This window comes from Arabidopsis lyrata (assembly GCF_000004255.2).
Source record: "Arabidopsis lyrata subsp. lyrata unplaced genomic scaffold ARALYscaffold_2, whole genome shotgun sequence".
Classification (NCBI taxonomy): domain Eukaryota; kingdom Viridiplantae; phylum Streptophyta; class Magnoliopsida; order Brassicales; family Brassicaceae; genus Arabidopsis; species Arabidopsis lyrata.
The window spans coordinates 12447958-12574566 of record NW_003302554.1 but is presented as its reverse complement, the minus strand read 5'-3'; the positions used below and the strand labels follow the sequence as shown (position 1 = coordinate 12574566).

Below are 126609 nucleotides of genomic sequence, written 5' to 3'. Positions count from 1 at the left end.
TCTGGACAAGTTAATTTTTTGTCCCGAAGCCCCGCCATAGGAGCGGATAATGTCAATAATTTCCTTGCTTTGTTGAGCATTAGCCTGACAGAAGAAGAGGCTATCATCAACGAACAGAAGATGCGAGACTCGTGGGCTCGCATGTGAGATTCTAAGGCCCTGGACTTTGCCTTCCTCCTCCGCTTTCCTGATCTGAGCTATAAGTGCTTCCGTACATAATATAAACAAGTACATAGAAATAGCTAGGATCCCCTTGTCGGATACCACGCTTTGGTCTAATGCGGCCTTTTGGATCGCCATTTATCAAAATGCGGTATGAAACTGAGGTGATACATTGCATAATCCAGTTAACCCATCTTTGATCGAACCCATTTTTTCCATTAAAGCTCGAAGAAAGCCCCATTCTACTCTATCGTAGGCTTTACTCATATCTGTTTTTAACGCCATAAATTTTTTCCGGTTTGCCGGATTAGAGCAGAGTGCATGGAAGTTTTCTTGTGCGATCAAGATATTATCAGTAATTAGTCGTCCTGCCACAAATGCAGATTGGGTCTCGGATATTAAATCCGGAAGAATCTTCTAAGGCGCAAACTTAGAATTTTTGAGATAACCTTATAGCTTACGTTACATAAGCTAATAGGCCGGAAGCCATACATTTCGCGCGGCCTTTTTCCTTTTGGTATAAGACAAATATTAGTCTCGTTTAGCTTCCCATCGGAGATCTCTGAACTGAAAAAATTCTTCACCATTTTGATAAGATCGCCTTTTATTATTTTCCAAAACTTCTGGAAAAATAGAGCAGTCATCCCATCCGGTCTCGGAGCCTTAGTCGGGTTTAGGGAGAATAAAGCACGCTTAACTTCCAAAGAGATTAGTGCGTTATGGTTGCAAATAGTGCCTTTTTCCATCAGAAAAGTAAGTGGAAACATGAACAATTTGTCAATTTAATTATGTTATCCCACTTGAATATTTTTCATTTTAAAAAAAAATTTCTAACGTTCCACCAAATCATCAAATGGAGTTTTTTTTTTTAAAAAAATTATAGTTGAATTAAAAAAAAAAACCCACTCAAAGATTTGCTTGTTCCCATCCACCAGGCAGATTGGCGTTTTTAGCGCCTTTTTAATGATCCTTTTTTTTTTTTAACTTGCTTCGTGTTTAATTGATCTCCATGATTTTGAATTCAAAAATTTAAGTCAAAAAATTCTTTGACGATTTTAGAAATCTTTATGTTATGGGACCGATTAGTAAGGGCTGTTAGTTTTGGCTGTAAAGACTTTGGGTTTAAAACACACAACATAATTCAAACATGTTCACAACATAATATTCAAGCTACATAATATCAAGTTTTTAAGTTTAGATAAGAAAAGCAACTAAAGGAAGGGGAGATGAGATGTTCACTCCTCGGCTTGATCTTGTGAAGCAGTAGCAGTCTGGAACTCCTCTGTTTGATCTTCTGAAGCAGTAGCACCAGCAGACTCGAGGAAGACGAGAAACTTGGGGTCAGTTTCGGTCAAGTACTTCTTCACCATCCTCAAGTGTTTGATCTCTGCTTGTTGCTCATTAGCAACACGCTTGATCTCTGCTTGCTCAGCTTTCACCGGCAATATCTCTGCTGATTACTCGAGTAATTACCCGATACACTTAACCGCAAGGTAGTATATACGGGGTCGATCCACAAGAACCAATGGTACACTAAAGACTTCCGAGACTCGTTCTTAGCTAAACCGAAGAGTTGTTTTGTTTGGGTTTTCAGAATTATAAATAAAAATGCAAGTAATTTAAATGATTAAACTTATGAATTAAAGACATTGGGCATTAGGGTATTTCAGAGATCAACGAATAATGGAAACATGAGACAAGGAATTCAATGATTAAGCACCGTTCTTGAACATGAACACATTTAGACTAATTCTCTTTCAAGACATTAATCACTAAATTTGACTACTCGATTACTAAACTTTCGCATGTAATTTCCTAGTCAAATTCGCATTATCAAACAAGTTCATTAAGTTCACAATGCGTCCTAACGTCAACTTTCATTGGCTAGGAATACATTGCTCAATTCACATTCTTTCAGGCATTCTATCGAACACTTTTGATGCATAGAAAAACCTATAATCTACAACAGGGTGATCAATCATATTCTAGCATTAAGAACATGTGAATCAAAGAACCTAGAGAATGAGAATTCCTAACAACAATCAATCCATTAATCCATTGAATCTCCTAATTAGAACCCTAAAACCCAATAGGATAACTACTCACACATAGAAAAAGAGATAACAAAAATCAATGAAGAAAACATGATAAAATTGTAGAAATAACAAGAAAGGATTTAGAAATCTTCTCCAAGTGTCAAGAGGATGGATTCATTTGCCCAAAGTTGTTTACAAACCAAAGAACTAAGTTTAGAACTGAAAAATATCCAAGATAATGTCTCAAAAGTCGAGCTTAGGGTTTTAAAACAATAGGAGACGAGCCGGGTCGGATCTGGAGTGACTCGGGTCAAATCTGGGCCAAAAATACGTCTGGGGAAGGGATCGATCGATCCGGTGGGTGGATCGATCGATCCCGAGTCACTGGAAACTGCTTCTCGTCCGTCAGAGGATGGGATCGATCGATCCACAAGTGGATCGATCGATCTAGATCTTCTGGTCTCCAACTCCGCAACTGCTTCAAAAGCTCGGCAGAATGACATGTCTTCACTAATTCGGGTATAACTCTTGAATGCACCGTTAGATTTCCTTCAAACCACTTGTAAACTCAATCTAACATCTTCATCTAACTTGTATCAAAAATTCAGAAAGATCTAACGGTGGGAAGTATTCCATCTGAGGCCAAACGTCTGACACTTCTAAACGAAACTGCATCTCCAAAAGTGTGTTTATATCCCAAAACAGCTCGTTTTCCTCCGAAGCAACCTAAAACCTGTAGAGACTCGATAAACGACTAAAAGACTCTAAAAAACACTTTGACTCGATAAAACATATGATATAAGAAAGAAAACAAAGACTCAAAACCGATAAAAACACAACATATCAACTCCCCCCGACTTAGATCTTTACTTGTCCTCAAGGAAAGCAGAAATCCTTATCAAGAGAAGAGGTTTGAAAACACGAGAACTCACATTTTCTTCGGGATCATGATCTTATCAATTGCCTGCAAACCACTATCACAAAATTCATCAAACCGTACTAGACTGTACTTCGCCATAACCGTAGCAACAAAATTAAGTCCCGAGATCTAAAAGAACTTTCAGAATCAGATAACTTAACCTTTTAACATTTATTAGCAGTGGCGTGTACTCTCACTAAGGGGATATCAAACACGTTATGGGCTAGGTGAAAAGGGCTATTATTTGGTGACTCAAGTGTTTCGGGTTCTCAAACAGTATAAACGGATGCATGTCATTATGCGAAATCACAGTGAGACACAGACCAACTAGGAGGTACATAGCTTCCCTTAAGCTCGGATCAAATCAACCAACACACTATCCCAATCAAATCAATAAGTACCCCTGATGCTTAACAATATAACCAATAGTAACTCGACATTTCCAGTTCCAATCACTCTCCTTTCCCGCTCTTTCTTTTTATTTTCGTGTTTTTTTTTTTTTTTTTTTAGTATATATATATATATATATATATATATATAGAAGCGGGGGAGTGGAATCGGTGTCTCACAAAAATCTGCATCAAGAACAATCGCAAACAGCAGCATATACCCATGAATATAACCTCTAAACCACAATGGCTCAATCTCATCACATATCGACAACCAGTAAACTACAACTCACTATCCTAATAAAAGGAAAGCTATGTCGGTCCGTATACTCCGTAGTTTTCGCACATGGATGCATATCATGATGATCATATCAGAATGCATGAGGTTTCAAACAATGGGTGGGGAAACACATGCGGTACTAGACTAAAAGTGAGTCTAGCCATTCAGAGTTAGCAAAGAGTGGTAAAAATGATGCGAACAAAACTCTGAATGTATGATCCATTACATGATTCTCAAGCCCCTAAGTGAGATAAATTAAGTCCAGATTAAGTTCAAGTATATAAGATTAAGCTCAATTCATCTAAATTTCAAAGAGATAGGGACTACTATAAAGTGATCAAGTGATGGATTTTCCTGAACTTCCAAGTTATCGAATAGTGCTAAAATGGTCCCAAGGCAATCAAATCAAACATGGTGCAATTCCCTAAGAAAAGATCATAGTTCTCAAACAACATTTTGACTCAATAAAAGATACGATTTTGACTCGATAAAACAGACTCAACGAAAGCAACAAAAGTAACAACCAAAGCAAACTCGATTAGTAAACAAATGACATCCTCCCCCCCCCCCCCGACTTGCTTCACACCGACTCGGAGTGAAAACAATTCAAAGAAAAGATGCCATACACACTCAAAAGAAAGCAAGAGAAAAATAAAGAAATGGTAGGAAAATCAGAAATACCTGGTGGGTTGTCTCCCACAAAGCGCTTGTTTTAGGTCGTAAGCTTGACCGCTTAACACAAAATATTAATCATAAGAATCAAAAAGTTGTGCCAATGGACCTTTTGTCCTTCTCCTGTTAGTGAAAGAAATGAGATGTGCCAAGTAACACACAATTATCCATGGTAAAGAGATAAAATTCACATCAAGAAAAATTACTACAAGTGTAGCATATACTTTGAAATATTCCTTGATGGTTGAATGCTCATGAGGATGAAATGCATTTGGAGGAAAAATAAAGTCAATTTCCTGGTTACAAGAGGGTTGAACAAAATAATCAACTTCATCGCCATTAATCTCATATAGCACAATATCTCCATCCATATAATCAACCTCAGGATCTTCATTCTCATGCAAAATCTTATCTTATCTTGAGATCATGAACATTCAAAGCACAATGATATTCAATATCAAAACATATTTCATGGTAATCCCTAGCAAATTTTGCTGCTCTTAAAGTATCTAGTCGTTTAGACTCACATATCAAATCAAAACATTCATCAATGATCATGGAAGTATGCAAACTAGAAGTCACATATTCAATGCATGACATTTGAATATCTTCAACATCATGAATTTCAAGGGTTGAAACGCATGTACCTTCTAGTTCGCTTGGTGGAACCCAATATATTACCTTTTCAAGCGCATGAGCATCTTGTTCTTCATAGAATGTGACTTCTCTTCCTTCACATGCTGCCCGGTGTGATAAGAGATTCAACCGGATCAAAATCGCTAAATCACTCCTTACCAATGTTGGATGTTCGTTGTGAAGTTCATCCAACTTCACTTTTTGTTCCGGTGTAAGAACTCTCTCATCAAACGGTGGCTCCACATATGGTTCATCATTTTCTTCTTGCGGCCAATCATTGTATTGCATGGCATAAAAAAAACAAATGAAAGTTAGTAATAAATAAAAATGCTCTAGACTAAAAACTAATCCTAAATCCTTAGGTAACGCAATTGGTCCCCGGCAACGGCGCCAACTTGATTACTCGAGTAATTACCCGATACACTTAACCGCAAGGTAGTATATACGGGGTCGATCCACAAGAACCAATGGTACACTAAAGACTTCCGAGACTCGTTCTTAGCTAAAGCGAAGAGTTGTTTTGTTTGGGTTTTCAAAATTATAAATAAAAATGCAAGTAATTTAAACGATTAAACTTATGAATTAAAGACACTGGGCATTAGGGTATTTCAGAGATCAACGAATAATGGAAACATGAGACAAGGAATTCAATGATTAAGCACCGTTCTTGAACATGAACACATTTAGACTAATTCTCTTTCAAGACATTAATCACTAAATTTGACTACTCGATTACTAAACTTTCGCATGTAATTTCCTAGTCAAATTCGCATTATCAAACAAGTTCATTAAGTTCACAATGCGTCCTAACGTCAACTTTCATTGGCTAGGAATACATTGCTCAATTCACATTCTTTCAGGCATTCTATCGAACACTTTTGATGCATAGAAAAACCTATAATCTACAACAGGGTGATCAATCATATTCTAGCATTAAGAACATGTGAATCAAAGAACCTAGAGAATGAGAATTCCTAACAACAATCAATCCATTAATCCATTGAATCTCCTAATTAGAACCCTAAAACCCAATAGGATAACTACTCACACATAGAAAAAGAGATAACAAAAATCAATGAAGAAAACATGATAAAATTGTAGAAATAACAAGAAAGGATTTAGAAATCTTCTCCAAGTGTCAAGAGGATGGATTCATTTGCCCAAAGTTGTTTACAAACCAAAGAACTAAGTTTAGAACTGAAAAATATCCAAGATAATGTCTCAAAAGTCGAGCTTAGGGTTTTAAAACAATAGGAGACGAGCCGGGTCGGATCTGGAGTGACTCGGGTCAAATCTGGGCCAAAAATACGTCTGGGGAAGGGATCGATCGATCCGGTGGGTGGATCGATCGATCCCGAGTCACTGGAAACTGCTTCTCGTCCGTCAGAGGATGGGATCGATCGATCCACAAGTGGATCGATCGATCTAGATCTTCTGGTCTCCAACTCCGCAACTGCTTCAAAAGCTCGGCAGAATGACATGTCTTCACTAATTCGGGTATAACTCTTGAATGCACCGTTAGATTTCCTTCAAACCACTTGTAAACTCAATCTAACATCTTCATCTAACTTGTATCAAAAATTCAGAAAGATCTAACGGTGGAAAGTATTCCATCTGAGGCCAAACGTCTGACACTTCTAAACGAAACTGCATCTCCAAAAGTGTGTTTATATCCCAAAACAGCTCGTTTTCCTCCGAAGCAACCTAAAACCTGTAGAGACTCGATAAACGACTAAAAGACTCTAAAAAACACTTTGACTCGATAAAACATATGATATAAGAAAGAAAACAAAGACTCAAAACCGATAAAAACACAACATATCATCTGCCTCACGATGTGCTTGGAGAGTTGCTTGTTCTTCTATCTTGCGGTTGGCTTCCTCAAGCTGTGACTGCAAGGAAGTGAAAGCAGAACTGCTTCCTGGGTACTTCCGCTTCCCATTGATGTACCTCCCTAAGCTTCCCATTCCGAAGTATACCCCTCTCTCGTTTGTGACAGTTACTGCAAAAAAAGACAAGAGGATTAGTTCTTAAAAGATGAAGTAAGTGATAATCAATATTATTAATTGAGAATCACTAGATATTAAATAACCTTATGAAAGATACAATATTACATAAGATGCCATTGGTTTTTAGTGTTTTTAAATAAATTCATTAAGGGTACAATAGATAATCACAAATAATATATTTAAATAAAATATAGTAAAATTATTTTAAGTAATTATTAGTTTCCAAAAAATTAAACTCACTTTCTCTCTCTTATTAATTATGGACGAAAATATTAAATTAATTTCAAAAAAATTATTAACCAATGAAAATTGAAAAACTAAGATTTGATATCCAACTTACATTTTATCTAAACCAATCCTAATAGATTATTCTATATCAAAAATACAAATAAAAATATCATTTTAATTCAAAATTAAAACACTACCGTTTAAAAAGTTTTATCAATGGAGGATTTTAAGATTACATGACGAGATAGGAGAGGAATATAAATTAAAAATCAAACTAAATACTCAACTGGTATGAGTTCGAGTTATGAGCACTACATAAAATAAATTTGTTTACACACATAACCCTACACGTACATTTTCAATTACACATATTCTATTTATGATGGACACAGGACCATAATATTTTTATTTCAAGTATACGAGACGGGTTAATGGACGAAGAATTTATAACAGATACATGACGGGATAGGTTTCCCGTTCCAAAATAGTTACGCCTAGCTAATATACATGAAATAACTCAAACTAAAACCGAATCCATATCTTATTTAACACATGTAATCAAACTGTTTAAAATGTTTTGCTTAGTTTAGAAAATAAAAACTTAACATCACTTAACTTTCGCAACTAAATTATATCTTAAATATAATTTCGCACGTACGTTTAGGTCTGGATTTTAAAATATAACTATGCACTAACGCAACAGAATTTCTTTTATTACGAAGTTCACTAACACAACAAAATAATTTATATTTTTAAATTTTATATAATAATTTCTATAAAAAATATTTATGTACATACGTGTGGATCCAGATCTAATACACTAAAATATATATCATAAAAACAACAAAATAATCTATATTGAATTAAAATTTGTTATAATTTTTTAAAAAAATATGAAACCCGCACGTATGTGCGGGTCAGGATCTAGTATATATTTAAAAAAAGAGGATTAGCCACATTACATGAAGGAAGATCTCATCATCCTCCTCTTGAGATAGTTCTGATCGACGGGATGTACCGTCAGACCCTTCATCATTCTCAAGGGCAGCCAACTTAGCTTCCTTGTTCTTCAAATATGCCTCATGAATTTCCTGCGCCTTCCTATCAACAAAAGTCCCATCTTTTTTGGTATAAGTCCTAAGGAATATCTCACCAATAGTAGGTGGTCTTCCCAGCTCAATTTCCTGAAATGTTGTTCACAAAAAATTCAAAATCTTAAAAAAAACCATTATGTAAATAAACAAGAGTGCTTGATGTAACTTACCATCTCTTGCTCGATTTGTAAGAAAGACTTTGACCCCGATAAATGCTTTTGAGGACCAAGACCATTACGGTCAGACATTCGAGCTGCTGATGTGGTTGAAATCTTGGCAATGGCTTCTTCTGTGTCCTAATACTCACACATTTCCTTCCACAATGTCTTCTCAATCCATGGCGGTCTCTCATTGGCTCGTTTTGAGCAAGCCTTAGAAACCATGTCCTTCATACGCAGCCCACATATTTTGTAGAATTTCTCTTCAATTACACTGGTCAGTGATGGATGCCATGTGTGTGTTTTCTACAAAACAAGAGGAGAGTTTGATGTTAGTGATCAAACAACCAAACCAAACCAAATAGATACAGATAAGAGAAGTTAATTTACCGCGAATTCGAGGAAGTATTTGTGTCTTTTTTCAGAAGGTACACAGCTCCAACTGTAATATGGCCCATTAAACTTGTTTGTGAATACCTTTGTGATCTTCTAGGTCAGCTTACCATCGTCGTGACCAAACCTACAATTACATAAACCAATTAGCAAGCTTACCATATACACACCTAATCCTAATCTACTCAGCTTACCAAACACACACATATTACTCAATATTAACCCTAAACCTAATCTACTCAGCTTACCATATACACACCTAATCTACTTAGCATATACACACACACTACTCAATATTAACCCTAAACCTAATCTACTCAGCTTACCAATTAGCAAACCTAATCAACTTAGCATCTATAGTCCTACACACATATTACCCACAACTTAGCAACTCTCCCTAATATACTCAGCTTACCATAGTGTTTCAGGCTCAAATGTGGAAGAGATGACCGTTGTATACTTCTCACGGCCTGGCTAGAGAAGCAACTCATGGAGAGTAGCAAGCGAATCTTCCGGGAGAGTTGATTCCCTTTCATAATCAGACCAAACTCAGCTTCCTCATCGTCATCTTCTTCCGCATGTGAGTTTTGAGCTTGAGAGCTGTGATGTGATACAGAGGCTCGAGGTGGAGGATTTGACGCTTGTCGAGGTGGAGGATTTGACTCTTCCCGTTGAACCGGCGCTGGAGACTGATTGGAGGCTTCCCGTTGAACCGCCGCTGAAGATTGTTGCGACGTGGAGGCTAGACGATGAACAGATCCTCCAGATCTAGGTTGAGTCGATCCGTATGCTCGAAATGGAGTCGCTCCAGATCCGCGAGGAGAAGGAGATCCGCGAGGAGATCCTTCGCCTGACTGGAAAAGTTGCATCGGATGAGGATAGTCCCTTATGGTTGGACCCGTTAGAGGCTGTGCAATCGGCTCTTGTTCAGAATCTTGAAGAGGGGCTTGACGATTCACCGGCGTGAACTCGTACTGGCTGGGAAGACCCCTAGGTCTTCGATTCAAGGTCTTCGATTAAACTCGTATAGGCTGGGAAGAAGTGGGTCAATTTTGGTGGGGGGGGGGAATCTTCGATCCCCTTCCTCTTCCTCTCTTGCCTTTTCCACCATGAGTCTTCATCATTCAAGCGTTCAATTGAGAGATTGAGAGAATTGATGAAGAATTAGGATCGAATCGGTAAAAGGGATTAGGGTTAGGGTTCGTCGAGAGAGAAGGAAAGGGGATTAGGGTTAGGGTTACGCGTGAAAGAGTTTATATACTCTGGGTTAATGGGCTGTTATTACTGGATCAAGCCCGTAAAAACCCAATTAATTCCCTAAATAGTATAAATGAGTCGCTAAATAGTAGCTGTAACTGGCGACCTATTAGCGACTAAGTTAATCAGTCTCACATTCAAGACTGATTAGCGACTAATGTTTAATATAGACTACTTAGTCGCTAATACGTCCCGAATTAGTCGCCAACGTTAACGATTACTTATTCAGTCGCCGAATTAAGTCGCTAATACCATGTTTTCTTGTAGTGTATATCTATATAGGGCTACAAAATGACAGTCTACAAAAAAATTATCAAAGGCCGTTTGAGAGCAACGGCTTTCGCCCATTTTCCAAGATTCCCTACTGCTGCCCCCCGTGGGAGAATGAAGGATTTGTCTAGCTAATAAACATCATCCTTCAGTCCGCGCCGGCATTGTCTTTTTTAAAAAAGTCTGAAAGTAGGGGCTATTGAAAGCGGCGAAGAACAAATAGAATTTGCTACAAAAGCCACTCAATAGGGCTCATCAGGAATCCGAACCTTCATGAAGTTGAGCTAGTCACCCGAGAAATGAAACTATAACTTAGCTCATATATGGCAAAATTGTCGGGCAAAGAAGGAAGCAAAAATATCATATCGTACATTGGGATTTTGTTCTTTATTGTGATATAATCAGTGCTTCAGTCTTTTATGGATAAATGAAGAAGTATAAGCCGGTGAACTAGATGTACATATCTCCCATATCGTAGATTCATAAAGTTTCGTGAAAAAGGTAACTAGAGATACAAATATGGAAGCCGAGCAAATTCATAGTTGCTACCTATCATATTTTAATATTCAAAACCTTACAATTGCACAAATAATGCATTTTGTTTTGAAAATCAAATCTACACAAAATATCTAAATTTTAGAAACTAATTAGAACTAAAAAATAAAATAAAATTGTTTTAGAAAGATAATAGATTTAAGAATCAATTATGGATTTGCCATTTTTTGAGATGGCATTTGTGGATTTTGCCCTTTTTTGAATAGTTTATGGATTTTGCCCTTTTTCAGGCTACGAAAATATGATTTAACATACGTTTTATTCGTTATGTTTGGGTTTAGTCGGTTGTGGTTGTTCTTAGGGTTTAGTATTTTGTATAAACTACGTATTTTTACCAAAAAAAATCCAAAATACGTACATTTTTAAGTGTTAGAAAATGGCATATCCGTAAGATTTTAGTAAAAATGGCAATTTCAAAAGATTTCTATGAAAAATGGCAAAATCAACAATACTCCTTAGATTTAATCTTTTATTTTTGTTCGTTGTAATACAGAGAGAGACTAAGGTATGCCCAAATCTTTATGGTTGTGGAATGTGATTCTTCCACTTCTACAGCGATCGCTTGCACTTCTCATGGAGCCAGGCTTTCCACTACTGTAGATAATTAATCACTAGATGGTAGAACTTCTGAGCTTTGTGAGCTGAGTAGGCAACCATGGTAACAACCACAATGTTATAAGTGTGGCTCCACAGAAACTCCAAACCAAGTCGGCGCTCCTCGCCGTAACTGTGAGAGGGCCCCCGCTGCTCCTCTTTTCTTTGCTTGTAGTTTGTGGTGTTTGTTTCTACTAGCTTTGGTGGATCGACGGCGAGGTTTGTTTTTCTTAGTGTGGTAGATGGTCTTCATAGCGTGGCTGATTCGATGGTCCTTTGTGTGTCGTTCATCCTTTCCCAGCGGTGTCTAGAGAAGGTCTTTCTGCCTTCGACAGATCAAGAATTGCCTTTGTCTCTTTGGTAATTGTTCTCCGGTCTGTCACCTTAGGTTTTTGTTCTCTACACTTCGAGTAAGCTTTCTTTCCCGTCTTCCTCTTCCATCGTTTAGCTTAGTTTAGGTGTTTCGTGTGGTAAGTAGTATTGTTGGCCTTTGATTGGGGAGCCTCCTGGTTTGATGCGAGTTCTGATTTGGGGTTTGTGGAAGCGGTCAGAGCGGTTAATCTTTTGGGTTTTGTGATTTTAGAGAAGATGTTAGTAATTCTGGATTTGTTTGATCTACGGTATGGCTCGAAGAATAAGGTCTCTGAAATTGCTCTTTCTTGTCCTGAGTTTTGTTGTTGTTCTTGTGCTTCAGGGTTTCTATGCCGTCAGTGTTGCTTGGTTGTGGGTTGTGATTTTTCTGCCCATCCTTGCCTTTCCTCGCTCCCTTTTTTTTCTCGCACAATCACTGTCTCCCTTTGGGATCGGTTCTTTACTTAGTAGAAGGTTCGTGCTTATTGTTTGGTTTTGGTAGTCTTCAAGTTTTTAGAGATTTCCTCTTCTTGGTGTTCACGGTGTATGTTAGCTGTCTTGATCCTTCGTCGCTCTCGTTCCTGAGATTGGTGATTTTTGAAAAGTTTTACCTTGCTCCTTATCCCTGCTTTCGAGATCTGTTTAGATCTGATCGCTTTTTGTAGGATTCTAGCTAAACGTTAAGTTACGCTTCCGTCGTCGTCGTCCCATCCGGAAACTTGTTCGAGGTTCTATGATTTTCTATGAATGCTCTTTGCTTGCTGGGTTATGATGTCCTTGGTTCTCGAGAGATTGGCTCTCATCGTGATAGGAGGTGGTGACTAAAGTCTGCTTCAATTTTATTAAACGGGAGAAAAATAACTCCCCTATTCTGGTACAGAAGAATAGGGATCTCCGCTCTCTTGGTTCTATCATTCTCTTAAGGTTTTTGCCTAGTTGCCTCTGCTCTTAGTTTAAGGAGTCGTCCTCCTTCGATTATTGTTTGATAATATTTGCTTTGTATTTCTAGTTCTGTTTACTTTTTGCCTCCCTTCTATAGGGCTTAGTTTTTTGGGGAATTTCCTTTTTCCACCGACAATGTCTTCGTGGACTTTTAGTTTGTCCGCCGACTTATGTTTCTCTTGTTTGGGCATATGTATTTCTCCCTTGGTTCCACAACAAGTATCTTAATAAAATTCAAGTTGACAAAAAAAAATAAAAAATCTTCCGGTCTCACCCAACAAATAAAGTAGATAATATTAAAATGGATGAAACAGAAATTGAAATAGAAAGAAACCTTCACTACAGGAAATAGGAGTATTAATAGCGGTACAAAATAGCGTTTTTGATGGTTTTGCTATAGTTGAGTTTTGAGAAAATTTTTATAGCGTTTCCGAAAAGGCAAAGCTATGGTAAGATGACCGCGAAAATATTTTGAAGTGGCGCCTAGTTTTTGGTTTTACGATAGCATAGATGATAATGAAAACGTTATCGTAAAGTTAAGGGGGAAAATAAAAATTTCATTGCCTCCAAAATTTTTTTAAGTAACAAAATAATAATAAAAAAATAGAGAAAAAAAAGAATTAGAAGAGAAATAGATGGATTAAGTTAAATTACTCCTCACACTTTGGCAATCTCTTCTTTCTCTCTTATCTCTCTTTCTTTCTTCTTCTCCGACTTGAGGTTTTCGGCGATGGGAGACGAGAAACCGGCGATTGTGATGGCCAAACGTGAAAGAGATCGAGAGGCTTGATTCCCGTCGCTGATTCCGGCGACAAAGACGCAATCCAGCCACGAGATCTACATTTTCTTTTCACCTGATCTAGAATCTTGTTATTCGTTTTCTCATTTCAAGATTCATGTGAAAATAACAGCAGAATTGGATTGAATTAGAATTGGAATTGGATTGTGGTTTGATGCTTTAGCTATTTTCTGCAATCAAAATTTTCTGGAATTCTGAATTGATTTGAAGTTTATGACAGGCTGGTAATCAAAATTTGAGGTTTTGCATTTGATGAAGTTGTCACAGATTCAAGATTTGTGCTGATAGTTTTAATTCTCAATTGTTTTTTGATTCTTTGAAATGGTTTCTCTGAATCTGTCTAAGTAATTTTGATGTCAAGGGCTAAATTTGGATTTACTTCCTGTGTGTCATTTATCTTATAACTATTCTTGTTAATATGTATGTTCTAATGTGTCGTTGATACTTTTGGTCATCTGCTTTTGTGCGGTTTAGGTCTCGAGATAAGCAGAGGAAAGAGGCGTTGAAGATTTGGTGCAAGCTGCGACTCCATGGTCACAACTCCACCCCACGAATCCTCTTACATTGTACTCATCGTTCCTGCAAATCAATCAAACAGTTAAACTTCGTTTTCAGGTTAGAAGTTTGTTTCACTGGTATGGTAAGTTACCTAGTGGCAGCTAATTCTCTTCTTATATCTTGAAGAAGAAATTCAAAAAGAGGGTTAAAGATCATGGCATATTTTGTTCTTCCTCCTTGGATCCTTGTTCTTCAACTCTTTGTGGCAGTGATTGCAATTGTGGGTATGTTCCAAATCTGACTCTATCTCTGGCTTTTATGATCACTAAAACTCGTCTGACTAAAGATTCTTGTCTGCATTGGTTTTGAATTTTGATTGTTGATATTCTATTGTTGGTTTTTTCCTTGATGTACAGGATTCTACTCTCAAGCTGTTCGTCTAGTAGCAAATGCAGAAGTGACTGCACCAACAAGCCCGTTCCAACAACGATATATCAAGAAGATGAAGTTAGTTCATGTACGTTGGTTTATTACAATTAAATGGCTTATAAAGAATGCAACTTTTATCACCTACGATTTTTTTATCATATTGCTTATATCTTTGTATTGAATTGAAAAACTTGATTGCAGGAGCTATGAAGTCAAGCATCTACAAGAAAGAAGAATGGGTTCTCATATATTATGTACAGTGGAGAAAACACAACACGTTTGGATAGTCAATTCTATGAATCTGATAATTAAATAAATCTCAAGCTTTTTTTAATTCCCTTAGTGTGGATAATTTGGATTTAAAAAATTCTAAAAAATTCTCAAGCTTTGGATTTAATAAATTATCCAAATTATCAATCAGGGTATAGAGGGAATAAGTTTGAGGGTATCCAAATTATCAATTCAAATAGAATTGACTATCCAAATTATCAAAACTCTATACCCTGAAGTTTAATTATCAAAAGAATCATGATCTTTAATTATCAAAATTATCCAAATTATCAGATTCATAGGGTTAATTTCCTAAACCCTAACCTCTATACCCTACTTTTAGGGTATTGAAGTTTGAGGTTGAATTCATGATCTTTAATTTATATATCTTAGTGTTATTAAAAGTAGAAATATAAATGGATTAATGAATTTAACCACTTTCAAAATTCTAAACTTAAAACTCTAAATATTGAAACTTAAAAGCCAAACCCTAAATTATGAATCCTAACCAATAAACTTGATTCACACATAAAAACTATAAAATTTAAATATAATTATTTTTCAAATGAAGTTGCTTATGAGATATGTTTTCAAATAGTTTTATGATATACTCTAGTTTATCTTTTATCAATTTATCACATATTAGAAATTAATCTACTAATTAGAAAAAATAACATAAGAAAAACCTTTTTAAAATACAAATACGCTGACTTGTTTCTGATTGGCTAATTCTTAAAGGTGAGGATCACACCTGATTTGATATCCACCGTTGATAACAGTAAAATCAACGGACAGATTTAGTTCTCTCACTTCTCTACCTCTTAACATTCTCTCATCTTTCTCGAGAATACATTCTTTTTACGAGATCTCTGGCTTCCCCTTCCTCTCTCTTCTTGTTCGATTTTGTTTGATTTACTTGGTTCTCGGTTTCTTATGGGATTGTAAGTAAAAATATCAAATTTTGAAACGCCTCTATAATCTCTCTTTCTCTCCCTCGCAAGTTCTTCTCCGATTTGTGATAGTCTTGCCTGCTTTTGTTTTTGTTGTTGCCATAATCGAAGTTTTTTGTTCTCAATCTCCTGAGAAATTATGAATCATCTAGATGCAGCCACTCACTGTTGATAATCTTCCCTTGATTTGGTACTACTGGGTTTTATTTCTCGGCTACTAATATTCTTTGATATGTTTCTTAAATCGTGTAGTTAAACAGAAACCGTAGTTATTGTTATGTTTCTGGAGTCCTAATCGGGTTTCTTTGCAGACGACCGCCGTCATCGAAGCCCAACACATGATCGGAGTTCCACTTAACCAAATCATTCAAAAATAATTGCATTAACTATCCAATAATTCCCGCTCGCCCATCCTATCTCTAATTGCATCCATGTCAAATTTCCATCTCCTCTTTATTATGGTTTTTTATTTTTTTACTTTTTAAAGTTAAAAACAAAAAATTGTTTTGATTTTTTTATTTCTCGCAGATTTTAAATAAAATTCCAGAAGGAGAGATGCTCGTTCTGTGGAGATGAAGAGGCGCAATTGGAATTAATATTCAATGTTTTTAGAATTAATTCTAGACTTTAATGGAATTAAGATTTGAATTGTTTTGGATTTAATAAATGCAAATACCATATGTACTTTTACTTTTTAATTTTGTATTTTACTTTGTAATATAATATTTTATATTATGCATTCATATAATATAATAAAATATGATATTTTCAATATATCAATTTATCCAAAAACCTAATAATTATAAATTAAATATAATTAGAAATTAATAAAAACAAAATAATGTATATAATTTGTTTAAATAATGTATGTAGTATTGTATAAATACACAAATACAATCTTGTATAAAATACACAATATCTACGTATTAGAATATATATATATATATATAAAATTAAATATATTAATAGCAAAAAAGTGAGAAACGTATAACTTTTTTTCTTTTTATGCTTTAAAAAATATTTATCACATCTTATTTGGCACGAACGTCAATATCTACGAAAAGAATATTTTTTTTTTTTGATTCGACAAAATTAATACTCCCCTGTTCCTAAAACAATGATGTTTTAGTTTTACACACAAATTAAGAAAAAGTAACTTTTATATATTTTTAATTATTATTTTGTTAGTTTAATAATATTAGTTTTACTTCCTTCCTTCTACTATTGGTCCCAAACAAAAATAATAATGATGTTTTTACAAAACATCAATCTTAGTGGAACAAATAAAAAACCCAAAACATAAAATAACTAGGAACAGAGGGAGTATCAGTTTTTCTCGGGATCTGAACTCAATATTTGTTCTCTTCTCTCTCTCTTTCCCGTGATTACTGATTACTATGTTAATAATTTTTTTATTTTTGCGTACGTTTTTGAAACACGTAAGAGAGATTTTGAGGAATGGCGGCGAAGAAGATGTTTGGAGCGGCGGATGCGAGTATTTTGGTGACGGATCTTCGTCGGAGTTTTGATGATTGTGTGACTCGTGGTTATGAATGGAGAGTGACTCAGCTTAAGAAACTTTTGATTATTTGTGATAATCATGAGCTTGAGATCGTCGCGGCTCTTCGCGACGATCTTTGAAAACCTGAGCTTGAATCTTCTGTTTATGTGATTAGGATTCTTTTTCTCTCTATGCTCTCGCTTTCCTTAGATTATTTTTTTCGAGTTTTTAGAGAATTGATCGTGATTGGTCAATTTTTAGTTTGAATCTTTGAATTTTGATTGAAGATTCAATTTATTGTTATGGTTTAATCTGTGTGGTGACATTGTAGTATTATAATAATGGAGCCTTAGATCTGATATATAAATATTAATATACCCTTTATTTTGGAAAAAAATTTACACTTTAATTCTGAACTTATTAATCTGCCGTAATTCGTAATTTCTCGTAATCGAACCTTAGATCTGATATAGAAATATTAGTTAACCCCTAATTTTGAAAAGATATTTACCCTTCAATTCTGTAAAATAAATTTCTATTAATTCAAAGTAAAAGAAAAAATCACAAATCTTTTTCTATTGGTATACACATTTGGAATAAAAAAATTGTAATTCAACTATTTTATTTTCTTCTATTAATATCTTTGGGTCTCACCCAATAAATAAAGTAGATAATATTAAAATGGAAGAAACAGAAATTGAAATAGAAAGAAACCTTGACCCAGCCCAACACTACGTAATATCAATATATTATTGGCCAGTCTTGCCTAATCGCAACTTCTCTCACCAACCCAAAACCACACGCGCTCATTTATCACGTGTTAAACACGCACTCACACGTGAGTTGTGAGTTCGCTTATGCTCCGCGAGTAATACCCACACGTCTCTCTTGGGAGACCCAACAAAGGCCCACCTCCACTAAAAACAAAAGAAACTAAAGAGAACGCGTATATATATGCATATAGCGTCGTCTTCGTCACCGCAGCCCCACTTCATCACCATCACGTTCTTATCTCTTTCCAGCAGCAATTCATCTCAGTCCCAGCCGACCGGAGCTGCCGCTGCGTTGTGGTCGTGTTGTGATCAAGTCTAAGTGGTTGCGTTCGTCACCGGCTCATTGGGTAAGGATGCCTAACCTTATATTGGTCCCTTATCATGTTAGTTATGATTAATAAATTGGGTCTGGTTATTGAACGGAAGTTTTAGCATCGTCACGTGAAGTTGATCTGTGGGGTTTTGTTAAAGTGGTCGATGTCTATGTTAATTCATTGGGATGAAATTGTGGTTAATTATTAAACAAAGAACTTGGATCAATCTAAACCAGTAGTCCTTGTGTTGTCAAAGTCCAAAATCAAAACGTACGGATCTGTGTTGTGAAGAAGATGATAGCTAGCTTGGTTCAATTATTGGTTAAGTACTAAACCGGAAATCTAGCTTGGTCACGTGAATGGATTTGGAAGTTTTTCTGAGTTACGACAAGAGATATTAAATTATTAGGTGTGGGAGGTATGGTGTAGTAAACCAAATTCAATTATTCTGGATATGTGAATTGTGTTGTGTTTTGATAATCGTGGAAGAAGACGATGCTTTGTGTCATTATTGGGTTTGTAGGAATCGTTGGTTTGATTGTTAAACCGGAACATTTGGTCACGTAAATGTAATTGTGGTTTACGTGTAAGGGATTAATATTAATTTATTAAGTTGGTTTGATTTAATTATTAAACCATTTCTAAATAATTTATTATAGGAGATACCAAATTAATTAATCAAGATTTATAAATTTAATAATCTTTAATGTCAGGGGAGATGATTGAACCTAGTATTGATGTGGAGATCTTGCTTAGGCAAGAATGAGTTTTGTGTCATAGTTTGCATAATTGTGGAGACTATATGAGTGTCGTATTTTTTTTATGTGATTGTTGATTGTTGTGTAAAGGTAGTTTCGTGTATCGTATTTCCAGTGGGCGGAAAAGATCCTCTCACTAAGTAATTTTTTACTCACCCCTTTTTACCCTTTTTCTCCAGGTCAGGGTGAGAATTGTGAGTAGTCGCGCAAGTCCGTCTCTCTTGTGGTGTATTTCGAGAACCTCGGGTTATTTGCTTTTATTGTTATTTTCATATACGTTTTATTCAACGTTTTTCAACGATTTAAGTTTATTTTTAAGACAAGTTTATATTGAGTTTTTAGTAAAAGAAATGATTTTCGGAAAAAGACGACATGTTAATTTAAGAAAGTGGAATAAAGGAAAAGATAAGTAAGGTGAACGCACGCCGTCTCAATGTTGAGGGAGACGGGTGTAACATCTCTTCTCTTACATCACTCATACTAACACGCACATTCATTATCTTCTTTACCTTTTTAAAATAATATTTTATTCCTATTTTGTCCTTATTAAATTATAAAAAAATATATTATTATCGTTATTAAATTATTTTGTTTTACGTCTTTTCGTGTCATAAATATCTAATAAAATAACTACATACTTTCTAAAAAAAATTATTTTATCCTTATTTTGTCGTTATTATATTATTTTTCTTAATATTCTCTTTTTGACATCTCTTCATCTCTATAAATATTGTAACGCATGCTTTTTCTTATTATCAATTTCGAGGAAAAAAGTAAGAAACTTATCACTTTTTTTCTTTTTTATGTTTAAAAAAAAAATTATCACTTCTTATTTGGCACGAGCAACGTCAATATCTACGAAAAGAATATTTATTTTCTTGATTCAACAAAATCAATATCAGTTTTTCTCTTCTCTCTCTTTCCCGTGATTACTGATTACTGTGTTAATAATTCTTTATTTTATTTTTACGTACGTTTTTGAAACACGTAAAAGAAATTGAAGAATGGCGGCGAAGAAGATGTTTGGAGCGGCGGATGCGAGTATTTTGGTGACGGATCTTCGTCGGAGTTTTGATGATGGTGTGACTCGTGGTTATGAATGGAGAGTGACTCAGCTTAAGAAACTTTTGATTATTTGTGATAATCATGAGCCTGAGATCGTCGCGGCTCTTCGCGACGATCTTGGGAAACCTGAGCTTGAATCTTCTGTTTATGAGGTTAGGATTCTTTTTCTCTTTATGCTCTCGCTTTCCTCAGATTTTTTTTTTCGAGTTTTTAGAGAATTGATCGTGATTGGTCAATTTTTAGTTTGAATCTTTGAATTTTGATTGAAGATTCAATTTATTGTTATGGTTTAATCTGTGTGGTGGCATTGTAGTATTAGATGAAAAATAGTCTCAATTAAGTTCGATTTTAGGGTGTGAAATTTTGCGTGAGGGTTAGTTATTTGGTTAATCGTAGTAAGTTTGTGGGAAAGTCTTTAGCTATGTTAACCATGAGATAAGACTTGTTGTTTTATTCGAGGTAGATTTAGTTCGTAGTTAACTACAAGAAAACATAAGATATTTCGACGACTGGATTAGTTGGAAATTCGTTGGAACAAAAGTTTTCTAATAAATTTCCGATCAACAAAAATTGTCAAGAAATGTTAGAAGGAAACACAGATTTGTCAGAAATTCGTCGGAAATTTCTAAACGTTCAGCGGTTCAGATGTTTTGTTAATGGTGATTCGTTGAACTTTGGAAAACTTTTACTAAATTATTGCTTTCACATAGACTTCTATAGTTAGTTAGATAACCCCTGGGAAATATTTAGTTAGAATGTTTTATATGTGATGGGTTTGTGGAACATTCTTTACTAAAAACATGATCACTTCTGGGATTAATTAGGAGTTTTAGCGAAATCCGGATATTTGATGTTAAATCTATGATTAAAACCCCAATTATTGGTATGGTAATGAGTCAGAATCAGATGTCGCAAGCAATATTTGCGGCTGACGTAATTTGCTTAGTGATATTTCTTTAATTAGTGACTCTTAAACGCATTAGCCAAACCTCTATAATTGGATTAACATATTCCCCTACTTGGTCGGTCTCATTATTGTCTATGACCATAGCTGCAACGACGATGATGTTATGTGCCGACACTTGTACACCACTGACCCCAATACAACTTCAATGAGATAAGTTAATAGAGTATCTATCAACTTAGAATGCAGGTAAATTTATGTTATGTAGGAACCAATACTACAAAAATATTGGGTCCTATATTGAAAGCAAATCAACATTTAATTTTTTTCTGCTACTGTTAACAGTTAAACTACTATATAACATTAAATTTTATCACCAACCTTGTGGGGTTTTGCACGTTTTTCATCACTTCTGTTCCTTAACTATGTGACCATGTTTTTATCCAATGACAACACAGATCTTCTTAAAACTGACCTTTCCTCATTTAATGTTTTACCAACAGAGAGTACTAGTGAGTAAAGTTTGATTAGTTTTTGTTCCCTACCATTTCTTTGTCTTGTTTTTAAGTGGTTTTGTCTTTAATCAGTATTAGATTAGTATAATTTGATTATGATGGTTGATTAATTATGTAGGTATCTCTATTGAGAAACTCTATCAAGTTAGCTCTTAAGCAGCTAAAGAACTGGATGGCGCCGGAGAAGGTGTGTGCTTTGAGTAGAGTTTGTTGTTGTTATATATTTTAAGTTGCTAATCCTTGTTCTGTTTTTCGGTTCAGGCCAAAACTTCTCTAACAACGTTTCCTGCATCGGCTGAGATTGTGTCTGAGCCTCTTGGTGTTGTGTTAGTTATCTCGGCTTGGAACTATCCCTTCTGTATGTTCCTAATGGATTGAATTTTAACTTTAAGTTATGATACATTTTTAATGAATTTTGACACTTTTTTGTTTCTTTGCAAGTGTTGTCTATTGATCCAGTTATTGGTGCGATTTCTGCTGGGAATGCTGTTGTCTTGAAGCCATCCGAATTGGCTCCAGCTTCGTCTGCTCTGCTCGCAAAGTTAATGGAACAGTATCTTGACTCTTCTGCGGTGCGAGTTGTCGAAGGAGCTGTTACTGAAACAACTGCTCTGCTGGAGCAGAAGTGGGACAAGATATTCTACACAGGTTCTTATTAACTTGACTTTATGTGTTTCCTTTCAAATGTTGTATACATGAGGATCAACATGTGATATTTCCCGCTATTTCTTGGTCAGGTAGTTCAAAAATTGGGCATGTCATAATGGCGGCAGCTGCGAAGCATCTTACACCGGTTGTTCTGGAGCTTGGAGGAAAATCGCCTGTCGTTGTAGACTCGGATACCGATTTGAAAGTACTGAGAATAGTGAATACTTCATCCAGAAGTCATGCAATTGTTTTGTTTGTACTGTGGTTGATGTAATTTGCTCCTTTTGTCTTTTGAAGGTTACTGTGAGGCGGATAATCGCAGGCAAATGGGGTTGCAACAACGGACAGGCGTGCATTTCGCCAGACTATATCTTGACGACAAAAGAATATGCTCCAAAAGTGGTAAGGTTAAGAACTTAAGATTAGATTCTTGATGCATTTTTGTATTTAAACTTCTCTTTTCTCTTTTGAAGATTGATGCCATGAAGAAAGAATTGGAGACATTTTATGGGAAGAACCCAATGGAGTCTAAAGATATGTCACGTATTGTAAACTCGACTCACTTTGATCGCTTGTCTAAGATGTTAGATGAGAAGGAAGTTTCTGACAAAATCGTCTACGGTGGTGAAAAGGACAGAGAAAATCTGTGAGTTTCTTCTCTTTATATTCTCATCATCACCTTTTTCACATATGCTAATCTTTTGTCTCCATTTTTAAGGAAAATTGCTCCAACAATCTTGCTTGACGTACCATTAGATTCTCTGATCATGAGTGAAGAAATATTTGGCCCTCTCCTTCCAATCCTCACGGTAGGGATTCCATTCTATATAAGCTCTCTGCTTCATCTCTTGAAGACATATTTGACACTCTCTTTTGTTCTTCACAGCTTAACAACTTGGAAGAGAGTTTTGACGTGATTCGTTCTCGACCTAAGCCACTTGCTGCATATTTGTTTACACATAACAAGAAGCTGAAAGAGAGATTTGCAGCGACAGTTTCCGCTGGAGGCATAGTGGTGAACGACATAGCTGTTCATGTAAAAAACACTAGCTCTATCTGATCTATACAAGCTAAGTACATTGCACGAATAGCATTTATCATTATACTAAAGCGCTATCAACATCTGATATTTTGCAGCTTGCACTTCACACATTACCATTTGGAGGAGTTGGTGAAAGTGGAATGGGTGCTTACCATGGTAAATTTTCATTTGATGCTTTTAGTCACAAGAAGGCTGTTCTCTACAGAAGCCTTTTCGGTGATTCAGCAGTCAGGTATCCGCCTTACTCGAGAGGAAAGCTTAGATTGTTAAAAGCCCTTGTCGACAGCAATATATTCGATATATTCAAAGTTCTTCTCGGTTTATCTTAAACGGTAAAAGGCCGGGGACATCTCCTCCTGTATCTTATTTTCTTGGTTTTTCAAATATGAACTTATTGGTTTTCAAATATATATGGTTTAGTTTTGTGGGATGAATATTAATTGAAGTCGATAAATAAAAGTTTTCGGTTGATTATGGAAAGCGGTTTCTTCATTTCAACTTGGTTGTTTACAAACAAAGATGACACAGAGTAAAAATCTCTTCGGATTTTTATCTAAACCATGTTGTAAAAGCTCCCCTATAAAGGGAAAGAAAGTCTTAAGCAAACAAATCAAGAAGAGTCTTGAAGAATGCTATGAATCTCTGCCCTTTGTTCATCTGTAAGATGTTGCGGGAACTTAGTCCGAAACCGAACTCTCAAATCTCCTCTCTTCCCTTTCTCCTTTAGATTTGGCATTCCTTTGCCTTGAACCACTGTAACATATCCAGGGTGAATAACATCTTCTATCCTCAAACTCATATTATCACCATCAAGATAAGCAATAGAGAGCTCGCATCCCGTTAAAGCTTCGAGTAGAGAGACTTCCACCGCCCGCCATTTCGAGGTCATCTCCTTCTCTTTTGAACACCTCATGCTCTTTCTCAACAATCACGAATGTCAAATCAGCCGGTACACTCCCCATTGCCTTCGAATGTTACTTTCGTCCCTCCTTTCCATCCCGGTTTCACTTTTATTTCCACCGTCTCTTCCTCCTCGCACATTTGCCTACAAAACATAAAAACTTAGCTAGTTAGTCTTCTTTTCGCGAAAACTTTGTATCCAAGTTAGGTATTTGGTAAAGAAACAAAACAAACCCTGAGCTAGTAATAACATCTCTTGTGATCTTGATCTTCTTGGTACATCCGTTGCATAGCTCCTCGAGCGTACAGCGTAGTTTCTTCTCTGTTGGAGAAGGTTTAGCCACTTTGGCTGAGGAACTCGAATACAAAATCGGGTTTGCAAAGCTTCTTGGAACCGTGGTTGTTGATCTCATAAGTGTCGGCATAAATCCACCGGATTCCGTCATCCTATTGCTGCTGCTTTTGCTCCTCCCTATAAACGATAAACTCCGGAATGTTGGATTCGTCGTGGCCCCGGTGGCCGTGGCTGTGTTCTGGCTACAACTTCTTGAAAGAGATTTCTTGCTCCCACGAAATTGGTATTGGTGTTGTCAAATCTATAGCTACGAACTTTACAAAGACTCACACCTTCCACCTTATTATTATTATCACCGGGTACCCGTCCCTTTCGTTTCCTAGAAAAAAATATTTACCAATTCAACAAAAATCATTCAAAACATATTATTGAAAACCTTGAAAACTAACCCGAAAATCGAAGGCGTTTAGGTTCTTCATCAACACGTACGTTTGGTTTCGTGTTTAGCCTTATGATGATGATGTTTAGGTTTGTCACGAGGAAAAACCCTTGAGATTGATCGGCAAAGTTTGAAGATATCACGGAGGAGGAAGCTTCTTTTCTTCGCCGACGGCTGAGCCATCCCTTGTGTTGCCATTCACGGCGGAGATAGAGAAAGAGAAAGTCCTTTTTTAGACCAAACTTTTGCCATTGACGGAAACAGATAGGAACACAGATCAAAGAATCAAGATAAGAAACGCTCTCATCTAAATAATCTAATTATTAGAAGTTGATTCGTTTGCAATCTTTTTTTTTTGGAGACATTTATTTCATCTCAATCATATAACTTGTCGCTGTCGTCATAATATATCCTAGTATATATTCACGTATGACATAATATTACTACTGTCCAAAATATAAGGAGTTGACTTTTGTAAAAATGTAATGATATAATTCTTTAAATGGAAAATTAAGATCGGTTTGCTTAATTAATATGGAAGATTAATTTAAATATTCCATTTCTATTCATTGAATAAAACTGTCAAGTCATTTTTATGGAAATATTATTTTGGTGCTGGCTTGATAGGATTTACGCGTTCAAGAAGTTCTTGCTAATAGCTAAAATATAAAATTATAACTATTTAAATATACAAGGTTGATGATTAATTTAGATTAAGCTTTCGATGATCTTTTGCATTTACTTAGTTTTTAGTTTCCACGTTTTTTTTCTTCTTGGGATTAAAAAATATACTCCCTCTGTTTCAATATATTTGTAATTTAAGGGATTTGTTTTTCTTGTAAAATAAGTGTTGTTTTTATTTTCTATGCAAAAGTTTAATGTATTTAATAGTTTTTGACCAATTATATTTTACTGCATATTTTCTTATTGGTTGAATTACTTGTAGTTAATGATGTTTTTATAGAAAAGAGATAAATTAAATGAGATTTTTGTACTTTCTTAATTTATATGAAAAACTTTTAAACTACAACTAAAATGAAACTACAAATAAAATAAAAGGGAAAAGCAAATTTTTAACCCTCAAAATGTAACTTGGTAGCATTTTAAACCTCGAAAGAATTCTACTAACACTATAAACCACTAAGATTGTTTTACTAACACTTTAAACCTCCAAACTAGTTTTTCTGTTTGCAAAACCATAAAAGATGATGGAACAATCAATTTATGTTTGTTTAATATATATATATATATATATTTAATTTAATTTAAATTTTATTATTTATTATGATTTTGACGATAAATAAAAAAGTAAAAAAAAAAAATAATCATCTTCGACTATTCACCGTCCGACCACAATTTTCAGATTTTTATTCATTTTATTGTATGTGTTCACCATCTTTTTATTCAATTGGTATTATAAGATTCCAATTTATCCACGAGAGAAAGTGAAAACGCTTATGGATCAGTCTAAAAGATTGTTTCAACAGTTTATCAAGAAATTTCATGGTCGGACAGTGAGTAAACGAAGAAAATAAAGTTTTTTTTTATAAATAATAAAATTAATTAAAATTTAAATTAAATTAAATAAATATATATTAAACAAACATAAATTAATTGTTCCATCATCTTTTATGGTTTTACAAACAGAAAAGTTAGTTTGCAAGTTTAAAGTGTTTGTAAAATAATCTTGGTGGTTTATAGTGTTAGTAGAATTTTTTCGAGGTTTAAAGTGCTACCCAGTTACACTTTGAAGGTTAATAATGTGATTTTCCCTAAAATAAAATGAAACTTTTAAACTTTTAAACTACTTGGTTTCATTTATTCATTAGGTATCATTTAAAGTGGTTGTTGACCAAAGTGTGACAAATAACGATTGAACTTGAGGTAAAACAGGAGTTGGTTAAAGTGTGGTTCAGATTTAGAATCAATTTGTCTGGCTAAGTTCAATTATTATTGGTTAACAATTGGTTTTGAATCGGGTTTAACTATAAGAGTCGTTGATTAAAAAAAAAAAAAAAAACTATAAAAGTCAACCAAAGTTGTTAAGTTTTTTTTTTCTTTTCTGAATTTACTTCCCTTGTTCCTAGAAATTTGATGTTTTAGTTTTTTAGTTTATTTCACAAAAATTGATTTTTAGGTTTTTGTTTTATTTTTTATTGATTGACATTAATGTATAGTAATTTTCAAAACGCAATGATTAACTGTTTCATATTATTATTGTTTCAAAGTTATTAAAAATGTTTAATTTAGAAAAGCAATTGACAAATAATGAAACAATGATTGCTTTTTAATATATGTGAAAACTCTAGAACATCAATCTTCTAGAAACAGAAGAAAAATATGATATTGAGGCGGTCTTCAAAAGCGAGATCTTGAAGTTTGAAACAAGTTACTCTGTGATATAGTGGATTACTAATATTGATTGGCTAAGATAAGAGTTTTCAAATGGGACATGCAGTAAAATCACGTTTTTTTTTTTTTTTTCACTGAACTTTTCAGGTGTCTTTTTTTTGTTTATCATCATTGTTGTGCCATGTAATGGCTTTTGGCAGTCAAAAGATGACACCCTCGCATTCGTAAACCCAAAAATGTGCTAGAAAACTCCGAGGTCTCAAGCCGGGAAGAATACTAATGGTGGTCGAGAAACCTGTTAAAATAGTTCACAACAATAGTATGTCTCGATCAATTTTACCGAATTTAAGTCTCCTTGCATATACCCTATCATGATTTGACCCAAATCCCTTTTAATGTATGTTATGTCATGTAACTTGATATTAAAACCTTATTTTTCTTTTGTAACTAAAAAAATTGTTCCAAAAAAAAGTGACAGATTTTTATAGTTTAATGATAATTTGCCCAAGAATGATAAATTCTTATGTCATAATATAAGTATACAACTGATCTGAATTGTTCATTATTTAATTTATTTAAATATACAAGTGTCAAAATCACCAAAACCCTTAACCGTGTCGAAACCGCGTTGGAAATCCTCCAATATTTTTCTACGAAGCTTCTTCCTATGCCCATAATTTAATTTTCTTCTTGCTTGGAAAGTCATCCTAATTTTGGGAAATCAAAATACACCCGATCATTTGTATTTATTCATCACAAACAAGCAAAATAATGATAAATTAGGAAAAATATTACTAACAATCATAAATAGTGTACACTTAATTCTATAATTAATATTCTCCTCTTAAAACAAAGAATTAATGTCTTACTGTATTTTTCTTTTTCTTGTTAAGGATATATATTAAATATGACTTAGATCATCATGACCATTGACCTTTACAACATTCGTATATATTGACCACATCTCTTATAATCAGATCTCATCATCTTCATCTGTTTGTGGATTCTTTTATTGTTTGTTGTGCAAGTAACAAAGATCAAGATGAATTCAAGATTCTCTCTTCTTCTGTTCTTGTTCTTGGTCATAGTTTCTCAATCAAAATCTTCCATCTTCAAAACCTTCCCCGGTAATCTCTCTCCCAAATCTCCTCTTTCCTCAGTCGTCCTCCTTCTCTCCGGCAACGTCTTCCCTCTCGGGTAAGAACATCAATGTTTTCTCTATCTTGTTGACAAAATAAAAAACAATGTTTTGACTTTTTCCTCTGTTTTTGTTCTGTCTTTGTAGATACTACTCTGTCTTACTTCAAATAGGAAACCCTCCAAAGGCATTTGAGTTTGATATTGATACTGGTAGTGATATCACTTGGGTTCAATGCGATGCTCCTTGCACTGGTTGTAATTTGGTATGTATATTATTTTGATTTATTCTCTCTGTTTTCAAAATGAAACTTGATTGGATTCTCTGCTTCTTATGATCTCTGTTTTGTTGTTTTTGTAGCCTCCTAAACTTCAGTACAAGCCTAAAGGAAACACTGTCCCGTGCTCAGACCCGATTTGTTTAGCACTTCACTTTCCTAACAATCCTCAATGTCCAAACCCGAAAGAACAATGTGACTATGAAGTTAATTATGCTGATCAAGGTTCATCAATGGGTGCACTTGTTATTGATCAGTTTCCTTTTAAACTCCTAAATGGCTCGGCCATGCAACCTCGTTTAGCATTCGGGTGAGCTACAAAAAAGACATGTGAATCCTGAGATGATGAAAATGTAAAATTTCTTGAAAGGAATTTTGGTGTTTTCAGGTGTGGTTATGATCAGAGTTACCCTAGTGCACATCCTCCGCCCGCGACTGCTGGAGTTTTGGGGCTTGGGAGAGGGAAAATTGGTCTCTTGACACAGCTTGTGTCCGCAGGACTAACGAGAAATGTTGTTGGACATTGCCTAAGTTCTAAAGGTGGAGGCTATTTGTTCTTTGGAGACACTCTCATTCCTTCCCTTGGTGTGGCCTGGACACCATTATTACCACCAGAGTATACTTTCTTCTTTCATATTTGCCGCGATCGGCTTCAGAGAGATTATATTGTTCTCTACTAGTACTGATCATCTATTCTTGTTCAGCAACCACTACACGACTGGACCAGCCGAGCTTCTTTTCAACGGAAAGCCAACAGGTTTAAAAGGACTTAAACTCATCTTTGACACCGGAAGCTCATACACTTACTTCAACAGCAAGACATACCAAACAATAGTTAACCTGGTAATTAAAGAAACACAAAAACTAAAGAAAAAATGTATGTAACCTAACGGAGCGATCTCTTTCGCATGTTAACAGATCGGAAATGATCTGAAAGTCTCACCGTTGAAGGTTGCGAAAGAAGATAAGACCTTACCAATCTGCTGGAAAGGAGCTAAGCCCTTCAAATCTGTTCTTGAGGTCAAGAACTTCTTCAAGACAATAACAATTAATTTTACCAATGCCAGAAGAAACACTCAGCTCCAGATTCCACCCGAATCTTATCTCATCATCTCTGTAAGAAAATCTCATTAGAACCAAAAAACTCTCATCATCACATTCAAAATACTCAATCATGAATTTTTATTCTTTTCTTCAGAAAACTGGTAATGCCTGCTTGGGACTACTAAATGGAAGTGAAGTAGGATTACAAAACTCCAACGTAATCGGAGGTAAGACGAACAAACAAACAACATCAACACTTTAACAATAATGTTATTGTCTTAAACTAATTTTGTTTCTTTCGTCTGTTTTCTTTTAAAGATATCTCTATGCAAGGGCTACTGATAATCTACGACAACGAGAAACAACAACTCGGATGGGTTTCTTCAAATTGCAATAAGCTTCCCAAAACATGACATCATCACAATTATAATAACTCTTTTAAGTATAGAATTTACATATAAACAATTTAAGTAGCATATAATAAAACATTTTTTACAGTAATTAGAACACCTTTATGGATTAATTAAAATGTCTAATTAGACCAAACAATTTCAATTTCTAGACTTCTATCAGACGAATCATCTTTCTTGCTTTCATCATTTAGCTTGAAAATTCCACTGTAACTTCCTTCTGTCAATATTTTGTCAATTGGTATCCTCACTTTACCAAGATTTTTCAAAATTTAACATTCAATTTCAAAAGTTACTGATTCTGCGAAAGACTCAGAATGTTGTTAGATTTGCAGACGATTTCAAAGTCCCATGTAAATGATTCTTTCCAAACCGGTGAGCTGCTTCGTTTCACAACCTGAACCAAAACCGGTTTAATCAACTTCTAATCGAAAATTGAATTGAACTAATACCGGTTAAAATCGGATTGATTTGCACCGAATTGCTTAGAACCGTATAAAACCAGATTAAACCATAATTATATTACCTTGGTTTTCTTGGTGGGACAATTATCGATGATTAATCTGCAAAACGCGTTAGACCGTTTCAGATTATCACCGCGTTTAATCGCCACCGTGAGACTTCCCGGCAAACAATTCAAGAGACTGTTACCTCTCTCATGGAAGCTCGACGGAGCTGGAGATTTCGATTTCGATTTCGATTTCATCATCAATTGCAAAACCGGAATCGCCGCCGTTGTCCAAAACTCTCTCTCCATCGCATCTGCATTAAAATCGGTGAGTGTTTGATTTCTCCGATCATAAATTTTGAATTCGGAATCGGAACTTACTTGTTAGAGATTTGATGATTTCGCCGGAGACGTATTCTTGAAGTGTATGATTAGAGAAGAGAGATTTGATAATTAGAGCTGCTTGTGTAGAAACTTGTGGATTACAAGATTTTAGCATTTCTTGAACTAAATATACTCCACCAGCTTCAGCCATAGCTTTACGACTTGTTCTACTATGCATTGCGAAGTTTCCCAAAGCACGTATCACAACCATTTGCATTTCCTCGCTCGGTTCCTCCTCGAGCAAGCTGATTAACGCACGACATGCCACGGGCGAGTCTGTGGCTTTAGCGAGTCCTTCGTGTTGAGAGATGTCACCTAGAGCCATTGCTATGAGAATTTTTGCGGATTCTGATACTGTGTCTAGGCCTAGTATGTACTCAGATAAAGGGGTTAGTACAAACTGGCATATCTTTGTCTCTCTAACTTTTGGATTGCGTAGTATTAATTCGAGTAATCTTGCGGAGAGTTCTTCGCAGTGGTGTGATCTTAGTAGATCTAGTAATGCGTCTAGTGCACCGGCTTCTGCCATCTCTTGAACACTTGAGGAGTCTTGATTTGCATGGATGATCAATGTGTCGATGGCTAAGATCACTGTGCTCTCAGCTGTTGAGAACAACATTTTTGATAAAACTGGTATAGTTACTGAAAAGTATTAGTGTTCTGGGTTGAATCTGAGAATGTTGCAGAGAATGAAGGCTGCTGATTCCCATAGATATACAGGAAGCTGAGGATCTTCGTCGATAATAACCTTGGAGAGCTCTTGAATTCCTCCGGCATCTGCTACCTCCTTTGTCCATGTAACTGAGGATTTCTCTAAACCCATCAATGCTATCTCTTGTAAGTTTCTTACTCTGATCCCTACAAGTTTCACAAGAGGAGCAATGAGATTTTTGGTCGTTATCTCTTCTTGGAAACGTTGCATTTCGAGTAGAGAGGTCAGTAGTTCTGTGGTTGCATTTTGGACCGCTATAGATTCAGATTCAAGCAGTGGTATCAAAGGCATAATAATTGCGGATGATGCCATTTTTAATGATTCAAGAACCATTGGCTTCTCCAAGATGTTTGCTATACCTTGTAAACCACCGAGTTGGCCTTGAAAATCCAAGTCTTGCCTAAGCAAAATCAAGAGAAGCGGTTGTACCATTTTTATAGCCTCTTGGCTTCTAGCTACAACACCAACGTTCGTCAAAACTCTGAAAAAATCTGCGATTACCAACACAAAGAACTTGGAGGAGATCGGGACAGTTGACCAAGGCATTTCTCGATTATCCCCATTTTAATCAGATCCATTATAAATTAGTGAAATAACAATTTAGCTTTGGTCTGTTTTTATTATCATGCAGTTCTAATATCTTCTTCGTCCATTTCTATGCTTCTCTCTCTTCCAATTACATAATCTCTGGTCCATAGAAAACATCGGTCTCTTGTGACCGTTGATTCCTTTCCATTCACTTCTTCTGGTCTAAAAAATTCAAGATCTAAACGAGAAAAAAAAGAAAACAAGTAAAACTTTTTCAACCGTTTTTCCTGTCGGTAAAGTTTGGATTTTTATTGTAAATTTTGGTCTTTTGTCAAGAAGAAGAAGAAGAAGAAGATGGTCGTTAAGAATGTTCAAGATTTGGATGTTCTTCCGAGGAATAGCTCCGATTTATTCGATGACGATGGTCGTCCCAAGCGAACCGGTAATTTCTCTTTCTTCTCTGTTTTTATTAGAGTTAATGTTTTCTTGAAAACAATTTGTTCGCAAACAAAAAATTAGTATTTACAAACTTTTTTTCTTTCTTTTTTATAACCAAGGATTACCAGAAACCCGGACTAATTCAGGGTTAGTCCGGGTTTCGGGAATCCTACCGAAACCCGGATTCCGTTGAACTTGTCATTTAAAACATCTACAGTGACTAACCATAAACATTTTTTTTTTTGAATAGAGACTTAACCATAAACATTTACTACAGTCTTAGAAGTTTTAACCATTAGACCACCTTTAAAGTATTTAATTTGCAAACGTTTATTTGGACTTTGTGACTTTTAATGAGCTCTATGGATATATACATAGGCTTTGTTTGTTTAAAGGGAGACAATTAAAATGAAATATACAGTTTTCTAGAGTTTTTCTAACCAAATATATATATATATATGTTACAAAGTAAGTCTGATTCTTGTATTCTTCTCTACCCTTAAAACCAATAAAATTGTCTCCTTACCAAGTAAAACAGAGTTATTATTTTGTGCTCTAACAGTATTTTCCCATTCAATCAATACAAGAAGCTTTTGGGAAAATAATTTCATTGAAAGAGTCAACTTCAAAATTTGTGGTCATTTTCACTTTCTTTCTAATATGTTTTGTAACAGCTGTACCTCGGAAACTTCAACGGCCAAGACTTCAATTTTGTCTCCCAGCGTAGTACGTACGTAGACTTGGAACTAATTCTGAGTTAGACTTTGATCACAAAGGAGATATGTCTTGAAGACCACTTTAGAGAGAAATCTATTTCCCAAAATTATCCATCTTTCTTGAAACTATGTGTTCAAATTGCATCTTTGTCTCTCTTTTTACTTTATCTCTCTTGTTAGGGCAATCATGCAGTGAAACAGATACGCTACATCAGGGTCAGTTCTTGAAAGATGGGCAAGAGCTCGTTTCTGCTTTCAAAATCTTCAAACTCAAGTTTTTCAACTTCAAGAATTCAAGAAACTGGTATCTTGGAATTTGGTTCAACAATCTTTATCTTAATACTGATATCCAGGATAGAGCTGTCTGGATTGCTAACCGTAACAATCCAATCTCGGAACGCTCTGGAAGCCTCACAGTGGATTCTCTTGGCAGATTGAGGATTTTAAGAGGAGCATCAACCATGCTTGAGCTAAGCTCTACGGAAACCAGAAGAAACACAACCCTTAAGCTTTTGGATTCTGGAAATCTTCAGCTCCAAGAGATGGATTCTGATGGATCGATGAAGCGGGTTTTGTGGCAAAGTTTTGATTATCCAACAGATACCCTTCTTCCTGGGATGAAACTCGGTTTCGATGTCAAGACTGGGAAGAGATGGGAACTGACATCATGGTTAGGTGATACTTTACCTGCTTCTGGATCTTTTGTCTTTGGGATGGATGCTAATATTACAAACCGATTGACCATCTTGTGGCGTGGAAACATGTATTGGACAAGCGGGCTCTGGTATAAAGGTCGGTTTTCCGAAGAGGAGTTAAACGATTGTGGTTTGCTCTTTTCCTTCGTTTCAACCAAGAGTGAATAGTATTTTACTTATTCAGGTGATCAGAACGATGCCATAACATTTTTTCCCACCATAATGATAGACCAACAAGGCATTTTGCATAGAGCAAAAATTCATCAGACACGTAATTATGATAGTTACTGGCAAAATTCTAGGAATCAGAATTGTTTGGCCGCAGGTTACAAAGGTAACAACGTCGCGGATGAGTCATATTCAAATGGGTTCACTTCTTTCAGAGTGACAGTATCTTCTTCCTCAAGCAATGGTTTTGTACTTAATGAGACTAGTGGAAGGTTTCGTTTAGTTGATTGCAATGCTATATGTGTGCAAAACTCCTCTTGTCTTGCATATGCTTCAACCGAGCTGGATGGTACGGGTTGTGAAATCTGGAATACTTATCCTACCAACAATGGGTCGTCTTCTCATAGACCTAGAACTATATACATCCGTAATGGTACATAACTTGTGGAAATATATTCTCTGTTCTTTTTTCTTTTTTTTTTCAGTGTCGCTTAAGTAACTATATATCAAATCTTTTGGACACTAAGTTTTCTGGAATACAGATTATTCGGTAGGCCAAGAGAAGAAAAAGGTAGCAGCTTGGCAAATTGTTTTGGCATCAATGTGCCTAATGATACCTATGATTTGGTTTATAATCTATCTTGTGTTGCGGAAATTTAAAGTAAAAGGTAGAAAATTGTATCAGAATTACTCAAAACAGTTTTAGTCCCAATAGTTTTCTTACTAACAAGTTCAGACTTTTTTTTTGTAATCCAGTAAGTGTTTTATTTCGTGGAATATACTACTTTCTATGGAGAGAAATCACTCCACAAGGTACGTACATGAGACTTAGCTGAATAAATTTTGTATAAGCATTATGTCTAAAAATGTGATGTTTGCTATTAATATGTTAGTGATTGGTTTCATACGGAGGAGACTTTTATCAATAAGGTTTGGTTCAACAATAGACCAAGAAATGCTACTACGTGAATTGGGAATTGATAGGAGACGCCGACACAAGAGAAGTGAAAGGAAGAGTAATAACGAGCTTCTGATTTTTAGCTTTGAAAGCGTAGTATTGGCAACAGATGACTTCTCTGATGAAAACAAGCTCGGTGAAGGAGGTTTTGGTCCTGTATATAAGGTAGTCCAGAGTCTTCATGTTTTTGATATTAACTTAAAAGCTGATTTTTATGTTTCCGCTTAATTTCTTGAAGGGGAAGTTAATAGATGGGGAAGAAGTGGCTATCAAGAGACTATCTTTAGCTTCTGGGCAAGGTTTAGTGGAGTTCAAGAATGAAGCTATGCTTATTGCAAAACTTCAGCATACAAATCTTGTTCAGGTTCTTGGATGTTGCGTCGAGAAAGATGAGAAAATGCTGATATATGAATACATGCAGAACAAGAGTCTTGACTACTTCCTCTTTGGTAAGGTTTCGTTAAAGGAGCTAAGAATCTATATGGATTTCATCTGAAAAAAATGTCTACAAATGTGTGCAGATCCCTTGAGGAAAAACGTTTTGGATTGGACGTTGCGGTTCAGGATCATGGAAGGAATAATTCAAGGGCTTTTTACCTTCACAAGTACTCGAGGTTGAAAGTGATACACAGAGACATCAAAGCGAGTAACATTTTGCTAGACGAGGATATGAATCCGAAAATATCGGATTTTGGAATGGCTCGGATATTTGGAGCGGAAGAAACAAGAGCCAACACCAAAAGAGTTGCTGGCACATTGTAAGTTAAGAGTAACTAGAAACAAGGAGAAGATTCTTTGATCAAATTTTAATAGACTTTCTTGTGTAGTGGCTATATGTCGCCGGAGTATTTCAGAGAAGGACTATTCTCGGCGAAATCAGATGTGTTCAGCTTTGGGGTTCTAATGCTAGAAATCATTTGTGGAAGGAAGAACAATAGCTTCCACCATGACTCAGAAGGACCTTTGAATCTCATAGTTCATGTAAAACCTAATCTTCTTCTCTCATTTGTTAACATTCTCATCTTTCTTGCTTGCTTGTTTAGTTTTTGGATCTCTGTTTTTTCAGGTGTGGAATCTGTTTAAAGAGAAAAAAATTCGCGAGGCGATAGATCTGTCTTTGGGAGATTCGGCGCTTGATTACCCTCAAGTGTTGAGATGCGTTCAAGTTGCTCTGTTGTGTGTACAAGAAAACGCAGAAGATAGACCAAGTATGTTAGACGTTGTGTCGATGATATACGGCGAAGGAAATAATGCTCTTTCTTTGCCTAAAGAGCCTGCTTTCTATGATGGTCCCCGGAGAAGCTTTTCCGGAGATGGAGGTTGAGTCACCGGAGCTGGAAAATGTATCCCCGAATATTACCATCACGGTGATGGAAGCAAGGTGAATTGATACCAAGAAAACTGATATATTGTAGTATGTGAATCTCATTGTTACTTGAAAGGTTTAACTTCGTAACATATATACACGGATTATACATTCGGGAATTAGAATACATACAAGAACAAGTAATATATAAAGTATCATTATACATACATGCATAATTCGAATCATGTGACTCCTTATAGAAGATCGACTAACAATTGGATCACTTATCCACCATAAAATATGTAGATTCGGTATCCGAATCCTGCTATAGAAAACTAACAATTGACCTATTTTGATATTCATAGGTATTAACAGGAAGAAACATATATATTGAACTCGTGAACTATAACTAATCTAAAAGAAATTCCGTAGAAAACCAGCTACTAGCTAGATGTTGTTTGCCTTGAGATATACGTCTACACTAGTTTATTCATATAAAATTATGGTCATACCTAAATTTAGCAAAATAGGGCCTCTCTTCTTCAACGTCTAAGACGATATATGGGAGCAAAAATAATACAAGACAGACCTAAGGACAAAGATAATCGAAAAGAAATAAGAAAAAGAATATGACTTGGGTGCAAAGCAAAAGGATTACGGTTTCTTGAGAGAAACTCATCCAAATGGTGGAATCAATGAGTGCTTCATCTTCTTCCAATATGCTGATCTCATCATTAATATTCTTGGTGTAGAATTTGTAATAGATAATCAAAATCATCATTATACCTAGGAATCACTATACTCATTTTTTTTCTTTCTATTTTATTCTTTTAATGAATTGGGTGTGACGGGTAAATGATGTAAGAAAAATGAAAAAACAAATGAGGAAATGAGAAAAAGCAAAAATCGGGAGAATATTTTTTCAACCATGTATTTGTAGTGGAAAGTTTTTTTTTTTTTGGTAACACAAAATTTTGAAGATCTACTAAAGTTGAGTATCTTTCCGATATTCATTTTCAATCTTGAGACTATATTATATATGTGTTACATATTCACACCGTACCGATAGAATATATGTATTGGTATTTGGTAACACGTGAGAGTAGTTTGTTGGTCCATTCGACAAATCGAACTACCACATGTATGATGTAGATGTACTGTATATTTTACAGTTGCGGACAACACTGGTCGGAAAAAAAAAACTCATACCAAAATGGTAAATAGTTCAGTTTCTTGATCAAGTGAATAGTATTGAATCTTAGCTAAGCAACCCAAAACCAAATGAATCTGTAAGCATTACTAGCAACAATGGCGGTGAAATTTTTATCCAAAATGACTGTGAAATAATGTTATCCTAGTATAGTAGACAGTAGGTACACATGATGTAATTAATAAATGATTTAATCTCATTTTGTAAGTTGTCTCTGATCATAATTCATCTTAATTCAGATAATATCATAGATTTCATGCTTTAGTTTGCTTCTAAGCTTGTTTTAATGATTTTATATGGTGACATTACAACACATCCCAAATAATAATAGTTTAGTGCTGTCATTTACTAAAAATTCATTTTAAACTATTTTCATAACCCCTTTATAAAAGATTTCTATAACGTTAGTCGCAAACTTGAAATAATAAGAAAAAGTTTCTAAAACTCAATTAAAACTTCTATAGTATCAGAAACTTTAAGAGACACCGAGCACGTGTCAAAGGCATGGAATTTAGTTCGACGGCTAAGTGAGGGACCATGACCGTAACAGTTCCCAAGGAGTTACAAAAATACAATGGGAAAAATATAATTTAAATCATCACTTTACCATTTTAGTTGGTTTAAATCATGAATTGTAGATCTAGTGATTTAAATCCTTAATTTTATACTGATTTTCATTTTAATCATGAATTCTCATTAACAAAGCTAATTGAAGCACATCGCTAATTAGCTAAATTGATCAATAAGACAATGTCATAACTGGCACTTCGAAGCTATCACATAATTTTTCTTCTACACCAACATTGGTTTCCATCTTTCTCTTCGTTCGATTGCTTCATTTAGCTAGTTAACAATGTGCCTTAATTGGCTTAGTCAACGAGAATTCGTGATTAAATTGAAAGTCAAAATAAAATTAAGGATTTAAATCATCAGATCTACATAAAATGAGGATTTAAATCACCAGCTCCAGAGTTCATGCTTTAAACCAACGAAAATGACAAACTGATAATTTAAATGACATTTTTCCCAAAATACAATTGTGTTCCGTACCTCCTTTATTTTGATAATCCCTAACACTTACTTAATCCCTCTGCTTATTACCTTAATCTACAATTGGATTAGGCTAATGAGGACCACTATGATATTTTTCTCTCTCTCTTTTTTTTAATTATTATTATCTATACATAAATTAGTGGCAATTAATTCCACATGCCATCATACTTTTACCTTTGTTCACAAAATCTCAAAATTACAATACTCACCGTTAGTAAATTAGTAGAAAATGATGAAATCAATTTCTCACCGATATACACACATTATTAATTTGGATAATTTTATGTTAACTGCGGGTCTAATTTATGATTCCAAACAATAAAAATTTTAGGTTCTACTTGATAACACAAAACTGTATAATTTTTTTAACTGTTAGTTGGAACAATAAGTTTTAGTGGAATAATACAAAGCTCTACAAAATAGTAATATATAAAATCTGTACAAAAACAGTTAAGAGTAAAATTTTTGATAACGCTTTTAATATCGTTTTTGTGATTGATAACTGTTAAACCGACACTTCATATTGCAGTTATACGTGGTTACCATTCAAACTCTTAACTAGGATCGGACTTGCGGTCCACCGCGGGAGAATATTGGTTTACATACGTTGCGTTTAATATTGTGTGTGTGTTTTTAGTAGAACGAATCGTATAGTATACTTATAAATATTCATAATAACGAATTATAGAGAAAATATAAAATTGTTTATAAATATACCCATCGTATTAATTATGATTTACAAAATAGAATTTTGTGTTTTAAAATTCTAAAATTAGACGATTCATGGGAATTAGAGCAGTCAAAATAGGTCAAAAACCGCGGGTCGAGCCCACATCATCTCACTATGGAGCAGATTTGGGAAAATATATTAAACCCGCAAATAAGCGGGCCACATAGATTAATTCGCAGTGGGTCATAGGTTTAATCGGTTTTCATCCGCGGGTTGGCGGATCAGCCCGCATATTAGTATTTATTGATAAAATTATAATTTATTCAACATGTGGTAATTTAAACAAACTTTTAATAGTATTTTTATTTATTTATTTATTTTAGTAGTATTTTAAATTTTGGTTACTTTAAAATTATTTAAAACAAAATCCATGGACAATCCGGCAAATCCGCATACATTCGCGGGACGGGGTTGTATTTCATATATGCTACCCGCGGGTCGTGCGGACCGACTAACTACAAGTCAAAATATTTTTTGTCTATCGCAAAACGGACTTAACGGGACGAATCAACTCGCTTTGACAGTTCTAATGGGAATATTATTTAGTCATACAACAAAATGAAGTTTGGACATAATAATAATAGAATATGTATCTTATTTGTTAGATGAGAGATTGGAAGATGAAGTATAATGATTAAAAATTAATTATTATTTTTCATGATTCACAAAATTTAATAAATACTTATCATCTTGTTGAATAATTCTAAAATCATATTCAAGAAATCTTTATAAATTGAAAATTAAACTTCTTTGGTAAGCTATAGGTATGAAAATATCATAATTTCGATTCAATCTAATTAAATTAAAATTAGTTACATGGATTTCATATCTATTTAATTTACATGACCAAAATAAAAATATCTATTTAATTTACACGACCAAAATAAAAATATCAATTTAATTTATAAAACAGATGGGTTATTTGCAGTGTTCAAGAAAGCGGCCTAGGCGCTAGGCGTCCCTAGACCGCTTGGATTCTCATAAAATCGGGAGTATTAATCGTTGGGTTGAATTTGGCGGATCCGGCGGTGATTAAGCGGGTATAGGCGGTCTGGGCGGTTTAATTTCGCCTAGGTTTTTTTTTATAAATTTCAAAATCTCTCAAACGACGTCGTTTAAAAGAAGAGAAAAGGTTTTTTTTTTTTTAATTGAAGCTAAACCCACGTCCCACAAGGCCACAACAACACGATTCGTCGTCTCTCTTCTCCGAAATCAACTCTGTTTTCAGCCAATTCTCCCAAGTCTCGACGAAAGAGAAACCTGCGTCATCTAGTTTCATCGTTTCTTTGTTTCTCATAATCTCTGGCAAGTGGTAACCTACTCGATTATTATCCCAGTGTTTAGATTTATTTTATATTCTCTGTTTGTATTTGTTATGAATCAATTCAATTTACACAATAAATCAATAAGTAACAAAACAAAGTTTAAGTGCTGTTATTTAGTTGATTAAAAAATATGAAATTTAGTTTATTTCTTATTTTAGACTTTTTGCTTCTTTATTTAATTTGAAATTTAGTGTTTGAACTTTGAAGTGAAAACTTTTGATTCATATTTTTTAATTTGACATATTTTAGGTTTTCTATATTTGATTTAGATTTTTTATCGTGTTATATACTTATATATTTATAATTATATATATATATATAGTGCTTAATGCTAAAACCGCCTATTCCGCTTAAAATCGGCTAGGCCCCGACTAGGCGTTCTAGGCGCTAGGCTGAAGGTCGCCGCCTAGATACCGCCTAGCGCTTTTTTGAACACTGGTTATTTGTGATAAATTTTCTAGAAATCTTTAGAAGCAAGTAAAATATCTTTCAATTAATGATAATTGGCTAAAATGAGCGAAATTAATGACAAAAACGTTGATTGTTATAGAATTAGTCCCAAAAATTTATGAACAAATTTATTATACGTAATTAATGTATAATTTTGTTTGGAATATGCTTTTATTATTAGTTACCATAAGTACAATCAGATTTTATTTGATTTCTATAAATATTTGATTTTATTTCGATTTTTCATTATTAATTCGAATTTATATTCAAAAAAATTTCAAAGATCCGATTTCAGAATTTCGGGTCAATTTTCTGATTTTAGTCCGACCCATTTTTATTTGTACTTCTCTTTTAATAGTATAGAGATGTAAAAGAAATATACATAGCAATAAAAAGGTAAACTGTAATACGTACCTCTATTCTTTTTTTCACGATTAGTAACAATTACATCGATATAGAATTTACCGATCAATATTTTAGCAAACATTATTACAAAAATGTGTTATGTCAAATGAAATTAGGGAAAATCACATTTGTTTTGAAGTATTAAATATTTGACATTAATTGATGTAATGTAGTTTCCCATTAATTAATTGATTACAATATGATTAAAAAAGTATAACTAACATAAATAAATACCCTTGAAGAACCAACCAATCTCCCATTCGTTCGTCATCTTCCTTCACCCACCTTCTTCACTCTCTGTTAATTCCACACAAAAAAAAAAAAAAAAAAAAATTGAAGTACAGAGAAATGATCCTTCTCTCACTTCTTCTTCATCTTCTTCTTCATCTCCTCAACACTTCTCCTTCTCTTTCTCTTTCTCCCGACGGTCTCGCTTTACTCTCACTCAAATCCGCCGTCGATCAATCCTCCTCCTCCCCTTTCTCCGACTGGAACGATAACGATTCCGATCCTTGTCGTTGGTCTGGAATCTCTTGTATGAACATCTCAGAGTCTTCCGACTCTCGCGTCGTTGGAATTTCCCTCGCCGGAAAACATCTCCGTGGCTACATCCCCTCGGAGCTTGGCTCGCTTGTTTACCTCCGCCGTCTTAACCTCCATAACAACGAGCTTTTTGGTTCGATTCCGACTCAGTTATTCAACGCGACGTCGCTTCATAGTCTCTTCTTATACGGAAATAATCTCTCTGGTTCTCTCCCTCCTTCGATCTGTCATCTCCCAAAGCTTCAGAATCTCGATTTGTCTGGGAATTCGCTCTCTGGAACTCTTTCACCGGATCTCAACCAGTGTAAACAGCTTCAACGGTTGATCCTCGCCGCTAACAACTTCTCCGGTGAAATTCCTGGTGAAATCTGGCCGGAATTGAAGAATTTAGCTCAGCTTGATCTCTCTGCTAACGAATTCACCGGCGAAATCCCTAAAGATCTCGGAGAACTTAAATCTCTCTCTGGTACTTTAAATCTCTCTTTCAACCATTTATCCGGCGAAATCCCTAAATCACTAGGGAATCTACCTGTTACAGTCTCTCTTGATCTCCGGAACAACGATTTCTCCGGCGAGATTCCTCAATCTGGTTCATTCTCTAACCAAGGACCAACCGCATTCCTCAATAATCCGAAATTGTGTGGATTCCCTCTCCAGAAAGCTTGTAAAGACACTGATGAGAACTCACCGGGGACTCGAAAGTCGCCGGAGAATAATGCGGATTCTAGAAGAGGGTTAAGTACTGGATTAATCGTGTTGATCTCGGTGGCGGATGCAGCGAGTGTAGCTTTAATCGGACTGGTGTTAGTTTACTTGTACTGGAAGAAAAAAGACTCTGAGGGAGGTTGTAGCTGTACAGGGAATGAGAAGCTTGGTGGCTCGGAGAAGGGGAAACCGTGTTGTTGCATCGCGGGGTTTCCGAAAGGAGACGATTCGGAAGCGGAAGAGAACGAGAGAGGAGAGGGTAAAGGAGATGGAGAGCTTGTAGCGATTGATAAAGGGTTTTCGTTTGAGCTTGATGAGTTGCTTAGAGCTTCTGCTTATGTGTTGGGGAAGAGTGGGTTAGGGATAGTGTATAAAGTGGTGTTAGGGAACGGAGTTCCGGTGGCTGTACGGCGACTTGGGGAAGGAGGAGAACAGAGGTATAAGGAGTTTGTTACGGAGGTTCAAGCTATGGGGAAAGTGAAGCATCCTAATGTGGTTAAGCTAAGAGCTTATTATTGGGCTCCTGATGAGAAGCTTTTGATCAGTGACTTCGTTAACAATGGAAGTTTAGCTGATGCTCTTAGAGGTAAACCTTGCTAACTAAAGATTAAGATCCTGTTATGTTCTATTGACTTTAAGAATTTAAGTTGACTTTGACTTTGTCAACGCTAGATTAGACATTAGTGAGCTGAAGTTAGATCTGAGACAGTTTGTGGGGTCTAAATCTTATTTTCATTTTGTGGCAAAGATCCTCTCTACTAATTCTTCAAGCTTAATTACACACAAATATTTTTATTTTTGTATCTACACACACTCCAAAATTCTTTTGAAAACAATGATCAGTTAGCTGCCTTTTTCTTTTAAAGTAAACGATGATTCTTTCTCCTTTTAGGCATATTTTGGTATTTTAATAGGTTAGAGTTTAGACAAGTTACATGTAAAAGAGACATGTCTTGTAAGAGAATTCTACCTGTCTGAATAATAAATCTCTTTTAAGTATTAGTATGATTTAGTGTGGTATAGTCTTAGAGTAGAAGTAATTGGTAAAAAAAAGAGTGAGGAAACAATGATGAGAAAGGTTTACTTGTGGGCTAAGAGTAATGATTTTATATACCCAATTACCCACCCACTCTCTCGATCCTCTAGTTGTCCCGTCTTTTTCTCATCGTAACTCATTGCTTACTTTAATATTGAATTATTGATACTTGTTTGTTTGGGTGTGTGAATAGGGAGGAATGGTCAACCATCACCGAGCCTAACATGGTCAACGCGTCTAAAGATCGCAAAAGGAGCTGCACGTGGGCTAGCTTATCTACACGAGTGTAGTCCAAGGAAGTTGGTACATGGCGACGTCAAGCCTTCCAACATCCTTCTTGATTCTTCCTTCACTCCTTACATCTCCGACTTCGGTCTCACACGTCTCATTACCATCACTGCCCCTTCCGCCTTCTCTAACGAACCTTCCTCCTCTTCTGCTGCGGGCGGTTTCTTAGGTGGAGCTCTCCCTTACACTTCCATCAAACCCTCTGATAGATCTAACGGCTATAAAGCCCCTGAGGCCCGTCTCCCTGGAGGGAGGCCCACTCAGAAATGGGACGTCTACTCCTTCGGTGTTGTGCTTATGGAGCTTCTCACTGGGAAGTCTCCGGAATCTTCTCCGTTAAGCTCCTCCTCGTCGTCTACGGTGGTTGTTGAGGTGCCGGATTTGGTGAAGTGGGTGAGGAAAGGATTTGAAGAGGAGACTCCATTGTCGGACATGGTTGATCCAATGTTACTTCAAGAAGTTCACGCCAAGCAACAAGTCTTGTCCGTCTTTCACTTAGCTCTCGCTTGTACTGAAGGTGACCCTGAAGTTCGTCCACGTATGAAGAACGTCTCTGAGAACATCGACAAAATCTGATTCAATTATATATTCTTTGTCTTTTATTTTTCCTTTTTTTTTTTTTGTATCTCTTTGATAGTTCTTACACGAGGTCGTTACGTCACTAGTGGTCGATTTGTTTTCATTGAATAATTATTTGTTATGGAAATTGAATCAAATGGGTTATACTTAGGCTTTAAATGGCTTTGTCTTTTGAGGAAAAAAAAAAAATGGCTTTGTCTTTTATTTTGCTCGTCTTTTTCTCATCTTTTTAAAAGGACAACTCCCAATTAACGGGCACCTACCAGCACCTGTCTTTTTCTTCATTTGAATAGATACATACAAGATCTGATATCTCATATCTTCCAAAGAACAATCCACTTGAAATTTCAATTTTGATCGAGTTTCTTCCAAAGAAACCGCTTTCTTTGAGGATCGATGACCTAATATCTTAGCTTTTTTTCTAGGGTCGAGAATTCATTCACATTGTGATTTAGAATGTCCGACAGTTTCTGCTTAATATCCCGTAAAACCATTTCATTTAAACTTTCAAAATAAACCATGTAATCCTTAAACTAATTTTTTGTTCTTGCCCGTCTCAAAAATAATTAATTTATATTCGAAAAGACCGACCATACCAATGTCTATAAAATTGATGATAACACCAATGTCTAGAGCGAACGAGAACATATTGTATCGCATTGCAATCTTTTATTCTTTAACCTTGATTTCACCTCTAGACATTCAAATACTAGTCATATATGCATGTAAATTGATGTAGTTTTGGGGACCTTTTAGGGAATAAAATGATCCCATGAAGGGATCATGTAATTATTTTTTTGATTGGATTTACTTAGGCTTTTGGTTCTAACTTCTTTGACAAAAGTGTTGATTTGGGTTTAGATTTATCAAGGGGACAAAAAATTCCAACTTTTTAAGTGGGATAAATATTAAAAAAAAAAGCATAAAATGGATAATTAAAGTTTAGGTTGGCCCAGTAAATTTATCAGGCCCAGTAAGTAAATGTTGGTTACTTTTTCTGCTTTTTTTCTACATTTCCACCGGCGACCTTTTTAACAGAGAACGGTTAAATAGCCGGGATAGAGTAGAACAAACTTGAAGAAAGAGAACCGTTTAGTTTGAAGATCTAAAACCGAATGGTCCGGTTTGATTTTTCGGTTTCGGATTTTGTCTAGCACTACTAGAGAGAAACAACGGCGGGTACTAGCGCCAAATCATGATTCGTGGTTCCGGTCAAAGTCCCGGCGAAGCAGCCATGGCTGATTCTCAGTCCGGTTCCAATGTTTTCAGCTTAAGGATTGTTTCAATAGATTATTACATGGCTTCTCCTATCCCTGGTTATGATATTTGCTACAGTAGCTTCCAAGGTAAGGCAAAATCTCTCTTTATACTTTCTAAAGCTTACGCCTTTTTTATTCCAATGGTTGATTTGTTTGGATTTTTAGAGATTTTGACTATGGAAATGAAGAAGTAATGCTCCAATTTCGTTAGATAGTCTTCTCCTAGATGTTAAAGGGCAAGTTTTGACTTTGTTGTTGCTGGGATTTTAAGGTGGTGAGGTAAACGAAGTCCCTGTTATAAGGATATATGGCTCTACACCTGCTGGTCAGAAGACTTGCCTGCACATTCATCGTGTAAGATTCTTAATTTTACTTTCTTGTTAAGAAAAAAAGATTGTTTGCTAGTTGCTCAGATTGGAAACTTTGTTTCTCTTGCAGGCTTTACCATATCTCTATATTCCATGCTCGGAGATTCCACTTGAGCATCATAAAGGAGGTATGTATGAACCCATAGCCCATTTATAACTGAACCGAGATATGTCCCGCAGTTAGCTAGTCAAGCACCAATGCCATTTTTCATGTGTCTTTTGTTTCAGCTGATGGAAGTACACTTGCTTTATCCCTTGAGTTAGAGAAGGCTCTAAAGGTGTGTATTTTACATACCAAGTGTGCCATGATTTCTTAGTCTATGAGCTGCGTTTATGTATTTTTTTTTTTTTTTTTCTTCTGACTTTGTTGCTGTTGATGTGTCTCATTCAATATTCGTCCCTGATGATACTTGATTTGGACTTGTAGCTTAAGGGCAATGCTGCTTCAAAAAGGCAACATGTCCATGATTGTGAGATTGTTAGAGCAAAGAAGTTTTATGGGTACCACTCAACTGAGGAGGCTTTTGTGAAGATTTATCTGTATCCTGTATATTTACTTTTAGAGCTATACCCTTTTCTTAAGCAGTTTATTATTTGTTCGCCTTAACAGTGTAATAGCTACCATCCACCCGATGTGGCTCGTGCTGCCAGTCTTCTTCTGGTACGATATCTTGATGATTACACTCCACCATTATTCTTTACTTTATGTATGATGCATAAACTTTTGGTGAAAATAGTATACTGATAACCCTTTATCATCTTCCTTTTGTAATGAGCGTTTGTTTTTTTTCTTTCTCTCTAGGCAGGTGCTGTTCTTGGTAAAAGTTTGCAGCCTTACGAGTCTCATATTCCTTTTATTCTCCAGTTTCTGGTAATTTTTCATTTGTTATGTATTCAAAAGAATTCGTTTAGTGACTAGGTATTTTGTCAAATTTAGCAATTTCAGATATGAACGTAACTTCCAGATTGATAATACACTATGTACATTTGAAAGCTTAAAACTGGTGTATGAAAGTTGATTGCTTTTGAATCAGCTCTGAATTTATGCAATGCAAATTACTGGTATTGCTATGGATTATGTAAATATCAAAATGTAATTAGAATTTTGGTAGCTGCTAAATTAAAAATGAAAAGAGGAAACATATAATGTAGCTGGGGAATGCTTTTTCTATGTTTGTGGATTATATACATCTTTTATATAGTATATCCTTTGGTGCCCTGAAGCCTTCATTTCTTGTCAGTTTTCAGCTACTTTCCACTTATATATTTGCTCTTGAACACTTGCCAACCATACCTTAGATACTAATGCGTAGTGTCCCCCCTCCCTTGTTCGGTAATTCCACGACATTTGTCTGCGTTCCACTACTGAAGTTTCTTTGATTCTCCTCTATAGGTTGATTATAATTTGTATGGAATGTGTCATGTGCATATATCAAAGATGAAGTTCCGTAGCCCAGTTCCTCACCATTTCCTTCCAAGGAGATTTGATTTGGAAGATTGTGCGGGACAAAGGATTGACGAAGTGGCTATAACAAAGGTAGATCTTCAAATACTTGAAGCTTGGCAATATATTGTTTGGTACTTTCTATCATCTTTTATTTCATAGTACTGAAACAATATAGCAGGCAAATTCAAGTGCTGCTGCAAGCGTCAGTTTTCCTATTTGGAGCTTGTCAACAATCCCAGGTCAATGGATGTGGAATATCTCAGAAGAATCTGATACACCGTTGAGCCAGAGCCAGCATAGGCACTATTACAGACGTCAGAGTCTCTGTGAACTTGAGGGAGATGCTACTATTACTGGTAATTTTCCTGAAACGAAATATAATTTTTTTGTTTCATATATGAACGGACCTTTGAACTAGCCTCTTCTCTTGTAGATATTCTCAATCAACAGTTTAAAATGTACAACTCCCTTTCACAAGCCCAGTCTGATACTAACATGGTTCAGTCGCTTGTGGCAATTTGGGAGGTTCATTCTAACTTTCTTTGCTCTACTTTGAAAATTATTTAGTTGGTATTACCTCGCCTAACCTCGTCGCTGTTGTGTCAGGAGGAATATGAAAGGACTGGCGTGCATGATGCACCTATACCTCCTGATCCTGGCAAACCATCTGCAGCAGATGTGTTGAAGACTATGTCAGATTATGTTGGGTTTGAGAATATGCTTAAAGAAATGCATAACGAAGTTGACTTGTCTCAGTCTGATATGAAGCCTACTGCAGTATCTTCAGCCGGTCCAGATAGGCATGCCAAACCTGAAATTAGTGATCTGCAGGTTTTGAATCATATGGTTGGTACAAGCAGTAAGTTTCCTGCATCAGAACAGCTTTCTCCACTTGGTGAGAGGAATGGAGAAGCATCAATGGAAAATGATGAATATATGAAAACACCCATGGACAGAGATACACCTGCTGAAATACAAGATGCTGAAGCCTTGGGTCTCTTTAAGTGGTTTGCCTCATCCCAGGCTGCAGAGGACATAAACTCTGATGATGAAATTCTCCGGGAAACTATCCTTAGTCCTCTTTTGCCTTTAGCTTCCATTAACAAGGTTCTTGAAATGGCTAGTACAGATTATGTGAGCCAATCCCAAAAGGAATGTCAAGACATTCTTGATTCTCAGGAAGATCTACCAGACTTCGGGAGTTCAACAAAGAGAGCTTTACCTAGTAATCCTGATAGCCAGAATCTTATAACTTCATCGGACAAACAATCTCTTGAAACAGAAGTCGCTAGTGATGTTCCAGATATCTCCACTTCAAATGGCGCAAGCGAAAATTCATTCCAGAGATACAGAAAGAGTGAAGTAATGGAGAATAAGAACAGGAGCTACTCTAAGAGCAACAAGCCTAGCAACTCAGTATGGGGACCTTTACTTTTTACACTGACCAAAAATCTTCAGAATGACTTTGACAGTACAAATACTAGTGATAAACTTGGTTTAACAAAGATTAATTCAGACCACCCCATGAATGAGACGACAGACAAATATAATGTTCCAGTCAAAGAACATCAAGCAGATGTTTGTAATTCGATTGACAAAAACGTTTTGGCTGGATGTTCTCTGCGGGACTTGATGAGGAAAAAACGGTTATGCCATGGAGACTCGCCTGTTTCACAACATATGAAATTTAGAAAGGTTCTACCACAGTCTAGAGATTCACCACACGGGGAAAAAAAGCAGTGCACCTTGAGATCTGAGGCTGAAAAACAAGGTCCTGCTCTTTCTGCAGAATTTAGTGAAGTTGATTATGGCGATGCTCCTTCAACTTTATCTCCTATAGATGATGGAACTTGTGAGTGTAATATATCCACTCAGATGACTGAACTTCATTCCGTTGGTAGATGTTCGGCTAAAGAGACGGCATTTCAAAACAGTGATGAAGTTGTAAGGAATTTTTCATTTACCACTGTTTCACTTGGTAAGGATCCACAAACTGTGGAATCAGGAACATTAGTGTCTAGCAATAAACTTCTTGGGATTGAAATAGATGATGTCCAAAAATCGGGGAGGGAGCAAGAGTCAACTGCCAATGAAATTGTTGAGACAGGAAGATTAATATGCCTAACCTTAAGCAAGAAGCCTCCTTCTGTGGATTGCCTAAGTTCTGGACTGCACGATTCTGGACATTCTCACGATATTCTCGCCCAATTTCATCATGCCAGGGAAAAACAGCATGATGGATGTGGTACCTTTACTCATCATGTTCTGGTTCTAGTTTTTGCTACTTCTACAATTAATGCAAATGCGGTTGAAATATAAATTTATAAAATTGAAGTTAAGTCAACTTTAGTTTTTGCAGAACTTCTCTCTGGCTGTGCTCTTTATTTATCTTTACTTCGACCTGAGATACTTCTGACATCCTGTTGTTTTTTTTTCTCTTGGAAGAGGGGAATTCCAAGGACATCCCATTTTTTCCCTTGGAGGACACCGGAATCAACAAGGATGGAAATAAACACTTTTTCCAAGGAGCTTCCCTTGGTATTCCCTTGCATCATCTCAATGACGGCTCAAATCTTTACCTACTGGCCCCTGCCTTGTCACCCCCTTCTGTGGATTCTGTTTTACAATGGATAGCAGAAGACAAAGGTATTGTGTAGAGTTAGTCGGAAGACACTGGACTGCCTAATTTAATCCAATTTTACATCTTCTCGAAGGTTCAATATACATTGCTTATAGCGTTTTTCCTTACGAAAAGCAAGTGAAAGTGATCACAGTGTTGGATGCTGTAAAAGCAAGTGAAAATGATAACTTTTGTTTAAAACTTTTGAATTTTTCCAGGTCCAGGAGACTATAATATTGATTCAGAAAAACAACCATTAGAAGATGATCATATTGATCGTGGGGCAAGTTTCACTGATCTTGCTTCTGCATCTAATGTGGTGTCTGTGTCTGAGCACGTGCAGCATCATAATAACGTTTTTGTGAATTCAGAATCAAATACTTATACAGAGTCTGAGATAGATCTGAAACGTAGAGGAACGTTTCTTAATCTTAACTCTCAGATTTCCCAAGAGATGTCTCAGATTTCAGGTCCTGATGGGAAATCAGGGCCCACTCCCTTAAGTCAAATGGGATTCCGAGATCCTGCGAGCATGGGGGCTGGGCAACAACTTACAGTGCTGAGTATAGAGGTGCTTTAACTTAACCCTCTTCTTTGAGAAGCTACACATTTAATTAGTAAAAATCCTCAAATGGCCTTTGCACACATAGATTAGGCATGGACACTTTGAATGGTTTATATACTGTGGAACCCTCATTTCATGTAAAACCGCTCATTGTGAGGATTAAAAACTAAAAGTCCATGCTACAGTTTTCATTCCTCGAGCCTCACAGTGAGCAACCCAATGTTTTGTCTTCATTGGGATGATCTTGCAATTACTTGAGTAATCATTTGTTCAATGCTTGAGGATACTTGGACTTAGAAAGTCAAAATATGCAGCTCGTTAAGGAGTTTTGACCTTTAAAAGTTTGTCTTAGTATTTAGTATGCTTATCTTTTTCCTTAGAATTGAGTGAAATTGCCCATTATATTTTGTTAATGCTGATACCAAACGGCCCTCTGTAGTAAAAATGAACTCTTTTCATTTAAGATGATGTGTTCTGGGAAAAGGTTCGTTGATACATGTTAATATCTATAAACTTACAGGTTCATGCAGAGTCTAGAGGGGACCTGCGACCTGATCCACGATTTGATTCTGTCAATGTCATAGCTCTCGTCGTGCAGAATGACGATAGTTTTGTAGCTGAAGTATTTGTGCTTTTAGTTAGTCCAGATAGCATTGATCAGAGGTAATATACCTGATTCACTTAGTTTGGTTTCTTAGAAATTTTGTACCTGACGTATTCATGCTTTTATTTTTTCTTTAATGCCACCGAGAACTTCAATCACATTTTTTCTCTAATATGCTTTTTCGATTGTTATTCACTACAGAAATGTTGATGGCCTATCTGGATGCAAGTTTTCTGTATTCCTTGAAGAGAGGCAACTATTCAGTTATTTTATTGAGACTTTGTGTAAATGGGATCCAGATATTCTTCTGGGATGGGATATACAGGGTGGATCCATTGGTTTTCTAGCTGAAAGGGCTGCCCAGCTTGGCATAAGATTTCTCAATAATATATCTAGGACGCCATCTCCGACCACGAGAAACGATTCAGATAATAAGAGAAAGCTTGGTAAAAATCTGCTGCCAGATCCTTTGGTAGCTGATCCTGCTCAAGTAGAAGAAGTGGTAATTGAGGATGAGTGGGGCCGCACACATGCTAGTGGTGTTCATGTTGGAGGTAGAATTGTTCTCAATGCATGGCGTTTGATTCGCGGGGAAGTTAAACTCAACATGTACACAATTGAAGCTGTGTCGGAGGCTGTTTTGAGGCAGAAGATTCCATCCATCCCCTATAAAGTATTGACAGAATGGTTTTCAAGTGGTCCTGCGGGGGCAAGATATCGATGCATAGAATATGTGGTTCGCCGAACAAATTTGAACCTTGAGATAATGAGTCAACTTGACATGGTATGTAACATTTTCAACTTGATTTATATAGTGAATTATGTGCATGTTGTTTATCCTACTAAATCATTGTTTGCAGATAAATCGTACATCAGAACTTGCTCGTGTTTTTGGCATAGACTTTTTCTCAGTTCTCTCCCGAGGTTCCCAATACAGAGTGGAATCTATGCTTTTGAGATTAGCGCACACACAAAATTATCTTGCTATATCTCCAGGAAACCAACAGGTTCGTTTTATCTGCTACTTCCAAGTGATTTACTTTTAACGTTTCTTGTTTTATCAACCAGTCGTCTGGCCTCGAATGATGGGTTGGTCAAGCCTCATTTTGTTTACCGGCATAAATTGTTTTGTCCTCATACAGCTTTCATAATCTTTTCACGCCTTTTTTACTCACTAGCGTTCTCCTAACTAAATCATGTGATCATGTAGGTTGCTTCTCAGCCAGCTATGGAATGTGTACCTCTTGTGATGGAACCAGAATCTGCCTTCTACGATGATCCTGTTATTGTGTTGGATTTTCAATCTCTTTACCCTTCAATGATTATAGCATATAATCTGTGTTTTTCTACGTGTCTTGGAAAACTTGCACATTTGAAGATGAACACCCTTGGGGTCAGCTCATACTCTCTAGACCTTGGTGTTCTTCAGGATTTAAATCAAATCCTGCAGACCCCAAACAGTGTGATGTATGTGCCACCAGAGGTAATGTGCATCATTGGTTCCTAAAAGCATCACTGTTTTCTGCGTAGATGGATATTTTTCTTGATTTAGCCTAAGCATAGTAGTCACCTTCTCTTCTTACATATAGGTGCGCAGAGGAATTTTACCTAGGCTGCTAGAGGAAATTCTATCTACAAGAATAATGGTGAAAAAAGCAATGAAAAAGTTGACTCCTTCAGAAGCAGTTCTTCACCGGGTATGGTTATCTTGATCAGAGTCCATTCCTAATTTTTTTGACTAGGGAAGATTGGCTGATGAGAGAGTGGCCCAAGTTTTTTTTGGTTCCAACGTAAAATTTGCAATTTTGATGGTATTCGGTGTTTTCTTTCAGATATTTAATGCAAGGCAGCTTGCTTTAAAGCTGATAGCAAATGTTACTTATGGCTATACTGCTGCTGGCTTCAGTGGTCGAATGCCTTGTGCAGAGCTGGCAGATAGTATTGTCCAGTGTGGTCGTAGCACACTTGAGAAGGCTATTTCGTTTGTCAATGCCAATGATAGTTGGAACGCTAGAGTTGTATATGGTGACACTGATAGGTAATTTCCATATCTACTCATCTGGTTGAAGTCAATTTAAGATTTAAAACCCGGTTAAAGTTTACCACCATCTTTCATGGCAACTTCCTATAAAATTAAGGATCACCAGGGTTTCATGTATGCTTGCATAAGTTAACATATACTCGTACTTACTTCAGTGTATATTTTGGTCATTTCAGCAACCTGGGCAAGTATGTATGTATCGCAGTTTCTTTATTTGCTTCTTCCATGTGGCCTCATGCATTTTAATTACTTGTGCAGTATGTTTGTCCTCCTCAAAGGACGAACTGTAAAAGAAGCTTTTGTAGTCGGACAAGAGATTGCATCTGCAATAACTGAAATGAATCCACACCCAGTCACTTTAAAGATGGAGAAAGTCTATCACCCTTGTTTCCTTCTTACGAAGAAGCGCTATGTTGGGTACAGTTATGAAAGTCCCGATCAGAACGAGCCTATATTTGATGCAAAAGGTATTGAAACTGTTCGAAGAGACACTTGTGAAGCTGTTTCAAAAACTATGGAGCAATCGTTGAGACTCTTTTTTGAGAAGAAGAGCATCTCTAAGGTACAAATTTGATTTCTTGTGCTCTTTCAAATTATCAGCTGAAACTGCAGTGGCTTACATCTGCTTTTCTCTATTCATTGTGCAGGTTAAGTCGTACTTGTATAGACAGTGGAAGCGGATACTATCAGGGAGAGTGTCTCTACAAGATTTTGTCTTTGCAAAAGAAGTTCGGTTGGGGACTTATAGCACAAGAGACTCTTCACTCCTTCCTCCAGCTGCTATTGTGGCAACCAAATCAATGAGAACAGACCCTCGGACAGAGCCACGCTATGCGGAACGAGTGCCTTATGTTGTGATCCATGGGGAGCCAGGAGCTCGACTTGTTGATATGGTGGTGGACCCACTGGTTCTTTTGGACATTGATACACCCTACCGATTGAATGACTTATACTACATCAACAAACAAATTATACCGGCTTTGCAAAGGGTATTTGGACTCCTGGGTGCAGACTTAAACCAGTGGTTTTTGGAGATGCCCCGTCTCACCAGAAGCTCCCTTGGTCAACGTCCCTTAAGCTCTAAAAACTCACACAAAACGAGAATTGATTATTTTTATCTCTCGAAACATTGCATCTTGTGTGGGGAAGTTGTTCAAGAATCTGCTCAGCTATGCAACCGGTGCCTCAAAAATAAAAGTGCTGCTGATGCAACCATTGTTTGGAAGACTTCAAAATTGGAGAGAGAGATGCAACACCTAGCCACGGTAAGTACTCCAAAATCTATCATTTATATGAACTGTTTACGGAACGTGGTATCGTTTACAACCATGATATTACTGTCTTTACTTTCTAAGAGTACGGGTAGACTCATGTTGCATAAAAACTTGTACACTTTCTGATGTGAGCATTTGCATTTAGTCTTGCACACATTTTGAGTTCAAACAGACAGTTTCATCTCATGGTAGTCTGCAGAATAATTTATGCTGAAGAGTGGAGACTTAATTTCAGATTATCTTTCAGAAATGTTGGCTATTTTATAAATAAGAACGACTGTAGACCTCTTTCCATGTGTGCTTAAAGTTGAGACCTTAATGAATCTCCGTAGATGCATTCTGTTCCAACTTTCTTGGTCCATTACTTGATTTTTCATTCTATTATCTTATTTGCAGATATGCAGACACTGTGGTGGGGGAGACTGGGTGGTGCAATGCGGAGTGAAATGCAATTCCCTTGCTTGCTCAGTCTTTTACGAGAGACGGAAAGTTCAGAAAGAGCTTCGTGGCCTCTCCTCCATTGCTACTGAGAGTGAGCTTTACCCTAAATGCATGGCTGAGTGGTTCTAACATATTCGGAAAATCAATTCAAAAACCAGTAATCAAACTCTATCCCACACGTTTTTCCACTCAAACTGATCTAAACCATCCCACCCTGCTTAGTAACAATGTGAATTTTGTATTTGCAGGATTTTGTGCAAATTATGTGGTCGTAAGTTATGAGTTCAGGTATTACGGTCTATCATCACGTCGAACTTCGATTGCTTATGTTTTATATGGTTGTGATCAAAGAGCATTTTGCCAAGGACGTGTGAATGTGTGTATAGATAGTAGTAGTATAGTATAGTACAGTCACTCACCATTTTTTTCAATGAGCGTGTACATATCTCTGTGTTGTGTATTAGCAATCTTGGAAAAAAAAACAATTATAGTTTTGTTTATAACCATGTGTTCGAAAAATGTTCTCTAGAGACTAGAATCTTATGCTAAATCTATTCTTTCACATTGGTGGATTTTTCACAAAAGAAGAAACAATAATAATAATTACTCAGCCACAAAAGAAGAAACAATTACACTATTACAAGACGTGATGGTAACAATTTTTAGAAAACTTAAATCACATTTACTATATATATATTTGACCGTTGGCAAGCCTTATTAGAAGCGACTTGTGTGTTTAATCATCTTAAGAACGCAGCTTTTCGGTATTCAGCAAGTGCCCATAATGGGAAAGTGTTTCTATAGGTAGCATAGTGTATCAAGCAATTCCTCATGAACACTCCTACTATTTCCTGAAAATGCAATTAAAATAACATTGTTCGAAATCAATATGTACCAAGAAAATGCAAGAAAGGAAACATTGATTGATTATTTGAATCCCAATTGACTCATCTAACCTGCTGAGGGAAATCTCCATTTTCCATTTGCGAATTGATGATAAGTTTCGCAGCACGGTGTAGAGTTATTGGATCTCTCTCGGCCTGTTTTGTTATATACTATTAATCGAAGAAATTTCGTTGTGTTTATACAAGTACTAAAAAATGTAAATGCATAACGAAAGAGTTGCACCTGTCCAGCATGAATCAACCCCATTAGTGCCCAAGCTGTTTGCACCAGGTTGGATCTTTTCCCTTCTAATGGTATATATCTCTACACACACACCATGTTAAAAAGATCAACAAGAGTTGTTCGATAATTTTAGTGAATATCATCTAGTAAGGTGATCACGTTGATCCCCGCATATACCTGTTCAGGGCATGACAGATAGCTTTCACCCCAACCTCCATCATCTTTCTGTGTCCTGAGTAAGAATTCAACACCTTTACGCATTGCTTGGCTAGTTTTATATGTTTCACCCGCGGCTGCCAGGCCGCCAAGAGCAAACCATGTGCCATAAATGAAACAAACACCCCAATTTCCATACCTATGATCATGATACCAGAAAAACATTATTTTGTTAAACTTCTTCTGAACCATATATATCTTTTTACCATGCATGAATTGTGTTAAGAGTAAAACATACCATGAACCATCCGACCTTTGTTCGTTTTCCAAGAAATGCACCGCTTTCTCGATGGACCTGGTGATCTCTTTTGTCTTGTGATCCGGATAGAGTTTCTTGAACAGAACCAAAGCTTGTATAACAGCTGATGTACATTCCACATATTCACGCTCAACCACAAGATTAGCCAGAAATTCTGTGGGATTGAGTAACTGAAAAAAACCATTTACAAAGATTAAACATCAGAGATTCTCTTCCTAAGAACTTCCAAAGTCGCGTTAAAATGTAAACATTGTTATGTGTTACTGTTTCAGCACTTACTTCAATCCATTTATATGCACGGACAGGCTCCCATGCAGTCACACCTCCATTATCACTCTACATTAAACAAAATCCATATGTTCCCAATGTTATTAAAAGCCAATTGGATTTTTTGGAACATTAGTCTTATAGATTCAACCTTACCTGAAAAGATAGCAAGAGATTAACCGAATCGTATATTTGTTCGGGATCTATTTTGTGGCCAACCACCTCAGCTGGCATCATAGAAAGCAGCAGGCAACACTACAAAACAGAATAAGTACTTTGAGGCATAAGTCTTGTGGAAACTCCTAACTAACTTGTTCATGCGTCAGTGGCTGGTTGGATATACCTTCAAAGCTTCTGCTGTACAGTCTGAAACTTGCCATCCATGATCTCGATCAGATAAAGTCCATGCTCCTTTCGATATGTGGCGGTACATGCTCTTAAAGTCACCAGAAGGATTCTCTCTAACCTGAAATGTTCTTTGATTTAGGAAAACACATCCACCTGTTCTTGAAGCAATTCAATCTAAGGTAATCAAACCTGAGATTTCTTAATGTAATCATGTCCTCTCTTAAGTACGTCACCAGTTTCACCAGAGAGATCACAAGCAAGTATAGCTTGAACCGCAAACCCTGTATCCCATAGTTGACTTCCAAAGCTCTGCATTTTCATTCCGTCTTCCGCGACCCACATGTAATCCGGTATTCTAGCAAGATGCTTTTTGAAGTAGTCCCCATTCGGGTTTTCAATCCAACAAGCAAGCATGCACAACACCTACACAAAAATATTCAACTTGGAATTCAAACATACGTTCATAAGAGAGTATATGCATAATTTTATAAAGGATCGTTCAATCTTTTACCTTCTCAACACATCCGATAGTGATGTAATGGCTATTCTCGTCTTCGTAATGTATGTGTTTCATTGCCAGCCGAAGAGCCTTTTCCCTTACAAGCTTGTTTAACGGCCAACGGGTAAGGAACGGCTCCACAAAGAGGTAAAGAGCGTCCCATATCAAATCTTGAACCAAAGGATGGGGAAAATACATGTCTTCCTGCAAGATAAGAAGGATGAAATGTTTATGCTATCATAAATGACACACAAATTTAAAAATTAAAATTGGTCAATCATCTTCATACCTTTGCGTAAAGACGCCGTGTTTTATTCCAGTTGATTGCTTCGTAAGGTTCTAAATGGAGTTCTTCACGCAGTTGCAGAATAAGAGGTGTTATTGGACCAACAAACCTCTTACCATATAGATACGACATGGGCATGTAAACCATCCGGCAATAACACAAAGTTTTCGCTGCATTTTGTTTAAAGTGATCAAGACAAATATCAAAAACAAAACAAAACTACAAACAGAAATAACAATTCCAAGTGAAACAGAAAACAAACCTAAGTGTATTGGAAGGAAAGAAGGAAGCAACCAGATCTCAGGAGGCATTGGATTGGTTCCGGACCAATCATAGATTCCTAGTATCTACATACAAAATAAAATCAAAATTTGATTGTCGCACACGTAACTTTTCAACATCTTTCAGTGAGATTAGCATTAGGTCGGAAAGATTTACCGATAGCCAAATTTTCCCCCAGGACGGAATATAGGTCACACCACCACGATCAAGAATCCATTGTCTAGCCCGTTTACACGCGTTTTCTCGTCCTCCATTAGGACCTTCTCCGAGCATACGCAAGCAAATGTAATTCAACACGGTGCAGAACATAATGCTCTTGCTCTCAATGTGTAATCCCCATCCACCATCTTCGTTCTACAAATTAAGGGACAAATTAAAGCAGAAAATTCCTATAATGATCTCTAGTATAGGCTCTGTTTTTGAAAAATCTGAGCCAAAAAAATCATCATTCAAAGTACCTGATGACAATAGACATGTCGAAGCATCTCTTTGCGATGTTCTTCATCGAATATCTTCTCAAGGTGTCCTGTGATATACAAACAAAATACCTGCAGGAAGATTTTTCCCATTTAATGGAGACATTTTCTTTAACTTCCCGCAAAACCCTAAACCCTAAACCCTAAACTCAAAGGGTATTCGCAAATAGACAATAAATTAAGAAATTGACAAGTATTGAGGGAAACACAAAGAAGAGACATACCAATGGAGGAAGGAAGAAGAGAGGTCCTGTGATTTCTCCCGGCCAGTGGCCATCGGAGGCCTGCAAAGCCGAGAAGAAAGAAACTCCTCTCCGTAATGCATCCGTTGCATTTTCATGCGTTATGCCTTCAGCGTCATCAATCTTCACCGGCGGGATCACTTGCTCGAATTTAGCCTCTTTCAAAAACTGTTGCGTGCAATCCAATCAACTCAGACAAATTAATTTATTTCAAAAATCAACTTAAAAATGAATAAAAGCATCTTCTTCCCACGTTTTCATTTTTTTTAATCTCATCAAGTATAATAACACGTTGTTGAGACAAAAAAAAAATTAATAACACGTCGAGTGTTCCTAAGTGAAATGTTTCTATGATTCTATCGGTTGGATCTAATTTGTTCTATAATTGGTTCCCCAAAGCCACAATATTTTTGTGGTAAAACAAAAAAAAAAAAACACTTAATTTGGTTGAATATAATACATGATATTCGTAGCTTTTTATATATTCATAATAAGAAAATTTAAGATTTCGTTTTTGCTCTAGTATACTGTTAAAAAAACATTCAGTTTTCTATTATGATAAATCTGTTGACTTTGATGACCACTTTACCTGAGCCAAAATCCACATTATTTTATCACGTATCCACGTATTACTGTATATAGCTTTTATGAGTGAAAATCAATCAATTTACCGTTTAAATTGAACAAGGTGAATACGTGATTGTAAGCACAAAAAAATACAAACTCGGAGTAAAAAAAAACTTACTTGCATTCTCCACAAGAGATCACTGCAACCTTTAACACGAGAATGGTTGACCAAGAAACTCCGGCGAGCTACTTCTACAGTGGCTCGTTCCTCGATTGTGCCAGCTTTGGGATCAAACTCCCATGTTTGACGTCCGACAAAGTTGTTGCTGCTGAACAAGTAAGGGTCTTCCCCATTTCCTTCTCCTATCTTTAACCTCCACATGAGCCTATCTAAAGTTGGACAATATGTATATATGTGTGATATTCATTTCGATCCGTTATCTCTTAATTGTGTTTCAATCCGAAAAATATGGATAACAATAACTTTATGAAGCAAAATAAAATTAGAAAAACATTTAGAAAAAAACATGAGCATATCACAAATACTGAAATCTTAAAAATGGATATCCGTTCTGCACCGCTATATTATAATTTATAAATATATATATAACTAGAAAAAATTGTATGATATCTATACATAATACATTATAACATTATGTCTTTACGATTTTAATTTATATACATAATATGAGATAGAGAGGAGATCAGAGAGCGAAAGAGAGAGTACTGAGCTGAGTCGATGGTTTCCTTTTAAGTTTGGTGGTTAGATACTTTGGAAGAGTTTCATGTAGGTATGTTTATATAGAGGTCCAGGACGAATCAAATAAGAATAATTTAATATTCTTAATCAAATTTTTATTATTTTATTAAATATTATTTCTTAGTATTTTTTTCTTATTCAGACTTCTTTTCACGGTAATATTTAAAAGATTCCTTTCAAATTAAAAGATAATGAAAATAATCATTGATTCATAATTGCTGCGAGACATCAAATTTTTAAACATAAAAAATAAACATTTTGTTTTCCTATTTTCTAAAAAGTTTAAAAAATTACATATCCGCAGTTATAATTCAAAAACTGTTTGATTTGCTTTAGTTTGTGATCCAATTTTGAAAGCATTGATGTAATTAATGTAATATATAATAACTTTAGTATAACTTACGTACGATTTAAATATCTAAACAACAAAATATTTAATATTTTTTTAGGTTGTCTACTTGTCTTGTACGAACGTGTTGATATATATATATATATATATATATATATATATATATATATATATATATATTTATAAATTCTATTGGCTGATCCGGTCAGCTCCGGTAGAAACGCAACGAAACGCTTCAGAGTGGACTACTTTCCGAAGGGTCACCACACTGTCTGTTCAGAGTTTGGAATGTTTTCCGACTAATGTCAGGGGTAGCCATATCACCTGTTACTGGACTACTAGGTAAACTGTTTGAGTCATTTGGCCAAAGTCCAGACTTCCCACACAAATGTGTTTTTTGTTTCTATCGTAGATCGAACTTGAGTTAGTTCTTTCCAATATTTTTTCAATTCTCAACTACTACCGGATAATCTTTAATTAGGGAAGAAAAATTGTTAGTTAATTTATATCTTAAAATGTTATAGACGAATATAAAAATATGAGAAATATTAATTTCTAACTGGCATCTAGTAACATTTTTTTTAAAACACTCTTAAGAAAAATTTCTTCATTGGATACAGGACAAAACCTAGTAAATATATGTAGTAAATATATGTACCAATCAGCATTAAATCACGACCGTTGGGAAACCTAACCATAAAACACGTCGTGTGTATCGTCTTAGATGCAGAGTGGAGAGATGTCATCATCTTATGTGTGGAAGTAATAGAGTTATGTGTCGCGCACATGATCGTTACGATCTTAATATAGTACACTTGACAAAATTAGAAGTATATCGAGTACAAGAGAACAAAAATAGAAGAAATAGAGTAAAAGAGAGGAAACTAACTCAATTTGTCAATGGTCCTAGCTACACTAAAGAGCTTTGATTTATAATCATTTTTTTCTTATACAGATCTTTAGTTACCTTCTTAATTGATCTTTTTGACAAAGAGCTATGATAAGGATGTATGAAAATGAGAGAAAAGGCGTAGAGGTTTTTTGTTCTCTATTTATTATGGGTCTTTGTCACATAAGTCATTCTTATTCAAGATAATTACTCTAACGATATGTTGTTTACAATGAAAAAAAAATATAGAAAATAATAAAGAAGGCATGTGGTCCAAACATATAGTTTGAAAGCAAATTATACCGTGTCGATTAGGCAAAACATATATATGATCAAATAGATTATACAGAATGAAATATATGTTTGGGTGGTGAAAAAACATAATAAATAATGTATAGTAAATGTTTAAATGTTTGACTAGTAGAGAAATACAAAGAACTAGTTTATACGTTAAAGTATTACCCCGTGCTACGCACGGACATAGGTTTGCAAACAATACATTTAAGCAAAAATTGCATGTATAAACAACTTAAGGTTTATTAGAAAAGATGAGTGTGCATAAAAACACATTAACACACTTTTCATTGATTAACCACAAACATACTAAAAATAAAATACATTGATCTTAGTTCGTTAAGTACAAAGATTAGTTTAAAGATTTCATGTTTTACTTCTTTGCGTCTTACTCTTCCTATATTTCTTTTAATACTTCTTAATCTGCTATATGAGTAGTTTATGTCTTCTTTGGTTTTTCTACATCAAGTAATTCATTCATGATCTCCTTCTGCAAACAATTTTACAAATTGAAATAAAACAATAAGAAGTTAAAAAAATCAGTATGTTATAGCACATATACATTTGAAGGCAAAAAAAAACGTGTAGCATAATGCTTCTTCACATTTCAGACAATTCTAACCATTTTGAGAGTGAAATTTTTGTTTTTAAAAATACTGAAAAAGTTATCTTAGAGAATAATTTCATTAACGAATTTGATTGTGATTGTCTAAGAATCATCTTTTTCTAGCGGTCAAGAAACGTAGTGGAGTTGAGGAGTTTCTTTTTCATTGTATTGATATATCAAACCTCAAAAGAAAAGGAAAACTGTGGACATTGACGGAGAATACTAAACAGTTGATAAAGAAATTTAGCCAAAAATACCTTTGTTAATTTTGTTTTGACTTTTGATTCTATCATCTTCGACACTTCATGTTCTTCTTACCCCTACAACCGTACATAAACCAATTCTTCTTATTGAAACTCTAAAACATTGAAATTGTAGAGAAAAAAAATGGCAAAATACTCACTGTATAAACGAAAGTTAGGGAAGCCGAGGAAGTGGAGAATCACATTTTGTATGGGATCGAATGAGAGATTTTCTGATGTTTGTGGGAGTATAAGAAGGTTGAGATCGTGGGCGAAGAAGAAGGATCGTGGATTGTGGGTGAGCAGTTCTGATAAATTGTCGATAGGGTTCGTGTTTATTTTTCTTTTTTTTTCTTGTTGTATTTATTTTAATTGATTTTTATTAATTATCTAAAATCTATGTGGCAAGTTTTAATTGGACAGGTGACTTGTGCTTTATAAGATAAAGGATTTCAAATGAACGATACTGAATTTTAAATTACTATATTTATACAATTTTTATTAGAATATGGGCTTCCAATATTATCCCTAATAATTTTTTCCAACATGTAATTTTTTTAGTGTAAAAATATTTACATTTCTAGTGGGCATGTCAATGTTTAACCACTAGAAGCCGACTAATGAGTTTGTATAAAACTAAACCAACATCAAAAACCTGTGGTGAATCACCTAAATATCTTACGTTCGTCGATAGTATTCGTGTAATTGACATTCTCATACGACTACTAAAGTTAAAGTCAATTGACTGAAATATTTCGAAAATACAACCAGAACAGTTTAGCGTTAGTAGGATAAAGGAAATGTCAAAAACTACTAATAAAATGTCAAAGTAAAATGTCTTGGTGCTGGTGTTTTATTTATGTATTTCCTCTGTTTGTCTCGGTGCTGTGTTACTGTCACAAGTTCTATGAACTCGTCAGTCTCTTTTTTGGAGGTTCGGTTTTCGGATAATACGGTTTGGTTCGGTTATTGACGAAAAGTGGTTTAAATTTGGTAAAACCGATCTAATTGTGGTATGTTAGGTGGGCACAAAGCGAGTACTTGCTCTTTTAAGGATACTTGTTACTTGGCTTGCCTTGTATGATTAATAAAAATTAGTACTTGTATTTGGCTTGTTGAATGCGAGTATTTGTAATTTCAAGTTCTTGCTGATTGCGAGTTACTTGTCTTGCGTTATTACTTGCCACTTGCGAGTTACTTGCAAGTATTTACGAATTACTAGCAAGTAATTTGCAAGTAACACTTTCAAATTTTTTACATGTTAAAATTTACTTTATTTTTACGTAATTTTTAAATATATTCTAAAAACAAATATATATAAAATATATGTATATAAAATGATAAAATAATAACGAGTAAACGGTCAAACAAATCGATTATTAGTTTTGTTTTAACTACTTGTTACTTAGCTTGTACTTGCAATTATCTAAATTATAATACTTGATACTTGTCTTGATAACAACGTATACTTTTTTTAAGGTGAGTACGAGGCAACGGATTCGGGACCTTGTCCAGCCTTATATAATCCGGTTATTAAACAAAAACAAATATTTTGGTGAACCGAGAACTGCCGAAGTTAATTTAACATCTTGTTGATCGGTTCAGCACCTACAATCGAACAACAAAACAAAATCTCAGTTTGGTTCGTTCGGTTCCTAAAGTTATTAAAATCCGAAACAAACAAAAAAAAAAGCAAACACGATTGGTCAAAGGGGAAAATTCCTAAAAAAAACCCCAACTATTTAATATTTGCCAGAAAAAAACCTGAACTTTTTTTGATGCCGGAAAAAAACTCCAACTAATTTACCGCTGACAAAACAAACACGAAATATTTTTTTTCTTCCAATTTTCTCTCGTCTCCGTTACGGCCGTTAACGCCGTCGTTGACGCCGTTACTATTTTTAGAAAAATTCCTTAAAAAAACTTAGATTATTTAATTTTGCCAGCAAAATACCTGAATTATTTTTTTGTTGCCAGGAAAATACACAGATCAAGAATTTTTTCTTTTTCTTTTATTTTATTAACAATGTAAGGTGGTTAGACCTCATAACTTTATGTGTTCTCTTGAACCTCATACAAATTCTCACTACGATTAAATTAATCGATTTTTCAATTTTCCAATTAGAACAAAACTCACAGTTACATTAGTTGATTTTTGTTCTTAAATTTAATTGTCCTAAGTAATAGTGAAAACTGAAAACTTTTATGAGGTTCAAGATAACACATAAAAGTTATTAGCTCTCACCGTCTTACATTGTTGATGGAAGACAAAAAGAAAAAAAAAGAAAAATGTTGATCTATGTATTTTTCTGGCAACGAACAAATAATTCGGGTAGTTTTCTGGCAAACTTAAATAACTTGGGTTTTTTTCAAGAATTTTCCCAAAAAATAGTAACGACGTCAACAATGGCGTTAACGCCCGTAACGGAGACGAGAGGAAATTGAAAAAACAAAATAGTTCGTGTTTTTTTTTGTCAGCGGTAAATTAGTTGGGGTTTTTTTCCGGCATCGAAAAAAGTCTGTGTGACAAATATTAAATAGTTGGAGTTTTTTTTTTTGGAATTTTCCGCAAAACTTTTTTCTAGCAAATATTAAATAGTCAAAGTCCACTCTCTACACTGATCATCGCAATCACAAAACCCCAAACTGGCAAACTACACATTCCTTAAATCCGATTAATTTCTGTCTTCCGATACTCCGACCATGACCGGAGCAAGCCGTCGGAGCGCGCGTGGTCGAATCAAATCATCATCATTTCCCGGCGGCGATGAAGGAAGCGATTCGCTTCCTTATCCTCCGAGTATCCGCCGCGGCAAAGGCAAAGAACTTGTGTCGATCGGTGCTTTCAAGACGAATCTCAAGATATTGATTGGGTTAATCATATTAGGGATTTTAGTCATCTACTTCGTCATCAATCGACTTGTTCGTCACGGATTGTTGTATGATGAGGCTCAAAAGCCTAGGGTTATCACTCCTTTTCCTGCTCCCAAACTCATGAATTTGTCAATGGTACACTAAGCGCATATCAACAACTCGTTCTTGTTGATCTTTTGAGATAATGAATTGGAAGATTTGTATTTGTATGTGTATCAGTTTCAGGGCGAGCACAAAGAGAGCTTGTACTGGGGAACTTATCGTCCTCATGTTTATTTTGGAGTTCGTGCGAGGTATGTTGTTTCACTGTGTAATGAATCTCTAATTTGGGCTATTCTTTGTACAAGTAAATAAGTTGTACATGGCAATGCAGAACTCCATTGTCTTTGGTAGCTGGCTTGATGTGGCTTGGTGTCAAAGACGAGATGTATGTTATGCGGCATTTCTGTGAGAACTCTGATGATTTAAGTACATTTGGATGGAGAGAACATAATGGACGGGATTTTGGGCGGCAAGAGCTGGTTGAGAACGATATGGTATTAGAGACGAGTTTTGTGAAGTCGAAGGGAGACGGCCTTGGTTATGGTGGGGATTGGGCAGTTCGGATTGATGTAAAAAATAAAGGGTAATTGCTGATAGACGCTAGTACTGTTCTATATTCGGCTTTTGTTATTTTGGCTTATTGATAGAAATTCATGTGGCATGACAAAGTGTGTTTTTTTTCCTTGACCATGGTGGACTTAAAGGTTGAATGATGATGTGAAGAGAAGTGCCCATCTCTTCTTTTATTTAGCTGATGAAGGTGGCAATGTTTTAAATTTAGGCCAAGATAATTTGGATTTTCACGGGAGCTCACTCCTGGTTTCGGGTTCACGTGAAGATGTAGGAGACTGGCAGATACACTTAAAATCACAGGTATTTTGTGATTTTCAATGCTTTATAGAATTCTTAAGATTTTTGTAGCTGTCTCTGCTGGAAGTGGATATGTCGTGTTTAATATGTCATCTGCTGATCCTGATATGGATATAACCAGTTTAATTGTTATTCATTTTCAGAATCAGCTCGAGACACATTATTCCGGTTTCAAGACGCCTCACATATATAATCTGTCTGATCTAGTTCAGCAAAATCTCGCTCTGCAGGTCTGCTAATTTTCGAGCTCATAACTCATTTTGAAAGGGCACATGGTATTTTGTTTTTCTATAAAGACTTGGCTTGTATGTTTTCAGGCAAGGAAGTTTGGACGACTTCAGCTCTCTGACACATCAGAGGATTCTTCTAACATTTACATCTTTCAGGTAATCAGTCTTAATGAAGATGTATGCATGTGTATTGTCGTATAAATATATCGAATGTTCTTAACTCCTATGGTATCTAGGATCAATATGTTTCACTGTGTCCAATGACAACATATCCTTTGTCATACAGATTTCTGGGAGGCTGCCATTTACAATTGATATACCCTTCGTCTCCGGAATCAAAGGAGAAAGTTCAAACGTGGAAAAGCGGTTAACAAGTCTCACAGGTTTCTTTAGCATCTTGTTATTACCAAGCATTACTAGTGATGATTTGAATTTTCTTAACCTTAGTTTGTGTATGTGACACGCGTTTGAGTTTGAGTATGGAAGAACTTTCTTAATTTGAGTACGGAAGACCTTGCATTTGAGTTTGAGTACAGAAGAACTTGCATCGTGTTTAAATATTCTTAACCTTAGTTTGTGTATGTGACTTGCATTTGAGTTTGAGTACGGATGAACTTGTCATCCGGTAATGCGTTTGTTACAGCGTCCTTTACCTTTTGTGTTTCTTAGCTCAGATAAAGAACGCTAATCTGAAATTTATGTCTGGTTTCTGTGTGTGTTTTTGTGTTTCATTGTTTCATAAGTATCCCTCCAACCTGAGGAAAAGCAGTAGCTTATTATTCTGTAGCTTCGGTAGTAGGGATACTAATTATATTTATCTGTTATGGGTCAGTGCAGTAGAGCTTCCATTCAAGAGAATGTTCTCTGAGAGATAGGCTTAATTTTTATATCGCTGTTGTTGTCTACATTTAATGCATTTGTGCTAAGTTTCATGTATATTCCATGTAGGTTCGCCACTCTCTGATCTACTTAAAAAGAAACGTAAAGAGTTTGATACAAAGTTTGAGAAATGCTTCAACCTTTCTGAAAAGGTATGCTTCTAATTTGTTCTCTTTTTTTTATAAAATGATCTTTAGCACACCCAGAGGTCTTATTTCATGGATGATCTTGTTGTAGTTTGAAATAATCCCCATGAACAAATTTGTCTGGATGTGAAGCCAAGAACAGTGACTGCTGAACAGTGAATACTTACTGTATTCACTTTAGCACTTTCAATCTTCAACTCTCAGAATCTCCTTCTACTAGATGTAGTCCTTCTCTGTCTCTGCTTATATGCGGTTCTGTTTCTCAATGGCGAGCATATGTTGTCAGCTACTAGCTGTCATAACGTACATATAGTGATAATTTGCATTTAATCCAAATTGATGTTCATAGAAGAGATTAGGATCTCAAGTACAGTTTCCTGTGGTTTCAGCATGATTCAGAAACATTGGGGGTTGGCAAGACTGCAATTGCAAACATGCTTGGTGGCATTGGTTACTTCTATGGCCAATCAAAAATTCATGTTCCTAAAAGTACTCAGGCGAGTTTATTTCCATCCCGCATCTTATTTATTATTTTTATATCCCTTTTAATGTCTTCCCACCTGAAAACTATGCGGGACCTCTCGTAGAATCATACAATATAATAATACCTTCTATTGCAGAATCGGAATAATTTCTTGCTGTATTGGCCAACTGAGCTGTACACAGCTGTTCCAAGCCGGCCCTTTTTTCCTAGGGGTTTTTTGTGGGACGAAGGTTTCCATCAATTGTTAATCTGGTTCGTTCTTATTGATCATTCGTATGTTGATTTCTTTGATACGATGCTATTTTAATTGTTTCTTATATCGATTTTCTGAAAGCCACTTTTGATTGAGAAAATATCATTACAGAGTTACAAGCTATACTCAGTTCCACTAGTTGATCATTTTTGGACTGTGTTATGTATACTTTGAGCAGGCGCTGGGATTTTCGTATAACCTTGGATATCGTTGGGCACTGGTTAGACCTATTAAACATAGATGGATGGATTCCACGTGAGCAAATTTTGGGTGCTGAAGCTCTGAGGTATTTACAAACTCTCTCTCACTAACAGTGGTAGTCATGGTTTTTGATGTAATTGTTTTTGAGAGTTTCTTTAACTGCAGTAAGGTTCCAGAGGAATTCGTAGTTCAATACCCGAGTAATGGCAATCCACCAACACTTTTTTTGGTGATACGCGGTAAGAATCTGTTGTTCGTTCTTATACCTCTACTTGCTTTGTCTTTTGTCATTGCTCTCTCTTTGTTTCATGTACGCCTTTGTGGCTTTGTGCCATACAAATTAGTTTATTTTAATGCCAATCCTTGACCAGCATTTGTTATAGCAGAGGGAATCAGCAATATCGTTATCAGCTCGTTCTGTTACTGATATTTCTATTCCTATTACAATTAAATGTTTAGATCTTTGTTGCCAAGATCATAAGAGTGCTTTCAGCTTGCTACTCATTTTGCGGATTGAAAATGTGACCTATTCATGTAAAGATAGAAAAAAAGGCTTCACAATCAATTCAGTTCCATATAGTGACAATCTTTTTTTCCAGATCTGATAGATGCTATAAGGATGGAAAAGTTTATTGCATCAGAAAGGGATGAAGTATTGTCATTCCTTGAGCGGGCTTCTGTACGGTTAGATGCTTGGTTTCAGTGGTTTAATACTTCCCAGAAAGGTAACAACATGGTTATCCTCTAGTTTACAGATTTATAGAACTGTTTTAATCTTCAACTGCTCTGCGTTTTAGAGTTTGTAGTATCGTAAGTGACTATTGTTTACCAATCACAGTTGGATCCCTAGTTGTTAATCACGATCACTAGATGTGACGAGTTCTTGTATATAACTGGTATTTTTATAGTCTTAATATACTTTGGAATGGGCTAGTTCATATTTTCTTTTTCATGAATTGATTAAACTCTAGGCAAGGAGATCGGAAGCTACTTTTGGCATGGCAGAGACAACATAACAACTCGAGAACTTAACCCTAAGGTACCATTTCTTGGTTTCTCGTAAACTGATAGCTTTATTTAACCCTCACATAGACTGTGAGTGTCGAGTTATAAGGTTTTCTCTGACTTTAGCTGCTTCCATATGCTCTATATTAATGTGATAACAATGATTGAGGAATTTTTGCTGCGGTATATTCTTGTTAGCTGCAAGATGCCTCAGAATTGCTTGAGTGTGTGTGGGCGACTTTTTTTTAGTAGGATTGCTACTGTGTCAGTTGTTTATGTGCGGATATGGTAGATCAATTGACAGATCCTCAGAGATGAATCTGATGTCTTAAATCTCCTGCAGACGCTTTCGTCGGGGCTGGATGATTATCCCCGGGCTTCACACCCAAGTGAAGATGAGAGACATGTTGATCTTAGATGCTGGATGTACCTTGCTGCCGATTGCATGCATTCCATCACAGAGCTTTTAGGAAAAAAAGATAAACTTTCAAAGGTTAGCACAAGATGGAAAAGAAAGGGGTGTCTCTCTTATTTTTTTTTCACATGATACTGACTTAAAAAAACAAATCCTGCAGGAGGATTACAATTCAACTGCCAAGCTGCTTTCAAATTTCAATCTTCTGAATCAGGTCTATTCTCTATCAGATGTCAACAATTTTCCCACTTTCATTAATTTTGATGCTGATATATATAAAAACATGATTTCTTTCTCAAACGAATATCGCATTAAACTTTTTCTTCTCACCATTCTCTCTTCTCATTCATGGTTAACTTCTGAGCAGATGCACTACGATAGTGACCATGGGGCTTACTTTGACTTTGGTAATCATACAGAAAAAGTAAGAGAAGCTTCATAAATTAACAAAGTTTTAGTATCAATTTTTGTCATATAGAAGAAGAAGAACGTAGGATTCTTAGTCTTTTTGTTAAACCATATGTTTGGTGATTGATCCCCAGGTTAAGTTGATATGGAAAGAGGTAATTCAAGAAAATGGTCAATTATCTCGACAGCTTTTAAGGAAGACTTTTGGGAAGCCAAAGCTAAAAATGGTTCCTCACGTGGGTTATGTCAGCTTCTTTCCCTTCATGTCTAGAATCATCCCACCTGTGAGTTTTCGGCCAAACTTTATTCCACTGTCTGTGATCTTTGAAACCCTTATGGATCGGTTATCTTTTTGATCTAAATCGTCACATATTTTTGGTTGATTAAGGATTCTCCAATCCTCGAGAAACAGCTTGATATCATTTCAAATAGGAGCATCTTATGGAGTGACTACGGACTAGTTTCGCTTGCCAAAACCAGGTAAGCCCACAAGAAGGAACATACATACTCGAAATTTTCTTCCTCATCGATGATAAGAAAGAACAATGTTTTGATGCAGTTCTATGTATATGAAACGTAACACTGAGCATGATGCACCATACTGGAGAGGTCCTATCTGGATGAACATGAACTACATGATTCTTTCTTCTCTTCACCATTACTCTATAGGTAATTTTCTACCCTCCACATGGTAAAAAGCACATCATTGTACGACAAGACTTCTACGTTTTATTACATTATATGCATTTGGTTTACCATGTGTCAAATTTCCTGCAGTGGATGGGCCATATAGAGAAAAGTCAAGAGCCATTTACACGGAACTAAGGAGCAACTTGATAAGGTATATTAAATGGTATCTGCGATAGAGTGGTCTTGTTTGATTTTAACTTGAAACATGTCATATAAAATACAGGAACGTGGTTAGAAACTATTACGAGACAGGGTACATCTGGGAACAATATGATCAAGTTAAGGGAACAGGCAAAGGCACGCGTCTCTTCACCGGCTGGTCTGCGCTTACCTTGTTGATTATGTCCGAAGATTATCCTATTTTTTAGATTAGAACCTCTTCGGCATAACATACAAACATGTATGAGTTAGAAGAAGATCAGTTTTGATGTAGGCTTTTTGTATTTGCTCATGTTGGTTATAGTGTTACAGATCCAACTTTGGTCGAGGTATATGTCCCAGATTTTTGTACGTCATACGAATAAGTGTTGCAAAAGATATACCAAAACTAAACTCTAATTGCATTTAAGTAATTCCAAAATAAACCAAACAACCAATTGAACAGGAGAGAGCCCAATTTACTGTAGTTATTTAGATTTAGATTAAAATTACATTATTTACTCAAAATTTAAATTATGAAGATCTTTTTTAACTACTACACTCTAAACATAAACAATAAGTCATATATCTAAGCACAACATTTTGGTAGTTCAACGGTTGAGTAGCCGTGTCTTTTTATTAACTTTAAAAATCCATTGGTTTGTTTTGTTTTTCTCTGTCTCAAGGCTTGCTAACTTCACAAATATCAAGAGAGAGGTTGGAATACTCATTTTTTTTCTTTGGTCAAAAGAGTTTGGAATATTCTTATTCATGCTTTTTTACCCATTGTTGACCTAACAACCACTTGAACAGAAGAGATATACATGACTGTTATTACATTAATGCATTATGCATGAGCCAACCACCACCTAGTAAATATTTATAACTCTACTAGTACTATAAATACAACACCCATATTCAGGAGAGACTCATAACATTTGTCAATACACTCAAATGTTTTGTTTTTCAGAATTTTTCAATTTCTTGAGAGGATAAAATTATGGAGAATAAAATGTTTTATTTTGCAAGCAAATGGGAGATGTTATTGATGATACTAGGCACCATCGCTGCTGTTGCAAAAGGACTCACTCGCCAGTTGATGATATTGATTTATGGCGATTTGTTAGACGCTTTAAGCACCACGGATCAAGAAAACATGGTTAAAGAAGTTTTAAAGGTTAGGGTTCTAGATTCTTAGATACCTTTTACTTATTATCTTTGTTAATTTGAGTCACGTTACAAAAATGTGTTTGTTAAACCGAATAATTACAAGTCAGTAGAATGGAGGAACACTAATTAATCTATTAGTATTTTACATTCATTGTTGACACAAAATACTGATAGATTGATGGTTTTGATGCGCAGGTTGGGACATTCATACAACTCATATCAACTTTCTTTGGAGGATTCGCGTTTGTCTTTATTAAGAGGTCTGCAATTAGCGTTTGTTCTTCTCAGTTGCATCAACTTCCCGGTTGATGTTCAAGTAATTGCAAGTAGGATTGGTTCTTCGAGGTTTTCCAAGCTCCTATAGTAGAAAAAAGATCTAGCTAAACAGGAAGAAATAAAAACACAACTTTCGTTACAACTATCATTCGAGTGAGCACAAAGAGTAGCATAAGCTCTCCTTTGACATCTTCACCAACCTCTCATCGTTCCCTTCTCTGTAATAACGTCGTTTTGCAAAACTGCAATGGTCCTGAGCCGATAAGCCTCTAATGAAATTATAGACTCATCGGCTCAGGACCATTGCGGTTGTGCAAAACGGTGTTATTGCCGAGAAGGGAACGCATGAGAGGTTGGTGAAAACGTCAAAGGGCTCTTATGCTACTCTTTTTTTTTCTCATATGAGTGAGTGATAACCATAGTTGAAAACCGATGATGTGGTGTTTCCAAAAATGTTGTAATTTCAAAACTGTGTTTAAAAAGTCTCTGTCGCTTCTCAATATTATAAAATCAACTAGCTTTTTACCTTTGCCAATGAAATGTGAATGTATTTAAACAAATTCCAAAATAAATCAATCATATGTTACAAGAAACAAAGAGGAGAAATCACAACACTAAAGCAGTGTCAAATAAAACACTCTCCACTTTATTAAATTCAGCGTTATCATCAACTTAAGAGACAAAAGCTCTCTTTGGATTTGGATCATATGAAGAAATGTAACAACAACACAATGGCAATCAATCAGGCTGTGATTGTGACGCTGCATACGCAAGAACCAGACAGTTTTATCTCAGATGTTTTCCACTGTGTCCCTGGTGAAGCATCCGGGTCATACACTAAAGTACATTGACCAGTTTCTTCCTGAGACGAAAATAGCAAAAGCTTCCCACTCAGCTTACCAAACTGAAACCCGGCCCTCGAGCTTCCGGACAGCGGAAGAGCCACCACTTCCCAGGTCTCGTCTTCCGCATTGAACACCGACATCTTCCTCTGGTTCTTCCAATCGATACAAAACAGCTTCTTCCCTACTTCAACATGAGCTGTGACCATCTACAAGAGAACATATCATTATCAAGCAGCTGAATCTTCGCTAGACTCGAAAACCGAGCTAAGGAATCGTACTAGACTTACCGTTAAACCGTTTTTGCTTCCATGCCAAGAGCCGCATTGAGTGTTGTACACATCAAGAAGTTTTGAGTTTCCAATAGTAAAGTTGGATCTCCCACCCATCACATATAGCTTCCCGTTGAAGCCGCTAGCGAAACAGCCCCACCTCGGACGCCTCAGAGACTCTATGAAAGTCCACGTACCCATCTCAGGATCATACACCTCTGCACTCGACAGACTCTCGCCATCTACCCCGTGACCTCCCACCACATAAATAAGTCCATTCACCTCAGCACAAGCGAAATCATACCGAGCTACCTTCAGGTCTGCTAGTCTACTCCAGCTGATTTCATTTCAAAAATATACAAAATCCACTCAATCATTGGATCAAAGTTCACAAAGAATGCTGAAATCAAGAAACTAAAAAGCTGACCAACCTGTTGAGGCCAGTATCATACTGATAAACATCAGCAGATGCAACAAGAGAACCGTTGATCTTAGAACAACCAGCGATAACAAGAAGTTTCCCATCAACCACAACAACCTTAAACCCTGTTTTTTCAGGACCAGGCATCGGTGAAAGAGATGATAGCTTCTGTCCCAAACAGTCCATCACCTCCCACTGGCTCTGTTTCCCACCAGCATTCGTCGTTAACACATAAAGCCACTCCTCAAGCATACCGGCGAGTCTTCTCACGGTGATAAACTCTTTGCTCTGGACAACAAACCTCCATTTCTTGCATACACTTCCCATAGAAGGGAACCTAGCACGCGGAACAAGCGCCAAGCATTGCTTAGCGACATCATCAGGCAATCCCGGGATCAAAGGATCATCCATAAAATTCTCAGACAACCGTGAACCGAGATCAAGATTTCCTTTTGAGAAACACATGCCGTGATTCACAATCCTTTTCTTCCCACTTAAAGCAAAAGCTTGCATCTTTCGACCAATCTTTTGAACAGAGAGATAGCTAAATCTCCCCAAGAACAAATCTCTAAACTATTTGTGTTTGTGTATGAGAATGTTATTAAAGAGTTTCGTGAAACCCGTCACGTATAGTGATTTTCAAAGAGAGAGGAATAAACAATGTAGCGGAGAAGAATGGAATTGAAGTGACCACTGATGAATATTGATGTCGAGCACAATCTAATTCATGTTCCATACCAATGGCTTCGTTAGAATCTATGATTGTTGTTGTTAAATAAATGTTGTTTCTTCTCACACACATCTCTGTATCTACCAAGAACATGATCAAAAGATCAGTCAACAACAACAAGATTCTTCCAAAAGAATGTTTCTTTTTTGAGTAAAGAAGATGTTACCATTAAAGGTCATGCTAGAGAAGAAGATTCATCAGCCACCCGCAACATCCATCTTTAGAAGTATTGAATTTTCTGCAAAAAAAAACAAATTCAGATAAGTCAACTCTTTGAACGAAGTCAAGAACCAATAAGATCAACATCATACAAAGAGATAGGGTGCTAAAATAAAGTAACAATTTTGCAAATTACAAACAAGGGAATAAATTTGAATGGCTATAAATTATTTCCTAAAAAGGCAAAACATTATCAAGAAAATCTGAAAATTGAAGAATTCTCACAGAAAATATTATCAAGAAAAAGCAAACACTAGTTTCAAGAATTGGCCAAGATCTCAAAGATCGAAATTTCTTTATAGGAAAAGCAGAGTAGGAGAATCAATGGAGACCTGAAGCAGATGATTCATTTACTTGGGAGAGGAAAAACTAATCCAAAATGGGTAAAGACATTTATACAAAGAAAGGAGAAAATAGCGGAGAAAGAAGATAAAGATGAGGTTATACCGAGAGAATAGGGGAGCTTTGTCGGTTTTTGGGTTCTGTCTTCTGCTTCGTAATGCGTTGAAGTTGGTGCAGAGAGAAGATAATATTTTGACAGAAAGAGAGAGACAGAGAGATCTAATAATGGTAATGGAGGAATACAAGGAGCGTCAGATTAGGGATTATATAGAGAGGCCAATGAGATCATACGGTGGAATGGATCACCGTAGATAATAATGTCAACTAGTCACCACGTCAATGACCCCATCATCCCTATATTTTAATACTATATTAGTATTCATTTATGCTCTGAAAGACATGTTTTTGATTGTGACAACCAAGAAAACAAAGACATGTTTTGATTGAAACAAGCGAGTAACAATGGATTCAAAAAGAATATACAAATTAACTATGAGCAACAGTAACATATCGGTAACATGTCAGAATGCATGTGTAATTACGTATATGTCATTTGTAATACGTTTTTTCCGAATTACATGTGATAGCATAATATATCTCTTTATATTATGTAATTTTTTCGTATTACACGTTATTTATAAACAACACATGGTATTTCTTGGAAAAAAATATTCTATTCAGTATAATATCTCTCTTTATCATGTTATTTTGTAATAATACACGTGTTTATTAAGACCATATCTGATTTTTTTTTTAAAAAGATGATTATTTTTTGGTAATACATGATTTTTTATTAAGATTACATGTGATTTCTTTTTAAAAGTTTCTATTCAGATTAAATTTTCCATAACAATGTTTTTTCTAAAAAAACACTACGTAACAATGTTTTTTTCTTAAAAATTCACTATGTTTTTTGAAATATCATGTCTTTTAGTTAAATATAACATGTGAAATTTAAATGTTACATGCTATTTTGAAAAATCTCACGAAACTGCCTCACATATCGTTGATCTTGCAACAAACAAAGGATAATTTAGGTATTTCACTTCATCTGACAACGTGAGTCCATGGCTATTTTGCAACAAAAAACTTTATCTCTGCTATTTTCTTAATTTAAGTGTTTTATTTGGCTATTCCATAATATTACCCTTAAAACAATATTATTATTCTTCATAAACTATTTTTTGTCAAGATTTTTTCCCTTTTTTTTTCTTTTGTTAAAGTATCATTTTTTTTGTCATATTAATTTTTATAGTTTTTTTATATATTTATTTTTGGTAGGATTATATAATTATTTTTTGAGTAACAGAATAATAAATTCGACGAAAGACAAATTAAAGGATGAAAGAGAGAAAAAGCAAGAATGATGAAGATGATTTTTATTCTTCTTGTAACCAAACCGTGTAATTTACAAAACGAACTAAAGATTCGTATTATGGAGAAATTTTGACAACTTTTACTATACGAACAAATGTTACACAAGTGGGTTCTACTTCTAACTTAGATAAAAACCATGCTATTGCTAATCATTTTACTAAATAGACCAAAACTAGATAAATTTATAATTCCCTCTATATAGCTGCGTCGAACCTAGAACTTGCGTATTCCTAATATCACGTCTTTTTTTTATATTGTCAATACTGGTGTAATAACATGGGCAGCCCCGACCCAATATATTTGGGAGCTTTAGGGCAAATTTTTTTTTTTTTGTTTATTATAATATATAAAAAGAAAATTTACTTAATTTTTAAAAAATTTGCGGCTTTTTTATAGTGAAAATTGTTATTTAAAATTTTTTGGGCCTTTTTATACATTTTCTTATAAAAAAATAGGTTTCTTGAAATATAATTTTCATACTAATAATATTTTTTAAAAATATTTGGCCTTTTTTACATGTAAATTTTCTTTAAAAAAAAAAAAAAGCCCCGGGCCGTCGCACCTCCGCCCACCCCTCTAAGCCGGGGCTGAACATGGGTCAAATTAAGAAACTTTAAAGCGAATGAAAGGATACAAAAACTATTAATACTAGTTCATTGTTTTTTTTTTTTTTTGTGAAAATACTAGTTCACTGTTTACCTTCTCACTTTTAAGTTTTAACACACAATAGTGTTTAGAGTAAAACTATAAATGGTTTCATATTTTCTTTTTATTATTGAAGGTTATTGGTGGTAATTTATTTTGATATATAAGTCAATCAATTTTCAAGTTATTGAAATTAATATACCGACATTGTGAAATTTAGAAGAAAAGAAAAAGACTCAAAGTGGAAAAAAAGAAAGCATATCATCAGACGATGGAGATCTGTTGTGTCTGAATGCACATGCAATCGTATCGTATCCCTTTGTATCCGTCTGACGTGGGCCAACTGGTGTGGGTCGTAGTGGTGACCATGAATCATTGAATCTCTAGCGTTATTAACATTTGTATACATATAAACACATATATAGAGCGTTATTAACAATTTGACATTTGTAAACATCTAAACACAAATATGAATCAATGTATACATATAAATATATATATATATATATATATATATATATATAAAACGTTATTAATATTTGTATACATATAAACATGTACATTAAACATTATTAACATTTGTATACATGTAAACACATATATAGAACGTTATTAACATTTATGTACTTGCTTCAAACATAATTACAACCATTGTAACCCAAACTATTGCACAGAGCAAGTGTAATAGTGCAACGTAATTAAACTACAAATTATCTCTATATATCCTTAACCAATTCTTCTTTGTTCGAAAATAATCGAGAAGATAGCTTCGAATTATGTATGATCTTACAAAAAAAAAATTTTTAATCAGATATTATGACAAAAGAGACAAATATAAACACAAATCTACAAATTTTGTTGGATATCTACAACATATTGATAATGAACACAAGAGAGAAGAGTCAAAAACTGAGCTAGTGAGACTAAAATCGGAAGAAGAGGAGGCTAGTATTACCATTGTTTTGGGCCCCACAAAAATTTACCAAAAACTAATTATGGTCCAGATCTTTACCTCCCACCTAATTATCTCTTTAAAAAATGGATGTAAGAATTTTTTTTTGTGGAATTGAAAGAACATTAGTCGTTTTTTTGTTGACCATCGGATATTATTCGTTTAGAAATTAGATGTTGTGTATTAAAAAAAAAAAAAAAAAAAGTGGTTGGAGTCCATGACAATGAGTACTTTATGTGGTAGGGGTTTTCAATTGCAGTATGAGTTCAAAGTAAATATATATTAAAAAATTGTTTCTTAAACTATGAACCAACCATATATATTAGTGTTGATTTATTACTAATTTGAAGTAATTAGTGATCTATTACTCTGGCAATATATAAGACTTACAAATAGGCAATTAGATTATCACATCACATAATTAATAAATCGCTTTGTGAACACGCCAAATCCACGTCACTTGGTAAGGCTAAAAAAAGGAAGAAAGAAACTATCAAACACAGTCTTATCTCGTGAACATTTTATTCTTCATTATCTTGTAAAGTACAGTGGACATTTACATACATCTTATATTCTTTTTTTTTTTTTACATCTTATATTCTTATAAATATGACTTTGGAGTTTTAGCTAGTTCTTTACACACAATGCAAATAAATATTATAAAGAAAATATTGCTCTAGAGCACTTTATTAAAACTCAATTTCACGTTGGAGTACATTAAGGGTAGTAGACACATTTTTAAGTTTTTTTACTACTATACTCTCAACTCATCCTAACTAACCATGGTTCCAATATTTAATATTTATTTTTTCTTTATTCAAATATCATTCATTTTTCTCTCTCTTTCGTTCTCATCTCTATCTCTTTTTTTCATTCATCTTTTTTTTCTCTTCATCTCACCCAAACATCTTTTATCTCTTTGTACCCAAATATCTTTTATCTCTCTCTTTTTCGTTATCTCTATCTCTCTTATTACTTTTTTTTTTCTTCCTCTCTTCTTCATCTTTTTCCCTCACCTTGTACCAATGATAGTTAATAGTGATTTATGATGAATTAATTTGTTGCCGGAATTTGAGAGAGACGACTCCTCAATGAATTTCAATTTTCATATCTTAGATTCGTATCCATCAGATCTGTGATTTGAATTTCGGAAACCCAATTTTCTCCTCCTTGAGATCCTCAAGAAGCTTCCCAAATCTCAGAGCAACGTCATCTTACTCATCTAAATCTCCATGGACGACATACACGAATGCTCTAAGTCTCGTCTTGTTTAAGTCTCACCCAAACAGATCCGGGTATTTTATCTTCTTTTTCTTTTAATTGATACTACTTAATTTGTAATTAATAAAGATATATGTGAAAACTAATTTCTATGACAGCTTGGGGTATCATTTATCAATGATATAAGGAAAGAGGTTTTGTTGAAATCATGAATCCTAGATTAAATCGACAAGAAGAAGAAGCTTCATGAGAAGAAAAGTGGCTAATTTGCCCTATTTTGTCTGAAGATTCGATAGGGGTGAAAATATGTTTTTTGGAGAGTGAGAAATAAATTAGACGTGGATTGAAATTACCACGTGGTTAGAGTTTGGTGGATGTGCATAGATGGTCGATAATTTGAAATGATTGTGTTGCAAATTTCGATATAAAATTAAAAACAAGACTGTCATATGTTCAAGATTCTATGGATAGTTTATATTTTGTCCCTTAAAAATATTTTTGTGTCAATGACTTCCCACACTTATCTCTATCAGTCACCACTATTATTGTTGACTATTAAGTATGACATATTATGGATGCCACATTATGGATGATACATAATGGATGATGTATTATGCATTATGAAATTATAAATGATTTATGTATAGAAAAAGCATTATGGAAGCCAATATTTTGTTATGTTACAAATCTAATGTGATTTTTGTATAATGTTGTCCACAAAATAAGTGTTACGTTATATAAAAGATCGTGATAAAATATGATGAAACAAGTTCTAGTAGTCATATCCACAAAAGTTATTCCATACAGTTAGATTACATATAAATAAAACAACAATACGAGTGTATATTTTATGATTGTATACATGAACACATCGATCTCAATAATGTTATATGTTTTCAGATTAAGAAACATGTTTTAGATTATTATGGACCCAAAGTGGTGGTTATTGATGTTGTATATATCTATAAAAGTTAGGGTTTAAGGTTGAAGGGGTAAAAGTTAGAGGTTGTATCGTAGGGTTTAGGGTTATAGTTTTGGATTTCCTGTTTAGGGTTTAAAGTTTAGAGTTAGGGATTTAGAGTTTAGGATTTAGGGTTTAGGTATAGGGTATAAAAGTTATAGTTATATGGTTAAGGGTTAAGGGTTTAGTCTTTATGGTTTATGGTTTAGGGTTTAGTTATATGGTTAAGGGTTAATGGTTTAGACTCTATGGTTTAGGGTTTAGAGTTGAGGGTTTTGACTTTAGAGGTTTAGGGTTTAATGTTTATGGTTTAGGGTTTACTATATATCGTCCTCGTAGCTATGTTATGATGGAGAGGGTTTAGTATTTAGGGTTTAGGGCTTATTAATTATGATTTAGTATTTAGTATTTATTTAGGGTTTAGGGTTCCTTTTTCAGTATTTAGGGTTTAGTATTTACTGTTTAGGGTACAGTTTTTATTGTTTAGGGTTTAGGGTTTCGTTCTTATGGGTATAGTATAGTCTTAGAATTTGAGCGTATATGGAATCCCGTGGCTAGGTTTACATGGAAAGGGTTTTTATCCAACCCCGTGGCAATATTTTGATGGTAATGTAAGGGTTAAGCGTATTGGATTTATTGTTTATGGTTTAGGGTTTAATTTATATCAAACACATGGCTATGTTATGATGGATAGGGTATAGTATTTAGGGTTTAGGGTCTAATAATTAGAGTTTACTATTTATTATTTATGTTTAGGATATAGTATTTCGTGTTTAGTATTTAGGGTTTAATATTTATTGTTGAGGGTTTAGGGTTTTGTTTTTATCGGTATAGTGTTAAGTGTTTAGGGTATAGGGTTTTGTGTTTAGTTTTAGGGTTTAGCATTTACTATTTTGGGTATAGTATTTAGGGTTAAGGTTTAAATCTCTATGGTTTAGGTTTTAAAATTAAGGGTTTTGAGTTTAGGGTTTAGGGTTTAGGTTTAGGTGATTGGGCTTAATTTCTAGGGTGTTGGGTTTAGTATATAAGGTTTAGGGTTTAGTGTTTAGGGTAAAGTTTATATGGTTTAGGTTTAGGATATTATGGTTAAAGAACCATGACTGTCTACAATGATTCTAGGGTTTATGGCTACATACTTCTCATTAGAGTGAAAAAATAAATTAGACCTGAATTGAAATGACCACGTGGTTAGAGTTTGATGGATGTGCTTGTATGAGCGATAATTCTAAATGATTGTGTTGTCAATTTTGATGTAAAATTATAAAAACCTATCATGTGTTCAAGATTATGTGGATAGTTTTTATTTTATCCTCTAAAAATATTTATGTGTTATTTGATTTTTTTATATTTATAAACTATAGTAAAATGGATCTTCAAATGTAAAGAAAGAGTAATTATAATTTATTAGACAATAAAAAATATGTTTATCTCTGATTTAGAACTTATAATCTTTTTTTTCTTATAATCTATTACCTTCATTTCTCTCTCTTTACAATCAAACTCCACTCCGAATATCGTGCCCACCCACAACCATTAGATCTTTTTTGTCGGCAATATCCACACAATTCCATCATCTCATCTTTCAATGATAACGAACCGTTTTGGGTTTACGGTTTTAAGTTTAGGGTATAGGGTTTAGGGTTTAGTGTTTAATCTCTAGGGTTTAGGGTTTAGGGTTTAGGGTCTATGGTTTAGGGTTTAGTATCTATGGATTAGGGTTTAGGGTTTAGGATTTAGGATTTAGGGTTTAGTGTGTAAGATCTAGGGTTTAGTGTTTAGTCTCTAGGGTTTAGGGTTTATTCTCTAGGGTTTATGGTTTAGGCTATAGGGTTTAGGATTTAGGGTTTAGGCTTTAGGGTTTAGGATTTAGGGTTTAGAGTTTAGGGTTTAGGGTTTAGGGTTTAGGGTTTAGAGTTTATGGTTTAGGGTTTATGGTTTAGGAACTATGGTTGTCAACAATAATGAATTTTAAAATTATCACTCGTGGTGGCACAGTAATCTATGAATTTTAAAATGAGCACTCGTGCTGGCACTTTTGGATTGACGTAAAGATTCTGGATATGTAACCATAGTACATCGAACACACAAGTTTAACGTTTTTTTACTTCCTTTGCATGAAATTTCCATTGAAGATAATATATGTGGATTATGAGTTATGGAAGACGAAGCGCAAGTTAACTAAATCGAAGTCAACACCAAAATTATTGTATTTGTGAAGATTAATCTATTTAGTGTGATTTTTAGATAGAAAACAGAAAACGAATGTTAAGAGATTTCGAATACCAAACAACCAGAACACTTATTATTGAATATGAGCCAACTTAAAACAAACTTAAGAAGAAGCCTCTATTAGAAACAGAGGATGTCAAGTCTCAAGGATCACGTGAGTGCACGTGATGCAAGTCCAAAGACGGTGTAGTTCACAGATATAAGAGACTTGAAGCTTCTTCAGCAAAAAGAACACAAGACGAGAAGATTTAAGATTCATCTTCTTCGTTAGAGAGAGAGAGAGAGAGAGAGAGAGAGAGAGAGAGAGAGAGAGAGAGAGAGAGAGAGAGAGAGAGAGAGAGAGAGAGAGAGAGAGAGAACAGAGAGCTAGTGAGAGATTTATGGGTTTGGGTATCTCTTCTCTAATTCTTTTTCTTGTTCATGTATCTTGGGTTAGGGCTTAATTCCGAGGGTGAGTGAGTGTAATCTCCAATGAAACACAAGTGTAAACTCTTGATTGATTATAGTGAAAGATCGTGAGGAGGAGGATCCTCGCCGAGACTTACCTCAGAGTTGCCAATTGCAACTAGAGGGAACTCGTAAATCATCGTGTACTTAGTTTATGTTTGTTGCTTTAGATCCGAGAATAGAGTCATGGGACGTAATCGGAGAAACCAAAAGAGAAACAATTAAATTCAACAATCCACAAGGAGCCATCCACAAGTGACTACCCACAAATAACCATCTATTTGTACATGGCTTACCATGTATTCTTTCACCACCCATTGTAAGCTGAAAACCATTTTTTCATTCTTTATCATAGCAATCTGATGCATCCATTTGATTCATTGATTCTTTATACTGCACGAAACACCTCTATGACAGTCACATTGTGAAATGAATAAATTTATGTGGACAAGAAGAAAGAAACAGTTACAATCTAAATCCAAGACTCAGATCCTCATGACCAATCTAAAGCAGAACCAAAACTTGTTCACTTTTTGATCTTTGTGGTGACCAGAAAAAATTTGTTGGAACAAAAAAAGAAAAACGTGAAATAATTTTGAAAACAGTGTTTTAATAAATAATGCGACACAGAACGATCTCACGCCAAGCAACGATGACGACGAGCTCTTCCACCGAGAATCTTCCACGTGTCCTCATCGTCAAACGTCCCGCCGCCATGGCTGTGTTCGGCGACAGATTCGTGGCCTCCACCAAGTTTGAGATCTTGAAAGCCTTCGAGTCTCCGCTTCCTCTCCCTGAATTCTTGGCCAATCACTCTGACTCCGTCTCCGTCGTTATAGCCCATGTAGCTGCTCCCGTCACAACCGATCTGATTCGCCTCCTCCCGAATCTTCGCTTCGTTGGTACAACCAGCGCCGGTGTTGACCACGTCGACTTAGTTGAGTGTCGTCATTGTGGCATCTCCGTCGCCAACGCAGGCTCAAGCTTCTCGGAAGATGTCGTCATCGGAAAAAAATAATTTTAAGAAGGAGAAAAGTAAAAAATAATTCTCGGAAGATGTCGTCATTATAACACTTTTTGTTTCTCTGATTTTAACATCTTATCCCAAATTTTTCATTGCATATGTAAAATCAAAAGCTCTGTTTATTTGATTTTAGATCTAAGAAGAAGAGAGAAATAAGGATGACGATGGTTGCAGATATTTAGGTTTTATTTTTCAGTTTTGTTTTTGCATTATTTTCTCCCACTATCAAATCTGTTTTCTACTTTAAATCCGACGGCCAGAATTAAAACATTTGCATTTACTTCTAACCATTCTAGTTAAGCCTTTATAAAAAATCTGAGGGCAAAATTGTATTAAATTTGGTTGTACAGTGAAAAAACCTTTAAAAAGTATCTACTCCCACCAAAGTGCTCATATTGCTTAAACAAACTTAAAAAGTGCCCCAAAGTGTGAGAAGCTCTATTATAAATTTGTGACATAATATGCATACGGATGGGGGTGGGAGCTCCTCCAAAATGGATTTTCTAAATTGGTATATTGTATGTGACGTGCTCAATTTTACTATTTTCTTTGTTTTCAACCATTAAGGATATCTAAATTTTATAGATTAGATTGATTTCAATACTAAATCGAAATGGATCTAACAAAATAAGACAAAACTCTAGAGGACATATGAACATCTCAGAAATAAAAGTTTCCCTCTAGTTTTTCCGAAACTCTCCAAAATGGTCAATCATTACAAGCCCTTGGTAATAAAGACCTCCAATGTTTTTCAAAGTACATCTTTGATTCCGAATGAACACTTCAAAAAATCTGGAATTTCAATCCAAATATACACATCTTTAACACTTAGAAAAAGGATAATTAAAGTCGTTGGTAGGTATTAGAGTATGGTTTAACTAAACCATACATTGATACAGACTCTCCTTATATACTAAGTACGTAGAATCCGGTTTACATCATACTATATCCAATTACAGACTCAATGTATGGTCTAGTTAATAATAGGATCCAATTAAAAATGAAAAGTAAGACAAAGCAAAAATTTCGTGAGGTTTTGACTTAAACAACCCACCATAATGAAAAGGAAGGCTTGTTAATTTCTTAAAAGCGGCGACCCGAAAGCGATCGTTTCATTTTTTATAAAATCTTTTTCTTTCTAATAATCATTTGTCCGCGTCATGTTGACAAGTTAGGTGGTAGCCATTTTTGACGGTTCATATTTATTTTTGATTAGACTTTAAATTTTGGTGAAAAAAAGAAGAAGATTTAGTCTTTAAAATTTAAAAACACCATTTGTTGATTAGAGTAAATCACATATGTTACATGGCCGTGAGTCACCTCAGGATTTGGATAAAATTCTTTTTTTTTTTTTTGCTTTTCTTTCGGATTTCTTGGAAATATTGAACGAAAGGTATTTTTTATTTGATAAAAAAAGTATACACCTATTTTTCTTCGTGTTTAGACAATTTATAAATCTTACTAGAATATATTATTAAAAAATCAATCGAACAATCAGTTGACTATGGAGGCAATAAAGAGTACTAAAAAGAGTAGTTCCAAAAGGTGAACAAAGCTATTACATGAATGAAGAAAGAAGAGGAAGATCGTTTAATTAAAGATTACGACGCCATAATGTCTTTCTTCATGAAATTCAAGACAAATAATCCACATTTCAAGATTTTTATAGTTTAAAGCTTACACCGTAACCTTTGTAACTCTTTATTGATACCCTGTCGATCATAAGAGATAATTACAAGATGCAAACACCAATTACAAACTAAAATAGAGATCGAGAGCTAGTTATGCACCTTCTAGACACTCATATAGTTTGAGATCATATTAATAGACACATATCTTCTTGTTAACATCAACAATTAACAAACCATAAATAATAAAGATTCAGTTAACAATTGTTAGAGATCCCAATTAACATCTTTACTAAAACACAAATTAAATTTCCAACAATTTTCTCTTTATATTTGATTCCACAATTGACAATGTTTAAATACCCAAAGAAACAAACTAAACAAACTACTAAAGAAGTTGATGATAAAATCCCATTAGGCCATTACTGTAATTTTAGGAGGGTCGACCGGTTTACTCTGGTTAACCGATTTGTTACTGCAAACACTTTAGTCAAACTAGAGTCTTCCCAATCCTTTTGACTCTATATTTATTTTCCTAAACTTATCAAATTAGCAATTACGAATTTTAATGTGAAGATCTCTCTCTCTAGTTCTTATAACTATAATCCCTGTTCTAAAAATCTCCGCCTAGCCCCGATTACTCTCCGCTTAATCGCTAGGCCTACTCTATCCGCTTCGATTAATGACTAATCCCCTAAAAAATCAGTAACCCGATTATTCTCCGCCTAATCCGATTACTTCCCGCCTAATCTTATATACCCCGATTATTTTTTAGATTGAAAGTATAAATTTTTTTTTATTTTTGTTATTCAATCATTTGAATGGAGAGTTTGTGATGTTTTACAATAACTTGTGTTCAAATTTTAATAAAAATCATAAATTTGTAATAAAAATCATAAATTTTTACAATATTGGATTAATATATTTTAAAAATATAAAAATAATTCTAAAACTAATCCCCGATTAATCCCCGATTTTAATCCAATTTTCCGATTAATTGCTAGGCCTATACCGAACGCCCGACTAGCGCCTAGCGATTTTTCAAACAAGGACTATAATCAATGTCGTCAACACTTAGACGAATATGGAAGACAGCAATTTCTTCGATTCTTCTAGAATCTTCAAATGCAGACATTTTCTTCCGCCGCCGCTCTCACCTCCATCCTCCGTCGTACAGCGATCTACAACGGCGGTGTTGGAATCGGATCGGAATCCGCCGCAGCTTTTATTTTCTCTCAGCGAGACGACAAGAGAACCCTAATGTCTCTAGAAATCCCCAGCACCCGAGCCAGAAGACTATTCTCAGAGCCTTCTTGGCTCCGGTTCTCTCGTTAGACGACAAACCTAAACTCAATAAGCTTCAAGCCATCGGTACAATCGCCACCGCTCAAGCGGACTATATGCGTGTCATTGTTCAAGATGTACCTGAGAGTGATTATGGAGATGATGATAAGATTGGCGTTGAGTTGCTTTGTGTGGTGAGAAAGTTGCTGAAGAAGATTGGGAGGACTGTTCTTGTTGGTGATAAAGTTCTTGTGGATAAAGTTGATTGGATTGATCGGAGAGCTAAGATTATCAATGTGTTTGATCGAGTTTCGGAGATTTTGGAGCCACCGGTTGCGAATGTTGATCACTTACTGATTCTCTTCTCTCTTGATCAACCTAAGATTGATCCATTTACACTTACTAGGTTCTTGGTGGAAGCTGAATCTATTGGAATTCGAGTCACAATTGCCTTGAACAAATGTGAACTCGTCACTCAAGAGGTAAGGATGATGAATCATTAGCTCAAATCTGGTTTTGCTTAGGAAGTAAATTGATTAGAGTTATGATCTTGTTTACAGGAATTGGATTCTTTAAAGATAAGATTGTGTAGTTGGAACTATGAACCATTGTTTTTGCTAGAAAGAAATTGCATTGTTCACTACTAGTTTAGACCACTTTGATGATTTGTACTCTATTTCAGGGATTGTTTAGAACCATAAACTTGGTTCCAGGAATTTCTTATGTCATTAGTTCACTACTAGTTTAGACCACTTGCTGCTTTATAGTGTAGACTCTATTTCAGGGTTTGATTAGAGCAATGATCTTGTTTTCAGGAAGTGGAATCTTGGAAGATAAGATTGCGTAGTTGGAACTATGAACCATTGTTTTGCAGTGTGGGAACTAAAGTCGGACTTGATGAGATTGCGTTTACCCTGCAAAATCAGACTTCTGTCATTGTTGGACCTAGTGGTGTTGGAAAGTCGAGCTTAATCAATATATTGAGAAGTAGCTATGGTGGTGCCATTAAACACGAAGAAGTGTTTAAGCCTGTAAGTTTTTTTGTGCTATTTCATTCTATAGCTAAACTTTTTTTTACCATATCCTCATGACTTGACCTTTGTCATATTCAGATATTAGGATTAATGTATGATGGCCAAAAGAAGAAGAATAAAAAGAAGTGGTTTGAAGATCAGAGTGTAGGCCAAGTTTCACATAGAAATGGATTAGGTAAACATACAACCCGAAATGTGACGCTACTTCCGCTTTGTGGAGGTGGATATCTTGCTGATACTCCTGGCTTTAACAAGCATAAGTTGCTGAAAGTAACAAAGCAAAAACTTCCCCTGTGTTTTCCTGAGGTTTGTACCCTTTTTGCTTGTACCCATTTTCCCCCATATGTGGACTTATTGATTGTGACGATAGTGTTTCTTACTCTTTCCTTAGATACGGAAAATGGTTGAGGGAGGAAAATGTGAATTCAAAAATTGCTCGCATTTAGGGGTATATGGCTGTGCTGTGACAGGTGATTGGGAAAGGTATCATTACTACTTGCAACTGCTTGAAGAGATCAGAATCGATGAGGAGTCTCAACTTAAGAAGTATGGAACCAAAAGGGAAGGTGGTGTTAGGTATTTTTCGATTCTCCTGAAACAAACAGCTTTATTTTTAGATTTGGGCCCAAATGTGGATTAATCAGGGAAGCCTTGACACAGTTGCCACATGGGAGAGAAGGGTGTGGAACAAGCGAAACCACAGATAGATCCCAAGAAGTATAGGAGAGAGTCGAGGAAGACGATGAAACAGACAATGATGAAAGAGCTCGAATTTTAAGACAGCGTATTTGACATAGAGAACAATCTAATTGTCTGAGCAATTGAGAATGAGAGTAAGAGACGAGGAGAGATCAACAAGACAATGTCAACTAATGTTTCCACAGACACTTAAGTCATATAATATGTAACATGTTGTACAAAGGATTCTCAGACATCAAGTCAGCTTGTTGTAACAAGTAGGTCATACTCAGACATCAAGTCAACTTCTCTGAGATCCACTATTCTCAAGTTACCATTCTCTTCTCTAACAAAAAAGTAAGTAGTTCCCTTCAATGACACGCTACAATCAAAATTTCGTATACAAGTTGGGAATAATATCAAGAACTCTCCAAGAATTAGACTTATTTTGCTAACAAAAGAAAGAACTATCACGCCTTTCCCACATTTTAAACGATTAGGGTTTTATTTTGAGATTGGTCACAGCCCATATGGATTAATGAGGGAAGCCTTGACACAAATACAAGTATAGGAGATCAGAATCGAGAAAATATATGAAACCGACAATAATCACTGAGCTTGAAGATTTAAGGCAGAGAATTGGACATAGAGCACGACAATGTCAACTAATGCACCCACAGACACAAGTCATATAATATGTAACAGATTGTACAGATATATGCCTTTCATTCTATTTTTTTATCTCTTAATAATTGACTAATCACCTAAACGGAAGATGTTAAGCTTTGAACGATTCTTAATCAGGTTCACCATACCGGATTTTGACATTCACACAACAATCGAATTTGTATCTTAAAGATGAAATGATTAGTAACTAGTAACTACTAAGTACTAACCATGATCAATGATTTGGTTTTCGATTTGATCGAAAAATTCTCATTCAAGTCCAGTACAATAAACCCGAGTTTCTGTTCAATTGTTCATTAACCATATCAAATATTCAATCTCTCAAAGAAAATGAAAACCAAGTAAGCTATAATGTTCTATAAATACTTTGGTCAAGTCTTCAATACAACAAAGCTTTTGAGTATCATATATGATATAAATATATTTAAAAAATCCATAATTCAGTAGTCTTGTTCAATACAAAACAGAGTAAATAAATGAAAAGAAGATGATTAAAGACACAAATAAGATACTGTGAAAAAGACTGTGATAAGGTGATAGTTCTACTACTAGGCCTTCGTTGATTTGCACTAAACTTGGAGCATAAGAGCACACAAGTGTGTGACCATGCGACACATCAGCTTCTCCGAGATCCACTTTTCTCAAGTATCCATTCTCTCCAACAATGTGAGCTACGTTGTGCAAGGTATCTTTTATTTAATATGCTTATATCAAAAAGCACCGCGAGTTTCTTCTATTGGTTGATGAAAAAACTCCCAGCTAAAATCTTGAACTTAGAATAAGTACTATCGAATGTTACGAAGTTGCTCCACAAGACTTCATTGGGCTCAACCTTAGTTGTTACCCGTATCTCCACCTCGGATGTATATAAAGGTCTAAATAGCACCGCAAGCTGTTCTTCTCTAATAGAAGATAGAGCCGCAATATCTGAAAATAAAAAGTTAAGTGGCAAAGGAAAACGCGGTCCAAATCTCTCTCTTGTAAAGTCAAAACAGATTAAAAATTCTTCATCCTTTGTTATCACTCGTAATTCTTCATCTATATCCTCTCCTCGACCAAAAAGGTAAGTATTTCCCTTCAATGACACGCTGTGCTGAGGAAACATTACTTCCCAATAGTGAATGTCATCAAGAACCCTCCATGAATCAGACAAAATCGATACCAAATGATGATATGCTTCTGACAATTGCCCATTGCTGGAATAAAGTATTTCCAACAGCCGTAACTGCATCACATAAAAAGGAGATGACAAATGATGATATGCTCTGAACATTAAGAGGTAGTTTAATCTTTCCAACACTTGGTAGAAACCGGAACCATGCCTCAATTTCACTTGGATTTATGTCAAATGCACCGGTGCTGGTCATAGATACCCGTGCTAAATTATATGATAGAACCTTCACCTCGTCGTGTGATGAAAGAAGTAACAAAGTTATAAATACATGCAAATGCTTGAACATAAGTGGTGGAATTCTTCTAGGACCTCTCTCAAATTGAGACTTTGGCCTCCAACTGATGCATTCATTCAGTAAAGACAACAGAGCTCTCTGCAATTCAGCTGGCAAACCTGAAGAACTGCTCAGAAATTTCATGAAGACATCAAACAACCCTTCAGGCACATTAGGCACAGAACGCTGCAAACATGAAAAATATGTAGTCGTCAAGTACCACATAATTAACAACAACACAACAAAATTAATAAAATGAAAGATCAACGTACCACATAAATCCCGAGGGTATCCAGGAGCTTTATGTGAAAGAACATCTCTGTTTCATCTACCAAAGCAATAGGCTTAGAACAAAACTCTGAACCCCAAATTTCTGAAACGATCCCAAGATATTCGTTTTCAGCATCTGCCTGATCTGTTAACTGAGCATCCCCAGTATCCTCTTCCAAAAGGATATTACTATCAGAACCTAGCCCACCAATGACCATATCATCAGCCAATTCTTCCACAACATCCTTTTCAGATCTCTTTAAACGCTTTTCTCTATCTACTAATTCAATATCCAACCCTTCTTTTCTCTTCAAAGGCAGCTTTTGAGACACCTTTAGTATGTTCCATAACAGCTGGAAATCTGGAAAAAAGCTTATCACCTCACCTATGATATCCCGCTCAAGAGAAGCCTGAATTTGGTCAACAGAGCAGCTACGAGACGAGTAAAGTTTCCAAGCAGTAACAAAAGAATCCCACAGCCTCAGCGTCTCCCAGAGAAATCTCAAAGTCCCATGTTTCACAAGGAAATCAGAATGTTGCATCCCTCTAACGATCAACAACCGGCTAAATGGTCGGGGGCATATGCATTTCATGATAGTATGGACCTCTGAACCACCAGAAGGAGGTTGATCTGGGTTGAGAAAGTCAAAAGAAGATGAAATTCTTACTGACGATACCAAATCTGCTGCCAGGGAAATAGAAGAAAACCTGCAATGACTTGAGTTACTATGCATAATAAAAGAACGAAAAATAAAAGGCATAAAGATAGATACACTCTGGTACTCTGACTAACCAGTAAGGTGATGTAAAATCTTCCACATTGTATGGAAATTCATCCAAGAAAGCAGAAGCTAAAGACGGTCTACCCCTAATAATGGCTATCAGCAAATCCCTGGGATAACCAATTTCTGTAGCTTTCAAGCTCTTCATGAGCGCAAGTAGTCGTTTTATATTGCCTTTTCTCTCTGCATCTGGCATCAATCCATTAGAGGGGTCCGTACAAACTTTAACAAGAACATCATAGGCCAACTCATTCACAATCCCACCATACTCTCTTTCTGAAATGATGACTAGCTGCTTTAGTGTATTGGGTCCAAAGAGAGCACTCATAAGCCCAGGACTAAGCGATGATTCTTCAACAAGGATCTTGTCCTTGAACGTAGACAAGACAGAAGCCAGAGTGTCGTCATCGTCTTCCCCAAGGCCTTGTAGGAGTTGAGAATAGAGTTGCTTCTGCTTTAAGATAGACTTTACTAATGAAGGCTTCCCAACTTCAAGGAATGATATTGCAAATTCAACAAAAGCCCGCCTCGGTTTTTTATACACTGCCTGTTTTTCGAAACCCTGAAAATCAAATGTCCTAGCCATTTGTGATGCCATGCCTGGACCACGTCTAACGATAGAAGCCAACAGTGAAAGTGCAGCATTCTGTTGTTTTGGCTCTTTGCTATTCGATAATGCTTTGTAAATGTCATCGAGTTTTTCTTCGATAAGTAACCTACCAAACTGGTCAAGAGCTCTTCCAATATCAGATGATCTACATTTTCCCTCTGGATGACTCAAAATCGTCTGGATAAGCGAGAATATATAGGAAAGTCCTTGTTTTCCATGATGAAGCTTCCATGCCTCCAGAAACTCAGTAAAGTTGGGTGAGCTCTGGAAATAAAGACGCAACAAATCGCTGCCAGTTTCTCCCTTTAATAACTTAACAAAAATTAGTTAAAAGTAGAAGTAGATATCTTTTGCAGCATCAGAGCAAAGCTTAAACTCATGTAAGCAAATATTATGCAACTAAGTTTAGCTTCAAGGGATGGTCTGAAAGCCATCACAGGGGCCTTAAGATAACTATCCAGAGATTCCACCAATTAACAGTTTTTTCTTCTTCTTTTTTTTGGTAGGAAAAATCAAGTCTGCACAGTTCAATATCTTATCTCGTACCTTGATCGACAGCTTCCTCGAGAAAAGTCGGCTACTTGTGTCGTGTCTGAGCTGAACGTAGGTCATATGTAATAACAGAGGCGGAGGGAGTGCACAGTCAAAGGGGCCAATTGACCTAGGTAAAATTAAAAACATTAGCTAAAATTTTATTAAAAATATTAAATTGACCCCAATCTCATAAAAGTTTTGACTCTCGTAGAATTTTATGTTAAAAGATTAATATATCTAAGCCCAATAATTATATTGTACTTCTAAATAATATTAAGCCCAATAAAATTTATTTTAAGTAAATAAATATACTATAATTAAACCCATTAATATAAACTAACTTTTAAACCCATCGACGCATATAACTTTTAATAAAATACTATAATCATGTACCGTCCCGTGAGCCAGTTGAGTAAGAGGTTATAAAAACTATAGGATATCGATGTTTCATTGACGGCTCTTGGAAAGACAGTGACAACTATTTGGGGTTAGGATGGTTCTGTACACTACAAGGTGAGGATGAACCAACCATGGGCGCTGTCAACCTCCGACGAAGTCTTACATGTCTGCACACAGAAGTGGAAGCATTAGTTTGGGCCATGAGATGTATGATTGGCCAAGACAAACGCGAAGTAAATTTCTATACAGACTGCTCAAACCTGGTGAAGATGGTGTCTTCCCCGACGGAGTGGCCAACTTTTTCTACATATCTAGAGGCTATTCAGAGCGACAAGGATGAGTTTGATTTTTTCTCTTTATCTTTGATTTCTCGACGTGCAAATTCAAAAGCGGATAATTTGGAACGAAATGTTCGTACCCAACCGCATCTAATTACCTATGTAAACAATATCCCCCAAAATTGGCTTGTATAAGCTAATCTAATAAAGTTGTTGACAAAAAAAAAAAAAAAACTAACTTTATATTTTAACATTTGTTTGTAGTATAAAAATGTTTTAGCTTCTTCTTCTTTATTTTATTTTTTTTCAATCTTAGATCGTGATATATTAGAATTTTTCTGTCTTAATTAAAATCAAATCCAGCTAATGATCTAATATTATATTTAATTATAAAAAAACATCCACAAATCTAATCTTTCTTCTCTATTTGTTAATCTTTGTGGAACATAACTAAAAAACTTTTAAAATATCAACATTGATTGATTTTGAAATAAATATTTCATTGTTTTTTTTATGTGTCAATTATTTTTAAAAAAATCTAAAATATTATTTTTATATAATATTTATTATTTTATATTAAAAAAAATTTGATCCCTATAACAAAAATTCCTAGCTCCCACTATTATGTATGCCACTGTTTGGTATTCTTAGGACAAAGTATTCATGTCATTTTTGTTTTTCCAACTTGATGTACTTGTGTATCATGATGACTCAAAACCATATTATATGTAAATGTATATTTGCACCATTACCAGTCATAAATATGGGCCATAAATATGCATCATATGGGCCATAAATTTGGGCCCATAACACTTATCACAATATCACAAAAGGCCCATTACTCTAATCTTCTTCATAAACTTCTACTACTCTCTCCTCACTACACAGTCATCGATTCTTCTAGAATTTTCTTATGCAGACATCTTCAATTTCACTCCTCCGTCGCACGGCGATTTTTCACGGCGGAGTTGGAATCGGGATCGGAATCCGTCGCAGCTTTTTTCCTCTCTCAGCGAGACGAGATAATCCCGATGTCTCAAGAAAACCCCAACCTAGTAAGAATATGCTCAGAGCGAAGCATATCGGTAAAAATTACTCCTCCTCCTTGTCACCGGTTCTCTCGCCGGAGCATAAACCTTCGCTCTTAGAGTCTCAAGCTATCGGCACAGTCGCAACAGCTCAAGCGAACTTTATGCGCGTCATTGTTCAAGATGTAGCTAGTTCTGTGAAGAGTGGTGATGATGATTCTTCAAAGACTGGTGTTGAGTTGCTTTGTGTAGTGAGAGCTGTGTTGAAGAAGATACGAAGGAGAGTTTTGGTTGGAGATAAGGTTCTTGTTGGATCTATTGATTGGGTTGATCGGAGAGGAATGATTGAGAATGTGTTTCATCGCCGCTCGGAGATTTTGGATCCACCGGTTGCGAATGTTGATCATTTACTGGTTCTTTTCTCTTTGGATCAACCGAAACTGGAGCTGTTCACTCTCACTAGGTTCTTGGTGGAAGCTGAATCTACTCGAATTCCACTCACACTTGCTTTGAATAAAACTGAACTCATTAGTGAAGAGGTAAGGAGGACGAAGAAATTGTATAGCTCACTACTAGCTTTGTTGCTTTAGGGATTGATTAGAATCATAAACTTGTTTACAGGAATTGGAATCTTGGAAGATAAGATTGCGTGGATGGAACTATGAACCATTGTTTTGTAGTGTGGGAACTAAAGACGGACTTGATGCGATTGCGTTTGTTCTGCGGAATCAGACTTCTGTGATTGTTGGACCTAGTGGTGTAGGAAAGTCGAGCTTAATCAACATATTGAGGAGTAACCATGGTAGTGGTGCGGTGGAAGATGAGAATTGGTTTGAGCCTGTAAGGTTCTCTCGTGTTATTTCATTGTACTGCTTAACTTTTTTTTTTTGCCATATCCCTCATGACTTGAGCTTTGTGATATTCAGATGTTAGGTAATAAGTGGTTTGATGATCAGCGAGTAGGAGAAGTGTCTACTAGAAGTGGTAGAGGTAAACATACAACACGAAATGTATCGCTACTGCCGATTTCTGAAGGTGGTTACCTCGCTGATACACCTGGCTTTAACCAGCCTAGTTTGCTGAAAGTAACAAAGCAATCACTTGCACACTGCTTTCCTGAGGTTTGTACTCTTCTTTGGCTTATGCTCATTTCCTTTATGGACTGATTGTGACGGCTGTGTTGTTTTCTAAACTGGTTCTTTAGATAAGGAACATGATTGAGGGCGAAAAATGTGGATTCAGAGATTGCTTGCATATTGGGGAACCAGGATGTGTTGTGAAAGGTGATTGGGAAAGGTATCCTTATTACTTACAACTGCTTGATGAGATCAGAATCAGGGAAGAGTTTCAGCTTAGGACTTTTGGAACCAAAAGGGAAGATGATGTTAGGTATTGTTGGGATTTCTCCTGAAACAAAAGATTTCTTTTTATTGGTGACAATCACTAATGTGGTTTCCTTTGGAATCATCCTTGACACCACAGGTACAAGGTGGGAGACATGGGTGTGAAACATGCTGAACCACGGTTAATGCCTAAGAAGCATAGGAGAGAGTCAAGGAAGAAAACTAAACAGACAATGATCAGTGAGCTGGATGAGTTCGAAGATGAAGACAGTGACTTGGACATAGAGAACGACCCAATCATCCGAGCCATTGAGAATGAGAATAAATGACAATGAGAGAAATCATGTTTCCACAAAGACCAAGTCGAAAACTGTTTGTACAGGTCTTTTCGTCTCTGTTATTTTATTTGTGTCAGTTGACTAACAAACACTGAAGATATTAAAATTGCAGAATTATTAAGATAGAGTGATAATTACTAAGACTAGCCATGACCAATGATTTCATAACAGTAACATTGAACGAAAATCTCCAAGAAAAATCTATCCATGGTCTTACAAAACGATTAGAACTAAAGAAAAAGGGAACAAAATCTGATTCAAGAACATAAAGAGACATAAAAATAAAACAAAGAAAGCTTAAGCTGCAGATTTCTTGGACTTGGCAGCCAACTGAGTCTCCGGCTACAATTATCAAAAACAATTAACAAAATGAGAATCACTGAAATTAACACAATCTTGAATCATCAACGAGATCAAAATTCTTACCTCTTTCTTGACAGGCTCTTCCTTCTCAGACAAAATCAACTCAATGTGGCATGGGTTGGACATGTAAGCTGCAATCAAGACAGACCCAATGAGTCAAACAGAAGAATACAAAAAGCTAACCATGTAAGTAAATTACAATATCTCAAACTTACGGTTGATTCTTCCGTGAGCACGGTAAGTCCTTCTCCTTTGCTTTGCGGCCTGGTTCACTTGGATGTGTGATATGAACAGGGCATCAACATCCAAACCTTTCACCTGAACAATCAAAGTCAAATTATGCTAATTAGCAAAAGGGCAGAGAGAGAGAGAAATAAAAACGATTCCAAACATTCATAATTAAAAGAATGTTATTCGGACCTCAGCATTGCTCTCAGCGTTCTTGAGCAAATCAAGAACAAACTGAGCAGACTTGGCTGGCCAACGTCCTTGACCATTAGAGTGCCTGTTCTTAGCTTGAGCAGTTCGCCCAACACCTCTGCAGAAACGTGTGAAGGGAATTGCTTGCTTGTGAGCTATCACATCCTCAAGGTACCTCTTCGCCTTGATCAATGGTAGCTTCCGGATGGCGTGCGCTGTTTCCCTAGTGTTCTGTTTCACACAATCCACAGAAAACAAAACAAAATCAGAACCAACCAACATCACATCATTTACTGAACCATAAGTCACTAAAATTCTACATAGGTTCACATAAGAACAATGTAACAAAGCCCTACTAATTGATTAACCAAAAAAAACCCAAAACTCACAAACCATAACTGTGAAATGATAAATCAATGTACCATCATGTACTGAATCTTATAGTTATGAGAAAAAATAAACATAGATTCACCCAATCACGATGACCAATTCAATTTCCCTGAAGTATACGTGAGATCTGTTGTAAATTGCAACAGAACTCTGCTTTTTCTCAATCAGGTTTAACCTAATACTACAATCTCCTAATCATAAATCTAACTACATTCGAATAATCAAAATGATTACAGAGCTATACATACCTTGAAGTGAACCCTAAGATCGGATCCTCTAGCCTTGCAAGCTGCAAAATCAAAAAACAAAGATTACCACAAAGATCAAAACAACGAAATGGTACTAAGAAAAAATTTGTTACAAGGAAATTTACTTACACTTGGTCTGGTTGTCGGGTTCTTGCGAGTACTTCACCTGCGAAATCAGCAAAGGAAGGATGAGAAAATTAGGGAAGACGATTTCTAGGTCAAATCAGCGAGAATAGAGATGGAGTTTGAGAAGCTTAAGCAATTACCATGGCGGCTAATAGAAGAATCGGCTGCAGAAGAGTTGTGAAATTTGGGAAGACGAGACTTTATATAAGAATGATGCATAAACCCTCCGAAACCTAGTTTTTATAATTAAATGGGCCTAATGGGCCTCATCTATTTGTAATGTCTTTACGGGCTTTCTAATAATGCCCATCAAGACTATGAATTGGGCTATTCTTCTTCTTTGTTTTCTTTTTCTTTTCTTTTTTTTCAGTTTTTTTTTTCTTTTTTTTCAACTCTTGATTTTTCTTATGAAAATAAATGAAATAAATTATTTTTTCGATAATGATATATTCATTTATATGGAAATATTTTTAAAAAATTAGTTTTGTAAGATATTATTTCAAAGGGTATAATCATTTATATGCAACAATTGATTCTCTTTATCACTCATAACCAGTGTTCTAAAAAACGGTCTACGCGGTCACTTAAGCTCCGACTAGACGTTAGGCGCTAGGTTCTTTTGCGATGCCTAAATAACTGTCTTGACCGCCTAAAATTACATAGAACTTGTTTAATATACTTTTTCAATTTCCAATTAAGTTTTATATCTATATATATAGTTATAAGTGTTCATATATTGTTTAATATAAATATAAATAAAAGGTTTTATCTAATTTTTGTTTATGATTTCATATTTTTAGTTTTTTATAGATATTTAATATAAATTTTATACATAATATCATGTTTATAATGTTTTATATTATAAACGTCTAAACTGCTTAAAAATCGGCTAGCCCCGATTCTGCGTTCTAGGCGCTAGGCACCGGATCACCGTCCGCTTAGCGCTTTCTTGAACATTGCTAATGCATCTCATGCTCTTCTTTTTTTCTTTTTTAAGCAAAATATGAAACTATTTTACCTGAGAAGACACATAATTAAAATCTTAAATTAATATCTGATAAATTAATAAGAGCAATTATCATAAATGGCACAATAATATGTTTTGTTTCTAATTTTAGCACCACATTTTATAAAGTTCCACAAATAACATCCTTTATATCTAAATTAAAATTTTAATTTAATTTAAATAATAAATAAAGTAATATCTCTAGTTTTTCGATTGTTCTTCTGCAAAATATCTTAAAAGTGAAACTCTTCGTCAATAATGGTTGGACCGGTCAATCGGTGAACTTGACCGACCGTTCTAGAAGCTCATGGAAAAAGAATTCGTTGACTCTTGAAAACTGGACCGATCAATCCACTCCTAGATTGATGGGTCCATTGACATCAGCTTCTCTTCTTGATCATTTTTGACCCGAGCAAGTTCGAAATCATCCAAACTCTGCATAAGTATCTAAAACTTGTACAAGACTCAAAATGCGACAAAAAAAAAAATACAAAATACAGACTTTGACAGGACAAATGGATCAAAACGACTATTAAACATGGACGAAAGACACCAAAAACACAACATATCAAGCAGTTGTCAGGTTTAAGAATCGAGTTATGCTCAACTCTCATCAAGTTCTACTTACTTATCATAAAAAGATATATGTACATATTTTGTATATATTGGTGGAGTATGTTGTTTTAGTTGTAGATCATTTTCTTAGAACCTCATTATTTATTTTATGTATATATGAGACAAGAATTACTATATATATAGAGACGGATGATTACCGATGCCATTTGACTTTTTTGTTATATGTAATTTATATAATGTAGCTTAATTACTCAGTTATATCATATGTCCCATGTGAGCATGCTTAATATATGTAATATATGTGAAATAATATATGTAATGAAAATATAGAAGATAGGCAAGTTTGATACATGAGTAATGATTACTTCATAACATATATACTAAAACTAAAGAATTGGTTGGGATATATATGACGTTTGAAAAAAATCTCTCCTTTATTTAATCACAGTTCCAGCTAATCTTCATATAAACTCATTCATTTAATTAAGTAGTTCCAGCTAATCTACATACGAAAACGTGGTCATTTTTAGAGTATGAAATATTTACATTCTTAAAAAAAAAAAAAAAAAGAGTGAAATATTAAAAGCATATCAAAGATGATGGTGCATGGAGATTAGGGTTTATAAACATGAAAGTGTGTCTCATTCAAGACCTCCGGTGATATATAGCCGAAATTCATCTCCATCTTTTGATATTTAAGTCCAAAAGTCTCAACAATTTTTTTACGAACAAATAAAAAACAATATTTTGAAGAATTATTTATATTAAAATAATTTTATTCTAAAAAAAAAGAAATTTATTCTTTTTTTTCATATGTGGACTTTGTAATTGTCAGTTATTTAGGTCAGTTATTTAGCTTATTCATTTAAGAATGCAGAGAAACTAGCAAACTGTGGTATTATTACACTCTCGGTAGACAAATATTGCTAAACGAAACTTCTCAACAAAACAAAAATCGAGGTTATATCTGTTGATCATGAAGTTAAATTAAGGACATAAAATAGTTGCACCAATCAAATTATAAGTATATAAATTATCAAAGAATCAAGTAAATGTACATAATTACTATATCAACAAAGAAAATCAATACAATAAAAACAATAGGGATCTCTCCTACGTTGACACATCAGCTTTTTGAGCTGTTCTGAGAGTGACACCTAATTAAAATCAACATCCAATGAAAACATTTTATTAATACAACTCAGCTATTCTCTGCTAATTATAATACTTCTTTGTTCCACGTTATTCTTTTATTTCTTAAAGCTTATTTCATGGGCTTATAGTTTAAAATGAATGAGCTTATTATTATTCAAATGTCATTGAAATATTGGGTTAATTCTCCTTTTCATAAATAATAAAAACTTTTTTAGAATATTAGAAAAAAACAAAATAGATATCGATAAATGAAGGCAAATCGTTGTGGTGATAGAAACTATTTGGAAAAAAACTTGTTGTTGTTTGTTGGCTACCAGTAATTATAGCATTTTTTTTACCTTTGATTTATTTGATTCTTCAGCAATGTCATTTTTTTACATAAAAAAAATTAAATCAAATATAGTGCTTAATGAATTTGCGTTTTCAAATTATTTTAAAAAAATTTGTGAGCGTAGTAATTCATATTATTCAAACATAGGTTAAACTTTGCAAAAATCGTTCCAATCGCTAATATTCAAAAGAAAATCACATTAGCTACACAATTTGTTTTAGTTGTAGATGACATATAAGGCTGATTTGAATTTGAGTAAAAAATATTTAGAAAACTTACATATGTATCCAACTGACGAATGAAACTTGAGAAATTCTCGTGCTTCAAAAATAATAAAATATGGGAAAAAAGTCTCTAGAAAAGGTTCATTGGGTTCTTTACAATAAAGCTTTTGTTGTTATCACTCCAAGAAACAATTGAATCAAAAGAAGAAATCATCTACCATTTCATGTGTTTTAGGAAGAAAAGGTGGACGTGAACTTAAGCCTCCATCCCTTAAACAGTACAAATCCAAGACGTTGAAAAACAAACCAAACTCAAATATAGACTTATTGCTCATAATCAGAGATTAAATCAATGAAAGTATAAACTTTTAGGTTTCTACAAAACCAGATTCAAGTGTTTGGATCAGAAGAGTATGTTTCGTCTCAAAACAACAACCACGAATCGATGTCTCAATATATAAGAAAAAAAAGTGTTCATCTCAGAAATGAACAAGTTATTAGATGTACAGGAAGAGAAAGTGTGGGTTGCGAAAGAAAAGAACGATTTATTAGGGTGGTTTCAAAAATCACCCTAATAATATTGATCCTATCTATTCAAAAATCAAGTTATTTTCAAATTAAAAAATGTTTATAGTGTTCAAATTTTAAAGAACAAAATACACACAAAATAAACTTCGCATAGTTAATTATTGTGATCTAATGGTAAAATAATTATTTAAAGAAACAAAAGATATATTAATTATTTTTAGTATGATTCAAATTATGCTTGAATACCATAAATAAATTTAACAGAAAGAATCTGAGGTTTTTAAAGTATAGTAGTCGCTGAAAAAATATTTACATATCACAATATAAAAAATTTAACATTTGTAAGAAATTAAACATATACTAAAAACATAAAATAAAACAAACAAATACAAATATAAAGCTATTTATTTATGTATGCATATATAAAATTATAAAATATAGAAAACTAAAATACGAGCAAAAGTAAATACAAAATCCAAGAAATCTTTTAAATGTTTATCATAAATACTTATATTAAAACAAATTAATTTACAAAAACAACTTCTTCAAAAATAATTTTTTTAAAATTTACCCCGCAGCGTAGAGTATGTGGTTTCAATGTCGAAAAAAAAAAAAATTATATGTCCCAGGTTAAGAACGGATTTATTTATTCTCTAATGTTTTAGAAAAGGCAAAAGGAGAATATCAAATAGTCTATGATTAGAACAAGTATGTAGAAAGAAAACTAGTGTAGGCAATGACGTCGGACCATTTTGGGAAAAGACCCTTCAAATGTATAGTTTCTTCATCAAGACGCTGATCAAGAACAGCTACATCTACTCTCACTTCTTCTTCGCTACTTGCTTCTAACCAGAAGTTCCACTTCTCATCACTGTTGCCACTCAGTCTCAATATGTATGAGGGAGGACCACCCGGTGGGAGTTCAGGTGCTGCAAACAACAATAAGCCATTTTGGTTTTACGGTTTTTAATAAATGCGTCACGAGAAAGAAAAGGAGGGTTCTTTGTGTGTCACCTGGAGGTTTGCCATCTGCTAAGGACCATCCTGATAACGGTCCGGTTATGTTCAGAACTGTGACCCAAATCTCCTCCAACGACCTGCAAATGGAATTTGGCAATAGTTAATAACTGACAAGACCAATAGAAGTTCTTTGATTTGGAGTCCAACTAACCCCAGAGAGAGTTCCAGATGAACTCTGCGAGTTCCGTTTTCAAATGTTGTTTGCGGTTTATGAGTTTGTAGGTGTGGGAATTGGCTATATCGTTTCGAAATATTGGTGGCTTTAGCAGGGAACCTCCCGTTTTTTGTTATTACACAGGAAATAGGGAAAAGTGCCTGCAGATACCAAACAATGCAAACTGAAAACACTTACTATCTTGCTAATAGCATGTACAGAGAAACGAATCTAATGAACGTACCACCCACGCTTCTTGAGGAGACGCTTCAGCGTTTCCCAATGAAAAAGAAGGGCCAACATGAAGTTCCTTTGCCACCTCCGGAGCATGCTTAAAAACGAACTCAATAGAATTTGCATCAATGACAGCTAAATCATAACTTGAGCCTGTGATTTCATTCCCACCTACAACAGGCACATTAAACATTTACTTCATATCAGCAAAAGAAGATTACTCTGAAAAACAGTTCCATATCGCGTGAGTAAAGGCTACCCGCAGAGATGAATGTGTGTTGTAGTACAACTCTCTTTGGTGCATCTTTGCTATAAGGAAAGAACTGTGATGACACCGCCAACATGACCACACTGAAGTGCAGCAAGAATTTCAAGATCGACGATTTGGCCAGCCAACGATCACAAATTGGTATTATTGGGCCCAAACACAAGCCGGTGACGATTCCAATAACTGCAGCTACTGCTACATCTGCTAGATAAAATCCTGCAAACAAAAATATTGTACAATAAACATCCTCACAATGAAGCCAGACTTGCAATCACAACAAGCTATTTAATGTATTAATGGTAAAATTCTCAAATGGCGTGAATCGGTTTAGCTGAACCAGAGATGCTTTTGGAAAGAATGAGTTTAGTAAAACTAACCATAAGGTGGTGGAATTGCTCCCATCATTCCCGTCTTCTCAATTACTAATAGTGCAAGAATACCACCAAAATAGAGAGAATACAGAAGGTATGGAACAAGAGCTATCACATAAAACATGGGAGACCTGGATGAAATGAACTTTATCATACAACCGATTTAAATCAATGTCATCTCTAAAACTTAAAACTAGAAGTATTATCAGAGGTGGAACTCTAGAATACTGTCTAAACCAAGGTTCTAATTCAAATTTCTAAACAAGGATCTTATTGGCTAAAGATATCTCCTCAACTTCACAAAAGTTAGGTAATGTCTAGAGGTCTTACTTGATCGAATTATAGCCATAGGACTTGACTGACAAACAGAAAGCAATCCAACCTAGTAGCATAGAAATGCAGATGACAAATGTCATGAATCCTCCATTTAATCCAGCGAAAAAATATGCCTGAAAACGTTTCTCCAGTTAGTCAAAAGATCAGACAAACAAACAAACAACAAAGTTTTGAGGTAAAATCACGTGTAAAACAAAAAGTTCTTACCGAAGTTGCAAAAGCATAGAAACCAAATGCTCCCCAAAACCTTGCTTCATCAGATGGTTCCTACAAGATCATAGTTAAAAGACATTTTCTAGTAATAGAGAGGGAAGCTAATGAGACAAGAGGAAGAATTAGGACTTTACAACTGTCATAATCTTCTTGGATGAAACACCTTGAAAATTTGAGACACGATCAGAGATAGCTCTTGGAATTAAAAGGCCAAAAAATGAGCAGGGGATGAACATCAAGAAAGCTAAGTATGAATGAGCAAACCTGCATTTCCACAATAATTTTAGTAAGTCTCCCCAACCAATAAAACCTCAAACTTTTAAACAACGTAACAAGAAACTAACCAGCTCATGGGATAAGCAAAGAACAATCTAATGACTGCGAAGAGAACAGGGAATATCACACCAAGTAAAATCCCAGCGAAATGGTGCATAACTCCTAATCAGGTAAAAATTTACAACGTTAAATCTCTAAAACATCGTACAATGAGGAAAAGAGTAGAGGAGTACAAAAATGATTAAGAAAATTAAAAGATTGCAGATTTTTACCTTTCAAGAAAGCCCAAAAGACTGATAACCAAGGGTGTGTCCTAGGGTCCATCATATACAAAAAGAAAGGAACACAAAGGAACAAAGCAGCTGGAATGTTGTGAAGTACCATGGCTACTCTTCTTGGATAGTACACCTGATAGATTTCATGATATCAGCTTGTCAAGAGAGTGTAAACAAGCTAAGAAAAAAAATGATGAACAAAGTCAAAAACACCCACAATGAACCATGTTAAGTAATCAAAGAAAACAGCTCTTTCAACCATGTCACTGTTAGCATCCACGTCAAGCGACTTCCTTTCACTAGCAACCTTTAGCTTAGAAGAACTCGTGAAGGCTGTAAGCACGCTGATTAAGTTTTCTCCACGTGCTTGCATGCTTCCAGGTCTGGTTTAAAGGTATTCTGTGAAACGAGGATCATACTAAACAATAAACAATAGTAAGGAAAAGTTCAACCATAATATATACCAAAACGATGCATACACTATTCTGTCCACTGTATCAAAGGTAGTATGGTAGTAGTAACCGCCCAGAAGAAAGATAATGTCTAGCCCGGGAATGTCTGCATAATCTTCTGCAAACATTCTGTAATCGGTGTCTCCAGGAATTACAGGGAAAACATCCTGGGGAATATCAAAGGAGAACTTAAAGTCAGTGACAGAGATGAACTAGAAACAAAATGGCTGAATACATTTTGATCATTGACCACTATCACTTGGTAAATGTAGAGAAGACAGTGTGTGTGAGTGTCCATGTATGTCATAGAGAGAGAGAGAGAGACCTGTGCAGAACTCTGTGCCATTGGATACACTGCAGCTTGAGAGTAGACATAGGATGGCCACGAGCCAGGCCCTGATTGGCAGACCAGATCTACCAACAATTAACATGAAGTCAAAAGTAGGAGCAATTAGCACAACAGAAACTTAAAAATATATATACTCATTGACAAAGCAAACACTTGATACTGTCACAAATAAGACTAACACATATTCCTCTTAATATTTACAGGATAATGTATGTATATGCATTAATTTTCTAGGGACAGCATGTTGCAAGAGAAGTTCCTCAATATGACTAAAGGCAATGGTCTACAGAGGTGTTTAAAGATAAGAGAAGATCCAAGATCAAACTTAAGAACATCATTGTCATCTAGAGGAAGAGGCTAGTCGAGAAAGGACCTTGTTATAAGCAAAAATGTTTTTATCCATTATTAATTTCACACCAGCTGGACAGTTTCAGGGAATACATCTTACCAATGCCCCCAGTCCCAGAAGCTTCCACGTTTATAAAAGCTCCAATGGTATCTTTCAACTTATGCTTCGTCATGAAGCCGTGTGAGCCCTAAACACACAAACAAAAAGTCACACCACCATGTAAAGTAAGAGCTTATTTTCATCAGCTTGACTATAACAGAAACCTCATGCTATTTAGCAATCACAAAATACATCAAGAGCAAGAAGATGAATGTTCATTAAACAATATTCCATAGGAAAGAGTACTAAGCACCATAATTGTATTACCAGCATAAAAAGCTCTTCAGCACCATTGAAGAGAAAAATGACAGGTCGAGGCGGGACCCAACCAGAATCCACTACCAGTCTTGCTAATTCAAGTAGTGATGCTGCAAAATGGAAATACATAAATCCATGAATTTAGTGGTTTTTAGAAGGAAAAATCTTAAGAGATAGTACCAAACTCACCTACACATGACCCACAATCACCAGCTCCAGGGGAGTTAACAGGACTGTCATAATGTGCATTCATCAATACAGATGCATCAGTGTCAAGAGAATTCATTGACGAGATACTGCAAAAAACAACAAAACGATGAAAGTGTTTAGCATTTATAAGTAGGGACACAATCATTCAGTGTTGCAGACTACTAATGACTGAATAAAATAAACACAAATAAGAGAAAGAATGGTCAACCCCAAAGTGAATCATAAATACAAACTACAAAGTCTCAATGTACAAGCAAAGGAACAAACTTTATTATATACTTTGAAATTACAAATTGTAAAGAAGAGTACCGCATAAGTATATTTGTGTGGTTTCTATATCCAAGTGAAATGCTGTGACCTAGAAACATCATGCTAAAGGAACCATCCACCTGAGTCTCCTCCACTTCAATCCTATAACAACAACAACAAAAAGCATTCATTTTTCAGCTCAGAGACAAAAAGTTAACAAGGAAAAAAACATTCTTTCTGAACATTGTAATCAATTGTTATATTTATTGAGAGTGCATGAAATGTGGTTGGAGAAGAGAAGTGATGAAATCTCAAGCATTTATTAATACCACTTTCTTTGATTTGGTCAAAAAGTTACTCAAACCTTAGATTTGGTCCAGCTCTCTCCTTCACCATCTCCAATTGCGATTTTATGTATGTTGCAGCTTCTTTGAGTCCTGGTCGTCCTTCCTACAAAATCCATGTCGTGAAATAGGATCAGAGAGAGACAGAGAGAAGAGAGATGAGACGGCGGCGAATCACCTGACGACCATCGATCTCTTCAGCCAAGACGCGGATGTGTTCGACGGCTCTAGCTTCGGAGAATCGTTCGAGAGGAGCGTTTGCGGGAAGCGGAGAGATGAATTTCATGTGGAGGACGGAGTAAACAATCGCTGACATTAAAGCGTAGATGAAGACGATTGAGAAGAGGAATTTGAATGCAGTGGCGTCTCTTGAGCTCATCTTCCAAAACGCCATCACTAATGGATTCAAATCTCGGCGCTTTGGAAAATCAGACAAATCTCGTACTTGAAGACAACGATTGTTCAGTTCTGTTTCTGTAATATAAGACTGAAAACTAAACGGAACGGAACGGCGTCGCTCTGTGTCAGAGAGAAAGACTGTTACGGCGTGAAAGTGAGATGCAAAGTTACTAAAAAGTCCTCACGTTTTATTCCATATTGAAGTTTTTACGTTTCCTCTAAATTATAAAAAGATCTGTCGGAATCAAAGTGTAATTTACGCTTCTTTTTTTTGTCGACAAATGTCATTTACGTATTTAATTAGTAGAGATTGAGAAAGTTTCGATTCTTTTTGTTTTGAAGTGTAGAATTGGTAAAATTTTGATTTAAAGTTTGAAGTCATTTAATTTGAATATCTTAGACTATTTAAGGGTGAATTTTGCATGTATATGGACAGATGTCATTGTTGTTTGTTTCTGACTCTTAGAAAAAACAAACTTTGTACGTAAGTCGTGAACTAAGTCTACGAAGAATAAGAGGAATAAAATCAAGGCTTAATTGGTTTACTACCTTTGAACAAAAAAATTGGTTTACTACTATGTATTGCCGTATTGGGTTATATAACTAGCAAAGTTTTTTGGATCAAAGGAAAATGACACGTTGTTTTAAATCAAATGAAAAATTTGACACAAATGTCTTTTTTTTTTATTTTGGGATGTAATCCAACACGCAAAAAAACATGTAGACATAGTATGTTAAAGTGTCGTGACCATAACTATGTGTCTATGTGTGTTAATTAAATAAAGCAAATTACGTTTCTTTTCTTTACGTGATGATATATGTTCCCACACATCACGTGCCACCCATTTGTGTGAGATATTAGGGAAGTTTCGGATCAATAAGTTATCTTGATCCAAGATATTAAGAGAGTATTTATTTTGTGGATTTCCAATCATCATAGTTGGGAAGATTTTTCTCTGGTTTTACAAGTTGGTCGTCGAGGAAACCAAACTTCTTCTTTGAGACAAGCACATTGTCATTTCGAGTCTTAACTCTTAAGGCTCTGTATTTACAACGAATATAACCAAACATGGCGCATGGTGCAGTTCTCAAACTCTTGGCAGGTCGTCTTCTCTCATATTGACTCATCCGCTAGCTAATTCGTTTCTGATCATCATCACATGATGTTCTTTTTGAAAGAATTTATTTCTAAGTAGATATAATATTATCCACAAATTGAACTGCTTGTATGAATGTCGATTGTATGCAAAAACCATGTTCCATTTTTATTTATTCTTAGAAACCATTTTTCATACCAACACTATATAACTATTGTTGCCAAAAAATTAAAATCACATCGAAGTTCCGAGATTCAAAATTGACAGAAATTAATAAATATATGAAATATTGCGTGCAACAAAACATATGTTAAACAAAAAAAAAAGTGAAAACTAAATGCTCACAATCCCGCAGAAAATAACATATGTTCAAAGACCTAAATTTGTTGACAAAAAAAAAAAAAAAAACCTAACAAATTAAAATTGGATTGTCAATAATCAGATTATTGGAAACAAAACTGAAAACCAAAACAAATCCATAAAAATTATTTCAATTGACTCAGTGCCGGCTCTCCCCATGTGCGGGGAGTGCTCATGCACATGTCGGGTTCAAAATTTTTTTGTCTTTTTTTCAACTAAATTTATTAAAATTAGGGTCCAAATTTATATATATATATATATATATATATATATATATACATAAGAAATTAGGGCCAATTGTTTTTTTCATCTCAGGGTTCTTAATTTTTTTGAGCTGGCCCTGAATTGACTACAATCAAATAAGAACAAGAGCTGCAAAAATGGTGATTCGAACCATTATCCTGACTGTTATTTTATTATATATGCGGAAACGTTAAACCAGAACACATATCTTAACCGGTTTAGTGACGAATTTTTTACGGAATCGACGCAGAGATCAGGGTTGAGATCACGAACGGAAATCAACCACAAACCACCGCTCAAATGCCCTCCGGTTGATCTCTCTAAGGATTTTATTTCTAAAACGTTTTTCTCTCTATGTAAAATTCTCTTTGTGTCAATGGACACAAAGTTATTATTTATGTCTCTCTACAATCATCATTTTATAGGAAAATGAAGAGAAGCCACATATAGAGACACTAATTTCATAATTAAAGAGACACAAATGGTTTTGGTATCTATTGAGAAATAACTTCCTCAAAACTAAACCGGTTCGGTATGCTATCAAATCATGGGTGCAAACCGGCTATAAACCAACACTCACTTAGGCTTTCAATGTTGAACCGTACAACTAAACATTAATCTCTATTTGAGTTTGGAGTTGGCAGAATTCATTGTTCTTCAAAGTATAGTGTACACAAATTCTTTGAACCAAGAAGTATGCTTAGTTTCTATTATAGTGATCATTTACTATATAAGGGCATATGCAACGCCAAAATAGTTGGTGTGATATTAGTAATTTAAAATTAAGAAATAATGGGAATAGTGCGTTTAGTTCTTGGGTTTAGTTCTTGCTCAAGACCTGTTCCTGGCATGTTCCTGGCCCTGTTCTTGGGTTTGGGTCTTTTTTTTTTTTTTATTCTAAGCACACCATTAAGATGATCTTCCGATAATTATGGTCTAATATGCTATTTTTTAGTTGTACTGTGCAATTACCTAATCTTTTTAACTTCTAAAGTGAATGTGCAATTTCTTAAAATATCAATTTATGTTGGGTTTTTAAGAAAAAAAACGAAAAAAAAAACTACTTTGTTTGTGACTGAAACTGAGAAACTGAAAGAATCTTTGTTAAATCATTAATCATTAATGTCTAATGACTCAAGACGTTTCGTTTCATCATCATCAAGCAGCAACAAAAAACCCAAAAACAGAGACCGTTGGATCTAAATCTCTCACTTTCTTCTTTTCTTCTTCTCTGTATCATCTCTCTCAAAGAAGAAATGTACGGAAAAACAATATGCACAATCGTCTTCTTCATCTTCCTCGTTGCTTCTTTCTCAATCTACATGGGAACAGTCGATCCAAGACCTTACTTCTATCTCCTCCAATCACAACCCAATGTAGCTTCTCCTTGTAGCTCCACCGGAAAACCTCTCCGTGTCTTCATGTACGATCTCCCACGAAAGTTTAATGTCGCGATGATGGATCCTCATAGCTCAGATGTTGAGCCTCTCACAGGGAAGAATTTACCTTCTTGGCCTCAGACTTCTGGGATTAAGAGACAACATAGCGTTGAGTATTGGCTTATGGCTTCTCTTCTTAATGGTGGTGATGATGATAATGAAGCAATTAGGGTTTTTGATCCGGATTTGGCGGATGCGTTTTATGTTCCTTTTTTTTCTTCGTTGAGTTTTAACACTCATGGGAAGAACATGACTGATCCAGATACTGAATTTGATCGGCAATTACAGGTAAAATTTTGATTTGATCGGAAATTTTTGAAATTCCGGTGATTTGGGATGATGGGTAATGCTAAATTCGTTGACTTTTTTTGCAAATTTTGAATCTTTCTGGGGATCGAACTATGAACTAAAAACCCTAATTTTGCAAATTCTTGTTGTGTCAGGTTGAGTTAATGGAGTTTCTTGAGGGTTCTGAGTATTGGAATCGATCAGGAGGTAAAGATCATGTGATTCCGATGACACATCCTAATGCTTTCAGATTTTTAAGGCAACAAGTGAATGCATCGATTCTCATTGTTGTGGACTTTGGGCGTTACGCTAAGGACATGGCACGTTTAAGTAAAGATGTGGTTTCTCCTTATGTTCATGTTGTTGAGTCTTTGAATGAGGAGGATGATGATGGTTTGACGGATCCGTTTGAGGCTCGTACTACGCTGCTTTACTTTCGTGGGAATACGGTTAGGAAAGACGAAGGTAAAATCCGTCTGAGGTTGGAGAAGTTATTAGCTGGTAACTCTGATGTTCACTTTGAGAAAAGTGTAGCAACTACACAAAACATCAAAGTGGTAAGCAATTATCCCTTTCATATTGAAGTGTTACACTAGGCAAGGATTCATACTGGTTAGATCCTGATAGAGAAAGTCCATGTATTTGAAATCTTAAGAAAATGTGGTAAACATTCTCAGTCCAGGGTTTCATCTAGCATGAGTATAGCTAGGATAGTGCTTCGTGTGTTGAGGCGTTTGAGTCTTTTGGGGACCTATTAGGCTTGGGAGAAACCATGAGTTCTCTTTAACAAACTAAGGTTTCTATCTTTGGTTCTTGTATCAGCTAGTTCGTGCTTTTCAGTTTGTAGTCTAATTTAGAGCAGGATAGAGGAAGATATCTAATGTTGGATAGTAATTGTTCTGCTTTTGTTTTGTTTTGTTACTAGTCTACAGAAGGGATGAGATCATCAAAATTCTGTCTGCATCCAGCTGGAGACACTCCATCTTCATGCCGCTTATTTGATGCCATTGTCAGTCACTGCATTCCGGTCATCATAAGCGACAAAATCGAACTGCCCTTTGAAGATGAAATAGACTACTCAGAATTCTCACTCTTTTTCTCAATAAAAGAGTCGCTTGAACCGGGCTACATCCTCAACAAACTCCGCCAGTTTCCCAAGGAGAAATGGCTGGAAATGTGGAAACGCCTGAAGAACGTATCTCATCATTTTGAGTTCCAGTACCCGCCAAAGAGAGAAGATGCAGTAAACATGTTGTGGAGACAGGTGAAACACAAAATCCCTAATGTCAAGCTCGCTGTACATAGAAACCGGAGGTTGAAAGTCCCTGATTGGTGGATTTGAAGAATGACATTTTTTTCTCAAGGTTAAGTCTTTTCATTCTTCTTCCGTCCAATACTGTAAATTAGTCGATTCTTTTGTTACCTTTGCGTGTCACGATCCATTTATAGGCATACATACTCTAAAACTTCCATTTTTTTAATAACCAGAGGTAGTCACATAGATTTGTATTGCATCTATATTTTCAGCTTCATCTGTTTTGATTCCTCTATAAGGTTCACTGATTTGGACACTTATATCTTGTAAGGTTTGAGGTGAGATTTCTATTGTTGTAAACTTGTAATGGAAACAAGAGAATCAAGCAGGGTATTCATTATGAAGCCAGGGTACTAGTTCGCTACACCACTAAATCTCAGTTCGAGCAACGTTTAATCTGTGTATTTCCAAGCATACCATCTTTGGAAACATGTTTCAGAGCAAGTCCAATGGTAGAGTCCTTAAAAAGACTCTTAAACATTTTTTAATTATAAATTATGATAATTTTAAAATTAAGAGTTTGTGTTGAGTCCTTAAATTTTTTTCTGTCCAATGGTAGAGTCCTTAAGTAGGTTTCTCTAAAAATAAAATATTATTTTTAAAATGAAAATTATATACATTTTTATTTGATAAAACAATAATTATTACAATTTCTTAAAATTTTAAACATACATGACATAAAAAAGATATTAAAAAAAATACAAATCAAAAATCGGAATAACCATTAGTCATTAGCTTGATTCGTGCCAAATCAAAAAATCAGCATCAGTAATTGAATATAACAGCAAATTTATGGAAGGACGAACTATTATGCAAATAGCATTACCTTGTTGTAATAACACAATGTTGAGTGATTGACATTGCTAAAGCATTTATCCAGTGTTTCAACAAGAACTGAAAATGCAAGAAACTACCTTAGATCATCATACAATGAAAGCTACCTTTTCAAAGGGTTTACCAGTAAGAATCTGCAAGCAGAGTAATAGGCAATGATTCATATTTAACATCAGTCGATGGCATGCTAAGCCATTATTACAGGACTCAAGCCGGTATTCCAAAAAAGAAAACAACTACGCCTAAATTTGATTAAAGAGAATCTCAGCTCTTGACCCAACCCAATAGCAATCCAAAAATATTCAATACCTAGATATCTTGTAAATACAGTACATCCTATACAGACCAACTGAACTGGCATTTGTGCCAAGCTTAAACGAAAGAGCCAAGACACTGCAAAAGCTCTACTATACAAGACTGATTCAAATTTCCAAATTCTCTCTTTCTATATTGTCAAGCCAATGGTTCAAGATATTCAAAACAAGTTACAAATATAGAACTGTCTCATTCCAATCTCAAGCTCTAATCAGAACCTAGAATCAAGCATAAATAACAAGAATTTCACTTGATCTAAAGATTCTGAGATCAGATGTCAATCAATTCCTCTTAACAGATGCATTTGGTTTATCGTCATTTTTCTGCTACATAATCCAAAATTTCCTCAACTTTTGCTATTTCTACACGGCTGGATCATAGAGAAATGATCTAAAATTCTGCTTAGCTAAACTAAATTATCATCTCAGATCAGTCAATATACGTATTGATAACTAGATATTTAGAAAATCAACAATATAAGTAAAGTAAGAAATTTTTGAATAAGCAAGGAAGTGAAACATACTTGAGACACGATAGAAAACGTCGGCGGCTGATTCTCCCTCCCAGAACCAATAGAAAAATTCCCAAAATCCTATTCCCTTCTTCGCGAATACCAATCACACGGCGATTCGAGAACGACCGTCCGATCTCCCGGAGAGTAGATCGAGTCCGATCATACGGCGAAACGTAGAAGTACACACGCCACTCCGGTGAAGAAGGATTTGATCCAATCAAAGTGTGGAGACGAGCTCTGGCTTCCTGCGCCTGAAGCAAACCGGAATCAGTTAACTCGATCTTATGATCCGGCATCGTTGTGTGTCGAGAATTCCTTCGATCTCATTACTTTGATGATGATAGAGACATATCTCATCTGTGGCCATTGGAGAAAACAAGGAGAGAGAGAGACGAGCAAAAGAAAGAGACACGAGAAAAAAATAAAATTGTTTTGTCAAAATTTTGAACCAATGAAACGGTGACACGTATGGATCCTTACCATCTCTAAAAACTCTGATTTAAGGTTCGTTCCTTAGCTTAATTAACAGTTTTGATTTATTTTTGGGCTTTTTTTTAAGGATTCCATACTTAAGAGTCCATCTAGAAACACCAATGGGGTTGCTCTCATCTCCTACTATTGGCAAAGGGTTCCAGATAAGTTTATCAGAACTTGCCTAAGTCTTTTCATGGGTTATGGACTTATAGTATATAGAGAAATGAGTTATGTGTTCGTTTGTTCTAAAGTTTAAACCCACTAAAGATATGACACCAAAATTTTGGAACCGACCATATTCTCTTTGAACCGGAGATCTAAAGAAGGTGGTAAGAGATAATAGGCTAAATGATACCAAAAAATGGTCCCAAAAGAGTGTATATGCGTGAATCATCATAATAAAGGGGCATATGCGTCATTTTGCTAGCTACTGGCACGATTTGTGTATAAATAAGTCGCAGTCGCCGAAGCTGACTGACTTTGCAAGAGAGAGTAACAAACAAGCACGTTCTCTCCGCCAAAACCAGCCGGAGAAAATATCTCATTTCAACGAAGATGCGAGTCGTCAGAATTTCATGCGTTGGGACACGTCATCTCTCACCTCCCTCCTCCGCCCGCGGTTGCGACGCCCATTCCGACGACGTATCTGCCTCCTCCGCCGGTACGTTCTCTCTCTCTTTCACCATGTTACTCTGTTTCAATAATTATAGATTTATTTCTTTTTCGATATTGTTGGACTTGGAATTAATTTTCTATAAATTGGTAACGCCGAATCAATCGGAACTGTAAATCACTAGAATTTTCCGAAGTTAATATTTGTTTTGCTTTCATTATTTTGTTCTCATAATGTGAGATTAGATCCTTCCAAAATGCAAAAGATTTTTTTGCTCGTTTTAAAGTATTTCTCATCCTACAAAATCTCCATTTTCTTTTCATTTTCCAATTTTAAAATTGTTACTACAAAACTGTGCTAAGTGATCCAAGTTTGTGTGTGTTGTCTCTTGATAAAAGGAAACTGTGTATAAATAATTTAACTCTCATTTTCATTTTTCAGTAATGTTACTGTAGTCTGTAGATTTTGTAGCAGAGTAACATGTTTGACCTTGAAACTCACTAACGTGTGTGATAGTGATGACTAAAGAAACTTATCTACAGTGAAATATTAGTAATGAGTAATGATGACTAAAGAAACCTATCTACAGTGGAATATTAGTATTTTATTATATGGTTTATTTTTTTGTAGATGTGATGTTTTGGGACAGCTCTTGGCACAATTATTAGGTGTCTGGGTTAGAAGGAGCATTGGTTTCATTTTGTGTCTGAATCATATAATCTAAAGAATTTGGTCCATTTGTGGGTCCCTTGAGTTGCGAAATAATTCGTATCGGTGGTTCATAGGATTGCACCGGCTTTAGTTTAATCGGGCCGGTCTGAGAGATCCGTGATTGATTCAATCGGTCTGCCACGTGACTCAAACCAACTTCAGTAGATCTATATGTTCGTAATTGTAGTAGGTAAATAAATTAGTAAATTACACTCTCTTTGATTTAATTGTAGAATTGAATTTATGTTTGGTCCCCAAATGTCTAGCTCAGCTTCTAGAGCAAATTTTGACAGTTGGAAATTGAATCTAAATAGATGTGGTACTCACTTCAAATAGTAGTCACATTGTCTTTATATGGCAATGGGGTCACATAGTTATACTTATATCTGTTATTGGGGTCACAGGAGTGTGGAGTGTCCAATCCAAGTTTAACCAATTTTAAACCGAACTAAAACCATTAAAATGTTGATCCGAAAATCGAAAACCCTATTAAACCGATCTGGATATTTTTCCATATCTGAGCATACTATGAACACAAAATGTAGAAAGAAACCGATTAAACCCTTTTCTTTGTTGAAAATCTTTAATATATTCTCAAAACACGAAGCCATACCAACCGGACCAAATGGTATAGTTTCTACTTGGTTTACATAAACCAAAAATATCTGAATCAAAAATTTCCATGCTTCTTGGGCCAAGCCCACGGGCAGGTGGCCCGCTTGACACCTCTATTCGAAACCAAACCAAACCAAAAAAAAAAAACGGATTGGGCAAATGAGAAATGTACTAGCAGCCAAGTTACATGCATGTCCTTGGTGCCTTCGTTTTCTTATGACTTGACCAAGTGTGTTTTGAAGCTTGATTCTTGAATTACAATGGAAGCTTCTATAGTTCTATAGTTATTACTTAGTATGAAATGCTTTCATGTAATTCTCTAGAAAAGCAGTTAATGGAACCTTTCTTAGGTACTTGGCATCGTGTTCTTGTAGGGATTTAAAGCCTCAAAATCTTTTTTGGCCTTAGAAAATGTGTTCTTGTGTGTTTATATAGGACTGATTAATGCGGATGCAGAGGATGCGAGCTGTAGTAGCACGCCTAGTTGGAGAATCAAGAAAAGCCTAACATGTGTGTGCTTTAACCGCAAGAGAGCTTATGAACGCATTTGCTCTAACTTGACACCATTGCAGGTTAACACATATATAAACAACAGCTAACCATCAGATTTTTTAATGAAAGCATTTATTTTTTTCCGAGTCTGATTGGGTTTTTTTTTTCATAGGAAGAAAGATTGAAGAGGTTGAGGAAGAGAATGAAGAATTACTTCGATGCATCGCGGCCCGACCATCAGGATGCATTGAGAGCACTGTGGTCAGCTACGTATCCTAGTGAAAAGCTTCAAGATTTGATCTCAGACCAGTGGAAAAATATGGGATGGCAAGGAAAAGATCCATCCACTGATTTCAGGTTAAGCCCTCTCTTTTTCTCTCGAGTAATCAAACATGTCAAATAGTGCTTAATTTGGTTTTCGTGCAACATTTGTTATCAGAGGAGCTGGATTCATATCACTGGAGAATCTTCTATTTTTTGCCAAGACATTCTCGGTAAACTTAAATCCCATAACTTTCTACTTTAATAGATTCATAACCTTTTTGATGTTTTTTCCGGTGGCATTGCTGTAGACTTCGTTTCAGCGTCTGTTAAAGAAACAAGGAGGCAAAAGAGCGGCTTGGGAATATCCATTCGCTGTAGCGGGCGTCAACATAACCTTCATGATCATGCAAATGCTAGACCTAGAAGCCTGTGAGTGTCCATAATATCTTGCATTAGTTTGTGAAGCAAGAAAACTTGTTTTAATACTTACTACATGTGCAGCAAAGCCTAGGAGTTTTATACGGTTGGTGTTCTTACAAATGTTATCAGGTAAAAATAAAATATGGAAACATTTGGTTATGATGATCATGGCTTTCTGGTTTACTTGAATTTTGACTAAGTTTTTGGAATTTCCAGAAAACGAATGGGCCTTTGATTTGCTTTACTGTGTGGCCTTTGTGGTAATGGACAAGCAATGGCTGGACAAGAACGCCACTTACATGGAATTCAACGTGAGTCGGTCAGTTTCCGCATAATATATAAAATATATTGCTTGTGATGGTGACGATGATGGATGGTATTTGGTGTAGGATGTGCTAAGATCTACAAGGGGGCAACTAGAGAAAGAGCTGATGATGGATGATGTTTTCAGAATTGAGGATATGCCTTCTTTTTCTCTTCTCTCTTAGTCTTACCAACTAATTCTTGTTGTCACTTTAGATGTAGACCATTTCACATAAAGAAACCCAAAGGGTCGATTTTTGTTTTTACAAATATCCGACCGGTAAGATGAGAGAACAAGTTTGCTATAAGGAATTGCGAGAAAATGGTAGTTTTGTCATTTAAAGAATTCAAAATTATCCTACAAAGGGAGAAGAGACGAACGACAGTAATTATGTTTTAAAAATTTGTCTTTTTCACAACTGATTTTGTCACATAGGACTTGAGATATAATTTACTACTAGATTCGAACCAAGTTTTATCAGAAGCATTCAATACTAAACATTGTTATGCTATATATACAAGAACATACATAAATAAGTGTTCGATTTGATAGATAGTAATTAAACAAAAGTGATAAAAAAAAAAAAACAATTGATTAAATCTATTTAACTAAAATAGAAGCATAAAACGTTACCTTGAATAATATATCGAGCGCTCTCATTATTCCATTCCACACAACAACATTTTTCTCGGCATTTCAACTTCTTTTGAATTCATTACATCCACGACTACCGCCAAAGATTTAAGCAGATGCACATAGTTAGCATTCAAAAGTCTAATGAATTTAAAATTATGTGCAGCAGCTTAAATCTTTGGCGGTGGTCGTAGATATAATGAATTCAAAAGAAGTTGAAATTCAATTGATTTTGTAACCAAAAAAAAAAAAAAAAAAAGGTCCAATGATCCCAATTAAAGTATGGGAAACATGAGAGCAAGAAAATTGGGATTATATACCATTCAATTAAACCTTACTATGGTCTTAGTAATTGAAATTTATTGGTCTACTCAATTACTAATATAATGTTTTCTGTTTTATACTATAATTTTTATTTTGTTACTCATATAACGTTTGTGTTGCAAATATACACATGTACTACTTTTATTTTATTGGGTCAAATAGATGTATTATTTATACCTCAATAATCTACTATTTTGATTTAGATAGATAATGAATTTCTTCAATCACACAACACAAAAACTAAATGTGTTTGAGAAGCTAGAAGAAAAGTATAAGGTATACCAAAAATACTTTTAGAGCTTTACTCTTTGTTTATCGGAACACTTGAAATTTCATCTTTAATATATAATATTTATTGACAGTTAAACCTATATATAATTTTTGGGTCAATTTTCAAATGAATGCATACAAGTGGGGTCTAATAAGTCCAACCGTTACAATTTTAATTATTCAGCCATTAAACACCAAATTATTATAAGTTTTAATATTATTTTGTAACATACAAAACACAGAGTTTCCTATAAGTAACGAGACACACATTCTTCTATCTATCATATTTCAAGTATTTCATTTCATAATTTTGTAATTTTCATAACAGATGTTTTGGAATTGACAACAATTGGTGATCTATTTGCAAGAAAAATCAAAACTCTAATTTGGAGGAGGAAACAGTGACATTCTTAATATAGCCTCTTCTGGATATTGATTGTGTCACAATATGTGCCTACTATGGGGAACCTCGATATGTGTGAATGGAGTCCTAACATTATGCTCATAGTTTTTCCTTGGTACATTCGGCCAATTATCCTGGTTCATGTTTCTAACTTTTTTTTTATGTCAACTTTGTAGGTTTGGAAGCTAATATAAAATATAGTACACTATGCATTCATAAGAGTTCCATATATATAATGGTAAGATAATATGGTATATATTTTACCCTTTTCTTACTTTTAGTTGGCTTGATTTTTCATATTTTAGTTTATATATATGAATACTATATTGTTAGAAATGATTATATATAATTTCAATTTCAGTATGTAAAAAATTTTCAAATTTTTATAACCGTCAATCATGCGTTATAGGATGCTTCCTACTATATATATAGGGACCATAACTTCGTCATCAAGGCACCAAAACTTTTGTTTAATAATTGGGTTAAAAGCTTGAAGAGAGTATCAAACATGAACTACAATATTTCTTATCATGCTCAGATACAAGTACAAGCAATTGCATTAATTATATAATTGCTTGTACTTGTATCTGAGCATGACAAGATATATTGTAGTTCATGTTTGATACTTTCTTCAAGCCTTTAACCCAATTATTAAACAAAAGTTTTGGTGCCTTGATGACGAAGTTATATTCCCTATCAAAAATATAGTGAATGGAGAAAATATCCAGAAGAGCTGCATACACTTCTATGCAATCAACATTAGAGGAAGCCACATGCAAGACCTTAAGATTGTTGTTATGAATCTTCAAGCAAGCACTACAAGAAAACAGCTCATTAACGACTACTTTATTAGTCGGCAATTAGTCGCTAAATGTAATTATACGACTAACTAACGACTATTAATTGTAGTCGGTAATCGAGAGTCGCTAAATACTGTAGTCGTTAAATAGTCGCCAAAAAGCGACTATTTAACGACTACAAATATGTAATCGTAACATAGTCGTTACGTAGTCGTAACTTTTAGCGACTAATAGACGACTTTGTTCCGATTAATATGCTTTAGGCCAGTGTCATTTCGTGTAGTCGTTAAAAATTAGTGACTAATAAGCGACTATGTTTACCGACTATGAAGCGATTGCGAATGTCATTAGTCGTTATTATTGGTGACTTATTGGCGACTACTGTGTAATTATGAAAAAAAAAGCCCATTTGTAAAACGTTTTGTTCCTAATTGTAATTCTAATAAACAAAACCAAAAACAAATCCAAATACTAAAAGAACAGTACATATATAATATAATACCAAATACCAAAAGAACAGTACTTATACAACAAGTCTGACTTCAACAAGTTCATACCAAACTTAAAACCAAACAAAACACATGTTCAAGTCTACAGAATCTGAAAAGTTAAACCAAGTTCTTGGGGGAAGAAACAGAAACCTATTCACCAGATGGTGATGGAGATGTAGCTTGATTATTTTGAGATTGAGAGGTTGAGAGAGGGGCTGTGGCAGTCTCTTGAGCTGAATGATTTGCGATCCAATTCAGGAACTGAGGATCAGTTTGGCGCAAATACTTCTCCACCATGGAGAAGTTGTCGAGCTTGTCCTTCTGCTGAGCTTCACGCGCAGCCTGCTCTTCTATCTTTTGTTGTGCTTCCTTCAATTGTTCTTGCAGGCTCCGAAAGGAAGAGGAGTCACCTGGATGCTTCCGCTTGCCATTGACAGTAGAATCCTTGAGGCTTCCTACTCCATAAGGATTACCTCTTGAATCCCTGTCAGTGGACTGCAAATTAAGATAAAACCAGAGATTAACACATGAAAAATTTAACTCCAAGACTATAAATGTGTATTGGGAAAAATAAAACGTCACCTGCAGAAATATTAGTATGCATTCTGGGAAAAATAAAACGTCACCTGCAGAAATATTAGTGTGCGTTCTTCAGCTGTGAGCTCCCGTGGCCGTGAAGCGCCATCTGAAACAGCAGAAATATCTGCCTCGAGCTCAGACAACCTCTCTTGCACATTCTTCTCGTATGTCCTTGCAATCTTCTCCGCCTTCAGATCAACAAAGGTACCATCAGGCCTCGTATGTGTCTTGATGAAAACTTCACTAAGACTAGTCTTCCCAATTCCTCTTCCTGCAATATAACCAAGTAAACAAGGGTTAATAAGAAGTGATAGGTCAGAATAAAAAGTGGCAAAGACAGAAAGTAGACTCACCAGTTCAGCTTCAACTTGCTGAAATGACTTAGGCCCTGAGAAGTGTTTGTGGGGACCGAGACCGTTACGGTCAGAATTACGGACCTTTGAGTAGGTGAGACTCTTTGCCTGTGCTTCCTCAGTGTCCCAGAAATCAGTCATTGTTTTCCAGAGGGTCGTTCCTATCCAAGAAGGTTTCTCACGACTAGTCCTTACACCACTAACCATGTCTTTCATCCGCTTTAAACAGATGAGCTCAAAAAAATATTGGACAGTCCCTGTTATCAAAGGATCCCAGGTGTGGGTTTTCTACAAAAAAAAAAGCTACTGTTATATTAGTGAACAGAGGACAGGCAAACATATTGAAGAACTATAGGACAGCAAACTTTACCGCAAACTCGAGGAAGTATCTCTCTTGTTTATCACGAGGCACACATGTCCAGCTGTAGAATGGACCAGCAAATTTGTTTGTAAAAACCTTGGTTATCTTCCGAACAAGTCTTGATCCCGTGTCTCGGGTAAACCTCGATACACAAGAAAAACAAACAGTGAGATGCAATTAATAAATCAACAAGCAGATAATACAAAGGCAAAAACAGAGAAACAATTACAATACGCATAAGAAAAGCACAAGTCATAATTCAGACTCTTAGTTCAACAAAACTCATAAGCCATCAGACCACAACTCTTACAACACAGTCACACCATTAGTTTACAAGTCAGCACAGTCACACCATTAGTCTACAAGTCAGCAGAGATACACATGAAAGAATAAACAGTCGGAGACACTTAATAAAGAAACAATTAAGTGATTCAAAGCAAAACAGAGACACCATTACACCATTACAATACGCATAAAACAAATTAAATAATTCATAGCAAAACAATTAAGTGATTCATATCAAAACAGAGACACCAATACAATAAGCATACAGAACAAACAATTTTAGGGTTTCAACTAATCCTCATCAAAATGCATAACCCATCAGAGACCAAAATGCATCACTTGTCATCTCATCACTTGTCATCACCAAAATACATAACTCATTACAACAAACAACACAAGCAAGAAGATCATACCATGAAGTTTTGTCTATGGGCTCGGGATTGAGGACGGTAATGTAATTTTCCCTGCTAGGCACCGCAAGTAGGTCGTTGAGAGCCTGTTGTGAGTCTTCCTGGAGTTCCGGCAACACCGGAGGAAACTCCACGAAGTTGTTGCCTTGAGACGATGGCTGACTGTGAGTCTGAGAGTTATGGGGCGGAGAAGGCGGAGCCTCCTGCTCAAGAATCGGAGCAGCTTGCTGAGAAGTGGCTGGAGGCTGTTGATTGTTCTGGAGTACTTCTTCTGAAGGCGTCCTTCCTACTTGAGGTTCACGTTGTGGAGTGAAAGAGTGCTGGAAAAGTTGTTGTGGCGGTGGATAGTTCCGGAGATGGGCTGTCCTCGACTGTACTGGCAAAACAGGAGGTTGTACTTCAGGCGTCTGCAGCTGAGGAGGATGTTGGACCGCCGGCGTGAAGTTGTACTGCGCCGGTAGAGTATTAGGTCGTCCACCAGGACTTCCGGTGGCTCTCTGAGCGATGTTTGGAGTGTTATGTCTCTTCCTTCCTCTTCATCTTCCTCTTCCAGCCATCGTTTCACAGAGAGACTGAGAGATCTTTGTTGGGAAATCGAAGAAAAGAGGGAGATTTGATATCTAGGGTTTGCGAGGAAGAGGAATCGACTAAAGAGCGAGAGATTGGAGCTTCTAGGGTTTGCGAGGAAGAGGAAATAGAAGAAACTGAGAGAGATTTAGAAATCTAGGGTTTGCGAGGAAGAGGATTCAGCTTTTGAGATCGATTGAAGCAGAAAGAGATCAAACCGAAGAAGAGATCAAAGAAGAAGGATACGAAGAAGAGGTTCAAGAACTCGAAATCGAAGAAGAACTTTGAAACAAATGAAATCGAAGAAGAGAAGATCGGCTAGGGTTTGAGATGAAGAAGATAGGGGTTTCGAGAAGTGAAGTGTTTAGGAACTCTAGAAATCTCGCAAACATAACCAGGGCCAATTGGGCCTAACAGAAGTTGTAGTCGCCAAAATAGTCGCTAAAATAGCGACTAATATACGACTAATATATATATTCAACTTATTAGTCGGTAAATAGTCGCCATATACCGACTACATTACTGACAACCGGTTTTGGTCGCTCTTTGGCGACTACGTTACGACTACTTTTCTGTAGTCGTGTAATAGTCGTAAAAAAGAAGCAAGATAGTCGCTAAAATTGGCGACTACATGAATAGTCGGCTGCTGTAGTCGGTAATCGCCTGTTTTCTTGTAGTGAAGCCATTTCGTTGTGCCACAGGATATTTAGCACCAACACCTTGAGAGAAGGGCACGATGCAATAAATGTGTTGAATACATCAACCTCAGCAAAGATTTCTCAAGTTTGAGAATCTTGAGATTATGATAGTCGTTGAAGGCATGCACGGTTTTCAAACCGTAGAGGTATAGGATTAGGAAGAGTATTGTGATCTTTTTTGGATGGGAGAATGTGTTTGGGGGCAATTGGAGCAGATTGAGTCCCTTACGATTAGTATGAAGGTTTGCAAGTGAGAGAGCTTTGGTATGTTTCTGAAGAGTAAGTAGTCGAATCCAAGTTTCGAGCTAGCTGCCTTTACACTGGTGTGCGTAATGATGGATTGTACAGCCCACCGGATGACCATTGTGATTGTTTATAACCTTTAAGAAAACAAGATTATAAGTTGTCAATAAAAGCTAATTCTTTTGGTATCTTATATCTTGGGTTTAAGTTTCACCAATAAAGATTTGTATGTGAAGCTATAGTTTATCAATTGTTAAATTCAATAAACTAATATATATCAATAATATCATGTAACTAACTATGCGAATAAAGCAAGAGATTAATTTATTAGATTTTCATTTAATTATTATAATAATGCATTCACAATCTATGCTCGCTTTCAAATATATTGATAAAAAAAAAAAAAAAAAAATTGCGCGCGAAATACCATTATTATTATCCTTTTTATTGCGTGAATTAAAGATTTTTTAAAAAAATATATAAGTATGTAACTACCACAGAGAGACAACATGTTTGAAATAAAACCTTTTTAGAGATATTTATAAGTATTATAAAAATGTACATATCACTTTCTACTTTGCGATCATATTGTTGTTAATCAGTGACACCAATTCAGTGGGAGATTTGTATCATATGTAACTATACGTTTTACCGCCGCATGAGTTTGGCTGTAAGTGTTATGGATGTAGCTCTAGGTTTTAAACGGTTAGTATTTTAAATTGTATGATTGGTTAAGTGCTTTAAATCAATTTTAGTATTCTACATATATTTTGTTTTCTGTTGATTAAAAGTTAGATATTTACTATATATGTAAATTAAAAAAAAATTAGATATATGGACATACATTAATAGTAATTTTTTTTTGTCTTATATGTAATTTTCTTATAAAAATAAAACATAACATACAGAAAAATGATTATAAATCCACTAAAATTATAAGAGAAAAAATATTAAACTTTTTGAGTCATACATTTAAGAAAATCTAAAAGCCCATGAAACACAAACTTTTTGCTGTAGAAAATTTTAGAAAAAAAAAAATTATTGGCTTTAAGATATTTTTAAACCAATAAATGTTCTAAACAAATAATAACAGTTATAGCTCAAACATATATTGAGGCTGTTATATATGGTTCTGGCAAGTCCAACTTCGAGTAGAACACTCTAGTGCTTCGGCAAATAGACTTGTTCATCAAAATTCAAGACCAAAACCAGCACGTCTCTCCTGCCTTAATAGTTGTACCGGTGAAAAGTCTTGACCCGTACGCGTATTTATAAGAAATGGAAAGTGTCTGAT

At 35.4% G+C, this 126609-nt stretch overlaps 18 protein-coding genes, 3 long non-coding RNA genes and 1 pseudogene across 32 annotated transcripts; 14 read left to right on the top strand and 8 right to left on the bottom strand.

Annotated features, from left to right (window-relative positions):
- Positions 1–8586: 8586 nt before the first annotated feature.
- LOC110224211 lies at positions 8587–10087 on the bottom strand. Its single transcript, XM_021010068.1, is given in 3 exon segments — positions 8587–9572; positions 9574–9744; positions 10076–10087. Coding segments are annotated over 3 exon segments (417 nt in total). The 3' UTR covers positions 8587–9338.
- A 3495-nt stretch (positions 10088–13582) lies between these two features.
- On the top strand, positions 13583–16626 carry LOC110231040. 6 transcript variants are annotated; one of them, XR_002334131.1, is made up of 6 exons: positions 13583–14359; positions 14429–14526; positions 14659–14759; positions 14873–15882; positions 16003–16081; positions 16203–16626. It is a non-coding gene; the product is annotated as an uncharacterized LOC110231040 (long non-coding RNA). The 6 variants fall into 6 exon arrangements; XR_002334130.1 differs by having other exon boundaries at positions 13584–14359; positions 14873–16081; positions 16203–16324; positions 16420–16626; XR_002334133.1 differs by having other exon boundaries at positions 13583–14277; positions 14360–14526; positions 14873–16081.
- A 1748-nt stretch (positions 16627–18374) lies between these two features.
- Positions 18375–23891, top strand: LOC9323192 (aldehyde dehydrogenase family 3 member H1). 3 transcript variants are annotated; one of them, XM_021034757.1, is made up of 12 exons: positions 18375–18512; positions 19417–19431; positions 20230–20454; positions 21840–21908; positions 21983–22079; positions 22163–22369; positions 22459–22574; positions 22667–22771; positions 22843–23015; positions 23088–23178; positions 23256–23405; positions 23507–23891. In XM_021034757.1, the coding sequence occupies exons 3-12, from the start codon at positions 20242–20244 to the stop codon at positions 23738–23740; spliced, it is 1455 nt and encodes a 484-aa protein (XP_020890416.1). In that variant the 5' UTR covers positions 18375–18512; positions 19417–19431; positions 20230–20241; the 3' UTR covers positions 23741–23891. The 3 variants fall into 3 exon arrangements, with proteins under 3 accessions (XP_020890416.1, XP_020890415.1, XP_020890414.1); XM_021034756.1 differs by having other exon boundaries at positions 19417–19463; XM_021034755.1 differs by having other exon boundaries at positions 19417–19483.
- On the bottom strand, positions 23879–25537 carry LOC9324669 (annotated as a pseudogene).
- A 2510-nt stretch (positions 25538–28047) lies between these two features.
- LOC9323191 (aspartic proteinase Asp1) lies at positions 28048–36798 on the top strand. Its single transcript, XM_002888559.2, has 16 exons — positions 28048–28594; positions 28683–28800; positions 28896–29122; positions 29201–29428; positions 29517–29655; positions 29731–29928; positions 30011–30083; positions 30175–32780; positions 33451–34788; positions 34898–35023; positions 35112–35168; positions 35249–35478; positions 35552–35762; positions 35835–36071; positions 36141–36294; positions 36380–36798. Exons 1-8 carry the CDS (start codon positions 28440–28442, stop codon positions 30267–30269), a joined length of 1233 nt encoding a protein of 410 aa, XP_002888605.1. The 5' UTR covers positions 28048–28439; the 3' UTR covers positions 30270–32780; positions 33451–34788; positions 34898–35023; positions 35112–35168; positions 35249–35478; positions 35552–35762; positions 35835–36071; positions 36141–36294; positions 36380–36798.
- Positions 31064–31717, bottom strand: LOC9324668 (protein CELLULOSE SYNTHASE INTERACTIVE 2). Its single transcript, XM_021010067.1, has one exon. It carries the CDS (start codon positions 31715–31717, stop codon positions 31064–31066), a length of 654 nt encoding a protein of 217 aa, XP_020865726.1.
- LOC9324667 (G-type lectin S-receptor-like serine/threonine-protein kinase At1g67520) lies at positions 32683–36806 on the top strand. Its single transcript, XM_021034053.1, is given in 12 exon segments — positions 32683–32780; positions 33451–33502; positions 33673–34788; positions 34898–35023; positions 35112–35168; positions 35249–35478; positions 35552–35762; positions 35835–35903; positions 35906–36071; positions 36141–36294; positions 36380–36616; positions 36618–36806. Coding segments are annotated over 12 exon segments (2574 nt in total). The 5' UTR covers positions 32683–32705; the 3' UTR covers positions 36699–36806.
- Positions 36807–41950: 5144 nt separating this feature from the next.
- Positions 41951–45102, top strand: LOC9324666 (receptor protein kinase-like protein ZAR1). The gene is made up of 2 exons (XM_002888557.2): positions 41951–43626; positions 44270–45102. The coding sequence occupies exons 1-2, from the start codon at positions 42141–42143 to the stop codon at positions 44938–44940; spliced, it is 2157 nt and encodes a 718-aa protein (XP_002888603.1). The 5' UTR covers positions 41951–42140; the 3' UTR covers positions 44941–45102.
- Positions 45103–46020: 918 nt separating this feature from the next.
- LOC9323190 (DNA polymerase zeta catalytic subunit) lies at positions 46021–56065 on the top strand. Of its 3 annotated transcripts, none has more exons than XM_021034555.1 (23): positions 46021–46289; positions 46474–46556; positions 46641–46698; positions 46799–46848; positions 46998–47110; positions 47189–47231; positions 47373–47441; positions 47964–48107; positions 48196–48373; positions 48451–48542; positions 48624–50262; positions 50463–50663; positions 50856–51208; positions 51723–51865; positions 52008–52590; positions 52667–52813; positions 53017–53289; positions 53396–53503; positions 53639–53844; positions 54106–54409; positions 54495–55112; positions 55518–55719; positions 55811–56065. In XM_021034555.1, exons 1-22 carry the CDS (start codon positions 46139–46141, stop codon positions 55689–55691), a joined length of 5730 nt encoding a protein of 1909 aa, XP_020890214.1. In that variant the 5' UTR covers positions 46021–46138; the 3' UTR covers positions 55692–55719; positions 55811–56065. The 3 variants fall into 3 exon arrangements, with proteins under 3 accessions (XP_020890214.1, XP_020890213.1, XP_020890215.1); XM_021034554.1 differs by having other exon boundaries at positions 48193–48373; XM_021034556.1 differs by lacking the exons at positions 46021–46289; positions 46474–46556; positions 46641–46698; ... (4 more) ...; positions 47964–48107; positions 48451–48542 and having other exon boundaries at positions 48269–48373.
- Positions 56066–56145: 80 nt separating this feature from the next.
- Positions 56146–63562, bottom strand: LOC9324665 (amyrin synthase LUP2). Of its 2 annotated transcripts, XM_021034557.1 has the most exons (18): positions 63435–63562; positions 63289–63351; positions 60311–60522; positions 59548–59733; positions 59306–59395; positions 59004–59201; positions 58828–58912; positions 58569–58735; positions 58292–58483; positions 57970–58203; positions 57776–57898; positions 57589–57687; positions 57445–57501; positions 57145–57335; positions 56868–57045; positions 56691–56771; positions 56519–56602; positions 56146–56413 (listed from the first exon to the last, which is right to left on the bottom strand). In XM_021034557.1, the coding sequence occupies exons 3-18, from the start codon at positions 60512–60514 to the stop codon at positions 56303–56305; spliced, it is 2280 nt and encodes a 759-aa protein (XP_020890216.1). In that variant the 5' UTR covers positions 60515–60522; positions 63289–63351; positions 63435–63562; the 3' UTR covers positions 56146–56302. The 2 variants fall into 2 exon arrangements, with proteins under 2 accessions (XP_020890216.1, XP_002887124.1); XM_002887078.2 differs by lacking the exons at positions 63289–63351; positions 63435–63562 and adding an exon at positions 60860–60894.
- A 2332-nt stretch (positions 63563–65894) lies between these two features.
- Positions 65895–72333, top strand: LOC9324664 (mannosyl-oligosaccharide glucosidase GCS1). The gene is made up of 22 exons (XM_021035706.1): positions 65895–66282; positions 66367–66440; positions 66521–66772; positions 66894–67062; positions 67203–67289; positions 67377–67445; positions 67576–67672; positions 68238–68320; positions 68704–68811; positions 68935–69050; positions 69230–69337; positions 69418–69491; positions 69852–69977; positions 70224–70291; positions 70601–70750; positions 70833–70886; positions 71040–71096; positions 71215–71364; positions 71469–71560; positions 71640–71749; positions 71858–71921; positions 71994–72333. The coding sequence occupies exons 1-22, from the start codon at positions 65977–65979 to the stop codon at positions 72136–72138; spliced, it is 2559 nt and encodes an 852-aa protein (XP_020891365.1). The 5' UTR covers positions 65895–65976; the 3' UTR covers positions 72139–72333.
- Positions 72334–72854: 521 nt separating this feature from the next.
- Positions 72855–73856, top strand: LOC9323189. Its single transcript, XR_002334094.1, has 2 exons — positions 72855–73085; positions 73274–73856. It is a non-coding gene; the product is annotated as an uncharacterized LOC9323189 (long non-coding RNA).
- A 104-nt stretch (positions 73857–73960) lies between these two features.
- On the bottom strand, positions 73961–76440 carry LOC9324663 (F-box/kelch-repeat protein At1g67480). The gene is made up of 5 exons (XM_002887077.2): positions 76286–76440; positions 75786–75857; positions 74900–75699; positions 74487–74805; positions 73961–74405 (listed from the first exon to the last, which is right to left on the bottom strand). The coding sequence occupies exons 3-5, from the start codon at positions 75400–75402 to the stop codon at positions 74097–74099; spliced, it is 1131 nt and encodes a 376-aa protein (XP_002887123.1). The 5' UTR covers positions 75403–75699; positions 75786–75857; positions 76286–76440; the 3' UTR covers positions 73961–74096.
- A 3610-nt stretch (positions 76441–80050) lies between these two features.
- Positions 80051–80894, top strand: LOC110231039. The gene is made up of 2 exons (XR_002334127.1): positions 80051–80449; positions 80534–80894. It is a non-coding gene; the product is annotated as an uncharacterized LOC110231039 (long non-coding RNA).
- A 3561-nt stretch (positions 80895–84455) lies between these two features.
- LOC9324662 (glyoxylate/hydroxypyruvate reductase HPR3) lies at positions 84456–85030 on the top strand. Its single transcript, XM_002888553.2, has one exon. The coding sequence runs from the start codon at positions 84632–84634 to the stop codon at positions 85028–85030; it is 399 nt and encodes a 132-aa protein (XP_002888599.1). The 5' UTR covers positions 84456–84631.
- A 2691-nt stretch (positions 85031–87721) lies between these two features.
- Positions 87722–89994, top strand: LOC9323188 (small ribosomal subunit biogenesis GTPase RsgA). Its single transcript, XM_021010148.1, has 5 exons — positions 87722–88430; positions 88764–88979; positions 89061–89288; positions 89374–89558; positions 89643–89994. Exons 1-5 carry the CDS (start codon positions 87726–87728, stop codon positions 89758–89760), a joined length of 1452 nt encoding a protein of 483 aa, XP_020865807.1. The 5' UTR covers positions 87722–87725; the 3' UTR covers positions 89761–89994.
- Positions 89995–95547: 5553 nt separating this feature from the next.
- On the top strand, positions 95548–97502 carry LOC9323187 (small ribosomal subunit biogenesis GTPase RsgA). The gene is made up of 5 exons (XM_002888551.2): positions 95548–96235; positions 96318–96536; positions 96623–96817; positions 96901–97085; positions 97179–97502. The coding sequence occupies exons 1-5, from the start codon at positions 95582–95584 to the stop codon at positions 97366–97368; spliced, it is 1443 nt and encodes a 480-aa protein (XP_002888597.2). The 5' UTR covers positions 95548–95581; the 3' UTR covers positions 97369–97502.
- A 32-nt stretch (positions 97503–97534) lies between these two features.
- LOC9323186 (60S ribosomal protein L17-2) lies at positions 97535–99136 on the bottom strand. Its single transcript, XM_021035216.1, has 7 exons — positions 99065–99136; positions 98928–98964; positions 98799–98839; positions 98161–98391; positions 97956–98058; positions 97804–97871; positions 97535–97719 (listed from the first exon to the last, which is right to left on the bottom strand). Exons 1-7 carry the CDS (start codon positions 99065–99067, stop codon positions 97675–97677), a joined length of 528 nt encoding a protein of 175 aa, XP_020890875.1. The 5' UTR covers positions 99068–99136; the 3' UTR covers positions 97535–97674.
- Positions 99137–103349: 4213 nt separating this feature from the next.
- On the bottom strand, positions 103350–108833 carry LOC9324660 (endoplasmic reticulum metallopeptidase 1). Its single transcript, XM_002887074.2, has 20 exons — positions 108380–108833; positions 108222–108307; positions 107918–108019; positions 107588–107694; positions 107408–107508; positions 107141–107228; positions 106669–106757; positions 106371–106510; positions 106109–106274; positions 105889–106024; positions 105685–105778; positions 105475–105604; positions 105335–105394; positions 105122–105240; positions 104798–104922; positions 104412–104636; positions 104163–104323; positions 103916–104079; positions 103759–103841; positions 103350–103673 (listed from the first exon to the last, which is right to left on the bottom strand). The coding sequence occupies exons 1-20, from the start codon at positions 108593–108595 to the stop codon at positions 103444–103446; spliced, it is 2622 nt and encodes an 873-aa protein (XP_002887120.1). The 5' UTR covers positions 108596–108833; the 3' UTR covers positions 103350–103443.
- A 2590-nt stretch (positions 108834–111423) lies between these two features.
- Positions 111424–113686, top strand: LOC9323185 (probable arabinosyltransferase ARAD1). The gene is made up of 3 exons (XM_002888550.2): positions 111424–112027; positions 112183–112584; positions 112953–113686. Exons 1-3 carry the CDS (start codon positions 111557–111559, stop codon positions 113367–113369), a joined length of 1290 nt encoding a protein of 429 aa, XP_002888596.1. The 5' UTR covers positions 111424–111556; the 3' UTR covers positions 113370–113686.
- Positions 113687–114000: 314 nt separating this feature from the next.
- On the bottom strand, positions 114001–115434 carry LOC9324659 (phosphoglycerate mutase-like protein AT74). Of its 2 annotated transcripts, none has more exons than XM_021035481.1 (2): positions 115015–115434; positions 114001–114310 (listed from the first exon to the last, which is right to left on the bottom strand). In XM_021035481.1, the coding sequence occupies exons 1-2, from the start codon at positions 115299–115301 to the stop codon at positions 114280–114282; spliced, it is 318 nt and encodes a 105-aa protein (XP_020891140.1). In that variant the 5' UTR covers positions 115302–115434; the 3' UTR covers positions 114001–114279. The 2 variants fall into 2 exon arrangements, with proteins under 2 accessions (XP_020891140.1, XP_002887119.2); XM_002887073.2 differs by having other exon boundaries at positions 114001–114236; positions 115015–115433.
- Positions 115435–115639: 205 nt separating this feature from the next.
- LOC9324658 (ELMO domain-containing protein A) lies at positions 115640–119300 on the top strand. The gene is made up of 8 exons (XM_021035480.1): positions 115640–116140; positions 117854–117990; positions 118083–118267; positions 118350–118404; positions 118483–118603; positions 118676–118723; positions 118811–118905; positions 118984–119300. The coding sequence occupies exons 1-8, from the start codon at positions 116035–116037 to the stop codon at positions 119080–119082; spliced, it is 846 nt and encodes a 281-aa protein (XP_020891139.1). The 5' UTR covers positions 115640–116034; the 3' UTR covers positions 119083–119300.
- The last annotated feature ends 7309 nt before the right edge of the window (positions 119301–126609 follow it).

Excerpts from the sequence above, each read along its gene's own strand:
- LOC9323192 (XM_021034757.1), top strand. The coding sequence starts at position 20,242 with ATGGCGGCGAAGAAGATGTTTGGAGCGGCGGATGCGAGTATTTTGGTG. Across the intron at positions 20,455-21,839 it reads TTGAATCTTCTGTTTATGAG|GTATCTCTATTGAGAAACTC; the intron begins GTTAGGATTCTT and ends TTAATTATGTAG. Across the intron at positions 23,406-23,506 it reads TGAACGACATAGCTGTTCAT|CTTGCACTTCACACATTACC; the intron begins GTAAAAAACACT and ends GATATTTTGCAG.
- LOC9323191 (XM_002888559.2), top strand. The coding sequence starts at position 28,440 with ATGAATTCAAGATTCTCTCTTCTTCTGTTCTTGTTCTTGGTCATAGTT. Across the intron at positions 28,595-28,682 it reads GGCAACGTCTTCCCTCTCGG|ATACTACTCTGTCTTACTTC; the intron begins GTAAGAACATCA and ends CTGTCTTTGTAG. Across the intron at positions 29,429-29,516 it reads ACACCATTATTACCACCAGA|CAACCACTACACGACTGGAC; the intron begins GTATACTTTCTT and ends ATTCTTGTTCAG.
- LOC9324668 (XM_021010067.1), bottom strand. The coding sequence starts at position 31,717 with ATGTTGTTCTCAACAGCTGAGAGCACAGTGATCTTAGCCATCGACACA.
- LOC9324666 (XM_002888557.2), top strand. The coding sequence starts at position 42,141 with ATGATCCTTCTCTCACTTCTTCTTCATCTTCTTCTTCATCTCCTCAAC. Across the intron at positions 43,627-44,269 it reads TTTAGCTGATGCTCTTAGAG|GGAGGAATGGTCAACCATCA; the intron begins GTAAACCTTGCT and ends GTGTGTGAATAG.
- LOC9323190 (XM_021034554.1), top strand. The coding sequence starts at position 46,139 with ATGATTCGTGGTTCCGGTCAAAGTCCCGGCGAAGCAGCCATGGCTGAT. Across the intron at positions 48,108-48,192 it reads ACGAAGTGGCTATAACAAAG|CAGGCAAATTCAAGTGCTGC; the intron begins GTAGATCTTCAA and ends GAAACAATATAG. Across the intron at positions 48,543-48,623 it reads CGCTTGTGGCAATTTGGGAG|GAGGAATATGAAAGGACTGG; the intron begins GTTCATTCTAAC and ends CTGTTGTGTCAG.
- LOC9324665 (XM_021034557.1), bottom strand. The coding sequence starts at position 60,514 with ATGTGGAGGTTAAAGATAGGAGAAGGAAATGGGGAAGACCCTTACTTG. Across the intron at positions 57,688-57,775 it reads GTACAGCAGAAGCTTTGAAG|TGTTGCCTGCTGCTTTCTAT; the intron begins GTATATCCAACC and ends TCTGTTTTGTAG. Across the intron at positions 57,046-57,144 it reads CAAAGGTCGGATGGTTCATG|GTATGGAAATTGGGGTGTTT; the intron begins GTATGTTTTACT and ends TCATGATCATAG.
- LOC9324664 (XM_021035706.1), top strand. The coding sequence starts at position 65,977 with ATGACCGGAGCAAGCCGTCGGAGCGCGCGTGGTCGAATCAAATCATCA. Across the intron at positions 67,063-67,202 it reads AGATACACTTAAAATCACAG|AATCAGCTCGAGACACATTA; the intron begins GTATTTTGTGAT and ends ATTCATTTTCAG. Across the intron at positions 71,097-71,214 it reads TTGGTAATCATACAGAAAAA|GTTAAGTTGATATGGAAAGA; the intron begins GTAAGAGAAGCT and ends ATTGATCCCCAG.
- LOC9324663 (XM_002887077.2), bottom strand. The coding sequence starts at position 75,402 with ATGCAAGCTTTTGCTTTAAGTGGGAAGAAAAGGATTGTGAATCACGGC. Across the intron at positions 74,806-74,899 it reads TATGATACTGGCCTCAACAG|CTGGAGTAGACTAGCAGACC; the intron begins GTTGGTCAGCTT and ends AAATGAAATCAG. Across the intron at positions 74,406-74,486 it reads GAAGCAAAAACGGTTTAACG|ATGGTCACAGCTCATGTTGA; the intron begins GTAAGTCTAGTA and ends GTTCTCTTGTAG.
- LOC9324662 (XM_002888553.2), top strand. The coding sequence starts at position 84,632 with ATGCGACACAGAACGATCTCACGCCAAGCAACGATGACGACGAGCTCT.
- LOC9323188 (XM_021010148.1), top strand. The coding sequence starts at position 87,726 with ATGTCGTCAACACTTAGACGAATATGGAAGACAGCAATTTCTTCGATT. Across the intron at positions 89,289-89,373 it reads TTCCCCTGTGTTTTCCTGAG|ATACGGAAAATGGTTGAGGG; the intron begins GTTTGTACCCTT and ends CTCTTTCCTTAG. Across the intron at positions 89,559-89,642 it reads AAAAGGGAAGGTGGTGTTAG|TTGCCACATGGGAGAGAAGG; the intron begins GTATTTTTCGAT and ends GCCTTGACACAG.
- LOC9323187 (XM_002888551.2), top strand. The coding sequence starts at position 95,582 with ATGCAGACATCTTCAATTTCACTCCTCCGTCGCACGGCGATTTTTCAC. Across the intron at positions 96,818-96,900 it reads TTGCACACTGCTTTCCTGAG|ATAAGGAACATGATTGAGGG; the intron begins GTTTGTACTCTT and ends CTGGTTCTTTAG. Across the intron at positions 97,086-97,178 it reads AAAAGGGAAGATGATGTTAG|GTACAAGGTGGGAGACATGG; the intron begins GTATTGTTGGGA and ends TTGACACCACAG.
- LOC9323186 (XM_021035216.1), bottom strand. Across the intron at positions 98,059-98,160 it reads ACGCTGAGAGCAATGCTGAG|GTGAAAGGTTTGGATGTTGA; the intron begins GTCCGAATAACA and ends TTGATTGTTCAG. Across the intron at positions 97,720-97,803 it reads AAGAGCCTGTCAAGAAAGAG|CCGGAGACTCAGTTGGCTGC; the intron begins GTAAGAATTTTG and ends TGATAATTGTAG.
- LOC9324660 (XM_002887074.2), bottom strand. The coding sequence starts at position 108,595 with ATGGCGTTTTGGAAGATGAGCTCAAGAGACGCCACTGCATTCAAATTC. Across the intron at positions 106,275-106,370 it reads GATACAGTGGACAGAATAGT|ACCTGGAAGCATGCAAGCAC; the intron begins GTATGCATCGTT and ends CCTTTAAACCAG. Across the intron at positions 104,923-105,121 it reads TATGGCTATAATTCGATCAA|GTCTCCCATGTTTTATGTGA; the intron begins GTAAGACCTCTA and ends CATTTCATCCAG.
- LOC9323185 (XM_002888550.2), top strand. The coding sequence starts at position 111,557 with ATGTACGGAAAAACAATATGCACAATCGTCTTCTTCATCTTCCTCGTT. Across the intron at positions 112,028-112,182 it reads AATTTGATCGGCAATTACAG|GTTGAGTTAATGGAGTTTCT; the intron begins GTAAAATTTTGA and ends TTGTTGTGTCAG. Across the intron at positions 112,585-112,952 it reads CTACACAAAACATCAAAGTG|TCTACAGAAGGGATGAGATC; the intron begins GTAAGCAATTAT and ends TTTTGTTACTAG.
- LOC9324659 (XM_021035481.1), bottom strand. The coding sequence starts at position 115,301 with ATGCCGGATCATAAGATCGAGTTAACTGATTCCGGTTTGCTTCAGGCG. Across the intron at positions 114,311-115,014 it reads CGTTTTCTATCGTGTCTCAA|ATTCTTACTGGTAAACCCTT; the intron begins GTATGTTTCACT and ends CTCTGCTTGCAG.
- LOC9324658 (XM_021035480.1), top strand. The coding sequence starts at position 116,035 with ATGCGAGTCGTCAGAATTTCATGCGTTGGGACACGTCATCTCTCACCT. Across the intron at positions 117,991-118,082 it reads CTAACTTGACACCATTGCAG|GAAGAAAGATTGAAGAGGTT; the intron begins GTTAACACATAT and ends TTTTTTTCATAG. Across the intron at positions 118,906-118,983 it reads CCACTTACATGGAATTCAAC|GATGTGCTAAGATCTACAAG; the intron begins GTGAGTCGGTCA and ends TATTTGGTGTAG.